The sequence below is a fragment of the Rhipicephalus microplus genome, chromosome 6 (genome assembly GCF_043290135.1).
Source record: "Rhipicephalus microplus isolate Deutch F79 chromosome 6, USDA_Rmic, whole genome shotgun sequence".
Classification (NCBI taxonomy): Eukaryota; Metazoa; Arthropoda; class Arachnida; order Ixodida; family Ixodidae; genus Rhipicephalus; species Rhipicephalus microplus.
The window spans coordinates 63,286,817-63,430,995 of record NC_134705.1 but is presented as its reverse complement, the minus strand read 5'-3'; the positions used below and the strand labels follow the sequence as shown (position 1 = coordinate 63,430,995).

Sequence of the window (144,179 nt, the reverse complement as noted above, 5' to 3'; positions counted from 1 at the left end):
TTTGCAGTGCTCTCGCCTGAAAAGCGGAATAGGCGCAGTATGACGGGTCTTGTGGCCCTTGAACGTCATAGTTCCCGAGATTTTCTTCAGCCCAGGAGCGTGGTGGCAATAGTAGCAACCATATGTAGTTTGACACCGCTGTTTTCTACGGTCAGCCACAGAACACCTACCAGATTAGAGAACGGAAACTGTACCTTTGGGCTGTTGTATCAAAATAACATGCAAATACGTAGCGGCGGCGTACTGAACTGCAATACCGCGAGGCGAGATGGCGCTAGCAGTACTATCATCATCAATAAACAGACGCGTATTTTTTTTTTTTTGCTGCAGGTGGGGGGGGGGGGGTTGCGGCTGGTTCGCGCTGCTCGCTTCCTCTGGTTTTTTTTTTTTTTCGTTGCCCAATCGCGTTTCGCGTCTGTAATTATCGCCAGGGGACCTAGCTGGCCTCGACTGGCAAAAACAACGTCAATCGAGTAAGGTTTGCATTGTTCATTGCGAGTGTCCAAGCCGGTACTATCAAGGTATACGGTCGGGTCCGAACAAAACAAGTCACTAATACATATCGAAAGCTTTCAACCCATGTGTAAAGACTCTTGAAAGCTAACAAGCATATGCATATAACTGAACATCGAAATCGCTGAATGAACGTCGCTCTCATTGTGTTGCGGCGCTCGAGTTTAATAGCGTGGCTTCAAGACAAGGGTGCGATTCTGCCGTCAGATGCGGCGCTTGCCCCGCAGTGTTGATCTTTAAGTGGATGCATGATGCGGAATTGGAAAGGAAACTTGTACATTGCCGATAGATAGCTCGCGCAGTTAGAGCAGTTTCGTTTTGCTAAATTCGTTAAGTAAGCAATTGCGGATGCGTGCATTTCTGAATCTTTCTCGCTCTGCAATGCTACATTGAGTACTTCACAATTCTGCAATGTCGCGTCGTGTCGAAAGCGTAGGCACTAGTTTTAATACTCAGCCGTGAGCCCATATCATAGGTATTATATATTTAGGGGATGGGCCTAAAAATATTTCAGGCTTGCTACATTTATTGTTAGAGTTAAGTTACAAAGTTACCACAGCTAGAATTTCTCGTCGCAGGTAGTGACCAGTCTGCTGAGTATGCAGCGAACATGTATGCTAAAGAGACACTTATGAGGCGTGCGCTTACAGATCGAAAAGGCCCAATCCTAAAAAAATAAGCTTCAGGTATGCATTCTACAATTTTGTTATCTGTACATCTTTGTTGGTACTCTTACATCACACTATCTGCTCAGCCCTGAGCACAATCTCTTTTTTTGCATAGACATATTCATAGAACTTCAGTACTCTCTTACAAGCAAGCACTCCTGAAATCAATTGGTGGTACATGATGTGAATCTGTCCGAATACTGGATCAATAAAGGTCACAATTAATACACTCTTGTTATTGTGTTTACTTTTTCAGTATACTTGTGGTTGAAAATGAAGTTGTTCTCTCCCTGCTACTTTTAGAGGTTAGGACTTGAAATACCTACTATCTTGCAGTGTGGCTGTAGATAAGTGAAGATCATGTATGTTTCAACTACCTGTGCGATTTCTTAGATTTTTTTTCATGACCGTAGTGCACAGAATTTCACTTCGCAGTGGTAGACACTATAGTTATAACAACTTAATTTGAACAAAAGCGAATGTGCACAAAGAAATATGGAACGTTTTTCTGCCAAAAAAAAAACAGTACCACATGCAATGAACACAATCTTGCTCCTCATGACAGCATTCATGTCTTTGAAGAATCTGCGCTGCAACTGCTCATCACCTTTATGGTTTATTATTTCAGGAGCCCATTGAACATATGTGCAAAGCTAAAGCAATTGAGCGCAGTCTTATGAGCTTTGGTGCATCTTTTTGTAAACTTGTATGAGCTAAACACAGTTAATTAAGACAAAACAGTTCTGGGTGCTGTTGGTAAACTGTCACAAGGCACAACTAAATGTCGGAAAGCCTGTTAATGCCCGTCACTGTGGGTGTGTTCATTATGTAGTGCAATAATAATTTCCGACAATTCACATGCCAACTATGAAGTGATCGTGAGTCGTACAGTAGTGGGCAAATTTACATTGATTCTGGCTTCCAGGGGTTCAAACAAATGACAATGTAGGCTCACAGGAGACAAGACTGCTTGTCGAAACATTTGCTTTGACCCCTTATGTTAACATATTTTTCATATTTTCAAGCTTTCATCTTTTAAGGGTCAGTTTAGTTCACCTGCACCAATCCGAACTGGTTCACAGCTGTGCACGAGAAGTTCAGAACTTGTGCGGCAGAAGTTGTGCGGTGCGGCATCACAAGTGAATGACAAGGTGCCGACAAGGTGGAATACTTATTTTTGTTCGCTTAATTTAATGAGGTGCAAACATCTTGGCAAAATACGCCGCATTTATTAGGGTGGGTACAGCACCTACGTCTAATGCTATGTTGTTTCTTTAGCTGTCCGAGCGGCTGCACCAAACCAGCGCCGTCAGAGCAGAAGGTACCAGAAAGTCATGAAATAGTTTTGGTGCTGTACCTTTCCTGCGCTTTTTGAAATGAATGGCAACATTTAGAAGAGATGCCATTGCTGCGCCACTGAAACGAATGGCGAGGTGCGGCACTTTGTAAAATGGATCATGTGGTGCAAGCGAATCGAACAAACCCTTAAGCACACAAGCGTCTTAGCGTTTCACCCCCCTCGAAATATGGCTACAGTGGCTGGGATCAAACAGTGTGTTGTTGAGCTCAGCAGCGCTACGCAATCCACCTAATAGTGTTACAGTTTCAACATTATTGAAGTGTAGATTCCATGCCACGGTAGGCAGGCAATGCTTGTAGCCAATCTAAAGCACCTCTCCACGATATGCGTGGTAAAACATTCACAAATACTGCATTACATGTGTGAGGTTAGAGATGACCTGTTGTAGTGAACATTCAGATGTTTCAACGTGCTTGCAGAGTGGACATTCGGAGGTAGTCATCCTGTCATTGCATGGCAGTATGAAAAAACAAGTTACATCACCAGATCACCATCATCATCATCAGCCCGGCTACGTCCACTGCAGGACAAAGGCCTCTCCCATGTTCCGCCAGTTAACCCGGTCCTGTGCTTGCTGCTGCCAATTTATACCCGCAAACTTCTTAATTTCATCTGCCCACCTAACCTTCTGTCTCCCCCTAACCCGCTTTCCTTCTCTGGAAATCCAGTTAATTACTCTTAATGGCCAGCGGTTATCCTGTCTTTGCGCTACATGCCCGGCCCATGTCCATTTCCTCTTCTTTATTTCAACTATGATATCCTTAACCCCCATTTGTCCCCTAATCCACTCCGCTCTCTTCTTGTCTCTCAAGGTTACCCCTATCATTTTTCTTTCCATTGCTCGCTGCGTCGTCCTCAATTTAAGCTGAACCCTCTTTGCGAGTCTCCAGGTTTCTGCTCCGTAGCTAAGTACCGGCAAGATACAGCTGTTATATACCTTCCTCCTAAGGGATAATGGTAATCTACCTGTCATAATTTGAGAGTGCTTGTCGAATGTGCTCCATCCCATTCTTATTCTTCTAGTTACTTCAATCTCGTGGTTAGGCTCTGCGGTTATTACCTGCCCTAAGTAGACATAGTCTTTTACAACTTCAAGTGCACTATTACCTATCTCGAAGCGCTGTTCCTTTCCGAGGTTGTTGTACATTACTTTCGTTTTCTGCAGATTAATTTTAAGACCCACCTTTCTGCTCTCCCTTTGTAGCTCCGTAATCATGAGTTGCAATTCGTCCCCTGAGTTACTCAGCAATGCAATGTCATCGGCGAAGCGCAGGTTACTAAGGTATTCTCCATTAACTCTTATCCCTAACTGTTCCCATTCTAGGCTTCTGAAAACCTCCTGTAAGCACGCGGTAAATAGCATTGGTGAGATTGTGTCCCCCTGCCTTACACCCTTCTTGATTAGTATTCTGTTGCTTTCTTTATGAAGCACTATGGTAGCAGTTGATCCGCTGTAGATTTCTTCCAGAATGTTTATATATACTTCATCTACGCCCTGATTCCGCAGTGTCTGCATGACGGTAGATATTTCTACTGAATCAAACGCCTTCTCGTAATCTATGAAGGCTATGTATAGTGGTTTGTTATACTCTGAGAATTTCTCTATTACCTGATTGATAGTATGAATGTGGTCACTTGTGGAGTAGCCTGTTCGAAATCCTTCTTGTTCCTTTGGTTGATTGAATTCTAATGTTTTCTTTACTCTGTTAGCAATTACCTTTGTAAATAGCTTGTACACTACAGAGAACAAGCTGATCGGCCTGTATTTCTTCAAGTCCTTGTCATCTCCTTTCTTATGTATTAAGATGATGTTAGCCCCCTTCCAAGACACTGGTACTCTTCCCGTCAGGAGACATCTCGTAAACAGGGTGGCTAGTTTTTCTAACACAATGTGTCCTCCATCGTTCAGCAGATCTGGTGTTACCTGATCCTCACCAGCAGCTTTGCCTCTTTGCATGCTCTCCAAAGCTTTTCTGACTTCTTCTATCATTACTGGTGGGGTGTCGTCTGGGTTACTGCTAGTTCTTATAGTATTAAGGTCGTGGTTGTCTCGGCTACTGTACAGATCTCTGTAAAACTCCTCCGCTATTTTAACTATCCTATCCATATTGGTAGTTATTTTGCCTTCTTTGTCCCTTAGTGCATACATGCTACTTTTGCCTATCCCAAGTTTCCTCTTCACTGCTTTGAAGCTTCCTCCGTTTTTCAGAGCGTGTTCAATTCTCTCCATGTTATACCTTCTTACATCGCATACTTTACGCCTATTAATCAACTTCGAAAGCTCTGCCAGTTCTATTTCGTCTGTTGTACTTGACACTTTCATGGATTGACGCTTCTTAATTAGGTTCTTCGTTTCCTGGGAAAGCTTGCCAGTGTCCTGTCTAACTACCCTGCCTCCAACTTCCACTGCACACTCCGTAATGATACTCGTCAGATTATCATTGATTGTATCTACGCTAAAGTTGGTTTCCTCACTAAGAGCCGAGTACCTGTTCTGCAGTGACACTCTGAATTCCTGTACTTTCCCTCTCAGTGCAAGCTCATTGATTGGCTTCTTGCGTATCAGTTTCTGTCGTTCCTTCTTCAAGTCTAGGCGAATTCGAGACCGTACCGTTCTATGGTCACTGCATCGTACCTTGTCAACCACTTCCACATCCTGCACGATTCCTTGGTGTGCGGTCTTTATAAAGTCTATTTCGTTCTTATTTTCGCCATTAGGGCTCCTCCATGCCCACTTGCGGTTTTCTCGCTTTCGATAGAAGGTATTCAAAATCCGCAAATTATTGCGTTGTGTGAATTCTACTAGTAGCTACTAGCTACTAGCTACATCACCTGATATGAATGCATAAAATCAATGCATAATCAATGCATGAAATATTATAAAGTAAACAAATAAACTCAGTTAATTAGTGAACAGCAGTATTTCATACATATATGTAGTGGTACCTCATGACACATATATCACTCAGGGCTGCTGCTTCACAAGGCATGTCACGTAGCAGGTTCCTTGCCCATTGTACACATTTGCTTCCATGTCAGGTGGGCCAGGAGGCTGTGGCAGAAAAAAAAGTATTTTTCATTTATGTGACGCTTCCTTTGTCACACTATAGCAAAACCAGACCCATAATTATGTGATGTTTCTCAAACGCGACTGCAATAAATTATTAACTAGTAGGTTTTTTGCACTAATATATGGGCTAGCTAAGAAGACACATGCGGGGCGACAGTGATTTATTTGCCTTCTTTTATCGGAACGGCCTGGTTGGTGTTACCTGGTGATAGAATTTCCGAATTACCTATTGAGTTAGCGACTTGTTCCCACGTGAAGCCATGCACGCTGCAAGTAACGCACGTTTTTCCGGTGACAGAGTGAGGCGTTAAAAATTTTAAAATTTAATATTGCAATGCGCTGCCACCTTGGGACGCCTACGTAGTCATTGGCAAAAAAAACTACATATGTTGAAATGAACCAACTAGCCCCGCAAGCAACCATCCTTGAAAAACTGAAGTTGTTTCTACTCACCGGCCCGGGCTTGCAACGGATGTTCATCTGATGAAAGCTTCAACGGTCGCTTCGTTCTCCGAAAGTCACTCGAATTCCCTTCGCGAAAGCATTTGAACGAGTCAAATAAACAGAATGAGAAAGAATGTGCCGGTCGGCAGAGGCTCGAAATATTTACAGCGGAACGAAACAGTCTGAGACACATCCGAACGTACCGCGAGCCGTTACCTGCCGTCGCAACCATTGGCCGCCGCTAACTTTGAAATGAGGATAATGAAGTCAATAGGCTACTACTGACATTGAGTCAGCTGGAGCAAAAACTATTTAAAAAGTTGACGACGCAGCACATGTTTAAAAAAATACTTGCTAGAAAAACAAAATGTTTTTTATGTGTAGCGGTACGCAAACATGTAGTGTTTGATCATTTTAAAATAAAACTTGGCCTCGACGAAGGCGCCTCTACAAGAAAGTGCAATAGTGCGAGTGGCGAGAGAGGTTAGTAGATTAACTCTGGGTGTTTGAAGCAGAAACGCGCCATGGTTGATTTTTTCGCCCCCTACAGGTGAGCACTTGAACTTGAGAGTTTCCGGGGCCTGGGTCGGCTACGACGACAGCTGGACGTGTGCCAAATGGGTCGTTGCACAAACATACTAGGTGATAGGGCAACCAAGAACTAGTGGCTCACCGATTCCACGCTTATTTTACTACTGCCTCACAAAATGTATGCTGGGGCTTGGGATGTTTGTCACAGGGTCTCTTTAAATTCCTTAAAACTTCGTAAAGTAGCAACGTACGTGGTTATTCACGCGCCTACTCTCTTTTCCTCCTTCTCCTACTTCTCCGAGGCCGGTGCCGCGTCAGTATTGGCCAGATGCCATCACGAAGGACCGCTCGCTGTGTTCGCTTGTTCACAATCGCTCGCGACTCTTATCTTTGCTCTGGAGGCGTCGAAGTCTTGGGGCGCAGCGTATCTGTTTTGACGAATACGAACTTGTCCTTCCGTGCCCGCTGTGCTGTGAAAAACTGTATACTTTTCATCGAAGAATGACGCCGCTGTTCGTGGCCGTGAGTGGTTGTTGCGCCTTCTGCTGCCAGAACAAGTCTAGTGATGGCCAAAAGCTCTTTATGATACTGCACGTTAAGTAAAACGAGTTGCGACGAAAGACATGGTTACTTACAATCGTAAGTGCCAACTTCAGGTAGACATTTTCGAATCCGCTTTGCGAAGTAAGTTGCGGGTCTCTCACTATGAGTATGTATGGTTCGATGTTCGTTCAATTGAATGCCTGCTATAACGTCGTAGACAAGTTGCAGTTCGTGGTTTGGAATGTGTTTCGATGTTTGTTCAATTGAATGCCTGCTATAACGCCGTAGACAAGTTGCAGTTCGTGGTGCGGGATGTCGCGATCTCTCACTCAGGTTTCACTCACGCTTCTGAGAGGGCTGTTTTTTTTTTGTCAGCAATATATGCTTACGTGTTATCTTTGTCGTTATGCGCAGACATGTTTCAGTCCGTGGTACTGGTTTTTGCGCTTAGAATGTATTTGGAAAAACGCTCGAAATTGTGATTGCGGAACTTCAGAGATTTTGCGTTGCTGTTTGGAATAAACAAAACTGGAGTGCAGCAACTCACATTAAGATTGGTACTTTCCGTTGAATTTTGTTGCGCGCTCGTATGTTTCAGAGCGAATTGCTCTCTGTGGCTCTTTTACGTTGACCAACCAGCCGGAGGACTCGCATTGCAAGCATGCAGCTATGCAAAGCGTGCATGCATTCGAGTCATTGGATGGCTTGTTTAGGAACGTCAGGCATACGTGTCGTTTCGCCAGATTGTTTATTTTCTGTTTCAGGTGAACGTTTACATGTGCAAGTGGAGCTCTCGCGAAATACTCGTGTATGGTGGCGCGCTAGTTCATCCATATGCTAGCTCATTCTTTCAGCGATATAGTTCATGTGTGAGATATGTAACCAAGGTGCACTTCTGAAATATGATTGGTGCGTCTTCCACTTCGCGAAACAACCACAGCTGTTCAAAAGTATCAACTTTGTGCCTTCTCACACATTCTTAAGGCCTTAGATTCCTCGCCAAACGCTGAAATTCGCCGTCAGCCACATCGCCGTCTCGCGTCGACAGCGTCAACGTGAGTTGTTGCTTTCACTGCATGACAGTCACTGTGAATGCTTTGTGCACATATTGTGTGCCCTTATAACGATGAAGCGTTTACCACCCATGCGCTGAGTCCCATAGGGTGTTTTCACGCCAGCTAGCATAACGGTAAGCCATAGCAGCCGCGCATGAACGTTTGAGCGATGAATTTGCAGTGGTGTAAAACTTATTTAGAGACGCCTTAAACGGTGAGCCAAAAAAAAGCGGGGGTTCTCACCAACGATGACAATTTTACATTTAAGGACATACACACTAAGGGGTGATGTGCACAAAGTTAACTTCTTGTCACGGCGGCACCTAGTGATTCGATCAAGGCGTGATGACACGTACGCGTAGCGCGTGAAACTGAACAGAACTATCATGGGCCAAAGTTACACTCGTTAAAATAATATTAGGGTGAGTTAGACGGCTCTCGCGAACGCCCCCAGCACGCTGCCTACCGAGCAAGCGCTCTCGTCGCGAAAGGGCGTCTGCTGCACAGAAGCGATGCAGGTGGCGCCACGTTCGTAACGAGAGTGCGAAGGAGAGGAGACAGTGGTAAAACGAGAACGGAGGAAAAGAGTGTCGCTACTTTACGAGGTTCTAATGGCTTTAGGTCTCCCTACTTCTCACCTTGTCCTCTGTCCTCCGAGAGCGTGGCATATTCCAGTGGCAGGTTGAGTGACCCTGATCTCAGTGCTCTGCACCCTCTCTTCGCTGTTCACTGATCGGAATTTGCAATTTGAGTGTTTGGCGCGGCAGTTTCGACGGCAAAATTACTAGCCCAGTCTTTTTTGATGGAACACTCTCCGGAGAACGTAACGTAAAAGAAATACTAAATGGCCCACTGAGTAAATTCAAGTGCAACTTTCCTCTAGCGCAGCTTGAGACTATCTGGTTCAAGCAAGACGGGGCTCCTCCGCAGAGCTGCGGACAGCCACGAATGTGTCTTGATCTGGAATTTCCTGAGAAATGAATTGGTCATCTTGAACCTGTAGATTAGCCCACTAGGTCCCCTGATTTGAATTGTTAAATTTCTTTCCATCGGGATAGAATAAAGACCATGTCTACACTGAAGCGACGATAACGCCAGACAGACTGAATTCTAAAATAGCAGATGTGTGCCCCTTAATTACTACATGAATGCTTCGAAACGCAACAGAAAATGTCTTGACTCGGAGTTGGTTGTGCACAGGGGCTGATGGAGGGCTGTTTGAGCACGCTATGGCATGGCCATGACGTCTCAGTAAAAGCGCTTTGTATTGCAATTAGGCTGATGTCTTTCTAATACATAGCTACATCTTATTCAAGAATTAGCTATAGGAGCGCTGAACGCTTTTTTCACATGTTCTGCTCATAGGTATGCATTGCGCTCTAACAGACTACTAAACATGATAATTCAAGCGGAGACGAAGTACGAGCACTTAACTTTTGAACCCACTGCTAATTGTGCCATATGTCTTGCGAGTATTCAGAAAAGCATTCGCACGTAATACGATGAAAAGGTGACAAAAAAATCGACATATCTTACGTACCTGGGAATCCACGTTATGCAAAGCTTGCAGAAGAAAGGTGACCGTGTTGCAATTTTTTTATTGATTGACACGTTATGAGTTGACGCTAAATTAACGTACAAATGCCGAGCACACAGACATATGCTGACGTGTTGCAGATGTTTCTAAAATCAGCTGTTTGCACTTGCGTGACGATGCAAACTGGAACATGCGTATTAGCAACACCAGAAGCTGATTGGAAGTGCTGATGCTCACGAAAATGCTTGCCCTGCACACTGCTACATAAATCAACTTCAGCGCATGGCAACCCACCACATCTGACGTTAACCTGACGCGACGGCTGTATCAAAATAGTACATATTGTCACGGTGGTGAGAGAATGAATGCAATAAATATATTTACAAAATATACAGGGAGAGCCAGAGGCAGCTGCAGTCAAGATGGAAGAACAGCAGCAACAACAAACAACACGAGCACGGTCGCTTTCATCGTCTTCGTCGTCTATGATGCTCTTTCGTTGCCGATGTCGTGTAACATATAAACCACCGCCGCAGGCAGCGCCGTCTCGGCGCCTAAAGGAGAGTAGGATCATATGCGGATATGTACGCTTTGAGGCGGCTCACGTGGATGACGTCAGTAGCGGGTGCGGACGACGATGACTGACTGTGCAACGGAGCTATCTCGTATGTGACATCGGTAAGCCGGCGTATGTGACATTGGTAAGCTGCAGCCAAGATGGAAGAACAGCAGCAACAACAACACGAGCATGGTAGCTGTCATCGTCTTCGTCGTCTATGATGCTCTTTCGTTGCCGATGTCGTGTAACAATATGTAGTGATTATAAAATTGGATAAGCAGCACTAAAACCACCAATAACGTCTTACGAAGAGCGGCGTTTATGTAAAAAGTAGTTATGAGACCTGGCGTAGCTCTGGAGTAAAATGCTTCATTGGCACCGAGAATGCTTGGGTTCGATTCCAGCTGGGAATCGAGTCGACACGACCGACGTCCGGTATTTCTTAACACTTGCGCGTTAAAATTGCTCATGTGTGTTCTCCTCGTTCCTGAGCAAATACCAGGTGTCAATCACCTATGGCACATACCCACATACAAGCGACACATACCCGCCCGTGGGTATGTGCCACTGCCTGGCGGGAAATGTTTGACGATGTACGCGACGGAAGTGTGACATTATTCATGTCTTGACAAGCGCGTCGTATTAGTCAAAAAATTATACCCTTTCATGCTAATTTTGGTCCACGCCAAGTAAATGGGGTGACCAAGAGAGCACCCAAACGTAAGTGGCTAGATAGATAGATTCGCTCAATGTCTGCGAAGTTCGCTAAGAAATGCTTCGCTATAAAGAAATATCTGCAATTATTCTCATCGTGCCTTCTACCATAGGCTTCCTTCACCTAAATGCCACCCTCTCCACTTCCGTCATGTTTATGAGTAGCTCGAAAAAAAAATACCGGCGCTGCGTTACATTGCGTCTACATTGCCGGCAGCTGGTAGACTATATCAACCGACCGGGTGCCGGCAGTTCTTTCCTATAGCAGGGTTTCAAGTGATGTTTTCTAGGGAGTGGGCCGAGGCTGGTCTGGTGCTGCCGAACGGCGAGAAGCAGGCCAGGCTAGAGGGATGATATTCCCTCTAGGCGTGATATCCTCCACCTCAGAGTTGCTCGTCTCACGACATGGAGCACACTTGAAACAAGTGGCACTATGAGCTAGCCGCATAGTGCTTGGACAATGCCTGTGAGACGTGCTAGGTTAGGTTAGGTTACGTTAGGTTAAGCTAGAGAAGCTCAGGTCTTTAACTATCCTTAGCAATAGTGATACGTGTTGCGAAATGTCAGAGAGCAAAGTAGCTAAATGACAGCTGAAAGTTAAAAATACAGCAAGCCGGCAAGACAGGCTCACCAGAAATTTGCCGGCAGACAAGTCTCATTGTCATGGACAGCTAATAAGAAAAACTCCCGGCAACTTGTTTTCCGAGATAACATGCCGGTTGCCGGCATCATAGGCGCGACCTATTCATTTAGTGCGAACCAGATGCCCGAAGTGGATGTAGCACCGACTCACTGCTTGCTGCCGTTTTGGGTGGATCGAAGGATGCTCCTGGCATTAGTGGACGAGTCGGACTTCCCTAGGCCGGGTTGCCCAGCGGACGGCTGGTCCTTAGACAATTCTGTCGAACTGCTCGCCATGGCTGTCACCAGAACTGGGCATCGTCTTCTTCGCATGCTCCCTGAACTGATGATGGCTGGTCGATTCATTCGATGTGTGATTCAACCCACTACGTGGCAACGGTGGAGGAGGAGGAATGAACTAACGGTATCAATGGCCCTTTGATATTGCGCATTTATGTGCCAATAGACATTTTTGAACAGCTATTCGAGTTCTGCCTTGTAGGAGCCATTTTACATATAAAACAATTCTGGAGGTCTTTCGCAACCATAATAATGATGGCATGTGAAGCTTGGTGTGCACGAAGCACTTCTTCGCTATGCCGCGAAACTCCCTTCTGGGCATGCCCTACAGCCATGCCCGTAATCGGACAATCAACGGCGTGCATCTCAGCGCAAAAACGACACCCAGCCATTCATAACAAGGCAACAATAGAAGGTTGCAACCTTAAATGATCAGTCACCTCGTTAACTTCGGTAAGCTATCAGATTGTCGCTGAATGAATGAACTTTTTAATTGCGAAACATTTCTTAGCGAATTTTGGGGACTTTGAGCGTATCTATCTATCTATCTATCTATCTATCTATCTATCTATCTATCTATCTATCTATCTATCTATCTATCTATCTATCTATCTATCTATCTATCTATCTATCTACCTATCTGTCTATCTGTCTGTCTGTCTGTCTGTCTGTCTGTCTGTCTGTCTGTCTGTCTGTCTGTCTGTCTGTCTGTCTGTCTTTTTATCCACCTATTACTTTTAGTTTTCCTGGCAATTTAAATGTTAATATCAATACCGAAATTGGTATGGCATAACATGACTGTATGACGAGCATAACTGAATAGTCATAACATGAAAATCATGACATGTATGTCATGAATGCCAAGATTTACATTTCATGGTCTTGGTGCTCTTCCGGAGCTTTCGTTCACAAGACATGTTGCAAAACTGGTATGGTATGACATGACTGGATGGCGAACACAAGTAACAACCTTAACGCAAAATTCATGACGTGCATGTCATATCAGTCTTGACTACATGCCACACTCATGATGGGTTTGGCTTTGCGGTCGTTTCGCTAGCTACTCATATAACAAATTTCGTATTACGAGACGTGAATGGATGACGAAGGTATGTGAAAGGTGCAAAAATGATAATCGCGAGATGCGTGTCGTATACAAACATTACCACACGCCAAGCTCATGATGCGATTGCGGCCGATTCGCTAACCTCACATATACAAAACTCGGTATTGCGTGACGCGAACGGACGAAAAAAGTAAGTGAAACGTCCAAACATGATAACCATAACATGCGTGTCATGTAAGAACATGGCTTCATGCTATGCTCATAGCATGCGCGCGGCCGTGTCGCTAGCTTCGCACATACGAAATTAGGTATTCCGTGACGTGCAAAGACGACGAAAGTGAATGACACGTCGAAACATGATAATCATAATATGCGTGTCATCTAAAAAGTGAATACGTCCTACTCTTATAGCGTGCTCGCAGCCATTTTGCTACTACCACATGTACTAACCTTCATGTTACATTGTGTGAATGAACGACGAAGGTAGACGACACGTCCAAACGGGATAACTACGATGTGCGTGTAATGTAAGGCATGACTACATCCTACGCTCATAGTGCACTCGCGGCCGTTTCGATAGCTCCACATATACCAAATGTGGTATCAAGTAGTTCGAATAGACGATGAAAGTAAATGACACGTCCAAACATGAGAATCATGACATGGACGTTACGTACGGCATAACTTATGTTCGCTTCGTAACGTTGGCCTATTTTAAAGTGACATCGCCTCGTAACGTTTTGCTGATTTTAAAGCGACATGTCAACCTTTCTCTCTCGTGCTTTTGATGTCATCTGTTTCTACGGTACGTGGGAATTTATATATACTTTTTTGAAGTACGACTGCTTCCTTCGGGCTCAGCGGGGACAAAATAAAATTATTCTCTGTCCGCTCCCACCCTCCGAAACATGCGATATGTTGTCCCTGGTGCGCACTCTCCTCGCAAGACAACGCAACATGTGCTCCTCTCCAAGCAAAAAAGTGGCGAAACGCAGCTCAATATCCGAAGCTACGTTGGCTGGAAGACGAAAGGAATGAACGGAGAATTTCGCAGACATATGTTTTCCTTTGTTAGATAAAGTATTATTGACAATTAACTGACAACAATGACAAATAAGTTATTGGGACCGTTAATAACAGTACATGTAATTAAAGGAATACAAAGAAAAGTGAACCAAAAAAAGACAACTTGCCGCCGGCGGGAATGTGTCATGAGTGGCAAGCGGCACCTATGGAGCGAGCTAAAGATATGTGCTAACGTGAGCAAACCAAGCTAACGCGAGCAATGTGCCAATGGTACCAATGTGAAGTCAGACCATGCAAATGTGACCAATGTAAGCTGGAACACCGAATTTTTTATTTGTAGTTGTTTGTCCGTAAAACATTATTTGGAGTAAATTGTTCCAGTTCATTAAAGATATGACAATTTTATAACCTTACCTTCATGCATAAAAAACCAAAGATGCCGATCACAGCGAAACTATGGTTTCTAAGCACACGCAGAAAACCAGAATAGTGCAAATGCCATGAAACCATTTGGGGTTGCCAGCTCACGGAATGTTCGGTCGTGGCCCCGCCGTGGTGGTCTAGTGGCTAAGGTACTCGGTTGCTGGCCCGCAGGCCGCGGGATCGAATCCCGGCTGCGGCGGCTGCAATTCCGATGGAGGCGGAATTGTTGTAGGCCCGTATGCTGCAGATTTGGATGCACGTTAAAGAACCACAGGTGGTCAAAATTTCCGGAGCCCTCCACTACGGCGTCTCTCGTAGTCATATGGTGGTTTTGGGACAATAAACCCCACATATAAATTAATGTTCGGTCGTGTTAATGTGCAACAAGCTCACGCGCCAACACAAAGTCATAAATTGTAATAATATATTCTGTGGCAGTGTCGCTAGCAGTATACACGCCGTTTTGAAAATTGTCCGAAAGGTACAGCAACAAAGCTTGCAACACTCACGCTGCATACATGAGACGAATTCGTCAGCTCCAACCTGTCACTCTTTATTCTTACTGTCAACAAAAGCCTTCCTTTAGGGTCGCTTAGGAAAGAAACCACCTTCCACGTCTATTCCTACAATCATTCGTGCCCCGTGGCGCGCAGAATGTGTCCTGCAGATGCATCGACATCTCAGAGGCTCGCGACGAATCAGACTGACGGCAAGGTGGCAGGCGCCGCGTGAGCGCAGTGTGAAGCAAAACATGGTGGAAGTGCGCGGCGAGGCGTCGTCGACTCTTTCAAAGAAGGACTGCTTTCTAGGTGGGGGCGCTCGCATCGAGGCGCTCTATTTGTACGTATATATAGGTGCAGTCATTGGAAAGGGTTCAGAATATTGCATGTTTCCGTACGTCGCCACTGATGCGATTGGCTCACAGGAATAGGGCGGAGTGAGGTCATGTAGTGGGCTACGTGACCTCGCACCGCTATATACCTTCCAAGCGCTTTGGGTGCGAGGTCATTAGTGCTACGGGAAACTACATTATTTCTAGTATTCTAGTGCACTGTAGCAATACCATAGTCTCTAGCACTATCTCTTCGCCCTCCTGACATGCCATGCAGAAGCGCGGAAGCGCGCCTTAGCAGCCAGCAACCGAATGTTATCCGCGAATTACGCGGTCTTAAGGGATTACTTGCAGTAACGTGTGTGCCTTTTGCATATAGGATGGCCAGCTTTAAACCGAGAATTCGATATGAGCATTGTAGATTCCGACACCCAGCGGCAATGTGCGCACGCAATCATACTGCAATGCTGCTTGTTGTATTCTGAAGAAGGTATACAGGATGCGGCGTTTGCAAAGCATGAATGTTACCTGACCCGAAGCATGTTATGGCGGAGTTCAATCCACCAACTCTGTGGCGTGACCACCCTTACTGCGCATGCGCCAACTCTCCCCCTCTCCTCGCTCACGTGGAGGAGGCATAACACTGCCTTCGCTTTGATTCTTCTCACCCTTTTATCTCTACGCCACAGCTGTGCGCTCGCATCTATTGCTGCGGGCCCTCGCGCCATCGCACTCTTTATTGAAACAGCGCTATGGACGTCAACGTTGGTGCCAGTTGTTGTGCCATCGGTAACATAAGCTATGACAGTACTGCAAGCAGCGTAAGCAGCACCGCTGAATAGAAGTCAAGTGCTCATGAAGCTGGGCGTAAAGCGCAATGGTGAGCTGAAGACCCTAACTCCGAGCTGGTGAAGCCAAAGCTCAACGGCAATGCTGAGCAAAAGCCTCTAGACTGCCAAGCAACGCGAAGTCGACACACAACGGAAGCGGCGTGCCGCAAACTCCGAAGAATCTAGGCAACGTGAGTCGGCGGCCAGGACATCGAGGCGTTCGAGAAAACCGCGACGACTGGCAACACACAATTAAGAGGGTGATAACACAAGCAGTGCACAGCATATACACAAGTCCGCCCACAAATGAAACACACACGGGAACATGCAAATAGAAACAACAATAGGAACCAACAAATGGAAATACAATTAAACAACAGCGCTGTTTCGCATCCCCACATGGTAGGCTTTTTTGAGATGGTGATTTTTTTCCACTGGCTTTGTAAGCAGAGGAACATAGTTTTACTGAAGTTCCAAGCGCATGCAAGGCTGTGTGGTAGAACCTCCGGTTACCACGCAAACTACCTGTATTGGATGCTTACTCAGGCCCGAAATTTTCATTCTTTTATCTGCATCTTTTTTTATTGTGACCAGGATGACGATTTTTTATTCACAACCAGCGACGCCCACGCCAACGACGACACCGACACCGAAATTATCGCTAAATTATCTCTTTGAACGCTATCGCGTTGAATCATGAATTTAGTGGTCCGATTTTACAGCGAAAGCTGTTATGAGATCACAAGGGCCAATTTTAATGCAATGGTGGCCCACCACCACCACTGCCACTGCCGGTGCCCGTTACTAATATGATTCGAAGTAAAAACTAAATAAAAACCATACAGACAACTGGAGTTAAACATGGGCCATGTGTGTGGCACCCCACTGCTCTAGCACTGAGCTACGCCGGACATTGAAAGTCTATGACAAACATACCCTATGCAGGTCATATCAGGTTAGAGATCATGCTGACATGTGTAATGTAATGATAAATAGTGTAGTGGGTACCATGCAAGTGTGCTTGTAGCTGCCCCAAGGATGTTTAAAAAGTGTTCTCTAGGAAAGCCCCTCTTTAAGCTTTCGCTGTGATTCTGCTATACGTTCCGAACAGGCCTGGCTTTTTTTATTTTTACCGCGGTGCCATCCTAGGAAGTGGCCCTTCTTCGGAACATTAACGGTGGTGGCAGCACTTTGCGGACGCCGTTCACGAATGTTTCTTGCCAGTGCAACACCAGTTCTTCTAGTGTTAGTGCAGCATGAAACTAGCGGTCTCAGTGCAGCAGTCAAATTGAGGGCAAAAGTGCAGCCATGCAGTATACCTCAGGCTACTTGCACGAGTAGAGAACTCACAAGGAAGCTAGTGCAGCCGTTTCGATGAACTCGAGCAGCACGGCATCCAATGGAGTGCCGAAGTGCAGATGGTGCGATCTGCGCTACCCAAATCAAGGGATGGAGTGCAGCACTCTCGCACTAGTGCAGAAAGTGAAGTCAAATCAAGGAGACCTTAATTAATGTTCTTCATACCGTACCGCGAAATCTGTTATGAGATCACAATACGGGTCGCGAGCGGCGCCGCAGTTGTCTGCTACCACCGCCGGTGACCTAGATACACTACAAAAACAAATAAACAAAATAAGCAAATAAAAAACACTAAGGACACAGTGAGACTCGAACTCGGGCCCCCTTCGTGCCAGTCAAGTATTCCACCAATGAGCCACGCTGGTTCTTTTTTACTATAGCCTTCTTGACTACAGGTCAAAAAGTATAATAATGACTCATCACACGCGTTTTATTTGTATAATGCATCAAACAAAGATATCATATTGTAGTGAAGAAGATGAGGCTACTCGGAAAGGCAGGGGGTATGACTCAGTCGGTGAAGAAGACGACGTTTGGCTGGCTGGGGACTCAGGCTAGTTCCGCCATTACCACTTGACGTGTCGTGACCGCTCTCCTGTTTTATAAAAGAGTGCCACTCTAAAACGCCTCATTATAATTGGTGGAGGTGCTGGGTAACGCCTAATCCTGGAATTGCGAAACCGTACGTTGCCTCCAGTTGCTACGATGTCCACGAACGACGATCAGCAGGCGGCCACCTCGGCTCCAACTACTGAAGCTCCTGTTTGTCTCGGCTCCTTTCGGCAACGCGATCCGCCTACCTTCAGTGGAACCGATGACAAAGACGTGGAAGACTGGCTCGACGAATACGACCGGGTGAGCCAGCACAACAAGTGGGACGATGCACACAAGCTTACTGTCATCCAATTTTATTTGACCGACGTCGCCAGTCTGTGGTACCGTAATCACGAGAGGGACCTCCCCACCTGGTCGGCCTTCCGAACGGCGTTTGCGGACTTGTTTGGCCGTTCAGCGCTTCGCAAACTACAGGCCGAACAGCGCTTGCGTACTAAGGCTCAGCAGAATGGTGAGAATTACACCAGTTATATTGAAGATGTGGTCGACCTTTGCCGGCGTGTCAACTCGGCCATGACAGAGGCCGAGAAGATCAAACACATTTTGAAAGGCGTGACTGACGACGCATTTCAGATGCTTGTCGCCAAAAGCCCACAAACGGTAGCGGAAGTGGTCCAACTTTGTCAGAGCTATGATGAGCTCTGAAAACAGCGTGACACCACTCGTCGTGCCAGCACGCTATGTGCAACAATGTCCGCTTTAACGTCGGCTGGCACTGCTATAGACCACACCACTTTGCTTCTCGAGATCAAGCAATTTTTACGAGAGGAGGTCGCACGCCAGTTGTCTCTCATGCCTTATACCTCCGAAGGTGCCCCATCTACTTTAGCGCCATCAATACAGCAAGTAGTCCAGGAGCAAGTGTCCGAGGCGCTACCAACAGCTCACGCACCACCGGTGGCTGCTCCATTGACCTATGCCGAAACATTGAACGGAACCCGACGTCCGCCTGTCACGAACAGCCACGTTTCTTTGTCGCGAACGCCTACGTCCACGCACCCCTTTGTCGTACCGACTGAGCCTATGTACCAGACTGCCCGTCCTTTCTCCCGACAACCACCTCCACGCTTTCAGATCCCTTGGCACACTCAAGACAACCGCCCCATATGCTTCACCTGTGGAAGTACGGATCACGTGGCACGATTTTGTCGACGGCGCGAGTTTTTCCTGCGTGGCGACGTCAGGCCCAACAATTACGATTTCCCAGCACGATCGGAGCCTGCTGTATATGGCGACACTGCCACCATGAACACATTTTCACCTCGCCGGAACTTCAACAGACACCGGTCGCCTTCACCCCGACGCCGTTCCCTTTCTTCTATGCTACGTCAACCTCGCCCTGTCCCTGAGGAAAACTAGGAGCCGCAGTTCCGGGGGCAAGAACTTCGGATCTTTCGAACTCCCCAAGACCTTGTTTTTCGCCGTCCAACGTCGTTGCTGTCTCCGTGGAAGGTATACCTGTTTTTGCATTGGTCGATACTGGTGCCGCAGTGTGTGTAATGACTGAAAAACTTTGCCGTCGACTAAAAAAGTCACAATGCCTCTTCGCGACTTTATTTTGAGCACTGCGAGCGAGCAACGAAGTCGCCCTTTTGCTGCATGCACAGCACGTGTCGTTATTGCTGACAATATTTATGTCGTCGAGTTTGTAGTGCTCCCGCAGTATTCCCATGACATTATATTGGGCTGGGACTTTCTCTGCACTCATGATGCCGCCATCGACTGTGCTCGCGCCGAAGTGTAATTCGCGCCGTTATGCGACGCTGCTTCACTCGACTCGTCCCTTTCACCTGCAAAAGTTTTCGTTGCCGCCGACACTTCAATACCCCCGTTCTCGTCCGCCCTAGTTCCGCTTTCCTGTAACGTCTCTAGTAGCTCAACTGTTCTTTTTACGCCTTCTGAAACCGCTGTTCGCCGCAAGTGCTTCCTGGTTACTTTCGCCGTTCTGAATATTCAAGATGGCACAAGTGCAATTTATGTATCAAATCCGTTTCCCTCGCCGTCCAAGTTACTGTGCGGAGAGTGCCTGGGCTTTGCCGATGACATTGATTCCTCGAGTGCACGTGTAGTTCCTGACCACTCGACTACGCTACCTATTGACGCTGTTGATTGCCACGCGTCATCCTCTTCCCCATCATTCACCGATGCAATATAGTGGGGCATCGACACCAACCTTACGGCCCAGCAGCACACCGACATCATCGCCCTCCACGAGCACTTCCGCGCCAGCTTCGACCACCAGCAACTGACTTTGGGCCTTGCTTCCACAGTATCTCACAAAATCGACACTGGCCTTCACGCTCCTTTACGTCAGCCTCTGTATCGTCTATCAGCATCTGAGCGTCGCATAATCGCGGAACAAGTTGACGACATGTTGAAGCGAGGTGTTATTGAGCCCTCTAACAGCCCGTGGGCCTCCCCAGCTGTTCTAGTCAAGAAAAAGAATGGCTCAATAAGATTCTGCGTCGACTACCGCCGGTTGAATAAGATCACGCGCAAAGGTGTTTACCCGCTACCTCGCATAGACGATGCCCTTGACTGCTTACAAGGCGCGGAGTTTTTCTCGTCACTAGATCTGCGTTGAGGTTATTGGCAGGTTCCCATGGCTGAGGCTGATCGCCCCAAGACGGCTTTTGTTACACCTGATGGCTTATACGAATTTAACGTCATGCCATTCGGGCTCTGCAATGCGCCTGCCACTTTCGAGCGGATGATCGACAACATCCTCCGTGGCCTGAAATGGCAGACATGTCTGTGTTATTTAGACGATGTCGTGATATTTTCAAGCGACTTTTCAACGCATCTTCAGCGGCTCGAGACAGTGCTTACTTGCCTCGCCGCCGCCGGTCTACAGCTCAACTTGAAGAAGTGCTGCTTCGGCGCTCGAAAACTCCTAATTTTGGACCATGTTGTATCTAGAGATGGCATTCTTCCGGATCCGACGAAACTCCGTGCCGTTGCCGAATTTCCTAAGCCGAAGACCTTAAAAGAACTTCGCAGCTTCCTCGGTTTATGTTCTTATTTTCGTCGTTTTATTCGCAACTTCGCTTCCACCATATTGCCCTTGACTGACCTTCTTGCCGGCAACAACGACCTTTCTAGTTGGTCGTCAGCTTGTGATGATGCGTTTGCCACACTTCGCCACCCTCTTACGTCACCTCCTATACTGCGACATTTTGATCCTCTTGCCCCGACGGAAATACACACGGATGCTTGCGGAGTTGGCCTCGGTGCTGTGCTCGCCCAGCGTAAACCTGGATTTGATGAGTACGTCGTCTCTTACGCCAGCCGTGCACTCACAAAAGCAGAAGCCAACTATTCAGTCACCGAAAAAGAGTGCCTAGCCATCATATGGGCCACAGGCAAGTTTCGACCCTATCTTTACGGGCGCCCATTCAGCGTCGTTACTGATCATCATGCATTATGTTGGTTCTCATCGTTAAAAGATCCCACCAGCCGGCTCGCCCGTTGGGCGCTTCGGCTACAAGAGTACGACATCCACGTCGTTTACCGATCTGGCCGAAAACATTCCGACGCAGACGCTTTGTCCCGATCACCTCTACGATGTAGTGACAAGTCGCCGTCTTCGCCTGCCCCCGACGTGTCTGCACTTAGTGTCAGCGACATGCTACAGGAGCAACGAAAAGATCCTTGGATCGCTTCACTTATTAACTTGTTGAGTCGAACTCCCTCGCAGAATATCCCTAGAGGTATGCGCCGTCAAATACAACACTTCGTTATCAGAGATGGTTTGCTATACAGACGGAATTGTCTCTCCGAAGGAGGCCAATGGCTCCTAGTCATTCCCAGACGTCTCCGCTCAGACATATGCGCCTCCTTTCATGCCGACCCACAATGCGCCCATGCGGGAGTGTGAAAAACCTACACCCGCCTGTCTCACCGCTACTACTGGCGTGGAATGTATCGCTTCGTTCATCGCTACGTACGTTCCTGTCTCGCTTGTCAACACCGGAAGAATCCCACTCCAAGTTCTCCAGCTCCACTACAACCCTTACCTTGTCCTGCTCGACCGTTTGACCATGATGGTATTGATCTGTAGGGACCTCTTCCGATTACACCGGCTGGAAATCGCTGGGTAATCGCCGCTATCGATCACCTTACGCGCTACGCAGAAACTTCACCACTCTCTTCTGCGTCAGCCAGTGACGTCGGTCGTCTCATACTGCATCAGATCATTTTACGTCACGGTGCACCACGTGAACTCTTGAGTGACCGAGGGCGTGTGTTTCTGTCGGACGCTGTCGAATCGCTTCTCAAAGAATGCCAAGTCATTCATCGCACCACCACCGCGTATCATCCTCAAACTAGTGGCATTACAGAACGATTCAACCGTACATTGGGAGATATGCTGTCAATGTACGTCGCAACCGATCACACCAATTGGGACAGTATTCTTCCTTTTGTAACCTACGCGCATAATACTGCTGTCCAGACAACCACTGGTTTCTTTCCATACTTCCTCCCTTATGGTCGCGAGCCCTCTGCACGCTAGACACCATCCTTCCTTACCACCCGGATGTTGCTGAGTCGACGACGATGTCACAAGCTGCTAAATACGCGGAAGAGTGTCGTCAGCTTGCCCGTTCCTTCACAAGTGCTGAACAGCAACGCCAGAAACACCACCGCGATAGCCCGACGCCTCCGGCTTCTTATGCATCGGATGACCTTGTCTGGCTTCGCATCCCTTCAACCAGCCCTGCTCTCTCAACGAAACTCATGTACAAGTATGATGGACCTTACCGTGTGGTTAAACAAACTTCACCCGTCAATTATATCGTAGAGCCGCTGGAGCAGCCCCATAATCAACGACGCCGTGGACGTGAGACCGTCCACATAGACCGCCTAAAACCGCATTACGATCCCTCTATTGTCTTCTGCCCATGAGTCACCAGGATGGCTCTTTTCCGGAGGGGAGGAAAATGTCGTGAAGAAGATGAGGCTACTCAGAAAGGCAAGGGGTATGACTCAGTCGGTGAAGAAGACGACGTTTGGCTCGCTGGTGACTCAGGTTAGTTCCGCTATTACCACTTGACGTGTCGTGACCGTTCTCCTGTTTTATAAAAGAGTGCCACTCTAAAACGCCTCATTATAATATCTTCAACGTAGCCGGTAGTCTTATACATATCTCGCACTTTGATAACAGCTTCCACAAAACACTCCGCAACAGATGGAACTTTTAGATCACAGTGTCTGTGCGATAACATGTGACGCGAAACCTATGAAAGACCAAGAAAGAAAATAACAACCTAATGTTGCACATAACTTCCACAAGGCCGAAAACGGATTCCAGGTGGAGTGTGAGGTAAATCTTTTTTATGTCGTCTGTAAAATGTCGTGAAAAATGGCATTGTTAAAATCAATAAATACATGTTCAATGGTTCCAGGTTTGTTACACAAAAGACAGCTCCTTCCTCATGGTACATACATTCCTCTCTCTTCGAGCCACGTTTTCACTTGGATGGTTCCCATATGGAGCTTGAAAAAGAAAGCTTTTACGTTGGCTTCCATCCACATGTTTTTCACCCGCTTGAATAGGTCTCGCCGGTATGGTTTTTCGTGCATTAATTGATAAAGGGCACAAGAAAAACGTTCTGCTATAAATATTTCTTAGGGCGCTTTTTTTCACTTAAAGTTAAGTAATCCATCGAAAAGCTTGCCCTTAAGGAACGGTTAAACAGTGCGATTGTGCGTGAGAATTCTGTAAAGTTGTGTCTTTCTATCTTGTTTGATTATACAAAGAAATCAGGCATGTGGTGAAATAACATTGTTTGAAATAAAGGGCACAAAAATCGCAGCATATCCACGCAATGAAGCTTCATAAGTCGTGCGAAGCGTCCGTCCGTTCATCTGTCTGTGTGTCTGTCCGTCCGTGCATGCGTCCATGCGTCCGATCGCGTTCGAGAATACAGATGGCGCGCGGGTAACACCGACGAGACGCCAGCCAAGCACGCCGAGCGCGAACGTCTTCAACACACCCGCCACTCTGCTTCGTCCACGCCTCTCCAACGATCCACCACGTACGGCGACTATCCAGCATACTGAGAGATGCAATCATTCTCCGCGTACCCATGCCCAGCCCGCGCAGCAGCAAATGGGAGAGTAGTGGTACAGCGCCACCTAGAATATTCTCACCTAACTGCAGTTTGCATATACTTCTATAAGACAACGCCATCTATTTTACGGTTCGGTAGATACAGCCTGCTTTTCTTTCTCGCCTCTTTTTCTCTCGGTTATGCGTGATGCATGACAAGGTTAGACTAAGAGGAGCTTCGCCCCTAAAAAGCGTCTCTCTGTTCTCTTATCAGCATGAAATGTGAGATTGCTTGTTTGAGAAACAGATAGCACAAAGACCACCCTCGTGCTTAAGACGCCAAAACATGTTCGTTCTTGATGTTCGCTCCCACGTAGAGCTCCAGATGAATGGGGCAAACATCCTGTAAGCTCTTTGGGTGCTTTTGTGCGTACGTGCGTGTTTTGGCATAAAGAGGTGAGATGCGTGAACTAAAACGGTGCTTGCAGCTCGTTCACAAACTGGTCTTAGGAAGGCATGATGTAGGGAAAGGAATCACGTTATTGTGACTAATAAACCGTTTTATAAAGGCAAAGAACCAACCAGGCGTCACAAAACGAAAATTGCGTAATGAGTTGGTCGTGCAATGATACAACCCATTGAAAAATCATAGCATATTCACGTACCGAATGATGATGAATGGGGCGAAGCGTTCGTCCGTCCGTTCGTGTATCCATCCGTCTGTCCAAACGTGGGTCGATCTATTTGTCAATGCGTTCCCACCTGTCTGCCTTTATGCCCGACCGTCTAGAGAACACTCCAAGTACCACCATCTCGTGCCTTCTCACCTTATATGTCTGTATGTCCGTCCGTCCATTCGTGCACCCGTCCGTCCACCCAACCATGGGTCGAACTGTCCGTCTGTGTGTCCATCCGTCTGGTAAACGCTCCAAGTACCACGATCTAGCATCTTTTAATGATATACTGATTGTATACAAGTGCCACCTTCTAGCGGACCTTCCAAGAACTAAACTTCTCTGTTGCACATACCCGATAAAGGTGATTACTACAGTGGACGATCGGGTGACGCCTTAAGGAGCTTCGCCCCTAAAAGCTTCTTCTTGATCACCAATTAACTGTGACGCACACGCACACCAGGCATAATTCTTCATTGCAATCAGCCTTTGCACAAAAAATTTGCACGAAATTCCTTGCAAGTGTGTAGCAGATACCACCCTTCTCCGAAAAATGACGAAGGATAGTGAATGTGGCCTACAACGCAAAACATATGATTATTTATGGCATAGTGGGTACCCAGCAAATATGCTTGCCGCAGCTACCAAAAGAGTGTTGGAAAAGGCTCTGAACGGCCGCTCTTTCAGCTTTCTCTGTGACTGTGCTGCCTGACTTTTTCTTTTTTTTGAAGTTGTGATCACTTCTATATCACTGTGATGAAACACCCGTATACCCCAAAAAGGCCTAGGTTTGAAAGCCGCCAGAATGGTTTTCTGTGTCAGCACTTTGTTTTCGCCTGCTTCACTTGATACGCAGCCGATATGCCTTTGCCGGTACCCTTTCGGGGCCGTCTTTTGGGCTACATTAGTATTGAACGTGGAGCCATATCTGGAGGGAGTGGCATATGCGTGCCGACAACATGAGTGTTACTTTGCCACTCGTCTAGAAGAGCGGCAGCAGTTTAAAAGCGCCAGTCACCAATGATCAACTTCGACACCACAACAAATGTCGATCGACACCACAATAAAGATGGCAAACATACCGCCGTTGTTATTGCAGGTTAGTTACTTGAAATCCGCCCTTCTACTTGTTCTGTTTTATTGCGGTGTTGCGCCCAATAGAATCGCTTGATACATTGAACCGATGCTTTGCTTTTATAAATCTCTTGTGTTGTTTACGTGGTCTGATGCTCATCGTCTCCGATTACGGGGAAAGTAATCCAGATCCCATGAGTAAGACGGAAGCGGATGGCTTTCCATCAGCCATGAAGAAGATCTCTAAACTCAAGGAGGGGCAGGATAACTTACTTGCCGAGTCTATAACAAATAACGAGAGATGCACAGCCAGCGCGAACGAAATCAAGCGTCCTAATGCCAGACTATCAGCTTTGGAAACGCGTAGCGGATCACCACAGCATGCAACTCAACATGACGCAAGTGTATCTAACTTACGCAGTGTTGAGACCAGCTGTCAAACATCTCATCCAGATGTGATAGTGCGAAAACATGGGTGCAACGGTGTAAGTATCTGTTTATTTATTTATTTTTAATTGAAGACTGATAATGAAAACTGGGTTACATCTGAACGAAAAAATAATTAAGTTTTTTTTAGAAAACCTTCACAGTACGGTGACAAACAACTAATTTGAACGGGTTCATAGACTGGGCAGGTACACTCTAAATCAAATCCTGGCTAGACTACACGCCCGCAGGCAGGAAATCGAGTCAAAATATCGCCGCTTCTAGGCGGCTCCGTTGCCGTGTTGCAGAGAAACCGGCCCGATTCGAAGTAGCCTTCAGAGAATCCTGGATTTTTGGTAAAATTTTTCCTCGCAAAATGCGGCCTATGATTAGGCGGGACTTTCTGTAGGCGGCGCGTCCTTGGTGCGGTGGCGGCAAAAAAGTACTATTTTACGCTTTTAAGAGCAGTTTCTCGCCGAGAATGTGGCGGATATTACGACTACAGGTAAATAAAAAACCATTAGTATCCCATTTAGCTATATTTGTGAGATTAACATGCAAAGCACAGGCCTAGAATCAAACTGGCGACCGCATACACGTGACGCAGATGTCTTATTAATTGCACCACAACGCCACCGCATGGCAGCGAGTCTTTTGGCGCGGGTATATATCTAGCAAGTGGGTTTTTGCAAACCATCTTCCGAACCTTGAACTGTTTTTGTGCCATGTGCATGCATTTTATCAGCGAATAAATTGTAGGGCTTCATGAATTCCAGACAACCACGGTGAGCACTTTCGGCTCCGACTTCGGTTTATGGTGCGCCGTTCCACAAGAACGATTAAAGTGTGTTTGTGCGTTGTTTTAGTGCTTCCCCGTGAACTGCGGGTGTTATGCTCACCGGAATTCGCGGACGAGGCTGTGTTCGGCTGTCGAAACCTGCGTATGTTTCTCGCACGTGCGTGTGCTGCGAGAAATTTGGCTCATTTGCGTCGGTAAGTACACGAGTGTCAGTGCCAGCCGCCTATTCTCAGCTGTTTGAAGACAATTCGCTTTCCCACGTAAACGTTGCATCGGTATTTTAGCGTGCCTACTTTAACATTCGCATTTTGTACGCGCGAACTGCCGCGACCTGCACGCTAGGGCAGCAGCACATTTTTAGCATTTCAACGATTACTTATTTCTGCAATTAGAATTTATGCGCAATATTTCACTATATAGAGTGCTTTTTACTCATTTTCAGTCTTTAACTGATCCCATTTATGGGGAGTGGCTACTCTTACCTTTTTTCAGCATCACATCGTTGTTCCAGTGAATGCCAAAACGCGCGCCAAGGTCAAGTATGACGTACACAAATTAGCGACGGACAGGTCGGTCTCCCTACAAATAAATAATGCCTCTGCACATCTCTTTCGCGAACGTCGGCGTGCTGTTGGGGTCAAGAAATGGTGCACAACGAACATCAAAATAGTTATTTTTACTAGTAGCAGTTGCTCTTCAGAAAATGGGGGTTTTTATAGCTGGTACATTATCTCTACAGCAGTACACTGGTTGTTTTGGTCATGGTTCACTGTTACAAATTCATGCTGAATTATGAGAACTGTACCTAATATTCAAAAGAGTGAGTGAATGTTGGTGACATACGCTCTCCTGCTGACTTCAATTGATTGATTGATATGTTGAGTTTAACGTATAAAAACCACCATATGATTATTAGTGATGCCGTAGTGGAGGGCTCCGGCAATTTCGACCACCTGGTGTTCTTTAACGTGCACCCAAATCTGAGCACACGGACCTACAACAATTCCGCCTTCATCGGAAATGCAGCCGCCGCAGCCGGGATTCGAACCCGCAACCGGGTCAGCAGCCGAGTACCTTAGCCAGTAGACCACCGCAGCGGGGTCCTCCTGCTGACTTTTGCAACTGACTTCGGACTTCTGTATTTGCTGTTCATCATCAAATTACGCAACAACTAATCAAAGGTCGACCAATAGATTTTCAATTTTGCTCTTTTTCTGTCTCGCGGCCTTCGGTTTGTTTCTTTTTTGCCATGCTTTCCTAAAATCATCAGTTCAACTTGTTTGGTCTAACATGAGTATCAACATACATAGGCCAGTGTTTCAGAAAGCTGTCACGCATGCACTAGTACTTTTTTATTCACTGCATGACACAGTGTCATACATCGACAACTGGGGCCGGATTCACAAAACTCACTCACGAAAACATTTTTGCGCAAGAGAAATTTTGTTGCGTAAGTCGATTCACGAAACAAAAAAACGTCGTAAGAGGCCATCGTTGTCACATCGGCCGCTGCAAATAAAACGCGCTGTGACTGCCCAAGAACATGTCAGCGATGGTGATGCAGTTGCTATATTTGCTTACGTCACTGAAAAGTGCTCGTAAGTGGATTCACGAAGCGAAATTGTGCGTAAAAACAGCATGGCTGAGAGAAAATCCTAAGAGTGGTCCGGACCACTCTTAGGAACAATGTGGCTACTTAAAACCTGCTGCCGCGGCGGTATACTTTGGTGCCCTGGCTGGTTTCGAGTTAATTCACGCCCATTAAGACTGCCTGATGACTGCTGGTGCGTTTTTATTTTTTGCGGCGCTTTGAGCTTCGCGTGTTGTTTCCCTTGTACGCAGTGGATGGTGCTGACAACCACCATCGTCCAATAAGTTTGAACTCGCAGTAATTGAAGAATTCTATTGAGCGTCAATGGCATAAAACTACGCATGTAGAGATTTGTGGTTGGATGAAAACCAATATGATACGTGAATGGTAGGTGCATTCGAACGCGGCATGGCATAGGATCAACCTTATTTGTTACGTTGTTGTGTTGCGCCCGATCTCATCCAATTAAAAGTGCGACTCGAGATCCTTGCCTCATTGGTGGAAATTACCACCAAAGAGGTTAATGGAAGCACATTCTTTGCACGCTATTGGAAATAAAAATGAGAGGAAGTTTTCAATGAGTGGTTCATAAAGTTTGTGCTCTAGTGTACTTTCATTGGCTCTAACTGTCCAATGGTTGCGATCTCTGAAATGCAGCTGTCGATACACTTTGGGGCGATCTGGAATAAAGCGTACTTTGTAAACCAAAGCGTATTAGGGGTGCGCGTGATTACGCATGGAACTAAAAACAAATCATGCATCTTCACCTTCACTGTTCAGACACCGATATGGACCGTGATAATATGGCAAGCAATCGGAATGAAATGACCCTAGTAGCTTTGTATGACACCGAAAATATGCAAACCCTCACGATTCTTGAGCATACCTTGGCTGAATTCGTCCCTGCGACAATTACCAGACGTTTAACTAGGCGCACGAACATCATTAAAAGGTAGACCGAGCCACTGACATGTATTTTATGCGGCGCAGCGACCACTTGACCTTGGAATAAGTGCGTTGCGAAGACGAATCCTCCGTCGCATGCTCCGATCGAAGCAGATGACAAACGCGAGCGGACGACGGCTTGGCCGACAGGCACAGCTTGTGATTGGTTGTGAAGAAATACCCTCTACATCAGCTCACTCCGTGACGTTGCCAAAACACTTCTTTCATCTGGCACGCCTGTCCTGTTCGTCATATCACCCCCCTCGCACAAAAGAGAAAATTTTTTCACGCCGTGAAAATAGTGCAAGCACTTTCTAAGAGCTCTCTTATGTGCTTCGCAGTTGTCGAAAACAACATGGCGTCGAAAATAGCATATCGGTCGGTGCGACATTTAGCAAACGCTTCTCGCACGAGTTACTTCAGCATTTGAACGGATGTGTTTTGATTACAGCAGCTCTTTCGGTGCGTGTAAGCAGTGCGGAAAGCTGTGGCAGTGCAATAGTGTTCGGTGAAGCGCTGCGAAGCCTGTGCGTCGGTGTGGTTATCAAGCGGGGATCGGCGTCGATGTATCGACGGCAACTAGCACTCGAGAAGCCTGCAATGTGTGTTTGTGCGCCGGTAACAGTTCGTTCGCTTGACTTTGCAGTCTCTCAGTTGAGTGCTGTGTGACATTTCGGATTGACAGCGTTTTGAAACGTTACTTGAGTGACCCCAAGTACGTACGGAAACGTATGAACTACGCGCTCGGTTCTTGCTTCGCCACTAGTTAGCCCGTACGCTTCTATTTACTTGAGAGCAATGTACTGTTCGGGAGTGAAAACGATGTTCGTTGTGAACAGTGGTGCTGTGTTGACGTTCCAAGACTTGTGAACAAGCTGTGCTCGTGTGACCGAAAATTGAAAGACGGCGTTGATAACTGTTTCGCCCTGCGAAGTTTTGGTGGGGCAGCTTGGCGCTTTTGTTTGTTAAGTCGTCACTTCTCCTTTTTGTGACAACCATAGTCCTAGCGCTGTGATGTGATCAACCAAAACTGCGAGATGCTACATTCTGTTGTGGATCGTGTTACTTTGGAAGCGCGCCTAGACTGTTCTTCGGTAACAACTTGAGAGTTATATGTGGGAGCGAGAGCCTTGGAACGTCAAGCTTCCCTCCGGCCCCCAGACCTAGCGCTGTGATGTGATCAACCAAAGCTGCGAGTTGCTACATTCTGTTGTGGATCGTGTTACTTTGGAAGCGCACCTAGACTGTTCTTCGGTAACAACTTGAGAGTTCTATGTGTCAGCGAGAGCCCGTGAACGTCAAGCTTCCCTCAGGCCCCCAGGCCTAGCGCTGTGATATGATCAACCAAAGCTGCGAGATGCTACATTCTGTTGTGGATTGTGTTACTTTAGAAGCGCGCCTAGGCTGTTCTTCGGTAACAACTTGAAAGTTCTATGTGGCAGCGAGAGCCCGTGAACGTCAAGCTTCCCTCCGGCCCCCAGACCTAGCGCTGTGATGTGATCAACCAAAGCTGCGAGATGCTACATTCTGTTGTGGATCGTGTTACTTTGGAAGCGCGCCTAGACTGTTCTTCGGTAACAACTTGAGAGTTCTATGTGGCAGCGAGAGCCCGTGAACGTCAAGCTTCCCTCCGGCCCCCAGACATAGCGCTGTGATGTGATCAACCAAAGCTGCGAGATGCTACATTCTGTTGTGGATCGTGTTAATTTGGAAGCGCGCCTAGACTGTTCTTCGGTAACAACTTGAGAGTTCTATGTGGCAGCGAGAGCCCGTGAACGTCAAGCTTCCCTCCGGCTTCCAGAAAAAGCAAAGATTTCACCGGTGTCTTGCTTTGGGTGAAGTTGTAGGCCAATATCGCCTAACAACAGGTTTCCGAGTTCGTCTGGCCATCGTTTTGCACGGCACTAGAGCCTTGACAACCGCCGGTCATGGCCAGTTCTTACACATTATCAATGGACGTGCACGCCTGGCCAGCCCTTCATTGCTGTCATTGGCAGCTTCCAGTCTGCAGATGCCCTTTGCCTGTTGGCCCTACTTGGTTCCTCATGACACCGACGGCTACTAAATGCTGCCATCGGTGAGTTCACCTTGCAGAACTAAATTTCACCGGTACTATAAATCACGCAGTTCTATAACGAGTGCAAGTTTTTAAGCCCATCAGATGTAATGTTTCTCTATGGTTAGTTGAAGCATGAAATTTTACTACTACTGTTATATACATACATATATTATGGAGCAAATACATAAAAAGTTTTTTGTGGTTTAATACAAGTGAGCTCTTGTTTGATTATGAGGTTGGGCCTGTCGATTGACCACCTTTGATAGTTGGAAAGTTAATGTGAATTTATTTTTCAGGAGCCAGGTTGCACTTAAAAAATTTATGTTATTTTGGAAAATTAGTTCTATAGACGATTACCACTGTACTGTGGTAGTACTATACTTCAGTAGGACATAAATATTGCAGTGCGTAAATTTTACATGAGGCTTCAGTTTATTTCAAAGTGAATATAGCAGATTTTGGTCAATTTAACGAAGTAATAGCTTCCTCAAATAAGTATTAGAAGTGAGTGCTTTTAATGATTGTTTTTTAAATATCTCGTTTTTGGCTCTTCACAGATCGCAGAGATTGGTTTGTTAAGGTCCTGTGATGCATCGGTTGCACATTCTGGCACATCAATCCTCATCATTACTTGGAGCACCTGTACAAAAATAGGAAGGACACGTTCTCCCTAACTATGCAAGCTTATGTCACTGCTGGGACTGTTATCATTCAGCGGATGTGGCGTCGAAGCATGCATGGCAGCCTCATCTGGAAGGACTGCGATCTGCTTGGGAGCTTCGAGGGCACAAAACTGCCTAAAGGCTGGCTGCAAGGTTAGTTTTTCTTTAATACATACGATTACGTGAACACCACTTACTGTGCACAAATTGAAAACCCAAGCATGGTTGCTTTCAGTGGATACCTGTAATATTCTTACACGTAACTCTTATTCAACATTTATAGAACTAAATTGCAAGATAATTGCAAATGTTGAAAGCTGAAAGCCTGCAGCTTATGAACGAAACTCCTATAATCTGAGACTCAAAAGCTTGTGCTTTGAAACGAGCACAAATACTTTGATTCCTTATTGAGCTCTCGAGCTTGTGACTCCGTCTGTGGATCAAGTTCTCTGGAAGGGCATAGCAAGTGGGTGAAAATTGCCTGGCTGTTCACAACTTGCAAGGAGAAAGACCTATTGAAGAAGCCCCAGATGACATAGGGCCAGTAACTGCATCTTTTACCTAATGTAGCTTTTTCTCTCTCAGTGCTGTTGCTTGTGTTTCAGCCGAACATGTTCACCGTGATTGCATAGTGATATATATTTTTCTACAAATTGTACCTGACCTAAGTATGCATTGTTGATCTCTAAAGGTGACGTTCAGACTGTTTCAAAGCCATGGCTTTTCATTTCTCTGTCTGTGGCTAGCCCATTTCAGCAGCAGAGCAATGCAGCTAGCACACATGCAATCCAAGTCATGGAGCGCTCCTTTGGTGTTCTGTGCAGGACGCAGCATATTCATTCGGCAAGACACTGGTATCAACAATAATGGTGAGTGTTGGTGTCACCTGTAGGAGCCCGTTGTGTTTGTTGCGTATGATTATTTCCCCCAATGAAGTGAATTTTTGAAAGGTTTTCTTCATTTACAATAATATATGTCAGCAACAAGCACACTCATAATCCACAAGTTCTTGGTGTCCTCTAGACTGCCCATTTGCCCCTATATGCAGTACGGTGAGCTGGCTATGTTAGACATCCTTAAAGTTAGTAACATTGGCTGTTGTGTTCTAATGCAGTCTAACTTGTGCTTCTTAGTGAACTTATTTGTGGTCTGCTTCTCGCACCTAGTGTAAAGTCAAAATAGAAGAAACTTTATTGGCTTTTTATGTCTGGCAGAAGTTTCATGCCTTCATCTATAACATTGTAGTTTTGCTCTTGTATCATATTAAATATATTCTCAGTCTTCACTGTTTGTGTGTGTGTGTGTTGAGGCTTGTCATTGGCTTCTGAAAATACAATATCTGTAAATATGAGCACATAATTGACAACTATACACTCTTGCATGTAACAATGATCTGTATTTTCTAAGTTCCAGCAGTAACAAGGGGTTCGGTGCTCCACGGTCATGTACAGTGTATCAAGAACAGAGCACAGAAGACCAACAAGTATAAAGGGACTGCCAGTGACTGTTCTCCTGCTCAAAGTTTACAACAGCAGAAAGAGCACATTGTGATGTGAGGAGCAGCTGCTGCTTAACTTCTTAGCAGTGCATTATTCAGCAGTTCATTTGCTTGCATTCAAAATTATTTAAATCTTGCATGAAAGATACCAAACTACGACACTAATTTAAAGGCTGCTGTAGTGTTAGTGGGGAAATATTTTCGAGCTGAAGTTTTTAACATGTGTGTTAAGTGCCTGCGTGCCTCTACATTTACATGCCAGAAATCACAGCATCCATGGTCGCCAATGGTAACTGTGTTTGCATTCTTTGTAGTACAAGAAGTAAATCCACGGATGCAATAATCATGTACTTAGTCGATGTAATCCTTCATTGTACACTCATTTGTATAGCACCAATGATGCCATGAGTAAATAAGCTCTGGGAAGTGAATCTATGTGGATTATTTTATTTGGAAGGAAGAGGATCATCACTACTCCTAGTATATCTTAACAGTAGATTTTAGTGCTTGGGTATTATCCCACTGCCTGTCCGTCCTTCAACAGTCTACTTGTCTACTGTGTAAGTGTAACTTTTTAAATGTATGCTTTGCTCGGATAGGTTTGTTCATAATGTAATGAAAGTGACTTATCATCTATGCAGCTCTACTCAGACTAGAAATAAAAGTATTTATTTTTATATGTAGCTATAGCATGCATCCACTTGTGTTTTTCTAGGTGCCTCTACAATTGTTTAGCCCTACAAAAGTGCTGGTATACTCTAATATTGAATCTGGCATCTTAAAATAGTTTATTAGTGGAAGTAGGAATGTGTTTACAACCAATATTACTATCCTCAGATGAACTGTGAAAACTCTGTGGAAATTTATTTATATTTTTTGAACTTTGTGAAGGCAAATGTTGTTATGTTCTTCTATTGTGGTCCCTGTTTCATGCAAATGACACATAATTACTTTGCAGTGGCATAGTATTAGTTGTTATTTTACACTTATGTGCTGAGCAACATCGCAGTTGAGGCCAGCAGCAAGACATACATGCAGTGCACTGGAGCATCACCTCACATAGTGTACAGTCTTTGCCCACCAGTAAACTCAATATTTTTCAAGCAGACTAATAGACAGCTGTATAGGAACTGTGTTGATGTGCAAACTTTGATTTCTTCTTGAGGAGTGTTTTTCATCATTTTTGTCCAAGTGAAGTAGCTATCCAAGGCCACAACTGGTGGGAATGTGGTGGTTTCCTCTCTCCAAAAGCACTCTTACCAGCTGCCTCAATGTTAGCATTGGGTGAATTCACGAACTGGAATAATAATTGGTCTTTGTTTTCTTGGCTGAAAGAGTCACTTTCACCGTTGAGCCACCACGACGCACCAGAATAGTAACTTTTAGCTAAACAAAGTTTATTCTACTTTTGAGAAGTGTTTTGGGGAAACGAAATGGCACCTATAGCTGTCAATATAAACACTGTTTGCACCAAGGAGCTTAGTAGCTTATAATTGTATTATTCATGTATTGTCTAGAATTTACTCGCGCTGTGTCAACTTTCAGCCAAAGTGTCCTAACATGCTTTGTTAGTGGGTTGTGAATGAGCCAAGCTATGTAAATAAACAGAGTGATATTGCAGACATGTACAAAATATTGATGCACAGCCCTTTTCTTTAGCATGACATTGTCGAGGGCTTTATTCTTGTGTTTTTCATAAAAACTGCTTGTCACTGGGTAGCAGCAGAAAACTATGCATCAAGCTTTTGCGAGATGGTTCGAGAAGCACCGTGTTCAGACATAATAGTGCCGGTGGATTTCTTTCGTAAGTTACTTTCTGTAGTACATTCAAATTAAGTGTATTAGAATTGTTTTATAGCCATTCATTTTAGTATTTACACCTGAGTGTATATATGTATGTATGGGTGTACATATGTATATGCGTGTGTGCGTATATGTATGCGTATGTATGTATGTATGTATGTATGTATGTCATGTATGTATGTATGTATGTATGTATGTATGTATGTATGTATGTATGTATGTATGTATGTATGTATGTATGTATGTATGTATGTATGTATCTTTTAAATGAGAATCCGTTTATCATTGGTGAGTAAGTTTGGTAATGATTCGGCTGAATTTGTTTCTAGTTATTTCTCTTTTGAGCCATTATACATTTCATTTTGTTTTGTACTGCATAAAGATAAATGTAACCTTACACAGAATATGTGTGTTCAAAGAAGTTGTTTCATTTACCAACCTACAGTCATGGGCAAGAAATTGGGTAAAATAAACCGAACCTGCGAAGATTAGTTTAGAGCACAGCTACTCTACATGGCATATCTCATACACATTGCGTTGGTTGAATATGTCGATTTCAACCTTTCAATTTTTCAATTTTAATCAGAATAAGCAAGCTATCACCCGTGTTTGTATATGTGTGTGATATTTATGCATACTGTGATACCGGTTCGCCATTACAATTATAAGGTCACAAACCTAGTCAAACTGAATACACGAATTTTGTCGATGCACCTTTCATCTGCACTGGAACTGTTGTTCATAAAAAATAAACTTAAGTTTAGAAATGTATTCTAGTAACCAAAAGCAGGGTGTCTCTTTATCACACAAATCAAATTGCCATTGTTCTGTTCCATTCTGGACAATAGGGAACCCTCTCAGCAGAACTCAATTAACTGCTATAGTTCATTTTAACCATTGACAGCGACATTACACTGAAGCGTGCAGCATGACAAATAGCGGGAGAGAAGACACAAACTAATCACTCTGTTCGCGTCAGCTCTAACTGTCCGTGCTCTTTGGTCTTGCTGCATGTGATGATGCCCACCAAATTAGCCCGAAAGCGTGTCCCTACAAAGGCAGTCAACTTGGCTGCAAGCAGTTAGCTCACTGCATGTGCAGATTTTCTTCAAAACACCGTGAAGACTGATTGCTGGTCGAATATCCAAACACGTGAAAAGTAATATACCAGGTATGATATTGGTATTTAGGCACTGGACACTTTTGCGATAAGAGAGGCTGGAGGAGAAAATTATGAACCCTGAATTGTTTAATTTTTGAAGGAACACAGTACAGCGCTTGTGGGTCAAAAGGGGAGTGAAAGAAGCAAGTGCGAAAGCCTACTTCTAAAAAAATTAGTACCCGCCACCACGCATAATGTCAGGCCGGGAAACCTCCTTGAAAAAAAAAGTACTCAGTGATTTTGGGAATCGAACCAAGTACCTCTTAGATTGTAGTTGAGCGCTGTAACCGCTCATCCACTGCAACAGTGCTTGCATTCGCCCTATTGCTGATATATTGGCATTCCTTCGAATGAAGCCAAATGCAAAAACGTCCGGTGAAAGTTTGTCAAAAATAGAAAAAATAGTTAGAATGCGTTTGCCCAAGGTTACTAGAAGATGAAACTGCCACGTGTGACTGTATAACCGTGCGCTATTTATTCTTATACATAACTGTCATGACGTTGGGATAGCCGGCTCTAACGTAGGCTACCTTCTCATAGTTTGCCAAATATAAATAAGAAAATAAAAATATATATCGGCCTGTGACAACGCTAATCAACTATTCTGAGTTCACTGTCACTAGTGTCACTTTCACTAGGTGAATGCTCAGTTTGCTTCCATTATCGTTATTTAGGAAAGTTTTGGCTCATTAACTCAACTCTCCTAATTAGCATTGATTCTCACATCTAAGGACAGTCACACTTCATCTCGCTTTCTGAGTGGCTGTCACTCCCATATAACGCGTACTCCACTTTTTTATGCTCTCCAAGCATCTGACGCTGCTTTGCGGAGACTTTCCCTGACGTCTGCTGGGCCAGATAATTGTCTTTGCTATTTATCAATTTCAAGCTTTCGCGAAGCCGAAACGAGAGTCTCTCTCTCTCTCTCTTCATTTTTTTCGCACGTGTGATAACGTCTCTCGAACTCAAGACTCGTATACACGTCCCTTGCTTTGTTTGCCCACTCAAACAACGCTGGACGAAATATTTGCAGCGTGTTTTGTGAAAAGCATTAGCACTGAGACACCTCCCGACGAGTCTCCCTCATTTTACGTAGACATATATCTAAGCGTAAGCGTATGCACGTTCTCGCATTCCGGCTTTATAAAAATGCTGCAGTGCATGGAACCAGCGGAATTTGCGCTCACAATTTCATTTGATTACTGCTGTAATCTATTTTCGCACAATTCGTCTGCAGGCCCCAAAGTCGCTCAGGTGTCTTGTAATAAGAATATTGTAACAAAGGCTACCTTTGACTATAGGTGCAAAACACCCTTACGTTCACCACTATACCGTGCGGGATTGCACCGAATTAGTTAAGTAGCAGCGCAGCTTCAATTAAATGTAAGGTAACTGGTCGCGTTAAATAGGGGAAGACATTCGAGGCACATTTTCAAACAGTGCATGCATCGATTTATGTGTGGTTTCATTTATGTGGTGCACCTGGAGTGTTGTTTACTTGTACTTGGCGAGATAGTGCATGGATTTCTCGGTGGCTTAAGGCCATCGAGCAATTATTTTTTTTAGCTACAGTCATTGATTAAAGGCGAGTGCTCGGCTTTGCACAGCCCACCAAAACGTCTATTACAACGTACGCGGCATCCCGTAAGCGCTGTAGCAGACGGTCGCGGAACTGAAACTTAGATGCAGCAAATCATTGGCTATCATCGTATACTCTCGATGCTAGACGCTTTGCGTGCTACCTTGATATTATCGGCACACACTTCTTTCTTTCCTTGTCGTTTCATCGGCTATCGTGTGTCCTCCTTGCCCTCTTAAGTGCCGAAAAAGTTAAATTCATACCCACGCTATAGTAATCCCTCCAGATAAGGGAAGTTTTGGCTAAGAAAATGCGTAGCCAAAGAGAAAGCCTTGTGAATTTGGCCGCTGATGAACGGAAAGTTGTACTTTTATATTGAAGTCAAAAGAGTAACAATGGCACTGCACATCCCTGCATATGCCCAAATGCAGAGATATGTATGATATCTTGAATAAAGTGTGCCATATAGCACTGGAAAATGTTTTCGTCCCAGACCATCTTGTAGAAAAACGACCATCACAAGACAGCTGGACAAAACGGCGACGCACAAATGCCACGGCATGCAGGCGACGATGAACGTCACGCCGGCGCCGGGCGCCCAGCTGGCGGGGGGATGGGGGGGGGAGCGTTGTTTTCGCTTTTTTCCCGCGCTAACGCTTGTGGCTGAACGGTTCTGCGTAAGTTGGCGTCGGCTCCTAACGCCAGGCTGGCGCGACGGAGACAGTGGCTCTCCCCCTTTTTTTCTTTTTTTTCCTTCTTGTGCCTACTCTTGCCGTCTGTATGCGTGACTTCCATGCCGCGCGTATGTAACGGGTATTTTTTATTGCTGGGCTCCCTATAGACAGGATTTTAGTCAGTACGCAGGAGCGCGCCGCCTATGTGCCGTTCGTTATTTGGCACTTGATTTAGAGTGTGGCGTCACGATAAACCCAGGCCAATTATACCAAAAGTAATCATTCTCGAAGTTAAAGAAAGCATTCTCGCATCTGCACGCAAATTTAAAAGAACACTTTTTGCTATTAGCGAAGATTTTTCCCAAAGTACACGTCAGGCAAGAAGGTAGCTTATTGCTTATCATTCTCGAAGTTAAAGAAAGCATTCTCGCATCTGCACGCAAATTTAAAAGAACACTTTTTGCGATTAGCGAAGATTTTTCCCAAAGTACACGTCAGGCAAGAAGGTAGCTTATTGCTTTCGCAAAGACGCATAAAAATTATTTTAAAGTGTTGGTTTACCGACTGCACATACATAATAAGACATATTTATTTGATACCAATACCAATACGATGATTCTCTTAAGTAGATAGATTAAGGGCAGCACATGCCCAAGGGGCCGAAGTCAGTACAACTCTCGCCATGCATTTCCTCCCGCATCGCCATCCTTCACTGAAATTCGAAGGCTAGCGCGCAAACGCGACTGAAACTTGGTTGAACCTAGACATCACCGGTGGAACCTAGACATCACCAACAAAGAAATATTAGACTCTGTTCAGAAGAACATTTCACGGTGTGATCGAAAGATGAAAGAGGTGGTGGTGTCCTTTTTTGGAATAGAAACAGCCCGTTCATCCAACGCAATTCACTCGAATTCAGACCTAGTGAATCATCTGGGCTGCATGCCCGTTGTCATCCTCACGCGCAATGCTATGTGTTCGTTACCGGCCTCCTAACTGTAGTTCTACAGTTGTTGACGGCTTGCGTCGCAGCTTAGAAATACTGACAAAGCTTCACCCGTATGATGCCATCAATATTCTGGGAGATTTCAATTTTCCTCTGATCGATTGGGTAAACTTAACTTCGTCGTGCAAGAAATCGAGGAATTTTATCAACTTAGCCTTAGATTTTAACCTTTTCCTGGTTGTTACAAAATACCGAAAAGTGGTAACAATATTTCAGACTTGATTCTCACAAATGCCTCTGAGATCATTGACCAAATTTTTTCCAACGAGGACTTTAGTGATAATTCTCTACTGAAAGTGGCAATGAATGTTGCTTCCTAGTTCACAGGTTTTACCACTGAAAAGTACATGAGTAAAATGAAGCCACTTACAACAATATATATTCGAAAATATATGGGTCCTTTTCGCACGTCCTCTATCTTCATTTACCAACCAATTGGTTCAGGAGAATCAGACTTTTTCAGAATGAAGATAACTGCTTTGGTTGATGAGTACGTCCCCTAAATAAAATAACTAATGACAAATTCATACCATGATTCATCAAATCACTACGCTTACTACGCAATAGAAAAAAAAACGCCATTAGGATAACGCTAAGCGCTTGTGAATGCAAGCAGCTTGGGGCAAGTACAAAGCAAGCCTAAACCTTTACTGTTCTGCCCTATCTTCAACTAAAAACAAATACTTCACTCATCCCTTACCATCACTTTCTAAATGTAATCTGAAAACATACTGGTGTATCATAAGGCCAGATGATGACAACAGCATTCCTTTACATTGCATTGACAACACCCCTCTCCCAAACTCTCGGTCCTCCTCAGCTTTCAATTCATAATTTTTTCTTCTATTTTCACCTCGGAACGTCGGTCAGAACTTCCCGAACCAGTAAAGGTGTCACACACCTAAAAAATAACTTCAAGCTAACCTTATCATGCGGCATCGATTACTATAATTCGAAAATACTGAAAACCATGGTGTTAGTATATATCTAGTAAAATACTGACAAACATCTTGATACAATGATTACAGACAGACGTGCTACCCTTGGACTGGAAGATATCGAAAATATACCAATATTTAGGTCGGGTACCAAACACTTACCCTGAAATTACCGTTCTATATTGTTACACAAAGTAAGGTAACTTAATGGGGGGGGGGGGTTTAATGGGCCCTGAGTTTGCGATCACAGTATAATAATGATGATCTCCACCGCCATGGCTCGTACCCACTCAGGGGGATCGCAGTGGAGGCAACGTCGTCTTCCTTCTTTGCCACGCTTCCCTTGTTTTTCCTGGTAATGATACTTTGTATCATTCCTCCTCTCTGAGACGAAGCCCTCTGGGCGAGTCATTCTTGCATCCTTCTTGTAAACGGCTTCAGGCGGGCAACATGCGTCACCTCTGTCTTGCATGAATGTCGGCCACTAGTGGTGACTCGTGCAATTTCATAGTTGACCTCGCTGACACTACGGAGTATCACAAAAGGACCGGCATAGTGAGCCAGTAGGTTTTGGCTCAAGCCACGTCTGCGTATTGGGGACAACAACCACACTAGATCACCGGGGGCATAGGTTGCATGCCTGTGTTGACTGTCGTAGCGAGTTTTGGAGGACTCTTGCGCTGCCAGTGTACGTAAGCAGGCAAGACGACGGGTCTCTTCCACACGACACAAGGTTTCGGCGATTGTTAAATCGTCATGGATGACAAAAGGAAAGATAGTGTCCAGCGTATGTCGAGGTGAGCGAGCGTAGAGCAGATAGAAAGGGCTGTAGCCTGTCGTTTCGTGTTTCGACGTGTTGAAGGCGTACGTGACGAATGGTAATACTTCATCCAAGATTTTCTGGTCAGAGGCGACGTACATTGACAACATGTTGATCAACCTTCGGTTTGTGCGCTCGGTGAGACCGTTAGTTTGCGGATGATACACAGTTGAGTGTCGGAACTTGGAGGCACACAAACGAAGTAATGATTCGACAATATCAGCGGTAAATTGTCGTCTACGGTCACTTAATATCACGCGAGGAGGTCCGTGTCGGAGGATGACTGAATGCAACAGGAATTCCGAAACCTGGACTGCCATGGCGGAGCATAAGGCAGCCGTCTCGCAGTACCGCGTCAGGTAGTCGGCGCATACAATTATCCCCTGGTTACCTTTTGAGGAGCATAGAAATGGTCCTATCAGGTCAATGCCAACCTTTTCAAAAGGGGAACCGGGAGGCTTTACCGGTTGCAGGTGACCAACTGGACCCGAGGAGGGCCGCTTGTGGCTCTGGCACTGCGTGCAGATGGCCACGTAGTTCTGAATTGTTTTGGCTCATTTTCGGCCAATAGAATTACCGCTCTTTCGTGCGACTAACTGTTCGTGCGGTGCCTAGATGGCCAGTGGTGGGGTCATCATGCGTGAGACGCAGAACAGACGTTTGGAGGGACGCAGGAACAACCAGCAGAAAGCGGGCACCCGTCGTGGACAAGTTTCTCTGGTAAAGAAGACCATTTCGGACGCAGAATCGGCATTCGCCTAATGAATTTATCGCTCCAGGGAAGAGAGCTTTTAAGCTTCGGTCATTACGCTGCTCAGCGGCGAAAGTCACGGCATCGGGAAAGCCAGGCGACAGAGAAGCGATAAGGTGGTCAAAGTTATCGGCTTCACAATCTGTCGATGGTAGCGGCATTCTGGAGAGGCAATCCGCATCAGCGTGTAGACGGCAAGGCTTGTATGAGATGGTGAATACATGTTCTTGCAAACGAATCGTGCGAGGCGGCCGGATGGGTCACGAAGGTTGACCAGCCAACTAGGGAATGGCGATCTGTGACGATAGTGAACGGGCGACCATAGATGTATGAGCGAAACCGTTGCACGGCAAAGACTACCGCTAGGCATTCCTGTTCGGTCACTGTGTAGTTGCGTTCAGGCTTGCTTAAAGAACGACTTGCGTACGCCACAACGTGTTCCTTCTTGACAGAACGCTGAACGAGAGTGGCACTGATACCGATGCCACTTGCATCTGTGTGAATTTCCGTGGGCGATGAAAGATTGAAGTGCCAAAGTATGGGCTGCGAAGTTAACAAACACTTCAGCTTGTGAAAAGTGGCATCACACTCGGAGGTTCACTGAAACAGGCTGTTCTTGCGTACAAGTCTCGTCAGGGTGTGAACCACATCTGCAAACTTGGGTACAAACCGGCGGAAATACGAGCAGAGCCCGATGAAGCTACGCAGTTGTTTCACAGATTTAGGACGCTCGAACGATTCAACGGCCGCTGTCTTTTGTGGGTCAGGTCTAATGCCATCTTCGTCGACGAGATGTCCTAACACCAATGTCTGTCGCTCGCCAAAGTGGCACTTTTTTGAATTCAATACAAGGCCAGTTTTTTTAATGCAGCTTAGCACGAGGTCTAGGCTAATGTTGTGCTCCTCAAACGTACGTCCAAAAATTACGACATCATCAAGGTAACACATGCATATATGCCATTTTAAACCACGCAATATAGAGTCCATAAATCTTTCGAATGTCGCAGGAGCATTGCATAATCCGAATTGCATAACGTTGAACTCGTAAAGTCCGCCGGTCGTAACGAATGCCGTCTTTTTCTTTGTCAGCTGCGTGCATCGGAATTTGCCAGTAACCTGATCTCAGGTCGACAGATGAAAAGTAGGACGCGTAATGCAGGCAGTCTAGAGCGTCATCGATGCGCGGCAGTGGATAAACGTCTTTCTTTGTAACAGAATTCAGTCGGCGGTAGTCAACGCAAAATCTCCACGTACCATCCTTTTTCCTCACTAGAATGACTGGAGCAGCCCACGGACTTGCCGATTTCTGTATTATTCCTTTTTCCAGCATTTCTTGGACTTGCTCGTTGATGATCTTGCGCTCCGATGGTGCCACTCGATAAGGTTTCTGCCTAATGGGATGCGCCGACTCGGTGTGTATCTGATGACGTATCCGGGACGCTGGGATAACGGGCCTTTGGCTATTTTCAGAAAAATCGAGCACTTTCGAGTGCTTGGATAGAATGTCGAGCAGTGTATGAAGTTCGCTTAGGTCAAGTGGCTTGCTGACCATTTGTAGCAATTGGGCATCTTCTGAACCTTCTAAGCCTAGATGTTCAATTTGGCTTGTAGCATCAAGAAGCGCAACCAGCGTCGTACATGATTCGGGTCTAAATAGTGCAAGTTTCATGCCGCCTGGCAGAATCGCAGGCTCCATGGAACTGTTCATTGTCCACACACCGGCCCGTCCATCAACGACTGACACTATAGAATGAGGAATGAGAATGTTCTTTTTCAGGCATGCCAAGGGAATCGGTTCAAGCGTGGCGTCAAACGTGCCACAGTTGTTGCTGGAACATGTCATGGGAACACACACAGCAGAAACGGCAGGAACGACTGTGTCCACGGAGACGAAAAAGATGCATTCCTCCGGACGGGAATTTTCCAAGAGCGCCGTTGGGAAAGTACCATGTATAGAAAGATGCCCAATTCGGCAGTCTACAGTTGCCCCACACTCACACAAGAAGCCAATACCCAAGATAACGTCATGTGTTGACCGCGGAATGACCGCAAACTCTGTGCAAAACACCTTGCCACACAGCGAGACGTCCACAGTACAATATCCCACTGGACACAACACGTCACCACTCACACCACGAAATGTCACCCCACGGTTCAGGCAACACATCACTTTTGGTCTTTTGGCAAGTTTTTAAAATTTACACTCATCACCGAGACTGTCGCGCCTGTATCCACAAGTGCCTTAGTAGTCACTCCATCGACTACTACATGAACTTTGTTCTTCAACATAAACGCTGACGGGGGTATACCTGTAGATAGCACCTGTGATCTCGCGCCCTCACCCCCACTGGCCGCATCGACTAGTTTTCCGGCGGCGGTGTACGTGCGCGTCGCCGCGGCGACGGCGATCGTGGAGCACGGGAAGCTGGTGGTGGCGTCAAACTTCGATCAGAGGCCGGCGAGGCGTAGCGTGATCCGGTAGGTGAGCGTGGTTTCCGTGACGTGGAGAGCGGATGGTCGCAAAGTTGGTGAGACATGTGCCAAGACTGTCGGTGATATGGGCGGTGGTCACAAAAACGTGCGATGTGACCCGGTACACCACAGTTGTAGCATACCGGACTTGGTCGAGGGGCACGTTGTTGCTCAGAGTAACGACTCCTCTCGGAAGGCATGGGATAGTGGTACCGTCCTTCGGGGGCCCTGTAGGGAGGCGATGTTGGGTAAACAGGTGGGCGAAAACTTCGTTCGTAGTTGGGAGGTGGTTGACGGGGGAATCCAGCCTGCCGTGTGCCTTGATATTCATAAGCGTCTGCTGCGTTGATCGATGGTTGCCATGGTGGAAGAGAAACAAGAGTCCGCACACGTTCTGGTTCGCTTACGTAATCATCCTGAAAATTGCTGGGGTGATGATAGCTCTGCTGACATCGAAGCAGCTCTTCTCTGACGATCTGCCGTAGGGTCAAAGCAAGGTCGTTAGGCGGCACTGTTTCAACACTAGCCACAGCGGGGACGTTGGACAGACGGCCGAATTTCGGAGAAATTTGTCGCATGTTGAGGGATTCAAAGGTACGACAGTGCTTCATCACGTCGGACACGGAGTTCAAGCAGTCTTTCCCAATTAAGAAATTGTACACGTCTTCGGCTATACCCTTGAGAACGTGTCTAACCTTGTCTTCTTCAGACATCCTCCCATTCACGATCTTGCACAGCTTCAATATTTCTTCAATGTATGTCGTACATGTTTCTGCTGGAAGCTGTGCTCTCTGAGACAATGTCTGCTCCGCGCGTTTCTTCTTTGCGTCCGAATCACCGAAGCACTTCTGCACTTCTTCATCAAAACGTTCCCAAGTCGTGAACATGTCCTCGGGGTTCTTGTACCACATGAGGGCGGTGTCAATTAACGAGAATACGACATGACTGAGCTGTTCGTTCGAGTCCCAGCCATTGCTTCTGCTCACCCGCTTGTAGTTCTTGAGCCACACATTGACGTCTTTTCCTGACGTCCCGCCGAAGTTTGGTGGCACTCTGTAGTACGGCACGGAACCCATCGGAGTTGGCCTCGAAGCATTGGATGGCTGCTCTTGGGCCATTACGATCGGCGAAGGTGGAAGTCTAGCGAGGCGGCGGCAGCGACGAAGTCCTGGTAGTGAAGCTCCCGTCTTTGGGTTCGTCCTACCCAGCACCTTCCACCAGATTGTTACACAAAGTAAGGTAACTTAAAGGGGGGGGGGGGGGGTTAATGGGCCCTGAGTCTGCGATCGCAGTATAATGATGATGATCTCCACCGCCATGGCTCGTACCCACTCAGGGGAATCGCAGTGGAGGCAACGTCGTCTTCCTTCTCTGCCCACGCTTCCCTTGTTTTTCCTGGTAGTGATACTTTGTATCAATATTAATAACATTCATCTGCTCCAAAATTCTAGAACGTATAATAGCATCCAGTGTTTACACGCACCTCGAATCCAAAAAACTTTTATTTACTAACTAACACGGATTTCGAAAGGCTTTCTCATGCGAGACTCGGCTATTTGAGCGAACAACCTATCTGCGTGCTAACATGAACGAAGATCTTCAAACTGATTTCGCTTCCCTTGATTTCTCCAAAGCACTTGGTCTCCTTGCAAATCGCTGCTTTATTCTGAAATTATCAGTTCTCCTACTAGACCCTTGCACACAAACATGGATTCAAAATTTTTCGTGCAATCGTCAACAATTCACAGTAGTTAACAATTATTTATCTCATTTTACTCACGTCACCTCAGGTGTACCACAGGGAGGCGTTCTCGGGCTGTTACTATTACAAGCGGTCGGAAATTCCCGAGCCCTTCACTACAGCGTCTCGCATAATCATATGGTGGTGTTGGGACGTGAAAACCCACATATCAATCAATCATCAATTATTTATGATATACGTTAACGCCTTACCAAGTAATATTTCTTCACACGTGCACATTTTTCTTTGCAGATCACTGCATTTTTGCAATCCTATTAAAACTAATGGCGATCATCAAGTCCTCCAGAAAGGCTTTGAACTTGTTTCTTTTCGGTGCAACTCTTGGCTAATGAAGCTTAACATTGCTAAATGTAAAACCATTAGTTTTAGCCGCAAGCGTACTACATCTACTTTCTCGTACCATATAATATATGCCACTCATCCAGCTTTCGCTGTAACCATGCTGGCGTTTTTCGTCTGCAGCTCAGCAGTTTCGCTGTGGTTCATCATCAGCAATCGGCCTTAGAAAGCACTTATGAACTGCTGAGCTTATGATCTCCGGCATGGTTAAGATAAGGAAACCTTTGTTGCAAACCCGTTACGGTCGTCTAGTAGCCATGTAAGACACTAGACGTCGGACCCGCAGGTCACGGGATCAAATCCCGGCCGCGGCTGCTGCACTTTCGGTGGATGTGACAAAACTGCGGTGCTTCGATTTAGGTGCACATCAAAGAACCATTGAGGGTTGCAATTTCTCGAGTTATCCACTATGACATTTCTCATAACCTTATGGTGGATTTCGGATGTTAACCCCCCCCCCCCCTAAATTATTATTCGTAGCCTTTGTTGTAGGATAAGCAATTTCGCTGAGCGACAGAGCTCCTCCTAGTTCAGGGCATAATTGTACCACTCAAATACACGCGAGCGCCTGGTCACTGGAAGTTACAGTTGCTTTCTCAGCGCTGCCTCCCAGCAGGAAAAACGGGGAGATGGAGGCGAGTAGCCCGAAATCTGTGAACACACTCGCACCAGCGTCGCGGGGCACTGAGCGCGGAATACGCTATCCTCTAATATTGTAGAAAGATCATCGGTCCTGCCGGCTATGCGCAAGCGCAAAGTGCACGCTGAACTGACAGCGTCTTGTTCTGTGCTGTTTGAAGTGATATAAAAATAAACAGTGCCCTAGAACGGGGCACATAAGAAAAATGACCAAGAGTACGCGGATAAGCGTATTGCGCAACCAAGTATAAGTATCGTTTGATGTGCAAGTCTGCTAGTTGCATTAGACACTGGTGTTTTCTGGAGCGTTACACGTTATTCCTTGCTTTTTTATGACTGCCATACACATCCAACTTGAAAGCGTGAGCGTCGAGGAGGCCGAAAGACGACCAATGACGTCACTCTTTTTGGACATCAGCATAGCAGACGGCACTCGCACTATAGTGTGCTTTATCGTTTGCGTGTTGTCGGCAAATAACTTTCGAGGATTTTATACGCAACCGTATCCCGCACTCAGCTCTCTTCTGATACGGTCAAAAATTTCAAAGGTGCCCATTATTATAAAAAAAGGAAGGAAGGAAAATAGAGGAAAAAGAAAGGCAGGGAGGTAAGCCAGCCTATAGGCAGCCGGGTTGCTACCCTGCGCATGGGAGAGGGATGGGGGAGATGAAAGATAGAGAGCAGAGAGGGAAGAGAGAAACAGCACATTCGGCACCACACGCCCGCACACTCAGTCATAGTCCAGTCTTGTCTTTCGCGGTGTGTGACATTGCTGTTACAGTCGCTTGTTCAAGTTTGTGTCGCGTAGGAATTTCAGCAGAGCTTTTGTCGCCTTCTGTTGCAATGTCTTCTCTTGGGCGCTTGACAGAATAGTGTCCACAGACATTTGGCTGTTGTCGATGCGCGCAAAAGAGGACGCCAGTGACTGTCTCTAGATTTTATACAACGGACAGTCACACAGGATGTGGTGTAGCATCTCTTCGCAATGACAGACATCGCAGAGAGCGTTGTCGGCCATTCCTATGATAAAGAACTAAGATTTTGTGTATGCCGCTCCTAGCCATAAGCGATGAAGAAGGGTGGCTTCTCTTCGGTCAAGTCCAGTGGGCATGCGGAGAGCCATCAAAGAGGACAGGTGGTGTTGACGATTCGTATCGATGCTTGGTGGGCACCTTGGTGAAAACGTGATTTCACGCGCAAGTCGTCGAAGATTACTGGCAGCATCGGTCCGCGAAAGTGGTATGGCTTCTTTTCGTGTTCCTTCAAGGGCTGCTCGTGCGGCAGTATTGGCATGTTCGTTTCCTATGATGCCGCAGTGACTTTGCAGCCATTGAAGCGTCACATGATGCCCTTTCTCGTGTGAAGTGTGGAGAAGGGATCGAATTTCGAAAACAAGCTGTTCGTATGGCCCGCGAGCAGTGCTGAGAGCACAGATTGTAGGGCAACCCTTGGGTCGCTGAAAATCGACCATTTTTGCGAACATTATTATATGATAGCAGTTCGACCGAACCAACAAGACTTGGAAATACCACAAGCTTTTTCCTCTTACGTGCCTTCCCTAACCACTATCTGATAATGATAGACGCCGGAGTGGAACACACTGGAAATTTCGACTTCTCAAGTTCTTTAACGTGCACCTCAATCTAAGCACACAGGCCTTAGACATTCTCGCATCTATCGAAAATGCAGCCGCTTAAGCCGTGATTTGACCCCGCAACCTTCGGGTTAGCGGTCGAGTGTCATAACCACTGGACCGACGAGGCGGGACTCTTGAAAACCCGGAAACAGAGCCGTAGTAGAGAAAGTCTTGTTTATGAGACGCTGGCTCCAAAATAAAAAAACAAAAATGAAATGCGGGCACGCCATCCGGGCACACTCTAGTCGTCCTATTCGTCTTCTCCATTCTTCCGAATAAATTTTAACAGCTCCCAGCCGAACAACTTGCACGGGCTTTCTTCGTTTAAGGCAATTCTTTACAAGGTATTTCAGCTTCTGGGGGATATTTGAGAGGATACAAAAGCTGCATTGGTCTCTTCAACGTGATGCCACCAGAGGTGCGCACTTTGCAAGACCGAATTTTGCCGTCCTCGCCGTGAAATATTTCTGTAACTTGTCCGATCTTCCACTATTGTCTCGGCGTGTTTCATTCTTTCTCTTATTTTAACTGATTCTGTGCTTGTATTTTCAGTCACATGAGCTGAACGAAGCCCTTGGAAGTACTCTTGTCTCCACCTGTTCCAAAGATATTTTGACACGTGTTCCCTGTGCGTCTATCTTCGTTGAAGAAGGTCGCGTGATAACAAAGCCTTTACCGATGATGTGCTCACTCAATCTGCAGGAAGCATTGTCAGTCGTTGTCCTATGAGGAAATGGCTTGGCATAAGTGGGGTCAGTTCAGATGATTCTGCATACACAAAAGTGATCGGTCGCGAGTTTATCATTGCTTCAACTTGAACGAGGATGGTCAAAAGTTCATCATAATTAAAGTAATAATTTCCCAGTGTTTTCTTCAGTGCAAACTTCACAGACCTAATAATTCGTTCCCAAAATCCTCCAACAGGGAGCCTGTTCGGTGATAAATTTTCAAACAATCCTGTGACTGGTGAAATACGATTGTACTTCTTGTAATTTCATCAACTCGTGAAGTCGCTGAATCTCCCTTGAGTCCTTTCTAAAGGTCTTGGCATTGTCGGAGTACATAATCCTGCAAATGCTTGGTCGAGACAAAAATCGTAGGAGGCTAGTACGAATCTGTCATTACTAAAATTGGTGACGAGCTCCGAACAAACAGCTCTGACGACTGCACAGGTGAAAAGCGGTATGCAGGTCTTTTTCGCAATATCTGCCTTATATTATTGGTTAAGGGGTCGCGCAAAACCGACCCCATATACTACGAAAGGTGGAGAAGGGGTGACACGGTCTTCTGCTAACGGTGCGAAGGGTTCCGAGTATGCCTCCGGCAGACTCGGAACCCTTCCGAGAATCTCCGGCAGACTATGCATTCGTGAATAACTCTTTTTTTTATTCCCTGCCTGGCTCTCAGTATCCAGAACCTTTCTCTCAGCTCCGTGATGGGTAAACCGAGCACAGCGTGTAAAAAGCGTTACTGTTCTTTCTTCACAAGTTACTGTGTGGATGTATCTGAAGCAGGAAGCAGAATAGGGTCCTTGGAACTTTCGCGGAGGTTTCTGAGCTGAAGTTGACCTCCTAAGCGAAGAAGCCCCAATTCTTCGTGATAGGGGATGAACCACTGAAGTACTATTGCTCATTCGCCGGATATCTGGTTCAAATACTTTGTTTTGCGTTCGACGTATGCAATAAACGTCTGCATCTTCTAATTCAGTTGCAGTTACAGGTTCTTTTTTTCTGGTGTCTGGGTGTCGGCTATTTCTAGCAAACCACTGTATCCATGCAGTCGAACGCATCGGTCGGTTCTAAGAGCTGTAGTCATCGATGTGTACAATGGTTGGTTCTGGTCTTATAGCTGCACTCAAACACATAGTTTCTTCTTTTTGCCGACTGTATCCCCGCTGTAGCAGGGCTCGTCGAATTTCGTCTCAGTGTGGAGAAAGTTTGTTCCTTTCCACCAAAGTGAGCTTTGTTGGAGTCGCTCGGCGGTGAATTCTCTAGACAACCAATCGGCAGGATTTTGATCTCCTCGCCAATGCCTCCACATATTCACTTCTGGTAAGGAGCGCATCTCAGACACTCGGTTTGCTACAAACTGTTTCCAACGCTTTGTCTAACTTCGTAGCCAATGAATCACGATCATAGAGTCTGTCCACATAACCATTTCAAAACTGGTAAGTTTAGGGCTCGTCTCACTGTTGCAATGAGCCGACTGCAACAGGTGCTCTTGTGAGCTCTAGTCATGGGACATTCATCTTTTACAGCTGTGCTACTCTTGATTTGGCTATTAGGAACAGAACTTTTATGGCTCCATGGAAGCCTCGTATCTGAAGGTAGAGCACGGCGCCTTACTCGGCTGCATTTGCATCGCTGAAGACATGTATGTCAACTCGGAAACTGTTGTCCGGAAGAAATTGTCTGAAACGTCTCTGAACTTGAGACTGATTGACTATATTGGTAGGCCTTTCGCCCATTTCGTCCACTCCTTTAGAATATACTTAGGTAGGGGCGCATCCCAGCTGTGATTCTGTAACCACATCCTTTGTGATAATAACTTCATCACCAGAACGAATGGCGCCAGAAATCCGAAAGGATCGTACATGGGTGACGCAAAGCTTAAAATCTGTCGCTTCGTAACCTTTGGCTTACTTAACGATTCAAGCATCTTGTTTAGCGATGGCTTTAAAATATTTTTGTCGGTATATCAAACAAGTCAAACAATTTTTTTTAATTTCATACATCAAACTGTATCTTCATGTCTTGGCGTTTGTGATAGTCCCGTAGCTGTCTATCATTTGTCGTCCACTTTGTTAAATTCATAATGAAGAATAACGAAGCAGTCGCTGAAAATTGTTTGTGCTTACTCTACGCTTCTGTGCTCCGATGACCAAATCATCAATGTAGAAATGGTCTTTTAGTAGTTTGGCACTTGTAGGGTATTTGCCTTGCATTAGTCGGTAGTAGTGCGCACAGTTGACGCAAAAAGAAAAGGGCTGCTGCAGGCACCGAAAGGAATCCTTGTCATGCGTATTTCTTCAACGTTAGAAAACCCTTCCTCAAACCAAAAGTAACAAAATGCGTCTCGGTCTTAATCAGCCAGTGGCACTTGAAGTTATGCTTTTTCGATATCAGTGGAAATTTTAATCTTGAAGTTGCGAAACTTCAGCAGCAGGTCAAGAATGATGGAGTTGAAATTGGGCCCTGTGCACAAGACGTCGTTGACAAATGGAGAGCTAGAGCACGGAACGAGGCGTGTAATTTCACCTGTACCTTTGCTGTAGTTCTATCACGTCTTTCAATTGCTCTGTGTGGCATGTATTAGGTGACATGTCCGCTCGCACTGCTCGATAGAACCTTGTCAGCAAAGCCATTGTTGTATTTGCTCCTTATGGCATTGTCATAATCCTTGTGAAACTCTGGCTCTCGATGTAGCTTATTCTGTAAAGACTCACACCTCTTCATAGAGACATATCGGTCGTTTTTAAACTCGGAATAACTGCTGCGCCAAAGAAGTGCAACCTCGCAGCGTCCATTGGTTTTAACAGTTGGTTTCGCGATGTTCATTAGAACGCATTTTTTCATCTTTCGAATGTAACTTTTTGTGGGCTAGTCCCAGATGCTCCACTTCCCAGAATGCTCTATGTTGCTCGGCGACGTCGGCCTTCGTTAGACATACGTTGAAGGTCCTTGCCGGGTCTGGCTGTTCGAGCTTCGGCAAATTTCTGCTATCGCCATGTAGTGTACATCCCACAATGGCTTCAAAGGTGGTTAAGGAGTCGTCCAGTCTATGAATTTTGCCGCTGACGAGTGGCCAATAAAAGATTCAGCTCCTATAAGCACGCATATTCTAGAATCGGGTGAGAGCTGGAATACAAAGAAATCAGCAAAACATAAATACCTGTCCTTCATTTTTTGAAGCACATTTGTCTCTCTTAATGCTGACATGTCGCTGCATACTTGCGGGACTTCTATAGCTTCTATTTCAATTCAGTTTGAGGGGCACTGGCTATGCAGCATCACTCGTACTTTGCGATAAGATTTCCGAGTTGCGGAAATATTTCCGAATCCAGAGACAGAAAGCTGTTCTTCGGCTAACACGGTGGCTTCTAGATTTCTAGACAACTCTTATGTGATGAAGCTGCGTTGACTACCGCCATCAAATAACATTCTTACGAGGCGTTTCCCTCCAGTGTTTTGAGACCAGACTTTCGGGGTCTGTAGAAGTACTGTGCTCTTTGAAGCGGCCACAGACGAGCTGGAACAGTGGCCTGCGTTTCGTTCTTTTTCTGTTTTCATTTTGGGTTGCACATAGAAGTGATGTGCCTTCCTTTACATTTTGCGCAAATCAACCTCTTAGCAAATCAGCGCCAGATACCACTCCACGAGTTTCTTTCATTGATCTGTGTGTTGTTACAGTGATCAGAATGTCGCCAAGACTTCGAAGAATGTGTAGCTTCTCAAACTGTTCTTTATCTCAAACTTCAAGAAGGAGGTCTCCGCTGGCCATTTTGGCAACTTTGTGCCCGGCCCCAAGAGTTTCTGTAACACACCTGGCTACTACAGAGGAAGATACAGTTTTGGCTTTCTTGTCTCTTCTCTCACTATGTACGACATGAAAATGAGGGAAGTTTTCATTTGACCGGTTGAAAAAGCTAAAGTCTTCTGCACGTACGCCCGTTAAGGCGGTTCGATCACTTAGCAGAAGGAAAGCTCTAAGCATTCCGGCTTAGTTTTCTTTAAGAGCATTGGCGGCCACCGACCATGAAGCCAACGAGGGGACGCTACAAGTTTGCAAATGCTGAAACCGGCAGACGCCAGCCGTACAACGCTACCTTAACCCAATTCGCCTAGACCGAGGTAGGCTATTTGCACAGGGTTAACCCTAGCCACGAGGAAGTTTAGAAGTACACGGAAAAGAGTAGAAGACAGGACAAATAAAAAGTGTGAAATAAACACGAATATGTATGGAGAGAGAGATTGGAAAAGGCGACTGCCGATTTACCCTGAATGGGTCAGCGCATGCGTGCCGTCTACGTGAAGCTAGGGCCACAGGGGTGTGCTGCCTCTGCCACGGGGCCTTAAAGGTTCAATCACCCGGCGTCGGCTCAACACCGAGAATCCCGTTTTCCGCGGACACGGCTCAGCTTCATACGGCTAGGCTTGAGAAAGGTTGAAAACCCCGTGAGCTTGGGTCCATGGTGTCACTACCCACCAAACGCCTGCTTTCACAGACGCTCCTATGGGGGAGTCATTGACCCTGAAAGGGTTAAAATACTCTTGTTTTTGCTCTTCAAAAAGCTAAAGTGTTCTGCTCGTACGTCCTTCAAGGCGGTACGATCACTTGGCAGAAGGAAAGCTCTATAAGCATGCCAGTTTAATTTTCTTCGGAAGCATTGGCGGCCACCCACCACAGAGCCCAACGAGGGGATGCTACAAGTTTGCGGATGCTAAAACCTGCAGACGCCAGCCGTACAACGCTTCTATGACCCAATGCACCTAGACCAAGGTAGGCTATTTGCACAGGGTCAACCCTAGCCGCCAGGAAGTTAGGAAGTAAACGGAAGAAAGTAGAAGACAGGACGAGTAAAAAGTTAGAGATAAAGACGAAGATGTAGGGAGAGAGAGATAGGAGAAGGCGACTGCCGATTTCCCCTGCGTGGGTCAGCCTGAGTGTGTTGCCTCTGCCGGGGGGCCTTGAAGCTCCAATCACCCGCGTTGACTCAACCCCCAGAATCCCCTTTTTCTCGGACACGGCTCAGCCACGAACTGCTAGGCGTGGGAGAGGTTGAAGCCCCCGATTACTCGAGTCCATGGTGTCACTACACACCAAACGCCTGCTTGTGCATGCAGACGACATTGCATACAGACGACAACAAAGGCTCTGAAAGAAGAAAATGGTTGTGTAATAACAGATTATGTGAACAACTGTGTGTTTACTAGATGCTGAAAGTTTTTTGGTTTATTTTTCGAAAGAATGGTGTTAGGAAGGTCGTTCTACAGGCGACTAGCCTTTGGAAGCGCGGAATAAGTAAATGAACTAGTCTTTTCATAAATACGCGTGAACTTAGACTGAACATAAAAGCGTTGTGACATGTATGGGGGAGTTTGAAGCTGTTAAAACGATGACATGCGTCATAGATGTACTTATGAAACAATGTTAGTAGGGCGATATCCCGACGACTATGCAAACAATGAAGAGATAAGTCGAGTTTAATATGCGTAATATTTTTGTTACAGGCGTAACACCATGAAATGAAGCATGCCACCATATTCTGTACAGATGCTGAGCACTCAACCTTAGACTGCAGAAATGTTCGATATAGTACTTTACAAATATCACATATAATGATTTAACTCGCGACGTATGTATTGATTTGATTGATTTGTGGGGTTTAACGTCCCAAAACCACTATTTGATTATGAGAGACGCCGTAGTGGAGGGCTCCGGAAATTTTGACCACCTGGGGTTCTTTAACGTGCACCCAAATCTGAGTACACGGGCCTACAACATTTCCGCCTCCATCGGAAATGCAGCCGCCACAGCCGGGATTTGATCCCGCGACCTGCGGGTCAGCAGCCGAGTACCTTAGCCACTAGACCACCGTGGCGGGGCGCGACGTATGTAGCCCAATGATCTGGAAGCATTGACGCAAATATATTCACCATATGTTGACCATGAAAAAGTAGAAGTCACTTAGGTGAGCAATAATATTGTGTGTCATGCAAGATAGTCGTTTTATTTATATGATATATAGGACCGTTTGTGAGCGCTTTTGGGGCAGCCATTACAAGTGAGGCTGCCACAACACGATAAATCATGTTTTTCAAGAAGTAGGAAAGCACTTACTGCGCTTTCAATTGTTATTCACCGTATAAGTGAGGTACTCTCGCCACGATCGTAAAGCATTACATGAACCCTGTTGATGCGGTGGCTGATGACGCAAAATAATTATGTCTGAGTTACACCAAGCAGTCACGACAGCGTACAAGTGCTTACGACAGCCCAGCCTCCCAAAGTACTCCGTGCTGAAAACGGTAACACATGCAAAGTTGCTAGTGCGCGTGCCAGCACCTCTGATCACCCACCTTCACGGACCGGAGCGGCTCCTCAATTCTAGCTGAACATTGAGAGCCTGTTTTAGAAAATTGCGGTGCCAGCGGCGTGAGCGTCATTGTTTGTGAGCGAAACATGGTTGAGCGCGAATGAGACTTCGAAGTAAATGCAATAGAGAGAGGAGCTGGAGGGCCTTTTCACTTAGCTCTTCCTTGCAGCACAGTGTAAAGTCGTTATCCAAAAGCGAAGATAAGCTTGCGTTCGGTCAATCCATAGTGTGCGCGTGGGACATCGCTGTCGCGCTGAACGTTTAAACGCGAAGCTAAATGATCCCAAAAATTTATTACTCGTTCCTTCAACTGTGGAGCGTCTCTAGAGCCGAGCCTGATGGAACACGAATGTCCATTTCGCATGTACATGCTCCAGTTCACGGATACACCCACACGTGACCTAGCTGCTCCGGTCACGGACGTAGCGGTAGCCGTGAAGTGAAGTGGGAAAGCGTGACTTGAGCGTTAAGATGGTCTGTGATCACAGTATCAAGAGTGGGTGAGGCGGGGACTGCATCACGTCCTCTCCTGTGCATCTTTATTCTATGAATAACGCCGTATGGCAACCACACAAAATCACAAATCATCGCGAAAAGTCACGAGGCGAGCACATAATTATCGCATGCAGCCACACCATTTCTACAGATTTCACAATGCGTTGAACTGAGGTTGTTTGGCTCAATCGCAGCTCATTTGATTCCCGATTATTTTAATTTAAGGACCAGCATACGAACGTCTGTCAGTGCTATTCATGCTGTCAGCGTCACAGCGATGACCGACAGCATTTCAGTCGAGCTCTCCTGGCCGAATCAAAAGAGGCACCGGTTCCTAAGAAAGCTTCAAGGGCCTGGTTGACGACCGGTGCATTTTCCTGGTGAGGCCAATGGCCACAATCTTGCAAGAACTGGACAGTCATCTTCGACGAGTAGCGCCGACTCAGCTCGGCCACTTGTGTAGTCACGTACGGATCTCGGGATCCCCATAGCAGGAGCGTGGGTACGTTGAGTCGGCGGTACTGGAAGTTCTTCAGCTGCCGCTTCTTGGAGTAGGTGGCACGGTAATAGTTGATTGCCGCCGTCATAGCACCTGCGAATTCCCCGAACACACACGACGTGTCGTCACTACACTGGTTCTGCTCTCGTATGATGCTTCAATCAGGTACCAACGCATATTTCGTCGTGAGCTCTTGTCTGTTCATGACTTTGACATGTTTAGGCACAAACCTCATACGCCAGAACCGTTTTCAGTAATCGTACCACATTTTCTACACCTATACGCAGGGCTAGGCAGAATCGCGATACTAGAGTATCGCGATAGTATTTGAGAGATACTTTTGAGAGTCTATATTGCAGTATAGAGATACCTTTTAATAATGTATTTGCATCTCAGTAGTGAAAAACTTTTACGATATATCGCCCGTATCTCCGTACTATCCTGTACAAGCGCAACTAGTTAGTCTTCTTTTTTTTTCGGAAATGGTCCGAGACGTGCTTACAACGGGAATTTTTTTTTTTTTGGCTGTGGCCTTGTAAGTCTATGGCGAGACATGCATCCACCATTTCTACATTTCTGCTGAGGGTGAAACTCACTCCTACCTACTTGAAAGCGAGCTTCTCTCTTTGCTCTCCGCATACCATTGTGCCCCCTGAGGCAGAGATGGAATGCGTTTCAATTATCGCCTGCTTGAGCTTACCAACAATGGTATACTGTCATTTTGAATTCCAGCAGTGATATTTCCTTTGTGAGGAGCATTGCATACTACACATTGGGCGCCAACCAACAGCGTCATTTTAAAAATGTGTTCCCTCATGTGAAGTAAACTAGCAGTGCTTTTTTTCTCGTGTTATTTTCGCTATATTTCGCGCCTCCCATTTGAAAAACTGCAGCTTATCGCGGACGCCAAAAACCACCCAAAAGATTTGGTGTGTGGTGCCGTTTGCCATCAACAATACGAGTTTCTCTAAAGCGTTTCTGGAAGACGCCTGTGTGGCCACACGACGATTGGAAGAACGTCTGTTTGCGTTTCCTCTCGTAATCCTTGATGTGTTCGTTCTTCTCACTGCTTTTATGTGTTTCTAGGGGACACTAAACCTTACAGCTGGAAGTAAATGCTCGTCTTCATTGTTTATGTGTTCCCCTCCTGCTTTGCGCTATATATTAGCAGAACTGGAAACCAACAACCTGACACAGTAGTCGCTTAAGTTGAACGTCGTTGAAGTGAGCGCCGTCATTACAGCGGCCGCGAGAAATCTAGGGGCCTTACTTTCTCTCTTTAGTCATAGACACATGTTGACCACTGTGTTTGTCCAGTGTTGGTCGTAACGCGTTACAAGCAACGGCGTTTGCGGTAGCACATTGCGTCAATTTTTAGGTAGCTCAGTAACATACTCGTAGCAATTCCGGAACAGTAATGAGTAACGTACGTTAAGGCGGCGGTCCCACCCCGGCGGTACCCACTCTGCATTCTAGGCATTGTTTGCTGGCGCACTACGCTTATTGCACTCACCATATCGATGTGCATTGTATCCGCTACAGCACAAATTTGTGCTCCTCTGCAGCGGCAGACAGGCTTGTCTCGTTCGCCAGTCTGTGTTTAGGTTGAACCAATGACGTCTATATGACGGCCTAATTGAGAAGGTACAGCTGCTGCTTAAGTGCAATTGACGCACCAAAAGTTTCAACAAAACGGAATAATTTTAAATCGAAGCATACCTTTTCTCGATTAGTTTGTTGTGGTTGCAGCGCTTCGCTTCAACTACGCTACTTCTAGCATAGCTAATACTGTTACCACCAAGTATCTTGATTTCAGTGTACAATACGTGTCACACTTGCTCTCATACAGCATAGTTTTTTATTGCAATCAATATCTGTAAATATGTCGTTCTCAACAGTTATGCGCAGTGTAAGCCTCCTTTGTAATGCCTAATGGTACTCAGAGTACGGTAATGTAATAATGAATAAATATTACTGCAAATTGTGATGCACAGCGCATTTTAAATAATATGCTCCACATAACAAATAACTGTACGGAGCGTGACTATCCCAGACATTGAAAAAAGTATTGCGGTATCTCTATTGCCGTTTCTACGACTAAATTAAATATTTATTACACCACGATTTGTGGCATAGAAGAGAAACAGCATTTGCATAGTCACAGACCGAAAGGCACCGACACTCCCTTCCGTTGAAGTAAATACTTGTGGTTTGTCCTTCACGCATTCGTTTTGACTGAAGTGCCGCTCCACTACAGTGATGAATCTTTTCAGAATAGCCCAATTAAATTTTCTGCAGAACTTATTTTCAGAGCTCACATGAATTGTGTTGCTGGTTTGAACCCCAAAAAGTTGATTGAAAGATGCAAGAGCGCTCTTTTTAACGCAAGATTGTTATACGTAGAGGTTTACCATGGCTACACTGACATATCTCCGCCACAGATGTAACACTGTAAAATATAAACTAACAGAATGCAAAGGAAAAAAGATAGATGAAAAGATCCGCCACCGTGTCCGTCAAAGCTACGACCGTTCGTTCCGTAGGGCGTGGCGCGACACCACTGGACCACAGAGCGTAGGTTCTCGAGCTTACTGACGGCAAGCTATCTATATACCTTTTAACGTTGGCAGGCCTCGCAACTCTGTGACCCCAGCGTAGTTTTTTCATCACTAGCGAGATGACACGAAGAGCCCTGCGTGCGCGCTCTACAGGTCGTCGCCCCGCACGTTGCGATGCGTGCGCGCCTAAGCGCGGCTCCGCAGGACGTACTCGGTCGAGCGCGTTCGCTTATCTCGTGGCTGGGGCGCTTTGTAAGCTTGTTTTCAAGTTACGCTCGTTAAAGAATGCACAAGCACGAAGGTCACCTCGCTCGGCGCAGCAGCCGCGTTTCGCAAAGAGGGGCGCTACCCACTTACTTATTGTATGTACTTATTGTATATACTTCTAGGCTCGATTCGCGTATGTTTACTTGGGTTTTAGCAGCATTCTTTAAATGTCGAGCTGTGACAGTTCATATTTCGTACTCGTATTGTGTTTGCTCGTCTCGTGTGTCGTTTTTGCTTGAGGTGCTCGCTTCGAGTTTCGAGCTGGAACATTACATTTTCTTGCTGTTGCATTCATTTCTTCAGCCTTCTTGTGAGACAATGCGTGATAAACACTCAACAACATCTGTGTAGGTGTGATTGAGTGTTTACTAATTTCGATATGTGAGAAGGGTCAGCCATGTTTGATGTTTTTTTTTTGATGTGTGCATCTTTGATGATTGATATAGGGGGTTTAACGTCCCAAAACCGCCATATGATTAAGAGAGACGCCGAGTGGAGGGCTCCGGAAATTTCGACCACCTGGGGTTCTTTAACGTGCACCCAAATCTGAGCACACCAGCCTACAACGTTTCCGCCTCCATCGGAAGTGCAGCCGCCGCAGCCGGGATTCGAGCCCGCGACCTGCGGGTCTGCAGCCGAATACCTTAGCCACTAGAGCACCGCGGCGAAGCGATTCTGTGCATCTTGCTATATGTTTTACTGCGAGGTAACATTAACGTACTGAAAAACACTTTCACTGGTAACCATAGGTAAATAAAATATCACCCACCCCACCCACAGCCCCGCCGCGGTGGTCTAGTGGCTAAGGTACTCGGCTGCTGACCCGCAGGGCGCTGGTTCGAATCCCGGCTGCGGCGGCTGCATTTCCGATGGAGGCGGAAATGGTGTAGGCCCGTGTGCTCAGATTTGGGCGCACGTTAAAGAACCCCAGGTGGTCAAAATTTCCGGAGCCCTCCACTACGACGTCTCTCATAATCATATGGTGGTTTTGGGACGTTAAGCCCCACATATCAATCAATCAATCCCCACCCACACCACCACTTCGAGCAGCTCTACATGTAGGACGTCTCACGGTCAATCTATGCTGCACTTGCAAAGGCAGCAACGCACTATTTTGGCTATATCATGAACATTAAAACACAATACGCCTTAGTTTAAGAACGTGTGGTGCTGCACTATCGGGTGAAGGCTCCTCTTAGTGATTACTATATCTTTTGAAGGTGCAAATGGCACAATGCTTTGGTGGCCTCCGCTGACTCGCTGAAGTATTTAGCTCTAAGACGTGAATTACCACGCATCATCAGGTACTGTCTAATACAGTTTGATCGCGTCGTTCCTTCCAATGAAGGTTTACCTAAAAACTCCAGTTGAAACAATTTAGGCTACCCTTATGCGCGATATATTCGCAGTTGCTAACGCTATTTACATACCTGGCTTCGAGAACGCGTACTGCCGCACGGAGGTTGCTTCCTCTACATCGTCGCAGTGGTTGTGCAGGTGCTTCATTTCTGCGAAGTCGTCCATGGTGAGCCACAATTCTGGTATTTTGGGACATCGGAAGGCGACCACGTAGCTGCAAAAAATATAGTAAGCATAACTGAATTATACTCTTTCTTCTGCAATTAATAGGTAGTGTCTGAAAATTCTTTTTGTTATAATAATGAAGCCGGTCAGAAATGGAGAATTTCAACAAGCCTTTTAGGATTTTTACTACGCTCTCGCAGTTTATATCAGCAGAGGTTCTTTGTTCTATATTTACTTGTTAGGTAAACAGAACCTATGGAACTCACTCAGACTCACTCATGAAACGTATTTCACGCTATAGACTCAGACTCTTCAAAATTTTCTTAGCGAGATTCACTTGAACTCACTCACGAAAATTTTCTTCAACCGAGCTCACTGGGACTCAAGCTCACCAAAGTATTTCTCACGCGGACTCACTCAGACTTACACTCACTTCTCGATCCGAGGCTGACTGAGTCCGAATAAGTCCACTCGTGAGTCCGTTGGCCTGGAATTAGCTTTCTAGACCAAGTTCTCAACGCTCTTTTACACCAACATCTCCCCAAATGGACGCTCGTCTTGACGCCATTTGATATAGTACTTTCAAATACGAGTTATGAGTGATCACAAATCAGTTAGACCACATTTCTTGGAAAAGGTGATTACACAACCTAATTATCAAGGGCTTTCCTCGAAGAGTTGGTGGAGGTGAGGGTATGTCAAGGAACCCTTTATGTTATTCGCGCCTCTGACAATTAGGTATTTAACTGGTGTATGAACGACACTGATTTGTAATATGTGTGAATAGACGTGCGTATAAACGTGCATTTAGGTAAGACTTGTAACGATGCTCAAGCTGAGTAGATAGGACCATAGGTCGGCAAAAAAAGTGGAACTTACTCAGACTCACACGAGAAAAATATCTGGCGCTTTGGACACATTCGGAACCAGACTCACCAAAGTTTTCTTGGGCAAAACTCACTCGGACTCACGCTTACGAAAATTCTCTTCAACCGAACTCGCTCCGAGTTAGATTCGTCTGAGTATAACGGCTTGATCTAAGTCCGAGTGAGTTTGAGAGAGTTGACGCATGAATGAGTTTTCTGATCTACGCTTGCAACATTAAACTTCCCGACTTTGCAGACATTTCTGCTATGTACATGCGTATAAAAATGCCACATTACTGCGTGCCGAGGAGTTACAGGTACGAAGTGATAAACCGGGTGCACTAGAATACCTCGTAGCTTCGTGTGCAACGAGAACTGTGTTCCCTTTCGATTTATCAACTGGCCTCACCCCGACTTGAGCATCTGCACGGGGCTTGTCTTGAGCAGCTGCCTCAGTGCTTCCGGGTGGCCTCCGTTGATGACTACCAGCTTGTCGACCGTATCCGGGTACTTGTTCGCGAAGCACCATGAAGCGATGGCACCCCAGTCATGGCCAACTAGGATAACTCTGTTTCTCTCTGCGGAATGAACATGGTAAGGAATTCCATAAACTAAACTGCACTTCAGTGAGCAATGTACCAATATAGCCCGTGTCAAACAGCTTCAAACTGATTGATTGATTGATTCGTGAGGTTTAGCGGCAAAAAATCAAGATATGATTATGAGAGACACCGCAGTGGAGGGCTGCGGAAATTTCAACCACCTGGGTTTCTTTAACGTGCCCCAAAATCTGAGCACACTGGCCTACAACAATTCCGCTTCCATCGGAAATGCAGCCGCCACAGCTGGCATTTGAACCAGCGACCTGCGGGTCAGCAGCCAAGTACCTTAGCCACTAGACCACTGTGGCGGGGCAACACTACTGCTATAAGCTATATAAAAATAACGATTCGTTGTCGGATGAGCCAGGCTACTTCGACGATCAAGCCCCTGCAATTTTCATGACGTTTTGTATTAACAGTTTCATGACGTTTTGTATTAACAGTGCTAGTTAGTTTCAACCTTCTCGGGATTTCAGCTACAGTTCTAGCTTGAGGTGAAGATACAAAAAAAAAATCGGCAATAAAAACTGCTCGGAGAAGACTTGAAGCACTCGCACTTCACGTAGTATGTACGCTGTATATTCCTGCATGCAGACCTATGGCTAAACAATCGTAAATTTACGAGCACAAACGTGTATTTTGGTCGGGGCTTGAAGAGTCGCTTTAGCTCACTGAACAAGCTTCGGGTGGTCACGAACCAAGTAAACCTACAAGGAGGCAAGCACAAGAGGAGCCGTGGCCTTAATAGACGGACTACGGCATGTTCTATCAATGTTTATGCTACTTATATTCGCGCATTCTGCAGGCAGCCCGATGAGGCCTGGGAAACTGCTACGGTTGGTTTATATCTTTTTCACGTGGCTCCCGGTTACCACACCAAAGTTCCAGGTAAGAGCAAACCAGAATCATCAGTGTGCAACCCGTAGCCTTGTACAAGATGCAGATGTGTGAACGACACTTGAATGCGTGTGCTATAATGCCGAGAGTACTGCCAGGAGTGAGCATTGTAACCAAAGCAGAAAAAATGTTTTAATACACCCATGCAAACTGTTACTGTTGACATAACTGACGTAGCAGTTGACTGAACGTTTTTATGAGAACTGTTGGGTGCAAGTTGTTACTGTTGACCGTCATGGCTGAGCACGAAACTATTCTGTCTTCATTTATTCCTGCTTTGCAGGAATGTTTCGCCCGCTGTCTCAAGCAGAAACACTGCACAACCAGGTCATTCACCTATCAGGCGTTGGTCGTGTGCAGTGTACCGTAAACGAAAATGTACGAAGGTGGGGGGTTTCGGGGGATGATGATACCACTGAACTCCAGTGACCTTACCCAAATTGAAATGTACCGGAGTATAAATATTCATAATTTTCGCCACTTTACACCGGTGGCTGACGGATGAAGGAAAACGGGGCTGATTCCCTGATCATATACTCCCTTGGATGCTCTGCATATGTCCGGCGCATCACTCTGGGTCTTCCACTGGCTGCTTGACTAGTGACGTATAGGCAGCATCGCTGATGTCAGGTCCTCACAAACCAACATGGTGCATGCCAAGCCACCCGAATCGAACTGCAGTGAAGATTGTGGGAAGCTTTCGGCTGCGTTCGGAAAAAACAAATCGTTCCGTGCACCTCGTGGACATCAGAAGTGACTACAAGCGTCAGCGGATGTTGTCATCGACAGATAACAACCTTCGACAGAGTTGCGGGAACATTGATCGTGTAATGCTTTCTTGCAGTGAATGACACATTGTGATATTGTGCATGACAAACGATTAGACGGTCACTGGTCGGGGTAGAAGTGCTGAGTGAGCTCTTGTTGAATTATCTGTGTTATTTTCGTCAGACGGCTAACTGAGCACTGTTGTATTGATGACCAAATAGGTTAGCTAGACCAGACTGGTATTGCAGGATGGGAATAAAAAGTTCGGCAACAATTGTCAAAATGCGTTGTTTGACCCCAGTTTTTTATTATATGGATAACTTCGGTAGTTTAGGCATGCTACTGTGAAATTTGTAGCACTGATTGACTCTCTGCAGATATGCATTATTGTAAAATATTGTAGTTTTGGGTTGATTCAGTAAATGTTCGAAATTGTTACAAGTAAACGAAATCGTTTAAAAGATCTCTTTGGTCTGGTCAGTCTACATAAACGCTACTATTTCTCCGCTTTTCATATTAACCAACACCACGTCCAGGTCTGTTTCCACGTGCAAATTATTTTTATCTGTGCGTAAATTGAACTGATAAAACACGAATAACTGAAATCAGTGCTTAATATTTGTATATTGCGTGAATCGAGCTAGGGAGAGACTTTTAGAATACATACGGCCCTACGAATTTGGGTGAAAAAGTTATTTTGCAATTTGATAAGTGGTATTTGAGATAATAAGCTTTGGCCCTTCGGGGTACGGGCCCTTCGGAGTACACCATACTTTCATGACAAGAAACAGAGTTGAGAGAAGCTGGCGAGACCAGTTTGTGGATGACGAGGAATGCAAAAGGAAGATAGGGGCCGCATGGCAAAACGGGTTGTTGTGGGGAGGGTTTGTGAAGTAGTTTGAAGATGACAAAAAAACCTACTTATGCAACCTATTTGGGAGCACGGCTCAGGGGCGTTGGGTGGAAGCGACATTGCAGTGAAAGAAATGGCCGTTTGCAGGAACTTTTTTCCGGATAAGGGGCGGGGGTCACCTTTTTGAATATTGTAATATTTTGCCCTCTAAGCCGTGGCGAACCAATTTTTTTAGGGTGGGGGCATAGTCTCGGAGTGCTACCACCTGGCTGCGCCCCTGGACAGAAACAGAGGGCACCTTCTGGATAAATTAGCACTCTTTTCTGTGTTGATTGTGGTAGAGTGCTATCACTCTGAGGCATTATTTTTGCAATTGATGCTATGACCGTGTATCAAGCTTTTTTTGAGAAGGAGGGGAATGGAGGACAGGCAAAACTGTCTAAATGTTTGCCTTCAAGTCCCATTTTTTTCTGAGGATAAAATATTTTTCTGTGATAAACAGAGCTAGAACACGAGAGAAGCTTTAGACTTGGACAGTACAACGACACTAGCTTGTGAACAGAAGAAGGAATGAGGATATTCCTCAATTTCTGCTGCACACGCCGCGACGACTCGGCGTGCCACACCATCCGTGGCCTCCTGACAGACGGTTGCACAGGCCTTTGATTTTAGTTAACTAGTGTAGCTCCCCTAATTTCTGTCAGTATATACTGAAGCTGCGATTAGAATAGCTGGGGTAATGTCGGTACATGTTGTCATCAATCTGTTTTGTAATGTAAGAGTAAACTTTTTTTTTCCTGTTGGGCTCGAGGTTGTTCGTTTGGAAATTACGCATGTTCATGCGATAACTTGTTTAAAAAATCTTCATCGTGATAATTTCGTTACATACCGCGTGCTGAAAAATGTATATATATATATATATATATATATATATATATATATATATATATATATATATATATATATATATATATATATATATATATATATATATATATATATATATATATATATATATATATATATATATATATATATATATATATATATATATATATATATATATATATATATATATATGTATATATATATATGAGTGTGTGTGTGTTGGTGTGTGTGTGTGTGTGTGTGTGTGTCGATTTGTCTCGTAGGCTCTTTTTTAAAAAAACATCATTATTACAGGCTTTTCGTTAGGACCACCCGCAAGCATACAAACTGTAAGCGCCTAAATGAGGAAAGTAGGATGATTAGCACATAGTGATACGCAACCATAATAGTCAGTATTTATATTTTATAAAATATAAATATAAAAGTATTTTATAAAGCTATTCCTGACAATGTCTTTTATAATACCAAAATTTGCTCAATTTAGTGAAAAAACTGCTTTTGAAAGTTTCAGTCGGAGAATAAGCGTCGACTTAGCAATGTATGAAAAAAGTTCTCCCGCTTTGAACGTCGTCCACGCCGCGGAGGTGTATTTCTATCAAGAAGCGGCTGTCTGACACCGGGAAACATGGAATCTGCTTCTTGATATTGAGCGCTCCACGTCCTGCTTTTGTGTGTGTGAGAGAGTGTATTTGGGCACGCGCAAGAAAAAAAAAGAGTGCGTGGGTAAGTAGAGTCACTTTATAACTTACACACGACAGTTTTCTTACACTGGCAGACGGCATGAGATTTAGTGAGCACCCGTAGCGTCCGTGACATCCGTTTTCGTGCCTAGCACATGATTTGCAGTTCTCATGTAGTAGTAATAATATTTGCTAAGTTATGCGGGAAGAGGTCAGCTGAACCCTTGCATATTCAATGAACCTAATGGATGGTGAGCAGCTGTTTCTGGCGTATTTGCTACCTGCGTCTGTTGTGCATCGTTTTGCGGAATTTCGGGCGTCATTTCAATGTCCTGCGCTATTGACTCCATGCCTTTCTGGTATTTTGCTTGGGGTGGCTTTGTGTATATTTGTTTCTTGTCTTCTTTTTCCGAATTCAGGGTCATTAACAGAAAAGTTCGTCTTATTTTGAATGAACCAAGCGTTAAGAACTCAAGCGCTCTCTTGGATCTCTTAAATCCATCTCTTAGCTCTGTGGAAAAATACACAGGGACTCTGCAGTATTCATGACAATTTCTTTTTTTGGCTATCGCATGACACGATCAGCCTTGAACAAATAACTAACAGGGGAGCAAAGAACTTTAAAAAATACTCTTCATTGTTCTTAGGAAAAATTCACCTTCACGAAGTCATGATATTCATAAAATACTCCGGAATGTCACCCATAATATCCCGATAGTCGCAGTGAAAAAAAAAACGGGAAAAATACTATAAAGGTGCCAAATGTGAGTGCACAGTACTCTGACAGCGCCACATATTTACTCCGGTCGGCGGGGGTGAAACATCAGTGAAAAGTGTGCCGGCTGCCCCACAAAATAATTCTCAGCTAGCCAGAGCAAATGCTTTATTCCGGAGGTCCATAGTAAAAAAAACACTCCAAACAGCATTTTTAATTAGGAGTGTGACTTTGTTTTGTCATGGTACCTGAGCATGATTTGTCTGAGCACATCAAGTCAATTAATGCATTTCGTAAACTGCATGGTACATACACTGTAAAAAAAAATTACTCCCAGGTTGGTATAAAACGCTTGTCCCCCAGCGTCCCTCCTATTTGGAGCAATTTTCGTTCTAGACATCCGAAGAATAATTTTTGCTCCGACTCGCCGGAGGAATCGCGTGGCGCACCCGGAGTACTTTTCACTGATATTTCACTCCGGCCGACCAGAGCAATCGCGTGGCATGGACGGCGTACTTCTTACTGGCATTCTGCTCCGGCTGGCCGGAGTGATTAAGTGGCACCTCTGGAGCACTTCTCGCGGGTTTCTCACTCCGGCTATCCGGAGCACTTATGTGGTACCTTCGGAGTATTTCACAAATGTAATTACTTCATCCGGACACAATTTCTGTGATGTGAATCAGTACATTTTTTTTAATGTTTGCTCCGCTGTTTCTTTGTTGCATGCCGATTCTTTCACGCACTGGTTAGATGACGTAAGTACCAATTCTCATGCAAGCACTCCAGAATCACTGTGTATTCTTTTGCACAGTACTCTAGCAGATGAACTTCAAGAAAACGCTTAAGTTCTTATTGGATATATTCAAAATTAACTGCCATTTCTGAATGATTGCCCAGCATTTAAGAAAATGAGACTAGAACAAACAAACATCAAAAAAGCAACCAAAAGCAAAACATACTAAGGCAGATGCCATGAAATCAAAAGCACTCAAATTTGAAGTGAGGCGCTTCAAAATGAAGCCCATGGTGCTGCAAAACGATGCATGACAAATGAAGAAAACGCGGCCACCGAGAACAACTCTTCACCATCCCCGAAGAGCCATCCATCAAATTAATTGACGACGCAAGGGTTGAGCTGATTTATTCTTGCATACTTTAGCAAAAAAAATATTAATACATGAGAACTGCAAATCATGCGAGGGACACGGAAACTAAGAACGCTGAAGCCACGGACAGTCAATGAATCCTATACAGTCTAAGAGCCTATGAGAATAAACAACTTGTCAAACTTACCACACACACACACACACACACACACACACACACACACACACACACACACGCGCGCACGCACACACACACACACACACACACACACACACGCACACACACACACACACACACACACACACACACACACACACACACACACACACACACACACACACACACACACACACATACACACACACACAGAGAGAGAGAGAGAGAGTTATTGTATGAGCATGCATTTCAAAACGAACAGCCCTAAACACAGAATAAGGAAACGTTCACTACAACGTAACAAAATAAATGCGCAATAAAAGGCACAAAGATTACGCCACCTAAGCCAACTGAATTTTCACGGAAATAACAAACTGAAAGATCTGTGCAGACGTCCTGAGCCCACAAAAGGTGATGCACGTGGAAGCGTCAAGACGTGCCAGTGCCTCCTCTTGAGGAAGGTTTGTTTTCCTCTCTTCTGCTCACAGGCCGGCTTATTTGTATTGCCCAAGTCAAAGCTTCGTCTCAGAACTATTAGCACTCCCATCATCCACCAAAAAAAGAAAAACTGCAGCCACAGCCACAGCAGCACGACTGAAAAGAGAAAAAAACTGCAGCAGCAAGGATAGCCATCTCTCCCTTCATCAACACAGAAAATACCGCTAGTTTAGGGTGGCTTCTCCTTTCTCTCCTTCTGTCGCTACAATGTCCCCTCCGTCTTGGAGTGTTGAGCTGGGCTGTCATATAAGTTATCTTTACTGCACCCCCCCCCCTTTTTTTTCACAGAAACGTCGAGTGCTGCACTACTCGTTCTGCCGTCGAGCACTGCACTACTGTTCGCTTGGCAGCTGGGTTAGTGGCAATGCAGCATTCCGCTGACTGCATTCTCTCTTGCGTGCGCAGGTATCTACGGATCCGGCATGAAATCACCGCGAATCCACCGCAGCCCCGTCACGGTGGTCTAGTGGCTAAGGTACTCGGCTGCTGACCCGCAGGTCGCGGGTTCGAATCCCAGCTGTGGCGGCTGCATTTCCGATGGAGGCGGAAATGTTGTAGGCCCGTGTACTCAGATTTGGGTGCACGTTAAAGAATCCCAGGTGGTCGAAATTTCCGGAGCCCTCCACTACGGCGTCTCTCATAATCAAATGGTGGTTTTGGGACGTTAAACCCCACATATCAATCAATCAATCCGCCGCAGTGCTGTAAAGCGGTCAATAGAAGTATGTGCTCCTAGCACGAAGGAATCAACGGACTGGCTCTATCATCACAGTGCCACGTGTCACCTGTGACCAACGCCACCTGTCCATCTACAACAGAACCTTCTTCTGGAAGCTATATAAGCTGGGCTCATCGCGCGATCCTTCACTTGGCAGCTGGGTTGGCGGCAACGCAGCATACCGCGACTGCATTCTCTCTTGCGTGCGCAGGTTGGTTGAATTTCGATTGCTGAAAACAATTTCACTTTTCTTTTTTGCCGCACCCATTGCTGCCAAACCAAGATGCCCTCTTGTGCTGAGCTATGTAGAGACTTGGAATCATTACGCAAAGAAGTTGGAGAGTTGCGTAACAGTGTTGCTATGTTTAATGACATTTTTGAAACAATGAAGTCTAAGCAGGAAAGCCTGGTTAAAGAAAACAGAGAGCTGTCTCGAACAAACGAACAGCTAACAAAACAGGTTGCTAAATTGCAGCAATATTCGCGCATGAACAATGTTGAAATTAAAGGTGTTACGGAGACAAAAGGCGAAAGCTGTGAGGCAATTCTGCAACAGATCACAGATAAGATTGGTTGTCCTGTGAGCCCTGCTGAGATAGATGTGGTGCATAGGGTCCCCGCTAAAAGTGGCTCGAATATTATTGCGTGTTTTTGTTCACGACAAAAAAAAGTTGAATTCGCTTCAAAGGCCAGAAAAGCGCGTCTGACAACCCGCTCTATCGCCGTGATGAATCGGGATAAGCCCATATTTGTCAACGATCACCTAACACCAGAAAACAAGCGGCTCTTTGCTCAGGCAAAGAGCCGCACTCAAGAAAGAAAAGCAGTGGCAGTTCCTATGGGTTGACAACTGCCGCATCAAAGCAAGAAAGTCCACGGACAGCCGAGTGTACCGCATCTCTGGTGTTAGTGATCTGGCCATTTTTTCCAAATAGAATTTAAGCGTTTCAGCATGATGATTCTGAACCATCATGGCGACACACACTGTCCTCGAACTGAAGCAACTTCTTAGTTCGTTTGTTTCTCATATTTCAATCATGCACTTTATCATCCGAAGCTTATCGAAAAACTTTGATGAGATGGTTAATTTCCTTTCTTTAACCGATCATCACTTTTCGCTCATATATCTATCAGAAACATGGCTATCTGCAGCTGACGATAACATGTTTTCCATTCCGGGCTATCATGCTAAATTTTTTCATCGCCTCGGTGACTATCACGGTGGATCAGCCATGTTTATTTCTAAAGCATTGTCATATAAACGACGTACTGATATCGCGTTTTCTGTGTCGAAATGTGAATCAGTCTGGCTCAAATTTGACCATGATTTCCTTCCGTCTAAAAAACGAACTATCATTAGTTCAATTTATCGGTCTCCATCATCATCTTACGGTGACTTTTGTGTTGAGCTTGATAATATACTAAGCTCGTTTATTTCTGAAACTTATAACGTGATCATTTTAGGTGACATTAACATTGACATTACAAATATTAACGATGGTTTTTGTGCTCAATACGCTAACTGCTTCATGGGTCATGGGTTGACATCTCTGCTGGATTCTCCGACACGATGTGCTCCTTCTGGTCGGAACATGCTTATTGACCATATACTCGGTAACGTTATGTCAGTTCAGGCGGGTGGTGTGGTCCATTTTGATCTAATAGACCAATATCCAAATTTTATTTTATTAAAAACGCAAACTAATTGTAAAAATAAAATGGTCAATGGGTGTCATTTCGATTCTGTGAAATTCGTTGATTTGGTATCCCGCTTTGACTGGGGGAAACTATCGAAAGAACCTTGTGTTCATAAAGCGTTTAGTACCTTGACTGAGAAACTAACAGGTATCATAAACTCGTGTACATCTATATCCACCATGTCGCGTTGGTATTCAGCCCCTAGAAACCCGTGAATTACTAGAGGACTCCTGCGTAGCATAAATAAAAAAGATAACCTTTACAAAAAAGTAAAACTTCAGCCGTTCAACCTGTCCCTCAGGACCCGCTTTAAACTCTATTCACAAACTCTTACTGTCCTACTCATAAAAGCAAAACGAACCTACTATCAAAATAAAGTGCTCGAAAACGGGAATGACAGTAGGAAAAACTGGAACGTAATTAAAGAATTCTTACATCTTGTTCAGCCAGATGCACTTGACACCAAATTTTCGGATGGCACCAGCGTTTTAACTTGCCCTGTCACTATCGCCAATTCTTTTAATGAATCATTTTTCAGCAACTCAACATCGACTGTCACTAACTTACCTTCGTTGTCTCGCTTGCCTCACTCTTTTTTCTTAAAACCGACGTCACCTTCTCAGGTTCTTTGCACGATAACAAGTTTGAAGACGACAGGATGTGGCCTGGATTCAATTTATCCAGCTAAAATCAAAATTGTTGCTCGTGAGTTATCTTCTGTGCTCTCAGAGCTTATTAACACCACATGTCGTTCAGGCATTTTTCCTACAATCCTCAAACAAGGAAAAGTAATATCTGTATTCAAAAAAGAGACCGAAAAGTTTTTTCTAATTATCGTCCTATAACAATCCTCCCATTTTTTAGTAAGGTAATTGAGAAGCTCATTGTGAATCGCCTTATGGACTACCTCACAAAATGTAACCTTTTGTCACATAAGCAGTTTGATTTTCGTGCTAAGTTTTCTACCGAATTAGCACTGATTAAACTAACAGATAGCATAAAACAGTCCATCGATAAGGGGCTCTGGGCAGGGGCGTTATTTATAGATTTAACTAAAGTCTTTGACACTATAAACTACTCTATTTTGTATGCTAAACTTAATTCCTAGGGAATTTGTGAGCCTACTTTAGCCTTTTTACAAAGCTACCTCGCTAACAGAACCCAGGTTGTCAATTATGGCGGTGTTTTATCCTCACCAATAATAACTAACCAGTGAGTCCCACAAGGCTCAATTCTGGGACCTCTCATGTTTATTATCTACATTATCGACTTACCATCATCACTTAACTCATCTGACTGCATCCTTTATGCTGACGATACCCTGATATTTTCTAGGGACAAAGATCTTAACAATCTACTAGCAAAATTAAGCACTGATGTCGCGAAACATGTTTCATGGTGCAAAAATAACTTGTTGAAAATCAACCCTCTTAAAATAACTTTTATGTTATTTCACTCGTACCAAAAAAGCGTTACGATTTCACCCGAAATATACATTGATAACTGCGTCATCACCCCATCAAAGTTCACTACTTTTCTAGGTGTCACATTAGACCCTCAACTCAAATATAACATTCACGTGAATTCTGTCGTCAAGAAGACTGCTTTTGGCATCCGCATACTCATTCGCACAAGGCATTGTTTTCAGCAACACATATTAAAATCGCTTTACTATGCTTTCAATAACAGTCACCTAACCTACTGCATTTCACCCTGGGCCAATACTTACGCCACACACCTAACATTGCCCCGCCGCGGTGGTCTAGTGGCTAAGGTACTTGGCTGCTGACCCGCAGGGCGCGGGTTTGAATCCCGGCAGCGGCGGCTGCATTTCCGATGGAGCCGGAAATGTTGTAGGCCCGTGTGCTCAGATTTGGGTGCACGTTAAAGAACCCCAGGTGGTCTAAATTTCCGGAGCCCTCCACTACGGCGTCTCTCATAATCATATAGTGGTTTTGGGACGTTAAACCCCACATATCAATCAATCAATCAAACACACCTAACATCTCTCATTCACCTTCAAAAAAGAGCAGTCCAAATTATCACACATAGTTCCTACGCAGCATCAGTAGCACCCCTCTTTAGCACTCTCGGAATTCTACCGTTTATTTCCACCTTTCAACTCAAACTTGGAATTTTATTATTCAGAAGTAGAGTCGGTGACACTACCACTGACATACTTCCCCTCACACATCTCCACAATACTAATAACACACGGTTTACTGAAAATAGTAACCTTCTGCTTCCAAAAGTAAGTACTAACTACGGCAAAATGACAGCCCTGTTTTCTGCAATTTCTTTCTGGAACTCACTACCATCAATTATTAAATCAAGCCCCTCATTACATTGTTTCCGGTGGCATCTAAAACAGTTCTAACAACATGCGACACCTGAATATATATATATATATATATATATATATATATATATATATATATATATATATATATATATATATATATATATATATATATATATATATATATATATGTGTGTGTGTGTGTGTGTGTGTGTGTGTGTGTGTGTGTGTGTGTGTTTAAGTATGGTTGTGTGCATTTACGTGTATATGTATAGGTTCTGAAGTGACACTGTATTAGTTAGTGATATGTACGCGTTATGTTATAGTCATTTAATCCAATTAGTTATCTTCTGTTTTATCACTTACATGTAAATATTTTGAACTACCATAATTTTCAATAATAATTTTCATTACGTTGATTTTGTTTTATTCCCTTGCTGTTTTTTCCTTAGTTGCCAATCTTTGTTCTATATTTTTATACATGAATTCACAGGAGGTCCCCCTGAGAGTTTTTACTTTGGGACCTCCTTCTAATTTAAATCAACTTTTTACTTGCAGTGTATTGTACTGAATAAAGAGCCAAGCAGCTCCTCTTTTTTTTTTCATTCCGCGTACCTACTATCGTCCGTTCGTTTCGCCGCTCTCCTTCTTTTCCTGAAAGCAGCATGCCCCGCAAGGAGTCCAGTCAACTTCTAGATAAATATCTCAGATACCATTTACCTAACCAAAATAACTTTTCACAAGTATGAGTGCGTGTATGAGTTCTAAAGTCTTTGCCATTTACAATGACCTACTTCAAATCACTACATTCATAAAAAACTTACACTAATTTTAGGTATTCAAGTTTCCTTAGTTCAGCCTACATATTCTATCAAAAGAATTTTTACGCAGCGGTAAACTTCGACGGGGCGTTTATTGATATGAGAAGCGGACAAATCTTACTGTCCATGTGTCCTGACAAGACCAAAAATATCTTTAAACCAATTAGGGTAACCTATAACATTTGTTGCCGTCTGATGGGATCAACCTAAAACTATGATATTTTATATTGCTGCAAATCCAATCAGCGCTCAAAATATTACTGCGACTTGATTGAATTTACCGAAGTTAATATGGCGTAAATGCAGCCCAAAAAAGACGAGTACCACAAAGTAAACAACCACAAGCGCTTGTGGTGTGCACTTTCTTTATCTAGTCTTTTTTGTGTGTGCTACACTTACGCCATAATGAATCAGTACCAACTCGCTGAGCTCTCCGTTTTGCTGTACTGAAGTTATGTTAAAGAAAAAAACACGTAGTCCAAACAATGCCTTATCAGAATTCCACTGATTTTTCACTGACGTCTTGCGAAATTAGCCTAATAGAGATCACATGTTTGGTTTATCAACGCAACATTATCCAATCTTAGCACTACCTTATAAGAATAACACAGGTAATTCAAGGAAAGCTCACTCATCATTTTTTCGCCGCACCAGCAACAGCCGGGTGCCTCAACCCTCGCGAGATCACACCCAGGCAACACAAACACAACCTCAGAACGTCCTCAGTATGCCTCCGTGAGTACAATATGACGCCCTCAGAATGTCCTCTTATGGTACTAGAATGGCACTAATCCCGTCCCCTTGTCCATACACATATAATGAAGCAATGATGACAACAAAAGGGAACAACAAGCATCATCGCAAAGTAAGGCACCACGAGATCGGCGCTCGAGCTCCTCCTTCTTCCTCGTCCTGTCGCTACCCCGAATCTTCCACCTGCCCGTTTGGCTCGCCCAACAAACCTCTTTACGTGTGCTCAGATTTGGGTGCAGGTTAAAGAACCCCAGGTGGTCAAAATTTCCGGAGCCCTCCACTACGGCGTCTCTCATAATCATATGGTGGTTTTGGGACGTTAAACCCCACAAATCAATCAATCAAATCAACAAACCTCTTTACATTTGGTGGACCATGCTGGGTAACCACATCGCCTACAACCTTGAACTCCGATCCCGCACCCTGCCGTCGACCATGCAAGTTGACGCTGCCCAACAAACAATATATCTTGCGGCCGCTAGTTACCCCGGCCCGGTTCATCAGCGACCCCCCCCCTCAATCTTTGCAGGCACCGAAGACCAGGACGTCGAGGACTGGCTGTCGTCATACGAGAAAGTCAGTGGACCCAACAGGGTGGATGACGCTGCTAAGTTGGGCACTGTCCATTTTTACCTCACTGACGTGGTCAAGCTGTGATATACGAACCACGAAACCGAATTCGCGAATTGGTCCACCTTCAAGGAGGCGATATGTGCCTTTTTTGGTCGTCCTGCCTTAAGGAAGCTACGCGCCGAACAACGTCTGCGCACGCAGGCACAGGAGCCAAGTGAAACTTTCAGATCATATATAGAAAATGTGATAGATCTCTGCCGGCGCGTCGATGATTCTATGAGCGAGAGTGCGAAGATACAGCACATTATGAAGGGCGTCGACGATGACGTTTCTCAGATGCTTCTCGCGAAGTCTTCTAGCACTGTGGCAGAAGTATTCACTTTGTGTCAAAGCCATGATGAATTGCGGAGACAATGAGCTCAGACGCGATGCTCATTCCAGACAATCCAACCAGTGACCGCACTGGACGTTATGACTGACCAGACAAACCTTCTCGCACAAATGAAAGACTTTCTGCGAGAGGAAGTAGCTCGGCAGCTTTCTCTGCGGCCTTTTGCTCAACGCCAGGAGCTCTTGCAGCAACAGCTACTGCGACACCCACCAACATTGGCTCCCATGCTCCAACATGTGGTCCAGGAGCAGATTTCTGAGGCTATGCCGGTGCCCTTGCAGCAGCCCCCCGTCACCGCGCCTCTTACTTACGCTGAGGCACTGAAGCGGCGGCAGCCACACCACACCTCGTTGTTCCAGAGACTGCCGTATACCTCAGCCCCAACTCAGCCGTCCACCGCCTGGGTTCCTCCCATTGCCACCACAGCCTCAACTCACCCGTCTGCCGCATGGGCTGCTCCCCTCGTCGCCAATACTTGGAGAACGCGCGATAACCGGCCCATCTGTTTCGCATGCGGCGGTCCTGGCCATATTGCCCGTTACTACCGTCGTCGCGTGCCGGTATACACAGACGCCCAGACACAGAACAGCTTCATGAACCTTCCTCTATCTCGTCTGGAAAATTCTGGCCCTCAGTCAAGCTCCTCTTCACGGGAATGTCCGCGTACTATGTCTGGTTGCTCACCTTCACCCCGTAGTCGCTCCCTGTCACCCATGCGTCGTCGGCCAGCTCTCTAACACGAGGGAAACTAACCGCCACGTTTCAGGAGGCAAGAACTGCGCTGTCGAAATGCTCAAGTCCTCGGACATTGCCGTCGAATATCGAAGTTTTTGTAGAAGGTGTTCGAGCATATGCTCCAGTGGATACCGGTGCTGCCGCTTCCGTGATAGACGCTAAACTTTGCCGCAAGCTCCGAAAAGTGACGACGCCTCTTAATACGATGTCCTTGCAAACAGCGAATGGGGACCCGGTTAAGCCTGTAGCCGCCTGCACTGTCCGACTGAGGATCGCGAAGAACCACTACACTGTTGAGTTTATTGTCCTTTCGTCTTGCTCACACGACATCATACTCGGATGGGATTTTTTTGTCACGTAACCATGCCGTTGTTGATTGTGCAAGATCGCAGCTTGAACTTTTCCCGTTTTACGACCAACCAACCAGCCGCATTCAGCCCGCCGTACACAAACTCGTCGTCAAAGAAAGCACTGAAATTCCTCCGACAGAAGCTGTGTTGCTCCCCGTGTTCTGTGACGGCATTAGGAACGAAGCTGCATTCCTTGAGCCATCAAGCCAATCCTTAGTCGACGATCACTTCTTCTGCCTTATTCAACCCTCTCTACTTCTGAAGGAAACAGTGCTCTTTGCGTTATCAATCCCCTTCCGTATCCCGTCGAACTGTTTCAAGGTGAATCTCTTGGACACGTCCATGCCATTGATAAAAAACAAATTTTTACCATGCTGCGAGATTGTTCCGGTGACTACGACGCCATCAGTGCCCTCAACCCTTCCAATATACCACCTTGCGAGCTCTTCGACTCATCGTTTGCCGACGGACTATCGCCATCTAAACGTTCTGAGCTCCTTCAGCTGCTCTACCAGTTTCGTGAATCCATTGACGTTGCTCAACGTACCCTTGGCCGAACTCCCAGTTTTTTTCACTGCATCGACACAGGTTCCAACACGCCAGTACGACAGCGATCATACCGTGTTTCCGCCATGGAACGTCAGGTTATCACCGAACAGGTTGACGATATGCTCAAGCGTGACGTTATCCAACCTTCCCAAAGTCCATGGGCATCGCCTGTCGTTCTCGTTAAGAAGAAGGATGGTACAATTCGCTTCTGCATTGATTACAGGCGCTTAAATAAGATCACTCGCAAAGACGTGTACCCTTTGCCCAGGGTTTATGACGCCCTTGATTGCTTACTAGGTGCCGAGTTTTTTTCGTCGTTAGATGTGCGTTCGGGGTATTGGCAGGTGCCCTTAGCAGATGGTGATCATCCAAAAACAGCCTTCGTGACACCGGATGGGCTATATGATTTCAATGTCTTGCCCTTCGGCCTCTGCAATGCGCCGGCCACATTTGAGCGCATGATGGATTCGGTTCTGCGGAGTTTTAAATGGAACATATGCCTCTGCTACCTCGAAGATATCGCCGTCTTTGCACCCGATTTCGCAACACATCTTGTACGCCTGAAACAAGTCCTCACGTGTCTGAAGAATGAGCAGCTCCACCTGAATCTCAAGAAATGCCACTTCGCTGCTCGGACGCCCACCATTCTCGGTCACATCGTATGAAAGGATGGTGTTCTTCCCGACCCGGCTAAACTACGCGCTGTTGCTGATTTCCCCAAACCAACGACTGCAAAACAGTTACGCAGATTTGTAGGATTGTGCTCTTACTTTCGTCGGTTTGTGCGCAACTTTGCCGCCATAAATGCCCCTTTGACCCAACTTTTAAGCAGTGCCAACGACATCTCATCATGGTCTTCCGAATGTGATCACGCATTTACCACTCTTCGCCGTCTCCTAACATCAGCGCCTATATTGCGCCGCTATGATCCCACGGCTGCAACTGAAATCCATACAGACGCCAGCGGTGTCAGTCTCGGTGCAGTTCTCGCTCAACGCAAGCCTGGATCCCCTGAGTATGTCGTCACCTACGCCAGCAGAATGCTCAACAAGGCTGAGGTAAACTACAGTGTTACCGAGAAAGAGTGCTTAGCCATGCTTTGGGCGATTGTGAAATTTCGCCCATACCTATATGGTCGCACCTTTGTTGTAGTTACAGACCATCATGCCTTATGTTGGTTGTCGTCGCTGAAGGATCCATCAGGTCGTCTTGCTCGTTGGGCTCTGCGACTTCAAGAGTATGACATCCGCGTCGTGTACCGCTACGGCCGCCGACATGCCGATGCTGATGCGCTCTCACGATCACCACTGTCCGCTGAGGTTGCCTCTATATCTTCTATAGAACACGCGCTGTTCGCTCTTGACATCGACACAATGACCTCTGCACAGCGCGACGATCCATAGATAACTTCGCTTCTGGGCGTCTTATCTGGGGTACCGACACTTCCCACCACTCGAGCGATGCGACGCCAGGCCTCACACTTCACCATTCGAGGTGGCCTCTTGTACCGGCGCAGTTACTCACCAGACGGCAGGAAGTGGCTGCTCGTTATTCCCCGAAAGCTGCGCTCTAAAATCTGTGCATCATTTCACTCCGACCCGCAATGCGCTCACGCCGGTGTCTTCAAGACCTACGAGCGTTCAAGGAAGTGATACTACTGGCGTGGGATGTTTACTTTTGTTCGACAGTTTATTCGCGGCTGCCACGAGTGTCAGGGACGAAAACAGCCACCGAATGCAGGAGCAGCTCCACTACAGCCACTTGCGTGCCCTGACCGGCCATTCAATTGCGTCGGAATCGACCTTTATGGACCACTGCCATTGACCACAGCAGGTAACCGGTGGGCTATCGTTGCTGTATATCCCCTGACATGGTACGCCGAAACAACTGCTCTTCCTACGGCGACCGCTCAAGGCGTCGCATCTTTCATCCTCCATCGGTTTGTGATGCGTCATGGCCCTCCTCACGAGCTCCTCAGTGACCGAGGCCGTGTATTTCTATCCGACGTAATCCAAGCACTTCTTTGTCAGTGCCATATTGTACACCGGATGAGTACTGCTTACCACCCTCAGACGAATGGCCTGACTGAGTGGTTTCATTGGACCCTGGGTGACATTCTCGCGACGCATGTGGCATCTGACCAAACGAACTGGGACCTGGTTCTTCCGTTTGCGACCTACGCGTACAACACCGCTACCCAAGTCACCACCGGCTTTTCCCCATTTTACCTTCTATACGGACGTCAACCATCGCACACAATTGACACTTTGCTGCCATACGCACCAGATGTATCTGAGTGCACGACCGTGTCTGAAGCCGCCCGTCACGCCGAAAAATGCCGCCAACTAGCGAAGCAGTTTACTACGGCTGACCAGCAACGCCAGAAAAAGGCCCGCGATGACGACCACCCTCCTGCCGCAGAGTTCTCCCCTGGAACCCTTGTATGGCTGTATGTACCACCCTGTGCACCTGGTTTGTCTACCAAGCTACTTTCAAATTACCATGGTCCATACCGCGTGGTAGAGCGCACCTCGCCCGTCAATTACGCCATTGAACCACTTACACCACTCAGTGACCATCCTCGGCGTGGACACGATATTGTTCATGTGGACCGCTTGAAGCCGTACTTCGACCCGCTCGTTCCCACCTGTTAGATCGCCAGGATGGCTTCATCTTTCTCGATGGGGGCAATTATAATGAAGGAATGATGACAACAAAAGGGAACAGCAAGCATCATCGCAATGTAAGGCACCATGAGATAGGCGCTCGAGCTCCTCCATCTTCCTGGTCCTGTCACTATCTCGAATCTTCCACCTGCCCATTTGGTTCGCCCAATAAACCTATTTACACACAAAACATTCTCAGGACATCCTCAAGACAACACTTCAGAACTTTTTCAGTATCTTTTCAGAACAACGATTGCGTGGCCGGTTCGGTACTGTGGGCAGTGATACTACTTAGGATTTACTTGTTTCTATGATAATTTCATACATAAAAGAAACAACGCCGGCGAGGTCTCGTGTATATATACTGTATCAATCAATATAGAGGTGACAAAACAAACAAAGCTTGTTGACTGAAATTTATTTAACAGTAATTTATAACAACTGACAGCTTTGTCAGGCATTCGAGTTCACGTATAGTCTGAAAAATAAAAGCAGTATCAAGGCAGTCAACACAGCAGAATCAACCACGTTTGTAATCTTCCTCGAAAGTTTGACACAGAGTCCCCATCCCCACGTGTATTGTGCCCAATGCACTCACTAGTGTTCGAGGCTCCGCTATTACAGCCTATCAGTACACTCAACGTGGGCTTTGACTTGACTTGCCCGAAGTCGGGCCATGTGTCAGATGCAGAAGTCGATCCTTTTCACGTTGGGACCAGGCTTTTTCAAAGCACAATTGATCGCGATTGACTGGTGTTCCAGAATGCTTCAAACCACACCTCGTTGCGGTCGGCTGGTGACAATACATCCATGAGCAGTGTGATTGTTGAGCAGCCCAGTGCACCCATCGACACGGCCATTCACCTCCCGCCGTCACCTACGACTTACACTCTCACAAGTATCTCACTTTCAACCATGCCCACAAACAACAATGGACACGAACCTTCACTAGTACACAGCACCTTCCCTGACAGACCCCATTTTGACAGTCAATTGGCTTGGAATGGCTTGGCTACTTGAGCAGCCACAATGGTGCCGCAAGGTCAATTGTTGCCAGCTGCTAGTTTGTTATTACGCGCTACAGCCACGTATATTCCGTAATTTAAGGTTGTGACATTTAAGAACACATTTTTGCAAATGTACATATCACAATATCAGGTTCGATACCCAAGCCAATTATTTACGCGTGTCTCATTAGGCGGAATGCATAATTTGAAAGATTTCTGCCAAAATTAAAAGAAACAAACGAGGCAAAAATAAACAATAACTTTATAATTGTATAAAACGAATGTGGGGAGAAAGTTTTCCCACATCAAAGGCATCTACTTGGTGCGCAAAAGTTTTGAGGAAATATATCTAAGTGCTCAGTGCAATCTTTTTGTCATCCCCAAAAGATCCTTGACAAGACCTTTTCTGGACCAATTGTTGTTCTCAGAAAGCACTCGAAAAGACGTTTCCGGGTCAAACCAACTTGTGTCGTCCTCAGTAAGTACTAAGGTCAACGATAACTGTGCGAGGACGATTGTACCATATGAGGACGACCTCAGGCTGCACGAAAGTCGGCATTTGCGAAGTCATCGCTTCAGCATATGACCCGAGACATTGCCCAACCACCTGATGCCGTTCACTCTTCGTCTCGCATACGTGGTCCACCACCTGGGTTTTCATCACGCGGTTCTTCAAGCGCTCCTAACGCTCACCACTTGCCTTATAAGGACGCCGTATTCATGGTAGATGACCTGGCGCATCGAGAAAATACCCTGTCAAGCCATTCTTCTTCCGTACGGTTTCATGCATCACCGTCCGGTGCACACACCCTCCACAGTCCAAACAAAACAGAACGCTCAGACGCATCGAACGTCGCTCGCTACCAGGCGCAAAAGCCCCTCGTATTGAACAGTGGAGAATGAATGAATGAACAGCTTTATTTATCCCTTGTTAAAGGGAAGGGGGCAACAGGAAAGGGTGTGGTGGGGATGAACTACTTGAAGTAGTCCTCCTCTACCCTCTCAGCCCACTCCAGGATGGCCTCCTGGATAGCGGGCCTCGAGCTGCGCAAGGCAGCCTCCCACTGCTCCTCACTAGAAATTAGGCGTTTCAGGAATGGGGGAAGAGGGTGCTTAGGGCAGCGCCACATGATGTGGTTCAAGTCTGCTGTGGAGGAGGCACAAAATTTACATGAGGGGGAAGGATAACAGGATGGATGAATGCGGTGTAGGAGGTAAGGCGAAAGAAAGGTGCGAGTCTGCAGCTGTCGCCACAGAATTTCGCACCTGCGTGAAGATTTGCGCGTGAGTGGCGGGAAGGTTAATCGCTCTAAACGGTAGTGTGTGCAAATATCGTGGAATGAAATAAGGCGATCCCGCGCTGTAAATGGCGCCTCATTCGTAGCGAATTGCGACACATCGGATGCGTGTGCCCGAACAGTGGAGAAGAAGCCTCCAAAGACCTTTCTGTCCATTCTAGTGCACCACCTTCATTTTCTTTTGAACATCACGACAATCCAACGACTACCAACTACTTATTGGTCACACCAACTATCAAAGAAAAACAGGCTCGTGTTACTAAAGGAGTACCACCTCGACAGATTCCGCAACATCAGCAGTACCATCAAGAACTCAAAGAACTCCGGAAAGTACGGCAGTTACATCAAGCACTACGACGAACTAAAATAAGATCACAAGCAGATTTGCGGCTTAAGAATGGTCGTCAGGAACGACACCAACTAAAGGAAAGACGAAGTCAACATCTGAGCCATATTCGTAGAAGGAAACGTCAAGTAAGTCTTCTGTACCAGATATCAAGGCATCATGTACAATCCTACCGACGGAGATACCACCACAGAGAACCACGAAACAGACTGAACGCTACCATTTGCAAAATTCAGGAACACAGACATCGTATCATCAACTTCGGTTCTGGCAAACGCCAGCTGGAAGCAATGCTTCTGTCTCAACCACGACACAAAATACAGTACCCAGGACTGAAAATTTGGCGCATACGACGTCTGACTTTCAAAGGCTACAAGGACGTCCAACCTCGTTCGTTCTTCGCAGCTGCTGAAGCCGTGTCATGGTCAGTGCAGTTGTGTAAGACGTGGTTATCTTTTCCAGAACGTCACATGATTCACTTCATCGTTCTCTACTTCGACCAACCATCACTTCATACGTCATATATATATATATATATATATATATATATATATATATATAATATATATATATATATATATATATTTGTGTGTGTGCTGGTTATAACGAGAGAGAGAGAGAGAGTGAGACGAATATGACGATAGCGAAAACGCATATTACAAGCAATAAAGGAAAGAACAGGAGAGAAAGCACAGGCAGGGGTGTTAATCAGTCTATAGAAGCACTGGTGTGCTACCCTGCACAAGGAAAAGAAATGGAGGATTTTGAAAGAATAAAGAATGAGGGGAAGAGGCGGGCTACAAAGCTTACGACTCTTGGCATGCATATACTGTCTGCTATGGTGTATACATACTACGTTTCAGTGTAAATAGAGATTGCTATTTGCAGGAAGAAAACTTTTTAGATAATGCGATGGAGTACAATCAATGACCTCATAAAAGCCAAGTTATTTATTTTGTGCCTGATGAGGCCTCGCATTTTTGTATCTGCTCTTCTTGGCATTAGGTATAGGCACGGCCATTTAAATTGTTTTTGTTATCAAGTTCATCGAGACGCCTGTTTAACGAGAATATACCGTTGCTAATGGTGGCTCCACCCTGTAAGCAACACCTCGCTGTTTTGACGTGTTTGTTGCTTATGTAGGGATGGCGTTATTATTATCTATATATTGATACGGGACTTTTGTTGAAGTGGGGTAGAGGAAAAAAGGGAATGTGTTCTGTGCCAGGCCTGACTTCTGCAACCACCTATCATCCCGCCTGTGCATTAAACATCTCTCACCCGTAACATAATTGGTGGAGACTGCTGGGTAACGCCTTAGAGCACCGGACAAGTACAGCGGAAGACACACCCCTTGAGCTTCGCCGGAGCCCCAGACTCGCAGGACTTCCGCCGCTACCAGTCGTCATGAACCCTGACGGCGAAATCCAACCAGCCGCGCCTAACACCTCTGGGCACCATTACAGTGAACTGCGCCCGTTCTCTGGGAAACCTGGAGAGGATGTCGATGAATGGCTCGAGCACTATCGGCGGGTGAGTCTGTATAATCACTGGGACACTACCGGCCAGCACAACTACGTACCACTTTTTCTTGAGGGAACCGCGTTGATGTGCTACGAGGATCATGAGGAGAATTCGACTACGTGGGCGAATTTCGTGGACGAAATCTCGAAGTTTTTGGAGATCCGACTGTGATAAAGAAGCGTGCTGAGCATACCCTGAGCCAACGTGTTCAAGTGTCTGGGGAGACATGTACGATGTATATTGAAGAAGTTCTCAAGCTTTGCAAGAGTGTGGACCCACAAATGACTGATGAGAATAAGGTCGGGCATCTCCTTAAGGGCATTGCGGAGGATGTCCATCACTACCTTATAAGAAAGGATGACTTGCAGTCGGCCAATGACTTCATCTGACATTGCCGAACATTTGAGGCCCTTAAAGCTCGGCGCACTTCGGCAAAGTTTGGTAGACTCCCCAATGTCACAACGGTCGCAAGCCTCGACGTAGTCCCTTCACCCAGAGATCTGGCGTCAACAATACGAGAAATAGTGCGCGAAGAACTTGTTCAGCTGGACGCTGCTGAGCCGTAGATAGCACATGGCCACAATTGTTATTCGCCATGAGGCCCCCCGCCTGCGTCCCCTAACGCTTCGGGCTTCGTAGACTCAAGGACGCCGGTACAGTTGCGTGGTCATGCCAATATGTCTGATCCGTGAAGCGACTCCGTGCAAAGGTCACCCCACGACGAAAGGGCAGCGTGGCAAGATTATCCAGCTGACCATCTTCAGCAGCGAGTGGGGCGTGAAACATCTGTGTGTTTTTACTGTGGCGTTCGTGGACATATAGCCCGCTTCTGCTCAGAGCGGCATCGGTCACCTCTACCGCTGTATCAACGGCCCCCGGCTTCCTCACGGCGCACAAGTACTTGGAAAGACTATCGCTGGCCACCCGACGGCTACAACCAAACCGACTTCTAACAGACCTTCCGCATCAATTCGCCGGCTTCTGTGCGGAGTGTGACGCCACCAGTCTCCTCCCGCCAGCATCGGTCACCATCACCAGGTCTTCGGTGTCTCACTTGTCTTCCCCCGCCGGGAAACTGGACGCCGCGCCCGATTGAGGTGAGGTCGCCGACAGGTTTCACTGCGTACAGATATTCCTCCGCCAGTTTCCATGCTACAAAAAAGGGTCAGTGTTCTTATAGATGGTGTCTCACGTCCGCGTTAGTCGACACAGGGGCAGCTGTTTCCGTCATGAGCAGTAATTTTAAGACTCGTCTTGGCAAGAAAATGGTGTTCTCTTGGGGAAGTCAGACAACGTTTCGTGCAGTGAGTGGAGAACCGTTGCGCCCAGTGGGAGTTTGTACTGCAACTGTTAGTTTCGGCGCTAAATTGTCTATGGCAGGTTTTGCAGTTCTTCTTAATTCTACTCATGACGTTATCCTGAGTACAGACTTTTTGAAGGAATGTGTAGCCACTGTGGATTGCGCGGCTGGCGTAGTTTTACTGTTTGGTTTTTGTGAAGTGCCCACGCGATGCCAACAGATTATCGCAGTCGTTGATGACATAGTTTTACCAGCCCAGTTCAAGTGCCTGTGGATGTTTGTGGTATCACAGCAGATAACGTTGACGTTATAATTCATCCAATCCAGCTGAGCTTTGCAAGGAAGAATGTGGTTGTGCCGCATTGCGTGATTTCTGCAAGTAGGGGCAAAGCCTTGGTATGGGCGGTGTTCAATGTCAGGAGCAACGTGAACACTGCAGTCATTAGCAACGACAGGAAAAAAAATGCGTCTGATGTGGCTTGTCATAGTGATGACGTACTAATAAATATGTTGAATAAGTCGCTATCGCCAGAGAAGAGATAAGCGTTAGTTTGGATCCTCTTTAACCATGCATCCGTTTTTGATTTCGCACTCAATAGTCGTAGAATTTCTGCACCACCTTCAAGCACTCGTCATGCAATTGATACTCATTCCGCCCAACCGATTCATCAGGAATTATACAGAGTATCTTCGTCAGAGTGCAAAGTTATTGCTTAGCAGGTGGAAGAAATGCTGTCTAAGAAAGCTATACAAGAGTTTTCTAGCCCCAGGGCAGCACAAGTTATACTTGTAAAAAAGAAGGACGGGTCTTGGAGATTCTGCGTGGATTACTGGTGGCTCAACTAAGTTACAGAAGAAGACGCATATCTGCTTCCCCGCATCGACAATGTTATCAATTGCTTGCACTCTGCTTCGTACTTTTCTTCCGTAGACTTAAGATCGGGATATTGGCAAATCGCTGTGCACTCTGCCGATAAAGAAAAACGGCTTTTACAACTCCAGATGGTTTATTTGAATTTAACGTCATGCCATTTGGTCTATCTAACGCTCCAGCCACGTTTGAGCGCTTTAAGGACACAGTTCTCCGTGGCTTAAAATGAGAACTATGTCTTTGATATCTTGATGACGTTGTCATCTTTGGCCACACGTTTGAAGAACACAATTGTCGACTTGATGTCGTTCTCATGTGCCTTGAGAAAGCAGCACTTACATTGAATTCCAAAAAGTGCCATTTGGGTGATCGTGATACTCTAGTTCTTGGCCATCTCGTAGACACACACGGCGTTCGGCCTGATCCCCACAAAATCACTGCGGTCAGCACTTTCTTTCAACCACGCTCACTACGAGAACTCCGAAGCTTCCTAGGCCTGTGTTCGTATTTCCGGCGCTTTGTTCCCAGCTTCGCTGATGTTGTTGAGCCTCTTACTCATCTGCTCAACAAAGACGTACCCTTCAAGTGGACGAAAGAGTGTGAGTCATCGTTTTCACAGCTGAAGCTTCTACTCATTTCTGTGCCTATTCTTCGTCATTTCGACGCATCAGCGCGAACTGAGGTTCACAGTGACGCAAGCAGAATTGGAATCGGCGCAGTATTAGTTCAGCGTCACGGCGCCGCCGAACAAGTCATTGCCTACGTGAGCCGTTCTTTGTGTAAAGCTGATCGCAAATACACTGTTACAGAGCAAGAATGTCTGGCAGCTGTCTTCGCCGTGCACAAGTTTCGCCCGTACATCTATGGCCGCCGTTTCTCCATCGTCACAGACCACCACTCACTTTGTTGGCTCACTGGTCTACGAGATCCAGCCAGTCGTCTTGCACGATAGGCGCTCCGTTTGCATGAATATGAGTTTGATGTTTGCTTCAAAAGTCGCCTCATCACGCGGACGCTGACTGCCTATCGCGACTTCCCCTTCCCACGACTAAATGCGACGCCGACAATTTAGACGACTGTCTGGCTGCTCTTGACACACGTTTTCCAGATTTAGAAGCGTTCAGTACAGAACAACGTCAAGACCTTGCTCTGGCTTCTTTTTTTCTCATCTGCCATCAATAAGCCGCAGCTGAGCCCATTCGTCATGCAGGATGGCGTTCTTTACAAGCGAAATTTCGCCCCAAAGGGGGTCCGCCTACTTTTGGTTGTCCCCAAATCATTGCGACCCAACGTGCTGCAAGCTATACATGACGATCCAACATCTGGGCACATGTGGTTCACCGAGACCTATCACCGCACACTGAAACATTTTAGTGGCCCCGCATGCATCAGGCTACAGCTAAATACGTGACCAGCTGTGAGCATTGTCAACGGTACGAGAGTCCAATAAGTGCGCCGCCAGGATTTCTCCATCCCATACCACCTCCATGTTTTCCCTTTGAGGTCGTCGGTACTGACATGATGGGCCTTTTTCCACGATCTATCACTGGAAAACGCTGGATTATCGTCTCTGTAGACCACCTCACTCGGTATGATGAAACCGCAGCGATCTCTGCCTGAACAGCCGATAACGTTTGTGACTTCCAGCTACGCTACATTATAATCCGGCATGGGCCCCCTCATGCCATCATCAGCGACCGTGGCCGGCAGTTTCTAGCCGACGTCGTGGAAGAGTTGATTCGCCGGTCTGTTTCCCAATTTCGTCCTTCCACTTCATACCATTCACATAACAACGGTTTGACTGAGCATGTCAACAGGACGCTCATTAACATTCTCGCTATGTACGTTGATTACAAGCATAAAAACTGCGACGAAGTTTTACAGTTTATGACGTACGCCTACAACATTGTGCTACAAGAGACCACCGGTTTTAGCCCGTTATACCTTCTCTACATCCGTGAGCTACGTACTACCCTCGACACAATTCTCCCGTTTTCACAGCAAGAAAACCCATTCCTTGAAGAGACACTCTGTGGAGCAGAGGAGGCATGACGCATCGCGCGTCTCCGGAGTTTCGCAGCCCAAGACCGTTCAAAGGCTCGCTACGATAAGGGACATCGACATGTGTCGTACAGCGAAGGTGATATGGTGTGGCTGTGGACTTCATATCACAAGAGCGGCTCATATCAAATTTTTCTGGCCCGTTTTACAGATCCCTTTGTCGTTTTGTCGCGCCTTAGCGACGGGATATCACGTCATTGCTCCAGGAAAACTCACGTCGTACGTGTCGCTCGGTAGAAGCCTTACCACGCGCGACACTAACTAAATTGACCAGCCCAGCGCAGCAGCTGCGCCACCGCTCCCACCGACAAGAAACCCTTCTGACCTGGTCACCAGCCCTCAAAAGGATCCTCCGCTGTACGCAGGGCTTCCGGGTGAGGACGTGGAAGACCGGCTTGAGGAGTATGTCCGCGTGAGTGCCATCAACAACTGGGATGAGCCTGCGAAACTCACCCACGAGGCATTCTACTTGAGTGGCGTCGCAAAAACGTGGTTTTTGAACCACGCTACAGATTTGTTGACAGGGCCCGCCTTTACGTGCCAGCTCCGCCAGATTTTCGCCAACCCGTCAGTGCGCTCGGATATCGCCAAGAAACGGCTTGGGGCACGCGTTCAACACCCCGGCGAGTCTTACACTTCTTACATTGTAGATGTTCTCGCCCGTTGCCACCGCATCGACAACCATATGGCGGAAAACGACCGTGTGCACCACCTGCTAAAACGCATTGCAACTGTCGCTTTTAACGCGCTTGTGATGCAGAATCCCCAGACCGTAGCCGATGTTGTAGCTACCTGTCAGCGCCTTGAGGAGCTTCAAACCACTCGGGTGACACCTGATATCCCTGATCTCAGCTCGAGTCATGACACAACAGAACTGTGTGCATTGATCCGCTCTATCATCCGCGAGGAACTTCATGCGCAGGCTTCACCTCGCCACCTTGATATTCGAACGACGTCAATTGCTACTAGTTTACGCGACGTCGTGAGGGAGGAACTGGCCTTGATCACAGGCACACCAGTTCCGAGCTCACATCCCGTGCCTATGCCAAGTTATGCTCACGTTGCTGCAACGACGCCTGCGCCCCACCAATGCCTGGCCTCGATGACTGTCACACGTGTTCCGAGTTCATATCCTGTGGCCATGCCTACTTATGCTCAGGTTGCTGCTAGGACACCTGCTACACAGCACAGCCCAATGCAGCTACCAGCGCCCGATGTGCATGGTTCACTTAACTCACTCGCACCACGACCATCTTCCCAGCCTCACAACACCTGGCGCACTATACGACCGACTTGCTTTTATTGCGGCATCCGTGGTCATACTTCAAGGTTTTGCCGACGCCGTCAACAAGACGAAAGACGAAACTACGGTGACTATGAAAGGGACGACTTCTACCCAACTGGACCACCCTATCACCGACTGTATCAGAACAGCACACGCCGGTCGCCGTCTCCGCCGAACTTTGTCTCAGTTGGCAGTTCCCGTTTCTCACGTCGCCGCTCACCTTCACCGATGCGGCGTTCCTCCTCTCCACTTCGACCTTCTACTTCGATTCCCGACCGCCAACTGGAAAACTAAACAGTGCAGCTTTGGGAGGGAAAGCTGCATCTTTCGAACTGCGTCAAACTCCTCCAGACCGCCCATCAACTGTTTTATTGGTGTATGTTGAAGGTATACAGACAGAGGCGCTAATAGACACAGGCGCATCACTTTCCGTAATTCGTGCAGACTTCTGTGCCCGCTTGAAAAACGTTAGGACGCCATACGATGGCGCTCCCCTTCGTTGCGCAGATGGAGTCCGTCTTCAGCCTTCAAGTGTTTGTACAGTCCGCGTTTTCATAGATGGCATCCTTCACCACATTCAGTTTCTTGTACTTACTTTGTGCACTCACACAGTCATTTTAGAATGGGACTTCCTTTCTTCGGCATCAGCTTTGTCAGCGAGTAATTCTTATGTCAGCTACTGAGAGTTCATCTGATGTCAATCCATACAGCTTCCGTTTCGTTGCTGACGCGGATTGTTTCATTTCGTCACGAGATGAACGAATTTTCACAATCGCTTCGGATACTATTGTTAACGGTGACTTGTTCATTGCCCCATCAGTTCGCGCCAAACCTGCGGGTGTTACCATTGCACCCGGCCTTGTGCGGTTCAATGACGGTAAGGCATTGGTCACCGCCTTGAACCCAACTTCATCGCCAGTGATGCTGCTCCAGGGCACTGCTTTGAGCTGCTTCGCTGACAGCGAGCCTTTTTCGCTGGTTCCTCTTCACGCAGAATCACCGCCTTTGTCTGCTACAACCAATACCAAGGCAACCACTGCTGCTTTAAATGCTGCCATAAGTCCTCACCTCACTGCTGAGCAAAAGAGAGACCTTCTAGACCTTCTCCAAAAGCACAGCATTTCGTTCGACGTACATTCCAAAGTTTTGGGCCGCAAGTCTGTTTCAGAGCACAGCATCGAAACCGAAGGCAGCTCCATTGTATGCCGCCGCCCATACCGTCTGTCTTCGGCGGAACGACAAATGATTGAGGAAAACGTCGCCGACATGCTCAAACGGGATATTATTCAACCTTCATCCAGCTCTTGGTCGTCTCCTGTGGTGTTGGTCCGGAAAAAGGATGGCTCTGTCCGCTTTTGTGTTTATTACAAAGCGCTCAATAAGATAACGAAAAAAGATGTATATCCCTTGCCATGCAACGATGATGCCCTGGACTCCCTACAAGGCGCAGAATATTTCTCCAGCCTTGACCTTCGATCCGGGTATTGGCAAATACCTATGCGCGAAGCAGACAAGGAGAAAACAGCGTTTGCAACGCCTGACGGGCTTTACGAGTTCAACGTCATGCCTTTTGGCTTATGCAACAATCCAGCAACATTCGAGCGCATGATAGATACTGTCTTACGTGGTCTCAAGTGGCAAACCTGCTTATGCTATTTTGACGACATCGTCATTTATTCTTTTACTTTTCCTCTGCACCTTAAGCGTTTGGACGAAGTTCTAACGTGCATTTCGAACGCTGGCTTACAGCTCAATACAAAAAAGTGCCACTTCGCCAGCAGGAGCATCAAAGTATTGGGTCACCTTGTCAGTAAAGACGGCGTTTGACCCGACCCTGACAAGGTTGCTGCCGTAATTAGTTTTCCACGTCCGCGCAATCAAAAACAATTGCGAAGTTTTGTGGGTCTGGCGTCTTACTTCCGCCGCTTCATTCGTCACTTTGCTGCCATTTTGGGGCCGTTACACAAGCTTCTGATGTCAGGAACGGATTTCACGTGGACTGACGAGTGCGAGTGTGCTTTCCAAGCCCTCAAACGTGCTTTGACTTCAGACCTCGTCCTCCGTCACTTCTATGAGAGTGCACCCACTTTCCTGCACACAGATGCCAGCGGCCACGGAATCGGTGCTGTCTTCCTCCAGCGCGACGACACTTCACGTGAGCGAGTAGTTGCGTATGCCAGCCGCGCACTAACACCTGCAGAGCAGAACTACCCGATAACAGAGCAGGAATGCCTCGCTGTCGTTTGGGCCATCCAGAAATTTCGACCTTATCTGTATGGACGCCACTTCACTGTGGTTACCGACCACCATGCCCTATGCTGGTTGTCCTCACTGAAGAATTTGTCTGGGCGCCTCGGTCGCTGGATACTGCGTTTGCAAAAGTACACTTTTGACGTTGTGTACAGGTCTGGCAAACAGCATCAGGATGCCGACGCTCTCTCTCGCTGCCCTCTGCCACTTTCATCTTCAACCACGCATCCTCGATGCCCCTCAGGTGATCAGGCGGCTTCCTCTGCACTCATGTTATCACCCCTGGCAGTTGCTGGGTCACTATCTTGAAACAGCAGCGCTCACTTTGCCGCGTGCCAACGTGACGACTCATACTGTAACCGCATCATTGTGTACTTGAATGACTCGCCTTCTCCACCTATTGCCAGACTACGTCGTCAGCTACGGCAGTTCAAGCTAGACAACAGTGTCCTGCAGCGCTATACTTACAATGCGGATGGACATCGGTGGGTGCCAGTACTTCCCCGTTCACTGCGAAAACAAGTTCTCGAAGTGCTCCACGATGACCCATCAGCTGGACACGTGGGATTGCAGAAAACCTACAACCGCATTAGGAGCCGTTTCTCCTGGCCTGGTCTTTCTACCTTTGTGGCTAATTATGTCGCTTCTTGTGCACTGTGTCAACGCCGGAAACGACCAACTTCTGCTCCTGCTGGATTATTACAACCCATTCCCTGTCCCGATACACCTTTTGTCGTTGTTGAATAGACCTCGTCGGACCACTTCCCGTAACACTCGTCACAGCCGTCGACCACCTGACACAATCTTGCAAGTCGATCTTGCATCCGTACGCATGTCTTCTGCATGTGTACATCCCTCTCCTGCTTGGACCTCTCAAGGTTCGCAGTATTGTACAAATAAATTAATAATAAATAAATAAATACGTGGATACCGCTTCTCTACGCACAAGCTCCACCTCAGACGTTGCCACCTTCATCTTAGAAGCCATTGTGTTGCGTCATGGTGCACCTCGCACGTTGTTGAGTGAACGGGGCAAAGCCTTCATGTCGACAATTCTTGACAAAATTCTAAAAACGTGTAGCACAGTTCATAAGATCACATCCGCTTACCACCCGCAGACAAATGGCCTGACAGAGTGGTTTCACCGGACTCTAATCGACATGATATCCATGTACATTGGACCGAACCACAATAATTGGGACAAAATCTTGCTGTTCGTAACATTTGCATACAACACCGCTGTTCAACGAACCACCGGGTATTCACGTTTCTTCCTCGTCTATGGTCGTGCACCGACATTCACTATTGACGCCTCTTTCTTCAATGTTGCGACAAAAACGTCCACGACTACGACAGAAAATTTCGTCTCCAGGCTCGCTGACGCATGGCAATGTGCTCAACTCAACACGGAGGCCAGTCAACTAGACCACAAGCAACGCTATGGCAGCTTTCGTCGAGACATCACCTTCCGTCCTGGAGATGAAGTACTACTTTGGACGCCTGTCCTTACACCCGGATTGTGTCAAAAGTTTCAGTCACGCTTTCTCGGACCTTACGTTGTTAGTGAACGAAACTCTCCTGTCAATTACCTTGTCACTACCGTCGAGAGTTCCTCGGACCGTCGTTATCGTGCATCCGAGGTAGTTCACGTTTCACGCCTTAAACCCTTTGTTCGTCGTACATTTTCCGCCTAAGTCTTGGCCGGGCCGGCCGCTCAAGTGCGCGGGGAAAATAAGTGTGAGCATCATCACTCGTTCCATCTTTTCATCTGTACATACTCATCATCACCACTCCAGTTTAGGTTGTGAAGCACATACTCGAGACAATAAAGAAGAGTCTTGAGGGTACTGGATGCCATCTTACATTATATATATATATATATATATATATATATATATATATATATATATATATATATATATGTCTGTGTGTGTGTGTGTGTGTGTGTGTGTGTGTGTGTGTGTGTGTGTGTGTGTGTGTGTGTGTGTGTGTGTGTGTGTGTGTGTGTGTGTGTGTGTGTGTGTGTGTGTGTGTGTGTGTGTGTGTGTGTGTGAATTTTTTTCGTCTAATCTCGGGGACAGGTTTTCAGCGTTATATGCCGGAGTCTGGACCTCGGGGGAGCCTACACGCCGTCCATTTCGAACGCCCTGTTTTACGTGTGAAGAATCATCCTCGTATGCTGCGCTACACTTGTACATGAAATCCGTGGGCGAGTTACTAGGCCACGATGCGCATATCACAACCACATTAGTTGATTGATACCATAGCCTGCAGTTTGCACCTCATTCTTGAAAAAAATCAACGTGCCCACGCAAAGACGACATGGGAAAGAGTAACTGCCAGCACGTGCAACGGCCTTACAGCTTTTCCGAAGCGCAGATAACTCTTCGAGAGCTCTTCGCAATGCTTTCTTGCAGCTGCGACCAGTCATAGGCGACAACGAAGCCCGCGGTATTCGCCGACGCGTCTGCAACTGATCTTTACAAACTACAAACCTTGGGCAACTTTTGTCAGCTTTCTTTATGTGGACGAAGAACTGTATATAATACTATACCCATCTTTTGCGTTAACGCTTCAGTGTTAGTTTAGCGGCGGTAAATTGGCTGCAGTGACTCCAGAGAGTCTTAAACATTGGTCGCCGATCGGTTCAGGGTTACAAAGAAATAGCTTTGGGGCTACTGTGCATAGCGAGACTGAAACCGGGTATCTTGTGCCCCTGCCAGTTCTTCAGAGCCCCGTTACACATGACGCCACTTGGCCAAATATATTGGGCTAAACACTCGCTACCATGGGTACAAATGGTGAGAGCAGGCAGTGACAGGATTTTGCTAACATTTATATACAGAAAAAGTGAGCCTGGTTGGGTCGTCATTGATGCCAATCTGTTCTTCTTTTTTTCGTTCGCTTTAATTTGTTCGAATTCCTGTTTCCGCTTTTCATTACTATTCATGTTACGTTGTTTTTCTGTCTGCCATACAGTCACATGCACAGAGCGCGAACTGGAAGTGGAGTAAAGTAGTGTCCTAGAACTCTAAGCTCTTATGAAGTAAAGCCACCAGAGGCAAAGCTCTTTACGGTTGAAAACACATGCCATTTCCATTCAAACACCCTCTAAGGGATGGCTGCCGTGACGGTGATCTAGTGGCTAAGGCACTTGACTGCTGACGGGCTGGTCGCGGGATCGAATTCCGGCCGCAGCGGCTGCGTTTTTCGGTGCAAGTGAAAATACTTGAGGCCCGGGCGCTTATCTTTAGGTCATATAAAGAACACCGGGTGGTTAAAACTTGTGGAGTCCTACACTACAGCGTCTCTCATATTTATATGGTGGTTCTCGAACACCAAACCACAACAAATATTCATCGTCGTCATTAGCCTGAGTACTCCAACTGAAGAGAAAAGGTCTCTTCCATGATCCGCCAACCAACCTGGGCTTGTGCTTTCTGCCGCCACGTTATACCTCGCAACTTTTAATGCCATCGACCCACCTAAGTTTGTGTCTCCCCTTCGTGCCCAGCCTATGTGTATTTCTTCTTCTTCATTTCAAGTATGAAATCCTTAACCCAGGTTAGTTCCTTTGTCTAGTCTGCTCTCTTCTTGTCTCATAGAACTACATGAACCGTTTTCCTTTCCATCCCTCGCTGCGTCGTCGCAACAAATATTTTACTCAATTAGGGAACTCCTATGCTTATTTAGGTCGAACAATCATATTTTCTTTTCGAATAATAAAACGATAGGCTAGTTAATATGAATTGATTTTAAAAGACAGGGCGCGTGAACTCGGACACTGTCTGTGTGGTCCCAGCTGCGCTGTTGCGACTGCATATGCACGCCCCGTCTTTTAAATTTCGTAATTCTAGCTTACCTATTTTCGCTCTTTCTGCTTACCCAACGAATGTATGAGGCCGCTGATATCTTCGACCAGGTAGCACAACTGGTACTCCTCAGCACTGGATGGCCTTGAAGACTGACCGTACCCCCGCATGTCTGGAGCGACGACCCTGCAGCAGGGAATTGACGAAGCATACTCGCACAAATTAAGTAAACACAAAATAGTAGGTTCAAAAGAGCGTTGTTTTAACTGAGCAATGCAATCAGTCGACATGGCGAACTGACCTAATGTTATTAGCAAGCACTGGTCTCTACGTCTCTGCAGCTGCTTTGGCTTCGATAATATGAAGCCGGGGGCAGGTGAAATAAGAGCGCAGCTGCTAGTTGAACGTCCATGTCAGCACCTTTGGGACCGGCATGGCATCGTTGACGTGCTAGTTACGTAAATAGAGCACATACGCCACTCCCGTCGCGAAGGATCGTGGGTCAGCAGATCCACTCGTGATTCGGCTCACTGAGACTCAGATTGGGTCGCGAGTCTTGAGTCTGAGTGACTTTTTGTGAGCAATATTTTGGTGAGCTTTAGCTGTAGTGCGTCCAGTTTCGGAAAGTTGTAGCGAGTCTCAGCACAAGTGAGTCCGGGTAAGGTAAATTTCGGTAAGTCGGAACCCGAGTTAGCCCAAGGTGCAAAATGTATTTATTTATTGAGTCTGAATGAGCTCCACCTTTTATTGTCTACCTGTGGTCCTACTAACTCCTATTTAACATAATTATCAGCCTAATGTCCGCTGATGCCTCTATTTAAGTCTATTCACGCATAATCCAACGCAATACCGTTCATGTGCCACCTCGTTCTACAACAATGAGAGTTAGACAGCCTTTACTTTTCTCCGGAGCTCCCCGCAAGTTCTTTCACGACAACTTTCTTACAAAAATATCTAGTGTGATATGCGTGTTTGATAAAAAAAACATTCTTACTGAATTAAAACCACTGATTATTCGTACTGGAAGAAACAAGATCAAAATGAGCATTGTAGAGCACCTATCGTCTGAGATATGGGTGTTACAAGCCGTTGAAAGCAGAATCTTAATAATAAATTTTACGCTAACGGACTCGTGCTCGAACGCTAATGACTTACCCCGGCTTAGGTCAAGAAGTGCGTCTCAGTGAGTCACACTCAGTAATATTAGTCCGAGTTTATTGGGTCTGAGCCTGAGTGAGCTGGCTTGAAGAAAAGTTTGGTTGGTGTGAGAATGAGCCCTCAGAGAAAAATAAGTTTGTTCAGTCAGTCTGAGTGAGCTCTAGTTCTTTTGCCAACCTATGAGAAAGGTAGTTGTGTCAGGTTAAGAAAAGTTAAAATCTGCAACCCCTAATGAACCATTAGGGACCTCCAGGTGAGCGCTTGCTACCTAACGGCCACGCCTAGAAACGGCCCTAACAAGGTCAGCCTCCAAAGGGGATATGTTACCACGCTGCTCGCTGAGCAGCAGTCGCATAGTTTCTTTATTTTCTCCATGCCGCACGCGCGAGCCCGAAGAAGACGAAAGCAAAGTCGACAGACCATTACATTGTGCCGCAATGTGTGGCATTGCTGTGCAAAGATCGCAATGAACGCATTCTTGAATCACTTCTCGAAGGATGCAGATGACGCGCGACGGGGAACGGCGAAAATCAAAAACTTACGCATTTGAAAGAATGTGACGGACACTACCGTAGTTTGTCCCAATCAGTTCGCTCGCGATGACTTAGTTGTCCAGGGTGAGTACACTATATACTTAGAGAGTGCATTCTTATCAACATTCGGTCTTTCCGAAGCGGGAAGTAGTATTTCGTTTAAAACAAGCGCTTCAGAAATTTCGGTGTGTTAACTGTGTTACTTTAATTTTGGCATATGCTTATATTTTTCTGCACAAGTTGTAGCGCTATCAATTTTCAAGTTTAGCTGCTGTAATTCTTCCTACCAAACAATTTTGATTTCGCATGTGTGTATATACAGGCACACACACGCACGCGAAAAGGTCGCGCGTGCGTAGCGGGCGCGTGTGTATACAGGGTGTCTCTTGTAGCTTTAGCCAGAGTTGAAATATATGCCGGAACACGTAATATACGGCGCGACCAAATGCATGTTGCTCATTGTTGCCTGAAGTTAGACTATTTATTGTGTTCTCAAATATTGTTTAAATAAATCTGTTCAATTAGGTAACTGTTGAAGGAACGAAGATGAATGAAAATTTGAATGAGAAAGTCGTAGATCGGTTTGCAAGACGTCCGAATAGATACTTTTGAACTTTATATATCTCTTAAGTGTTAGTGTTTTTCAACTAATTACCAATGCGCACGAAATTCAAAAATATAACACGTGAACAACCCACTCTTGCGCCAGTGCGCACAATGATTCTACTGCTCGCTAACGTTCCGCGTACGAGCGACCATAGCATTTGCCCCATTAGCTGTCTCGGCAGGACCGCAACGATGGTGGCTTTACGATGAAGACATTTTACTATCGGCCACAAAAACAATAACCGCTGTGACTGCTTATCGCTGTCATGAACCGGTGTGAGGGAAGCGTGTCGTTCACAAGCGGAACGTTAGGGAGCACTAGAATCATCGTGCTCACTGACGAGCGAGCCGGTTTGCCACGTGATATTTTTGTATTTCGCAGGCATTTGTAATTAGCAGAAAAACACTGATACCTGACAGATACAAAGTTCCAAACCATCTATTTGAACGTTTCGCAAACCGGTGTACAACTTGAAATTTTTTATTCATGTTCGTTCTTTCAAAAGCTTGTTAATTAAACAGATGTAATAAACAATATTTGAGAATACAACATATTCTGAATAACTCCAGACAACGGTGAACAACATGCATTTCGTCGCGTCGTAATTATGTGTGTCGGCATATTTTTAAACTCTGGCTAAAGTTACATGGAACACCCTGGGTATATCATGTTCGTGCATTCGTAGCGTGTGCAGTTGTCATGCATATATCTGCTTTGAATGCAACTACTGCCAATTCAAACAAGCGAGTGTTCGGAAGCACGTGACTTTATTTATTAGAAACGTAATAACATTGGTCGGTGAACGAAAAGAAAGGAGCTCTCTTGTTACAATCAAAACTATGAATTGACCTAGCTCAATATACACTTGTCTAGAGATATCACCGTTATGTAATTAAGTGAGTGGCATCTGTATTCAGCTTTTTACGCGGAATTCAATAGGACACATGCAAGCGGCAGCACGAGTCACAGCGTATAGTTACCTCGGAAACTGTTAAGGCCTTGCCTGTACCATCGTCGCAACGAAACGCAAAAGTGCTATAGCACCTTTCGGAAAGGCCCGCTACACATAAGCAGTTGCCCTTTTCAACCTCGGGCTCACTAGACAGGTTCTTCAATTTGAAGTAAATCTGATGTGGTTTGCCGAAAAGGCTCGACGTTTTCGCGCACAGTGGAACTATTTCCGCTGTTTCGCCAGTGAAACACTCTACGCCGATAAGAATGAGGTGGTCCGCAACCGGCACCCTTTCACCTTCGACGAAGCAATGCAATCCGACGCTAAAATAAAAAAAAAACATCAGCACAGCGCCAAGCAAAAGTGCCGCGTTAGGCCCATTAGGCACAACCATGCTTGTTCTTTTTTACTAGTGCTGCCACCGCACGGAGCGTCTTGTTGAGTTTCGAATATAAGAGTGTCTTGGGGGTGGGGTGTGAAATGTAAGCGACAGGCGAAAGAGAGAGGAAAGGAGTCGACATCGTCCGAGTAGAGTGCCCATCAACACCGCAGTTGTATTTCCTTCTTGTTCTACACCCTCCCCCAAAGCTGCATCTTACTTCCTGCTAGATTGCAGAAGTAAATGTCGTTTATAACATAAAACTTCTATTATGAGTCGCCAATGCCACCATGGTGGGCAGGAGTTAAAATATACGCCTTTCCTGCTATACATACTGGACTCGATTTTCAGTGCCCCTGGGCATTCTGAGATTTTCTGGCAGTGATGGCACTTGTCTCTAGAAAGTCGCTATTTTCTTCTCCGCCCTAAACGCAACAACTATGCTGATATACTTAGCATATATATGTGCAGTTTGCAAAACGCTTGTCTTTTACAAGTTTAATGCCCTGGTTGCCGTTCGGTGTGATAAATCTTGCTTTGATTTAACCGTGAATAAAGGAAACGTTGCCGGAAGAAAAGACATATATAGTTACCAGTATTTTTTCTTGAGCTCGAGTATCTGCTTGTGCCACGTGTACCAAATGTCGGGAAAACCATGGAGCAAAATCACCAATGAGTTGTGTCGGCTTCCGGCAGAAACATAGTGCAGCGTCATGCCATTCTGTCGAGGGGGAAAATGAAGGAAAGCCCACATGCACCAAAAGTCGGACTCCTAACTTTTTTCTTTCTTTCTTTCATTTATTAATTCTTTCGTTTTACAGAAAGAGCAGCAAGAGCTGAAAGCCATGTGGCCTGAGAGAGGCTCTTAGTCCTTTGAGCATTCGGCATGAATACAAACGGTTTTGATGCATGTAAAGCATTAAAGCATCAGCTTGTACACGAATAAAGGCAAACAGAGCAAATACAGTTTCACATCGTGCAAATACCTCCAGACAACAAAGACGTATACGAAAACACCTAATAAACCGATACAATAAAAGAATTTGTGTAAAATAAAAGTATCATCAAAACACTTCAAGAAAAGAAACATATCATGCAAAACACTTCATGAAAAAAACACATCTTTCAATTGTACCTCAATGCATTACATAATGAAGGTTAAAACTCGAGCCAGAAAAACGGTGAAAAAAGGCATGTATAAATGGTGTATAAAATGTTCTTGATAAATTATCGTAGAATGTGAAAGAGGGCTTTTTGCATATTGTTTAAAACGGGGCCCGTTAAAAGTCTGTGTCATTCCTGACAGTGTTCAATAGCCGGGGTATTTGATATTGTAAGACCTGGCATCCGTACTTTGTTTGCATGAGTAATGACATTGTTGTTTGGTGGTGTAACTGTTACCGTGGAGATGAAATCGGTGTACTACTAATATGCCGTCTCTGCTCTTTAGTGAGCAATAGTAATCTATAGTAGTGAATTTGATTTGTCTTCATCAATTAATGGTTATCAAAAAGATTGAGGAACATTCATGTCGACTATCGGTTCTGTTTCCTCTCCCACTACCGTTTCTTCTTTTAACAGCGCAGCGATAAGCCGGATGACAGATGAGTGTCGAGGGTAGCCGTACTTCCGTTTCCAGTTCAGCGTCGGATCTAGAGGGTCGGTAAAGGCGATCGAACCCCCCCCCCCCCCAGATCTGTCTCAGCACCCACACTCTTCACTACAGTGCTTGTAGTCCACCTCCTATCACGAATTAGGAATAGTGAATGAAAGTACTGTGAACACATATTAATATTACTTATGCTAGAGAGGGGCTTTCTTGCCAGTAAAAACAAAGAAGTCATGATAACGCCCCCGCTAATGAGTGGCTGGATTCGTCTTTATTTCAGATGCACCAATAAATGGCCTGTGCTGCCTTTGTCACGGACAAACCAGTAGCCGCCCAGTGAAAATGAGAAAGCGCGGCTGAAGTAAACCGAAACGTGTTTTTTTTTTATCGGCGGTGAACTCAAACCCAAGGCCTTGTGAGTATCGTGTTGGGGAGGGGAGGGGCGGGGGGTATATTGACAAGGGATGGCCCAGGGAGGAGAGAAAAATGGTGCAATGTATGAGTCACGATGCCATTATACGTTCATTTCTACTCCACGAAAGACCTACACACGGGCATCCACACAAAATCACAAAACATCCGACTGAAAATCACAGAAAGTAACATAACACCCACAGCTTGTGTTCCTTTCACACTGGTTAAAATTGGTTCTTTTTTTTTTTTTGCAAAACCTCAGCAGACATATGACAGACTGATCCCCACGTTGCATGGAACTGTTTATGTTTTGTTTTTAACGTACCTAACCTAACGAGATCAATCATGCCGAGATCAATTAACGAAATCAATCAAGGACTGTTTAGGAGACGTTATTAGAACTCCTTGAAATGTAATTGTGAAGAAATCAAAGGGTACCAAAAGATAGCTTTTGGGGGCTGGGACCAAACCTGCGACCTTCCAATAACCCGTTCGATGCTCTACCAACTGACCTACCACGGCGGCTGTCCCCCCGTGCACTTTATGAGGTATACATCTGCATTCAACGTGGTAGCGTCAGCATCAGCGCAATAGCCATGACGATGAGTGTAGAACGCGCTTTCTCAGCCTGTTTGGTGTAACGTAACACGCGGTCATATTACTAGCAGGCAGTTGACCAATAATCCCGTGTGTATTGTCTTAAGGCACGCAGTCTTGCAGAACGAGACCCTCGCTATCAATGGAGCAAAAAAGTGTACATATCAGGGCACGTTTTCTTTGAAAACTAGCCCTCAACAGTACACTTTTTCTCTCTCTTTATTATGTACTTTATGTGTTTTAAATTTATACAATTTTATACATTTATACACTTTTATATTTAAATTAAGTATTTTAATTTTCCTGCGAAGTGCCATGTAAGTCCCTGTTACTGTTACCTATGTATGCATTTTTCGTTTACGCCTGTCTCATGCTGTAGCTGGGTGGTTCGTAATGGCGTCCAAGGCGGAAGTGGCAAACTCTCTTTTTTTCAGGATGGAGAATGAATGCATTTGTTTGACAGCTCAATTCCTCAGTCTTGAAGGAGGCGCTGAATTAAATTCGATCTTTTTTTTTTTCGTTTAGTTCCAGCATTGCTTCTACGCTTCCTTTGTGGGCCGTCCCGAAATTTCGTCGGAATGATAAGAGTAAAACATGCTGACATATCCACTGCGTTGAATCTCGCTTGAGGCGTTTGTTTTGTTCTTTAATACCTATAATAAGTAGAAGTTTGTACCAATGTGTGGCGCTGGCTACTCCATTTCCCTGGCATAATAATCGTCGTCGCAAAGTAGAAAAAACCAGCTCACAAGTAGGAAACACAGGCTATGGTAAAACACAGACAAACTCAGTCCAAATTGCTCAGTCCAAACAAGAATGTTGATGATGATGAGTAGTTTTTAGTGGCGCAAGAGCCAATTGATGGCCAAAGAGCGCCATTTCAATTGACTACAGGTATGAACAATGATACTGAGCGTGGCTGTAAAGGGCCTTAAAATTCCTCGCTCTAACGCGGGTTAAAACATGAAAGTAATAAAATCATGACAGTGGGGTGACATATGTGTGGTGATAGCTGATGGCAAAATGTCATGATAATAAAACCATGATGAAGATGTAGTCACCGCAGCCACGACCAATCTATAGAGGTCGTGCTACGGATGACCTCGAAATATCGGGTGAAAGCTTCCCACATCTTTTAAAAACGTAAAAAGTGTTTGCAGTTTAAAAAGCGCATCCCTACCGATGAACATCCCAGGATGTAGAGGGAGCTGCTGTCGGTAAGGCAGTAAAAAGTGCTTTTTTCTTAGAGCATCTAGCTCATTGCACTGGACGAGAATGTGGAGAACCGTAAGGGGCTCTCCACATCTCTCACAATATGGTGGATCACCGGTAGACAGAAGAAATGAATGTGTAGAATGTGTGTGTCCTGTTCTAATCCTTGTTAGTATTACTTCTGTGTGTCGTGATTTTGATAGTGGCGGCCAATAACCTAGTTGCGGCTTAATAGCATGGAGTTTATTATCTGTGTGTTTATCCCACATGCTCTGCCAATACCCCCTGAGCTTTCGTTTTATAAAAGGTTTTAGGTCAAGTGCAGGGACTGATGTACATGCATTGGCAGTAGTGAGATTGGCGCAAGCAGCCAGATTGTCGGCCAAAACGTTTTCTTGTATTTCACGGTGCCCTGGAACCCAGCAGACAACGACATGCTGTTTTGATGCTTAGAGTGTGCACAGAAGTGAGTAGAGTGACATCAGCACGGGGTTCTTGTGTTTTTAGGAGTTTTCAGGGCTTTGACCACGCTTAGGGAGTCTGTGTATATTACCGCCTTTTGTAATTTTATCTGTTTAATGTGTTTTACGACCGCCAGTATTGCGTAAGCTTCTCCTGTGAAGATGCTTGCATTAGGATGAAGAACGCCGTACTCGGTAAAGGATTGGCCTACCGCTGCATATGACACAGAAGTGTTTGACTTTGACGCATCAGCAAAGAACTCAGGGCATGTGTATTTATGTTGTAGTTCTAAAAAGTATGTATGCATGTGTGCAAGTGGTGCGTGTTTTGTGACATCAACAAAAGAAACATCACAGTCTATAAGCTGCCACTGCCACGGTGGCAGATATGTTGCAGGAGCCATCAAACTGGGTTCAAGAAGAGGCACACCTGTTTTTTCGGCCAGGCTCCTTACACGCAGCGCGTAGGGCTGCCTAAACGAAGTACGGTTCTCGAACAAGCCAGAACAAGACAAATCATTAATTGTGAAATGGGAGGGATGTTTCTTGTCTACCTTCACCTTCAAAAAATACAGAAAGGACAAGGAACAACTTTGTAGGTGGAGCGACCATTCATTCGAATCCACGTACAGGCTCTCCACAGGGCTGGTGCGGAAAGCACCCGTATAGAGGCGAATGCCTAGATGGTGGACAGGGTCGAGAATTTTCAAGGCTGATGGTGTTGCCGACTGATAGATTATAGCACCGTAATCTAGGCATGTGCGTACGAGGCTTTTATATAAGTTAATTAAACATTTCCTGTCACTACCCCATGTAGTGTGTGACAACACTTTCAAAATGTTCATTGTTTTTAAGCACCTGTCCCTTAAATACTTGATGTGTGGGGTGAAGGTTAGCTTAGTGTCTAATATGAGACCAAGAAACTTGTGCTCGGTCTTCACTGACAAAGGTTGACCATGCAGGTCAATGTCGGGGTCAGGATGGAGGCCCCTCTTTCGGCTGAAAGGACACAAGTGCTCTTTTGCGCGTTGAGTATAAAACCATTCTCGTTTGCCCATTGAGATACCTTGTTCAACCCTAGTTGAACTTGACATTGGCACATTGAGATGTTGCACGATTTGTAACCAATCTGCACATCATCGACATATATGCAGTAAAAAATATTTCGTGGGAGAGACAGGTGCAAGGAATTCATTTTAACTATGAAAAGTGTGCAGCTCAATACACCTCCTTGTGGCATTCCTGTTTCTTGGACAAATACTCGAGATAAGACAGTGCCAACTTGGACACGGAATGTACGGTTGGACAGGTAGCTTTCGATAACTGTCAGCATTCTACCCCGCACACCTAAATGTGAGAGGTCTCGCAATATGCCGCAGCGCCATGCAGTGTCATAAGCCTTTTTCATATCGAGGAACAAAGAAAGAAAAAATTGCTTATGAACAAAAGCGTCGCGAATTTGTGCTTCGATACGGACAAGGTGGTCAGTGGTGGACCGAGCCTCTCAAAACCCACACTGGTATGGGTCAAGTAGGCCACTAATTTCAAGAAAGTGCATCAGGCGCCTGTTAATAATTTTTTAAAGACTTTGAAAATAGAGCTGGTTAATGCTATTGGCCTGTAGCTGGAAACTGAGGCCGGGTCCTTGCCTTGTTTTAGGATTGGGATAATGATAGCTTCCTTCCAGGCTGAGGGTAGCTCGCCAGAAGACCATATCGCGTGATACAGAGAGAAGAGAGCTTTCTGGGTTGCAGTGGGCAGGTGTTTTAACATTTCATATGCCACACGGTCCGGGCCTGGGGCAGATTTATTGCAGCCGGCAAGTGAGGCCTGCAGTTCAGCCAAACAGAAAGGTTCGTTGTATGCCTCATGTGTTCTGGGCTTGCGCTCTAATCTCAGTTTTTCTATTGCGGTTTTGTATCGTCGGAACACTTCACTATAGTGTGTTGAGCTGGAGACCTGTTCCAATTGCGCTCCGAGAGTGTTTGCCTGGTCTTCCAAACTCTCCCCTTGTGTGTTCACTAGAGGAAGCGAATGTGCTCCTCGTCCTGCCATCTTACCAACCATGCTGCAGACTCTCGACTCATCTGTGTATGAGTTAATGCCCGATACAAATTTGTGCCAACTTTCTCTTCTCGCCCCTCGGCGCGTTCTCCTTGCTTGCGACTTGACGTTCTTAAAGTGTACAAGACTCTCGGCTGTGGGCGAGTCTCTAAGCAACCTCCATGCCTTATTTTGTTTTTTCCGAGCCTCACGGTACTCATTATTCTACCATGGTAGTCGTCGTTTGCTTGACGGTACACATGTTTGGGGAATACATTTTGTTGCTGCATCAACCAGGAAAGTTGTAAAGTAGCATACAGCATCCTCCATGCTCAATGCCGCCATGTCAGTCCAAGATAATAAAGTCATTTTTTGAAACTTTTCCCAATCTGCTTTGTCGGTGAGCCATTTGGGAACTTGTGCAGGACATGTTTTGGTTATATGTGCTGATAACGATAGGAAAATGGTCACTACCATATGGATCAATAATGACTTCCCATTTAAGTAGAGGCAGGGGTGATGGGGATATTATGCTGAGGTCTATTGCTGCGTACGTATTGTTAGCGATGTTGTAATATGTTGGCTCTTTCCGATTCAGCAGGCATGCACCGCAAGAAAAAAGAAGCTGTTCAATCAGGCGACCTCGAGCATCGCAGCGAGAGTCACCCCACAGATTGCTATGTGCATTGAAATCTCCCAGGAGAATATAAGGTTCTGGAAGTTCGTCTATGAGGGACTCGAATTCATGCTTTTCGAGACGGTGTTGTGGAGGTATGTAGAGAGAGCAGATGGTGACGAGCTTATTCAATAGAACTGCTCCAACAGCCACCGCCTCAAGGGATGTTTGTAGTGTTAGGTGTGTGCATGCAATTCCTTGATTGACTATAATGGCAACACCACCGGATGGCACAATGGCATCATTCCGGTCTTTCCGAAAGATAACGTAGTGACGTAAAAAGTTGGTATGTTTCGGTTTCAGGTGTGTCTCTTGTACGCACAGCACCCTAGGTGTATGTTTGTGTAAAAGTTCATGGATATCGTCGAGGTTTCTAAACAGTCCTCTGACGTTCCACTCTAGAAGTTGTGTCATTTTAATGTAGTGTGCTGCTGTGTGTACAGAGGTGTTGAGTTAGTTAACAGGGCCTTTTGAGGGCCGCGTGATTCGAGGTTTTTCTTTTTTGGCGCGCTCCAAGGAGTTGCGCCTATCCTTCGGCGTCTGAGGCGCCGGAGGAGTGGATCTGATATCCATCACCTCTTGTGAGGTGGTGGATGGTGCCTGCTGGGCAGGCACATTCACTGAACTTTTGGACCTAACTGCGCCTGCAGTGGTCCCAGGTTCGGCAGACACCGGGGTCTGCCAGCCCTGTTTGTCAGGTGGCGGAGCAGTACAGGCTGCTCCAGCTGGGGGCGCTGGCGGCACGACCGCGGCCACACACTGTGTGACATTCGCGGGTGCCGAGGCATGTGGCGCGGCGCCCCGGCGCGTCACTTCTGCAAAGGAGGGATAAGATGGGTTGTGTATTGCAAAACGTTGGCGTGCTTCTTGGAATGTGACATTGAATTTAACCTTGAGTTCTACTATTTGTTTCTCTTTTTTCCATGCGGGGCATGATCGTGAGTAGGCAGTGTGATCTCCTTCACAGTTCGAACAATGAGTTGTTTCTGAGGTGCAGTTGTCCGATAAGTGTTGAATGGATGCGCACTTTGCGCAAGTGGCACGCCCTCTGCAACTCTGCGATCCATGACCGAAACGTTGGCACTTGAAACATCGACGAGGGTTGGGAATGTATGGTCTTACACGAAGCTTACAATAGCCGGTTTCGATTGATTCTGGTAGGTTACTTGTTCCGAAAGAAGTTATTACGTGTTTTGTAGGGGTCAGTTTTTTGTTGCGCCTTATTGTTATTTGTTGGACTTTGACCACGTTCTGGTCCTGCCAACCTTCGAGCAGCTCACTTTCAGAAAGCTCAGTAAGATCATCATCAGAAATTACGCCACGGACAGTGTTCATGGACCTGTGTGAGCCCACCGAAACAGGGGTTTCCCTGAAGGCTAGAAGCTTAGACAGCTTTTCATACTGAGCTTTGTCACGAACCTCCAAAAGAAGATCGCCACTTCCCATCTTTGTCACTTTATAACCTTGGCCTATTGCTTCTGTGAGAGTTTTGGAAACGTGGAAAGGTGAAATGGCTCGGACTGTCTTGTTTTCGTTTTGACTGTGGATTACATGGTACTTTGGCAATTTCGGCTTTGGTGTGTTAAGTAGGAAAGTATCATCGGTGCGCCACCTTTTTAGGGAGCGATCAGGAAGGAGGGGAAAAGCTTTTGCCATAAATATACTATAAAGTTCGGCGGCGATGGTGGCCACCCACCACCGAGCCCAACAAGGGGACGCTACGAGGTTGACTAGTGAACACTTGGAGACGCCAGCCATGCATCGCCGCTATAACCGAATATAACTACCCAAGGTTGGGTAACTGCACAAGGTTAACCCTCGCCGCCAGGAAATTCGGAAGTAAACGGAAAAGATAAGATGACAGGACCGATAAAAAGAGAGAGATAAAGACGAAGATGTGAAGAGAGTGATAGGAAAAGGCGACTGCCGATTTCCCCTGGGTAGGTCAGCCCAGGGCTGCCGTCTACGTGAAGCCGGGGCCAAAGGGGTGTGTTGCCGCCGCTGGGGGGCCTTAAAGGTCCAATCACCCAGCATTAGCTCAACTCCCAGGATCCCCTTTTCACCGGACACGGCAAAGCCACGCACGGCTAGGCGTGGGAGGGAGTCGAAGCCCCCCCGTTAGCTCGGGTCCGTGGTGTCGCCACACACCAAACGCCTGCTTGCGCAGGCGCCCCTGCGGGGCAAACAAGAATGTAACCACGCAACACAAAATGCTAATGTCAGTGGTAGCACGAGTCATCTAGAGGTAATAAAGGTATGCAAGAAGCATTCATGTTCCTGGTAAATTATTGGCGAGAAGGGATGAAGAATTAACTAATGACGAACGTCGTTGGTTCCATCAAAGTTCTGCTTGAACTTTTATGTTGCATGGAGAGGTAAAGGCTGAGCAACACATAGAAGTTGTGCTTGGCTTTGATACTGTACCAAATAGCACCCTGCCATGGTGGTAATTCTACCCCCTCTTCCTTTTTGTTTCTGTCAATCTCTTAAGTAATAGCAGTTGGCCATTCCCATTTTTCTGTCTTCCACCTTTCTAGAGTAAGGTAGAAAAAAAAATCTTGCACGAGGCAACAAACAATTATGTTCCCAGCCACCAGCTGTCTCCTTATGCTTGCGGTGTCTGAGACTCTGACTAAGTAAGAGATACGGATGCGCATGTGATGGGGTACCGCAAAAAAAGGAAGCCTCAAGTGAACATGGAGGAGCCCTAAGGGCGAAAATAGGAACGAAGTAGACTTTATAATGGGTGCACACCCAGGCATCGTGCAGGATGTGAAATTGGTTGGCAAGGTACGATTCAGTGACCATATAATGGTACGGTCTCAAATTCGCGTAGACTTGGAGAAGGAACGACAGAAACTGATACGCAAGAAGCCAATCAATGAGCTAGCACTGAGAGGGAAAGTACAGGAATTCAGTCTCGCTTCAAAACAGGTACTCGGCTCTCAATGAGGAAACCAACCTTACCGTAGATACAATGAATAATAATGTTAGTATGATTACGGAGTGTGCAGTGGAAGTTGGAGGCAGGGTAGTTAGACAGGACAATGGCAAGCTTTCCCATGAAGCAAAGAATCTCGTTAAGAAACATCAAATCATAAAAGTCTCAAGTAAAACAGACAAAATAGAACTGCCAGAGCTTTCGAAGTTCATTATTAGGCGTAAGGTATGCGATGTAAGAAGGTATAACATGGAGAGAATTGAACACGCTCTGAAAAACGAAGGAAGCGTCAAAGCAGTGAAGAAGAAACTTGGAATAGGCAAAATTCAGATGTATGCACAAAGGGACAAAGAAGGCAAAATAACTACCAATATGGATAAGATAGTTAAAATAGCGGTGGAATTTTACAGAAATCTGTACAGTAGCCGGAACAACCACGATTTTAGTACTATAAGAACTAGCAGTAACCCTGATGAGACCCCACCAGTAATGATAGAAGACGTCAGAAAAGCTTTGGAAAGCATGCAAAGAGGCAAAGCTGCTCGTGAAGATCTGGTAACATCAGACCTGCTGAAAGATGGAGGACAGATTGTGTTAGAAAACCTAGCCGCCCTGTTTACGAGGTGTCTCCTGACGGGAAGGGTACCAGAGTCTTGGAAGAACGCTAACATCATCTTAATACATAAGAAAGGAGATGACAAGGACTTGAAGAATTACAGGCCAATCAGCTTGCTCTCTGTAGTATACAAGCTATTTACAAAGGTAATTGCTAACAGAGTGAAGGAAACATTAGAATTCAATCAACCAAAGGAACAAGCAGGATTTAGAACCGGCTACTCAACAATCGACCACAGTCATACTATCAATCAGGTCATAGAGAAATGCTTAGAATATAACCAACCACTATACATAGCCTTCATAGATTACGAGAAGGCGTTTCATTCAGTAGAAATATCAGCCGTCATGCAGACACTGCGGAATCAGGGCGTAGATGAAGTATATATAAACATTCTGGAAGAAATCTACAGGCGATCAACTGCTACCATAGTGCTTCATAAAGAAAGCAACAGAATACCAATCAAGAAGGGTGTAAGACAGGGGGACACAATCTCCCCAATGCTATTTACCGCGCGCTTACAGGAGGTTTTCAGAAGCCTAGAATGGCAACAGTTAGGGATAAGAGTTAATGGAGAGTACCTTAGTAACCTGCGCTTCGCCGATGACATTGGATTGCTGAGTAACTCAGGGGACGAATTGCAACTCATGATTACGGAGTTGGACAAAGAGAGCAGAAAGGTGTGTCCTAACTTCATTCTGCGGAAAAGGAAAGCAATGTACAACAACCTCGGAAAAGAGCAGCGCTTTGAGATAGGTAATAGTGCACGTCAAGTTGTAAGAGAGTATGTCTACTTAGGGCAGGTAATAACCGCGGAGCCGAACCACGAGATTGAAGTGACTAGAAGAATAAGAATGGGGTGGAGCACATTTGGCAAGCACTCTCAAGTTGTGGCAGGTAGATTGCCACTAGCCCTCAAGAGGAAGGCGTATAACAGCTGTATCTTGCCGGTACTTTGCTAAGAAGCAGAAACCTGGAGACTTACAAAGTGGGTTCAGGTTAAATTGAGGACGACGCAGCGAGCAATGGAAAGAAAAATGGTAGGTGTAACCTTAAGAGACAAGAAGAGAGCAGAGTGGATTAGGGAACAAACGGGGGTTAAGGATATCATAGTTGAAATAAAGAAGAGCAAATGGACATGGGCCGGGCATGTAGCGCGTAGACAGGATAACTGCTGGTCATTAAGAGTAACTAACTGGATTCCCAGAGAAGGCAAGTGGTTTAGGGGGAGACAGCTATCGCAAAAAAATACTAGAAAACATGGTGGGCGTAGGGGAAATAATAGTGGGCATGGTGGAAGTTATGATGGATATCGTGGAACGTAGTGGAAAATATGGTGGATATGCCGGGACATACTTGGTGGTATGGTGTACAGATTATGGGTAAAGTGGAAATGATGGTGGAAAGCAGAGGCTAGATAGTTGGCAATAATGGGACACTCTGCCCACCATTTCGATAATGCTGGGCAGCCCTAAGCATATGGTGGGTGGTGCTTATTATGGTGGGCCACACGGTGTACCCAGCTGAGAAACTCTTTCCACCATTGAGATAATGCTGGAAAGCAGAAAGCAGATGATGGGTGCTGCTTGTTATAATGGGCCACAAGGTGTACCAAGCTGAGAGCTCTGCCCACCATTGCGATAATGCTGGGAAGCAAGAAGCAGTTGATGGGTGGGCTTTAATGACGGGCAATTTATATAGTGTACCAAGCTGGGGTCTGTACACTACATGTTCTACCACCATGATTTCCACCAAACTTTAGGCGTACCGACCGAGCCTGTACAATTGTGTTATCTGTGCTTCCGGGTTTCAGAATACACGATTTCGACGATTAAGAATGACAATACAGCGCAGCCATGGCATAAATTAACCTAAATGAAGCATTTTTCATTGTGCATGCTGTCCGCTCAAGAAGCAACAAACATCGATGCGACGTGATTCAAGCACTCCCAGAGAATGTACGTCTCTTCTCATTGACAGCCGCCGGTCGCACTCGCCACCACTTCTCTAGCTTTTGTGCGAGAACTCAGACGTGGCAATTCGTATGATTGGGGAACCAATATGGTAGCGTAATGTTTCCGGCACACTGCATTAGTTTTCACCAAGCCGTTATGTAGTTCTTGCTTTATCAAAAGAGCTACAGCATTGCGCTGGCACGACCACCCTCTACATTGCGCGAAAAGCATCCCAAAACTCAATCAAATAAATTAGGCGGGCGTATCTATAGAATTAGCCTAGAAGCGTCATAAAGTGTGAGCAGATGTCGCCCTTTAGAACGAGTGCGAAACGGATATTAAACTTGGCAGACCCCGCCGGTAATTTGTTGCTGCTCCCCAGTTCACTTGCGTTTTTTTTCCTTGTATTCGTGAATTGTAAAAAAATAGCACTGGTGTCATTAACACAGTGGCAATCGTTACAGGCAGCAGTTGCTTGTGTTTAATAAATGTGCAATTTTCAGTAGCAGGTGCAAACTCGTCTATGTCGTGTACACGACAAACATAACTGAAGTTGAACGGTAAGTTTGTATGCCAACTAACTATTTAACTTTAACACACAACCAACCACATGTTGGTGTGGCGCAGTAGTGACTCCACTTTCGGCTTCGGTGGGAGACGGACGTGTGATGGCTCGCTCCGTGCAAGGTGCTTCGGCGGCCGCTGCTGGCCGCGGTGTTAGGTTCCCTTCTGCACCATCGGATTACCGTTTTTTGTTGCCTTCATTGCCGTCGGGTGACAGTATGGAAGAGTGTGTGTTTTTGCACGGTGATTTGGAAAAAAGACCATACCGGTTGGAAGAATTTCGGGCCCCGTTGAAAGAAGTGGGACTCATCAAGGCAATCACTGGCATTGGAGCCTTCCAGATGAATCACATCTGGCTGGTGAAGATGCGAAGCAAGGATGACAAAGATGCATTACTCAAAACAGGTGGACTCCGAGTCAAGGGTGGCTTCTATGCTATCATCGACCCTATCCAACATGATGTAACCGTGAAAATCCACTGGATTGACTTTGCGGTCTCGAATGAGAGCATTCGACAAGCGTTAGGTGAGTTTGGTGAAGTTCTGGAGGTTTCCAACGACAACTGAACCGTCGCGGGCTTTGAACACGCGATATCGACGACGAGGGTGATGTGACTGAAACTGAAGGAAGGCGTGGTGCTAGAAGACTTGCCGCACCTTTTTAAGATTGGAGGGGGCACCGTCCTTCTTGTGGCCCCGGTTCGGGCACCGCTTTGCCTAAGGTGTCACATGCAAGGACATATACGACGATACTGCCAGACTCCCCGCTGTGGTGTATGCCGAGCGTTTGGACATGAAAGTCAAGATTGCGTCAGGAGTTATGCCAGTGTTACGAAGACCGTGCTGCCAACAGATGACGCCCAAGATAATCCAATGGACGCCGAAGAGGCTGAGAAGTTGGCCCCTGGCAGCAACGCCGTGGGACCCGACGCCACGGTTCAGGCAACTGGAGAAGAGACAGCCGACGCAACAACGCAAGACGGCAAAGACTCAACGAAAGAATCCGAGGAGTTGGCCGCAACAGGCGGCCAGCAGGACATTCAAAAATCGATGGAGGAAGACATGGGTACCAGTGGCGAGATCGCTACGCCAGAAGCCAGCACAAAGTCTCCGGAAGCGACCACGGGACGCGGCAAGCGTTACTGAGTGGAGAGCACGGAACGCAACCTGAAACGCCCGGAGCATCTGTGGCATCGCGTCACGGGCGCTAAGAGTAAAAAGTATGCCCTCGAAACCCGGTCGGCGTCATCGTCGCTGGTTCGGGGACAGGATCGAGACGCGTGAGACCCCGGTTTTCCCACTGCACGGTATACAAGACACGGTAAGCGCAGTATTGTAGTTTTCATCTTTGTCATCAACATGGCTAGCGTGACTGCGCCTTTACGCATTGGTACACTGAATGTACGTGGTCTACGAACGCGTCGCAAACAGTGCCAGTTGAAACGCTTGATGCAAGAAAAAGACCTTGACTTGCTCGCGGTCTAGGAGACTAAAGTTAGTACTGAGGACGCGACTGATAGCTTGGTAGCAGAATTTTCATTGCGGTACAATGCGTGTGTGAGCTATGAAGTGGGAGCATCAGCCGGATGTATTATTTTTGTCAAGAACTCTCTTGGTATTGTAGTGGAAAAGGTCAAAAGTTGCCTACATGGGCGTTTTGTTTTGTGTGACTTTTGTTACGGGAACACTAAATTTAGAGTTATCTGTGTATACGCACCTACAAATTCGAGAGACAGGTGTTTGTTTTTTCGGGAAATGCAAGTGTACTTTGAATGTCAAAAATGTGTGATTCTGTTGGGTGACTTCAATTGTGTTTTGACCCGAGAAGATTGCACGTATACTGCAAAATTAGGTGATGAAAGCGTTGGTTTGCTTAGAGACAGCCTTAATAAGTACTTTTTACATGACGTAGCTCTGTTTGCGATGGGTGGCAGTCGCCAACACTTCACACATTTTCAAGGTTCGAGTCACGCACGACTAGATCGACCATATGTTTGTTCTGAGATAGTACCTTTATGTCAGAACTATGACGTTTATGCTGTTTCCTTCAGTGATCATTGCTTAGTTTCGTTTGAGATAGGTAGAAAGTGCAAAAAGAAGGTAGTATGGAAAACATGGAAACTGAATACTAAGATTATTACGCACGAAGAGTTTGTAGATAAGACAAAGAAGGAAATCAAGAATTTTTTTCAAAAACGCAGAAAGGAGTGCCACGGAAAGTTGGGAATTATTTAAGCAAAAGATAAAAATGAACGCAATAGAGTGTGGTTGCTACATGCAGTATCAAGCTCGAAAACAGGAACGTGAGCTACGGGCAGAGCTAAATGATTTGGTGAATATTGAATCAGAAAACCCGGGCTTATTAACACATCAACTGCAGGTTGTCAAAAACAAAATTGAATGTCTTGAAAAAGATAAATATAAAGGCGCAATTATACGAGCAAGAGCTGAGAGATACCTCGTGGGTGAAGCCCCGACAAAGCGAGCCTTGTCAGATGAAAAAGCATATGCGCGAGCTCACGACATACTAGAGATAGAATAGAATGGTAAAATATTGAGAGAACATGAAGATATTATGAAAGCTTTTGAAAACTATTATCAGGACTTGTTTGCTTATCGCGAACCAAAGGAGCCGGGTTTTGTAGATGAGTTCTTGATAGAAATACCGACACTTATTGCTGAGGACACAAATTTATTGGAAATGTCTATTAGTATAGGGGAAATTGAGAAGGCTATCGGTGATCTTGGCATGGGCGAATCACCTGGTCCAGATGGCATTAATGCCGCCTTTTACAAGGCGTTCAAGGAGGATATGGCCGCCGCATTGCATGAGGTTTTTTCAGAGTCTTTAGATCGCGGAACTCTGCCTCCATCGTTTAATCGGGCACACACCGTGCTGATTCCTAAAGGGAAAGAGCAACATGTTTTACGCAAAGTGACAGGATACAGGCCAATCACGCTAACAAACGTAGATTATAAGGTGTTTAGTAAAGTTCTGGCTAGGAGGTTGCAAGGAGTTATGTACAAGTTGGTCGGGTGACATCAGACTTGCGGCATCAAGCGTAGGAGCATATTCACGAATATTCATGTTGCTAGAAGCATTTTGGAGTATTGTGACGCAGCGCTTCTAAAAGTAGCTATGTTGCAAATTGATCTAGCCAAGGCTTTCTACATGGTTCCACACAATATACTCTTCATGCTAACTAAGTACGTTGGTCTTGGTGCGATCATATGTAAAGGTATTAGATTGGCATACAAAAGTTCAACCACAAATTTATATGTAAATGGAGAACTCTGACAGCGCATACAAGTACTTTCCTCCGTGCGCCAGGGGTGTCCTTTAAGTCCTTTGCTCTTCGCTCTATTTTTGGAACCATTGTGTCGGAAAGTGATTCACCATGCAGGGATTAATGGTTTCAGGTTGCAGTCATGTGAAGTGCGTGTTTTGGCATACGCCAACGATATTGCCTTTTTTGCAGTTGATAGAGAGAGCGTCACTTTGTTATTAAAAATCACTTAAAGGTTTCGTGACACGAGTAGAAGTTTAATGAACAAAGAGAAAAGCATTGATTTATGGCATGGTAATTGGAACCTTACGCCCAGTCCCTGTGGAAATATTCAGTGGCTCACGACGCCTAGTCGTTACCTAGGGGTACCATTGGACAGGTATCAAGACAGTGAAGCATTTTGGCTTGGAAAGGCTGAAGAACTGCGCGTGACCGCCGAATGATGGGGCGGTCGTGGCTTATCAGTTTTCTCTCGGTCAGCTGTATGCAACGTGTTTCTGGCTGCTAAAATTATGTACCTTTTGCAAGTACTTAGTTGTACGCGTAAAATCATACACAAAGTCCACAGGATATTTGCCACGTTCATCTGGAGCTCTACGTGGGAGAGAACATCTAGAACGAACTTGTTTCGGCGAGTTAAGCAAGGAGGGCTGTGTCTGTGCCATCTGTTTCTTAACCAAGTAATATCACGTTTTCTGCTCATTAGAGACCAAAGAGACTCTTTTTTACGTTCTTTATTTGAAACAACGCTGTTACACCACATGCCTGACTTCTTTGTATCTTCAGACAAGCGAGAACGACACACCTTGTCACCGTTCTTGCGCGAAGTAGTGTTCTCATATCGTTTCTTAAGGGCGAGGTTTTCGATAGATTATCTAACTAACGTGAAAAGAAAACGCCTTATGAAAGACCTAATACAGAATGTTTTTCCTGCGCCCCTGTACCATTCAAAGTATGAAAAATCATTTGGTCATGACGTACTAAAGCGAGTGAAAAACATGTGTATACCACCCAGTGTGAAAACCTTCTTTTTTAAACTTCATACGGGAACCTTGCCAGAAAAAAAAAGGCTTGAAGAGAGAGGGATGTATGTACCAAGGGGAAGCAGCTGTCTCCTGTGTAACAAACCTGAGACTATTGAACATGTGTTTATTGATTGTAAGAACGCTATTTTCTTTTTGGACATTTTACAGAGGACTTTAAAAAAAGATTTACCTCTTACTTCATATGCAATTTGTTTTTTCCCTTGTGATAGTGCTGTGCAAAATTTGAATGTTATATTTTTACTTGGTCTTCATTCGGTTTGGCGTAGTATGCTGTCGTACTGACACTGTGATGTGAGAGTTCTATCCGTTAATGAGTGTTTCGTGGAAACTGTTATAAAAGTGAGAGATGTGTATAAGACTACCGACTGTGTTGAAGATGTAATATCTTTGTTTGACGTGTTATCACGCATGAAACACGTGTGATAGTGATTGTCGTATTAGCTTGACCTGTAGTCAAGAAGGCAATAAAGACGAAAAAATGGTGTGGCGCAGGGGTTAGTATCTCTGAATAGGAATCCGCAGGTTGCACGTTCGATCCTTCATGGCACCTCGCTTTTTTTTTTTTTACGGGACCGGTGTTTTCCTATACTGTTTTTATAGAATTCTTTTTTATTTTTTGTGGCAGCTCGTCACGGTGATTCTGACGCCATTTTGCGCTCAAGCGTTGCCGGCACCGCAGCACCCACCATATCCCACTATGCGCCATGGTGGGCGTTTTCCACCATTCACCCACTACATTAATACACTATAATGGTGCGTGGTGGTTTACACCATGCCCACCATTCGTTTTTTATCCGATAGGAAGAAGAACAGGTGGGCAGATGAGATTAAAGAGTTTGCGGGTATAAATTGGCAGCAGCAAGCACAGGACCGGGTTAACTGGCAGAACATGGGAGAGACCTTTGTCCTGCAGTGGACGTAGTCAGGCTGATGATGATAGTGATGATGATGTGGATGATGATGATGATGTGATGGGGTATGCTCCTTATTTGATCGCATCCTAGTTTCTAACCTCATCATCGATTTTCAGAACTCTATTTTGTCTCCATAGCAGCTAGGAAATTACAGAAAGCGAAAACGTCAGTTTCAATGACTGCCGATTTTATTATGCCCCACCGTGGTGGTCTAGTGGCTAAGGTACTCGGCTGCTGACCCGCAGGTCGTGGGATCGAACCCCGGCTATGGGGGCTACACTTCTGTTGGAGGCGGAAATGGTGTAGGCCCATGTGCTCAGATTTGGGCGCACGTTAAAGAAAGCCAGGTGGTCAAAATTTCTGGAGCCATTCACTACGCCGTCACTCACTATCATATCGTGGTTGTGGGATATTAAACACCACATATCAGTATCTACCTCTTAATTATTATTTGTTGGTAAGGTGTGCTATCAAAAAATTAGTACAAACAAAACTATGAAATGGAATTCGCTTTGCTATTATAGCAGAGTTGTGGCTTCGAGAGACGCGCCACCTCATCTGCGTGCGAGAAGTTCGCTTCCGTGGTTCTCGTTTGTTGTTCGTGTACCTACCGACCTTCATTCGTGTGTCCTTACATCGACCGAGCTGTGCAGTGGATAGTTCGATCAGCAGCCTGCCGGCCTCCAGCAGTTGCTTACGTTACACGCACAGATAAGAAACACTTGTGGGACCTGTAGCCTAAGGCTAGTTGTAGTTCCTATAAAGAATACGAAGGAAGTCATAACAGAGTATACTTAGGAAATAAAAAATAAGTCAGTAGTTGTAACATTTGCAATAAACAAAAATTTCAGTGCTGATTTTTGAAACCGATTGAAAGTAATTACCATCTTCATTTAAACAGTACACTTACCCAAGCATTTACATACATATGAGTACAGACGAACAAGCTAGGGCGAACATACAGATACGTTGAAAAGATAGCGACAAGTTTGAAAAAATTTGCTTTACTAATATCTGTCAAACGTTAATTAGCACACGGGAAATCTGTTGAACTGCGAAATACGCACATGATGACAAAACGAGAGCCATGCCAGTTTTTTTTTCCGTTTGTTACACAGTAATACAACACTATCATGTGACACTTATGGAAGAAAGTGCTGCTCGTGACCATTGCAGCAGCGATGAAACGAAAGAGCACGTTCTCTGTCACTGCCCTCATTGCAGCGTGCAAAAACGGCAGCTAGCTGCTGCGTTAGCACGTCTTGACGAGAGACCCTTGACAGAACAGTCAGTGCTTCAAAGGCGACATTATTTGTCTTTGCAAAGAAAATCAGTGACGACCTTATTGAACTTTTTGTCTGGTAGTAGCCTAGTGAATTGGCTATAGCACCCCAGCTCATTTGTTTTCTCTTTCGTGCGTCTAGTTCGATCTTCGCTTTCTTTCCCATCTTTATTTCCCACTATCTATTCCTTTAGTGCAGGTTAGCAAACCAGATGCTCCAATTTAAGGTTAACCTCCCTGCCTTCCCTTCATTTTATTCTCTCTCTCTCTAGTACACAGAATGAGCAGTAAGAGATACACTTCTTAGAGAACTAGCAAGAATTTAAGACTTACCCTATCTTGAACAAAGAAAGAAAATATTTTTCCAGGGTGCTGGGGAAGTTCGCAGAATTATTTATCATCGCTGAGAGTTTTCTTTTTTCGAATCTTAATTCCTGTGAACAGTGGCATGCTTTCTCCATGCGCATCGCTGCGTGATGCGAGATTAAAGTGACCCCCAATCACATTTCTTGTACATCGCATGAATTATTGTGACATGGATAAGCTGATCGTTGCGGGGCGATCGAGTGACACATCTCGTCAAACTCACGCACATCCAAAGTGACGAACTCGTGAGTTCCCAGGGCGGGGTCCCTAAGGCAGTCCGGCTCTTCGGTCCTCTCCTTAAGATCGAGCACCGAGCGTCCCTTCAGGCAAACTGCGGCCGCAATGCACAGGCACATCCGCAGTAAGTGGAATGCCCCGAAAATCAGGAACAGGACTCTGCTTACAGCAGGCCACAGGGCCTTGTACGTCAACGTCACCACGAACTGAGTCCTCAGCAGGCCCCACATGATGTCTCTATAAAGGTCGTTCATCATTAAAGCACACTGGGTTGCAAAAATGTCGTTTACAAATGTGCGAATGCGTGAACTTTTAGACCGCCTTGCATAGTACCGGAGGTTATGGGATTCAAGTATCCAATGCATTTCGGACAATTTTCGATTATTACAAAGCATTCCCGGAACAATTGTTAAGTAATGTTTTCAACTTTTTCAACTTTGAATTTTTCCTTTCAGCGTCACAAGCGAAAATGAAGCATCGGGAAAAGAGATCGCATTTTCTTCATGTTCAAAGAACTATTCTTCACCACAATACTTTCCTTCGCCCACTTTAGATTCACCCGGCTTCGTACCGTTCTGCTCGCCATGATCACGTGTACAAGGTCAGCGTACCTCGTCACAACACCTTAGCATGTTCACAATCATTCCTCCCTAAAACGTCAACAGATTAGAATAACCTAACTGCATCATTAGTAAGCACTACCGACCCCACTCAATTTAAAAATGCACTAATGAACTCAGAATCGTGAACTGTACTTAAGTGCTATTGACTGTTTAGTGTATTCATTGTGGTTCTAGTTCAGTTGTCTTTTAATAAAGTGTACTCCTTGCATGCAAAACTTCGTCATTATATTTATATTCATCTTAAATGTGTTTACATAATCCTGTAGTTATTTTGTTGTTAGTCTGTATTTTCGCCCCTCCCCTCTACAATGTACAAATGTGCCCTGAGAGTTCTTACAAATAAATAAATAAATAATTAAACTCTTCAGAGATGGCCAGTTATTTTCAAAGTCTCGTTTACCGAGTGGCGTAGAATGTAGTATTAGGTAAGTTCTCAAGTTTCATGCCTATGTTACGTCCACAAAAATGAATAGCCGCAGATCGCCTCTTAGTGTGCGGTTTATTTGGTGCAGCTGCCATTTTGAAATATCGGTAAAGTTCCCGAAAAAACATTATTTGTAGGTGCGATGAGCAGCTATTCCATTTATTTACCGACATGACTAACACAATATTCCACTTTTTATCCAAACGTTTTGATTGTTCACTTGTCTTAACAAACTAGCAGTGTATCGATCCTATTCTAACTGTGACATAACTTTCGAAATACTTATGGTCACAATCCAACGATGAAACTATCCCCGCTGCGTCCAAGCTCGTAGACAAAAATGCTCTCCCCCCCCCCCCCGAAATTTTAACGGAAGTGTGCGTTTTACTGAGGACAAATTAAAAGTAATAATGTTTTTAAAGCCTTCATCAGGTGCTCCTCCACCTCATAAAATATTCTTCGCTATGGTCCTGGCTGATTAGTATTCTCTCCCACATTAATCGTGCGTTTGACACGACAGTGCTGAGGAGCTCGTTCCACAGGAATTCCAGTGTCGACAACGGCGTCGTTGGTTGTGAGCGATGAATTGGAGTTGTCTTTACACGAAATTTCTCTTTGATACAACAGATGCACAAAAAGAAATAATAAAACTCTCAGATTCGAGCAAGAATCGAATGCAGGCGTTTTTCGTGACTAGTTGATAATCCACCATTGGGCCATGCCAGTGTATCGTTTTCTTCATAAGAAGAAATGGAAGCGGTGCACTAGAAAACGTACTTCAAATTTGTATAATCAGATATATTTAACCACGAATCAAACACAGGAAACCACTCTGGAGTGTCACTAAAATGTTCATATATCCCGGGAGTTTCAGTTACTTGCTTGTGGAAGACGTATTTATGTTGATCCCTGAGGTTCAGCATTTCTGTCAATCAATTTTACTCACTTGACACTACGCAGAGCAATAAAAAAGATTGGGTCTCAGGGTAATGCCGTGTTCTTTGTTCCATCAAGTTACACCTAATATTGACAGGATTGATTTCCGTCGTGTTTTGGTGTTCTGGTTAGAACAGACAAAAAGACCACTGCAATCATAACAGTCAATAAACCAATCACCAATAAATAGTCTCATATTTTTATGCCCAGAATCTGTGCTCCAGAGAACACAGAATCCCTTAGTCCTTGGTCATATATTTTAAAAAAGTGTGTTTGTGTGCGTGCCGAAGAAGGTGTTCTTTGCTCCTGGAGAGAGCCATATTTCTTGAAACTATAATTAGCTTGATACGTGCCACCTGAAGAAATATAAACGTAGCCCTATATAGTAGGATTAGTAATCAAACAATAATAGCATTCTTGACCAACTCCTTCTAGCTTCAGCTAAATAATTATGCTATTAAAATTCATGTTTTCAGGAATAGTAGGCATCAACAATTTCTTTTCGAAACCCAGAAAGTGAATATATTTCCATAAATGCTGACACAAATGTACTGAGAGAGGCGTAGAAACGAAATGTAACTTCATTTCCGATGGAGGCGGAAATGTTGTAGGCCCGTGTGTTCAGATTTGGGTGCACGGTAAAGAACCCCAGGTGGTCGAAATTTCCGGAGCCCTCCACTACGGCGTCTCTCATAATCAAATGGTGGTTTTGGGACGTTAAACCCCACATATCTATCTATCAATATGTAACTTCGCGAAAGTAAACGAAACATGCGACTGATTACCGTGTAAACATTACACAAAGCAACACCACATGTTTCAAGCACAAGACGCTAATTATCTCTCTGCATTCGTTTTCAACGCCACATTTAGCGGATGAATACTTAATGCAAGACGTCGTGCCCGTTCGGCGCGTCATCGTCTCCTTTTAAATGCGAAGCATTTCTTAGCGAACTTCGGCGACTTTGAGCGTTTCTATCTATCTATCTATCTATCTATCTATCTATCTATCTATCTATCTATCTATCTATCTATCTATCTATCTATCTATCTATCTATCTATCTATCTATCTATCTATCTATCTATCTATCTATCTATCTATCTATCTATCTATCTATCTATCTATCTACTTATCTATCTATCTATCTACTTATCTATCTATCTATTTATCTATCTATCAAGTTTGGTGAATGTATCTCACTGATCGTGGCACAAATAGCGTTACAATGCCGTCGCGTATTTCGTAAACCTGTCCTTACAGACACGTGTGGCACATAGCCGTACACCACGGGCCACAGTATGAGGGTATGCGCTGCGCGTTGTTGACGGTTTTTTCTACTAAGAAACGGCTAGAACAGACGTTTGTAATATTTAGGTAAGAGTGCGAAGAACAAAAAAAAAGAGAAAAACTGGTGTTGGCAGTGCTGAAGCGATGAATGCACATAATATTTGAGGTTTTCAGTAGGCATCGAGCCCAACCATTCTGAGTGGCACTCAAGAGGCACGTTATGATTACTTTTTGCCGCACTTGAGCTGGCACTGCCCATATTGTTTTTTTTGTTTGTTTGATGACGCATCTAACGTTTTGCCCTAATTGTCACGCCACCGGATATTGAAGCACAGTACTGCGGAGAAAATCATTAGCGAGGGATATTAGAAGGCGATTGCAGTGGCGATTCCTTTGCTAAGGCCACTTATGAACCGTTTTCGCCTGAGTGCATGCATCGCGAGAATTGAAGTCGTGCCTTTTTTGTTTCTTGAAATCATACTATTGGATATCTAGCGGTAGTGACAGCCATCAAAATCAGTCTTAGAGCTCCTTCAGAGCATTCCCATAGACTATAGCAGAGAACTTTCCTGGGGTACGTAGCAAGGTTTTCCGGATTTGCTGGGCTGAGGCGCCTACTTTGAATGCACCTATGACGACAATCCACCATCCATTATTTGATACAACTATGACTGAGGCGCTGTGACAAGTTTTGTGCCTTATGGCTATTGATTTAGTCAATTGCGCTTGAGCTACTTTTGCTATATTAGCCCCAAGTTTTGAAAAAGACATTTGTACGTGTGAACTTCATTATGAATGTCAGTGGCAGCACCAATGGCAATAAGTTGTATGATGCTTTCTCAAAGGAGACGATTGTGGCTCGTAAAGTGAGTGGGTGCGAGAGCAGCGCAGACAGCATGCCCAACGCACGTCGTTTCTGCCCATCGCAGGTGTGTAAACCATTGCCTTTATACGCTAAAAAGAGCGACAACGCTTTTCTTTTTGTGCTCCTGCACCCACAACTGATGTCTGAAATTGTTTGCGACTGTTTTTCGATGCTGTTCTTGTTAATGCAATCCGGCGATGTCGAAAATAACCCGGGTCCCCTTACGCGTTCTCAGGCGCTTCCGCAACTTGAAAACTTGCCTGATGAACCCTCTGAGCAGTTGAATGCCATTTTTCATCTCCTAAAAGATAATCACGCCCGATCTGTGGAATCGGCAAAGAGTCAAGAGGAGTTAGTGACTGATATAAAAATCATCTGAGCAGTCAAAAGAGCATAGAAGACCAAATTGAAAATATTCAGAGTAGATTGGAAGCCGTTGAAGGTAAAATGCAAACTCTTGACGATCACAACGCTGATGTGGCAACTATTAATTCTACAGTCGGCATGCTAACAGCAAAGCTTGAATCCTTGCAATCGCGCCTTGACGAACAAGATGACCGGTCGCGCCGCAATAACCTCCTGTTTCATGGCGTACCCGACTGCAAAGAAACTTGGGACGAATCTGAGGCCCACATCAGAGAAGTTCTGACAGGCGTAATTGATCCGCTATCCGCAAACGACATTGAGCGGGCTCACCGCTTGGGAGCATTTCGCCCAGGTAGACATCGCCCCATTATCGTAAAATTTGCCAATTTTAAAACAAAAGACAAAATACTCTGCGCCCACAAAAAACTTAAAGAAAAGGACTGTTCTGTGAACGAAGATTTTTCGCCGGCGACACGCCATGCTCGAAATCAACTTGCGGCCTTCGCGAAAAGCCAGTCAAACGAAGCACCCTTCCAACTCCGGCACAACAAGCTGATTATGAACAAAAAACAATACTTCTATGACCCCTCAACTAATTGCGTAACAGAGCACCTACAACGCCTGCCCCATAACCCCATAAACCACGCCGTGCCGAGCAATGAAAGCTAGGAAAAACTGAGGGGCAGTGGAAGGAAACTAAATCGCGTATCATTTCTTTACACCAACATTCGTAGCATTCTTAACAAACGCGACAATCTTCATTTTGCCGTTACTACAACTAATGCTGATATCATAGCATTAACAGAGACATGGCTGCGTCCAGATATTCTTGACCACGAATTACTCGACTGTGCTCATTCTTTTTCTTTTTACCGATGTGATCGAACAGCCCGCCAAGGGGGCGGCGTATTGCTGGCTATTACGAAAACCCTACCATCACAGTGTGTTCATGTTCCTTCAGATATCGAGATAGTATGGGCCATTATCCAATTCTCCCATCGAAAAGTTGTTGCCGGTGTATGCTATCGTCCCCCTGCATCATCCCCGTCCTTTAACAATGAACTGCACGACGCTATGAACATTGTTAGGTCTCGCCACCCGTCAGTTCCTTTGGTTCTAATAGGCGATTTTATTATTCCAAACATTTCCTGGGTAACTGAACCACCTACCATCAGCCCCTTTTGTACATTCACAAATGATTTCTTAAATTTGTGCTCTGCTTTTTCCTTGTCACAATTAGTAAAGCAACCTACCAGAACTACTGCGTCGATAGATAACGCAGTAGACCTTGTGCTTTCGTCCCACTCCGATTTTGTTTCGAACATTACCCATCTGCCAGGTTTAAGCGATCATACTCTGCTATCGTTCAACACCAACGCATCCTGTCCCAAGCGTGTAAAAACGGTTAAAACAATTCATGACTATGGTAAAGCTGATTTTGTCTCCATTAATAATGAACTTTGCACATTTCTTGATAGTTTCCTCTCCACGTTTGATAGTCGTAGTGTTCAAACTAACCGGGACGTTTTTGTAGATAAAGTGAAACAACTAACAAATGAACACATTCCTGTTCGCACTATCACATCCAACCAAAATGCACCATGGTTCAATATACAGATTAAGCGTCTCCTAAACAAAAAGCATCGTATTTACAAGGCCGCGAAAAAATCCTCCTGCATCGTTTGATGGGACGATTACAAAAAAGCCTCCCAAGAGTACACCACCGCACTAAAAAATGCGAAATATTGCTATTTTAACACCACGCTTCCGAATATGTTACTAACTGATCCTAAAAAATTTTGGCGCGTTATTAACCCCAAAGATAGCGAAATGTTAACCTTCATTTACAGTGCTGGAAACACCATTCCCCCCCATTTGTGTGCAGAAGCCCTTAATGATGCATTTTCCAGACATTTCTCAGCAACTACAGACGCCCCTGTTCTGACCACCCCCCATTGTGACTACCCACCCATGCCTCCTATTATTATTGACTACGTTGGTGTTTAAAGTGTAATCAAGTCCTTAAAGCCTTCCTCGTCTCCTGGGTGTGATACGATCAGTCCTAAATTTTTGAAAAACACCAGCTCTTATTGTTCAATCATACTAACGAAGATATTTGAACAATCACTTCATGAAGGCTGTCTCCCCGTCGACTTTAAGATTGGAAAGATAACTGCACTGTTTAAAACTGGTAACAAACATTCACCGTCTAACTACCAGCCTATCTCGCTAACCAGCATACCTTGTAAAATACTATAACACATATTATGTTCCAAACTGGCAGGTTTTCTCGAATCTAACTCGTTTTTTTCCAAGTGTCAACACGGTTTCAGAAAAAACTATTCATGCGAGACTCAACTTGCATCATTCACCCATGAATTAAACATCATTCTTGATCATTCATCCTTCGCTGATTGCATTTTTTTAGACTTTTCCAAAGCTTTCGATAAAGTATGTCACAAGTTGTTACTTCACAAACTACAAAATCGTAATCTTGATCCGAAACTTTTATTTTGGCTTGAATGTTTCCTTTCTAACCGCTCTCCGTTTGTTTTAACTAACGATAACGTCTCACCCCGAACGAACGTCTCTTCTGGAGTCCCTCAAGGATCTGTCCTGGCTCCCCTGCTCTTTCTTATTTACATTAACGACTTACCTTTATCTGTTACTTCTCACATTCACTTGTTTGCCGATGACTGCGTCCTCTTTCGTGAAATATCTAATGACAATGACCTATTAACCCTTCAATCCGATCTTAACGCTATTTCTGTGTGGTGTAAAACATGGGTAATGGAACTCAACACTAGCAAATGCAAGTTCCTTCGCGTATCTAGAATTAACCGTATATTGCCCACTTACTATCTGAACGATACCCCACTGGAATCTGTCAGCACTTACAAATATCTCTGAATACATATTACTACTGACGTCACTTGGTCCGTGCATACCACGTACGTAATTATTAACGCTAATCGCATGCTCGGTTACGTACGTCGAAATTTCTCACAGGCTCCTTCAACACTAAAACTAACTCTCTACAAGATGCTTATCCGCTCCGAACTGGAGTATGCTGCATACGTTTAGGATCCTAACCAAGAAAATCTAATACACTCGCTTGAAATGGTTCAAAATAACTCTGTTTGTTTTATACTCTCTAACTACAACCGGACTGCCAGCATAAGCACTATGAAATCCAGCCTCGGATTACCTTCCTTATCATCTCGTAGGAAAATACTTCGCCTTTGTCTTTTGCACAAGCTTTTCTATCACAGCCAGCTACGAAACGAACTCATTCTGCCTACTCGGTACATTTCAGCTCGTATAAATCATGTCCATAAAGTCGGCTTGCCGTCCTGCAGAACTAACTCCTTTTCCCAGTCATTCACACCGCTTACATCACAGGAATGGAACCACCTACCCGCACTGACGGCAACAATCTCGGACCACCAACTTTTTAAAACTGCTTTAGCTAACATTGTATAACGTGTAACACTGAAGTACATTGCATTTTCCTGGTTTTGTTGTGTTTATACCTTTTTGCTCTGTTTTATATTATGTTTGTAACTATTGTAACCCACTCCCCTCTCTAATGCCTCTGGCCCTGAGGGTACCTAAATAAATAAATAAATAAATAAATAAATAAATAAATAAATAAATAAATAAATAAATAAATAAATAAATAAATAAAAGCCATATCACTCCCGTATTGAACAACAAAACATAAGTTGTCATCGTCCGGCATATAAGATTGTAATGGACGTGTTTTTAATGCGGTTCTTACCAGGAAATTTCAAAATATTCTCAACATTAAAGTGGTTGCTCACTGCTTTGTAATATTCGCTATTTATATAAGGTGCATCACAAGAGCGCGTCACCAACTGAACCACTCGCGCCAATACGTTTATTGCGAGCTCGTACTTTGTAAAATAGCCCGCCACGGTGGTATAGTGGCTAAGGTACTCAATTCTTGACCTGCAGGTCTTGGGATTGAATTCCGGCTGCAGCGGCTGCATTTTCGATGGAGGCGAAAATGGTGCAGGCCCATGTGCTCATATTTGGGCACACGTTAAAGAACCCCAGGTGGTAGAAATTTCCGGAGTTCTCCACTACGGCGTCTCTCATATTCAAGTGGTGGTTTTGAGACGTACAACGCCACATATCTGTCAATCACTTTGTAAAATAGATACACTTGCGAACAAGTCAGAACACTCGACCAAAACACGTTATGTATGGCATGTCTGTTTCTGCAACTCCCTCTAGGTTCGACAATGCAGCAGTTCGTGAACTTCTAGAACGTTTCAGGCAATGGATGGATGGATTCGCAGGTTTTTTTTTCGCGTTTACCCAGTACGCACAGCAGTTCACCTTTACGTGATGTCGGTGAGTCATACACAGGGTTTTCCAGCTAACTTGCACAAGTGTACTTTTTAAAATTTTACACGCTTTCAAAAGAAATAATCAATAAATTGAGCAGGGCAGCTGCCTAAGTAAAGATGAAAATACCTGAAGTTACTAAACAATCATTACAAAGTTTTTCGAAATATTTTTGTGGAAGTTGCTTACTCAACTATTAAAAACGCAACCTACGGTAATTACTCAGCTTACCATATCGGCGATTGTTTTAGCATAAATGAAAAATTATGCAAAGTTTTATTGCAAGCGCTACAACTTTAAACCAGCAGACTTTTCACTAGACTTAACAATTAAAATCTTGATTAGGCAATCTTTAGGAAATATTTGTACCGGGGATCGCAGAATTGTTTTGTCGTGCCGTGAGCGAGTCGGTAAAATGATGGTCCAATTCTAGATGGGTGGTTCATGCGTAGTTGTAACGCTTGTCGCAAGTTAGCTGACAATTCCTGTCATTATTCTTTATTGCACCTTTGCAGAACTCCGGTGACTAAAGTGCAACTTACGTTCTTTCGAAGAATGGCGTGTGAATGTTAGTTCTGCAGAAATCAGTAAGACCTGAACGTGAGCACTGAGTGACTTGACATCGGAGAAGCGTGTGGGCTGTTCACTGATGACCTAATGCGACTCGTAATGTTCAAACCGAAATTTCCTGCTGCACGTAACACCTAGCACGGTGAGCTGTTACGAGCTGCCTGCTGCCATCGCCTATGCAGGCCTGACACAGCCTGTGCTGACGGGGACGTCCCGCTTGTGCTGTGAAGGCGCAGATGTTCTCGCACGTAGAACGCGTCCTGCGCGAACAACTCTGCGCACTTGCGCTATTTTTTCTCCAGCCTGTTTACTTGGTTCGAAATACTGCGGGTTACAGGTGCGGCTTTGCTGGAGCACCACGCATCGAAGCTGCACATTCCGCACAGTTCAATGCACCCCAGTAGATTCTTTTTTGCTTTAGGCATTCTTTTTTCTTTCCAGCCGGAAACCTCACACTCGAATGATCTTGCAGTGAGTGATGATGCCTGTCTCCGCATATGTCACGTGCAGAGAGAAAATTTCCATCGTGTGTCACACCTTTACGCTTACATTGAGTGCAGGCTGCGTGCTTTGCTTTGTTCTTGGCTGTATAGGTGTATTTTGGCTTCGATTCACTCAAAACGCGACAGGACATGATCATTGTGACCCTTACAAAAACGTAAAATGCTGGGCGTATTACCTGGGTGCAACTAGGTAGCTAACTTAAGGTAAGTATATACGCAACTAACTAAATACACAGCTAACGGTAACGTAACTTACCGGGGCCAAGTTCAAAGAACATTCACAGCCAGCTCCCTACGAAAAAGAAGAATAGTTATTAACTGTGTGTGTGTGTGTGTGTGTGTGTGTGTGTGTGTGTGTGTGTGTGTGTGTGTGTGTGTGTGTGTGTGTGTGTGTGTGTGTGTGTGTGTGTGTGTGTGTGTGTGTGTGTGTGTGTGTGTGTGTGTGTGTGTGTGTGTGTGTGTGTGTGTGTGTGTGTGTGTGTGTGTGTGTTTGTGTGTGGGGGGGGGGCGCTGGTGGGTGGATGGGTGGGTGTTTAAAGTGCGTTGCCGTTGAATGCAGGAAAGTCCGAACGATATGACGAAGTTTGCAGTGAGCTAGTGGTCTTGAGGATGGGCTAAACGTTGACGACGATAGTAGCAGTAGCCTCTCTGATGTCGGAGCCCATTTCTTCACCAGGAGCAGTGTAGCCAGTGTCGCAAACGAGCACTCAAGAAGCGCGCGCCGCCGAATTCTGTCGACCAAGCGCCAAGAGACGCCTCAAGGTTAACGCTAAAGAAGAAACCAAGCTTCAAAAGATTCCCCGGGTGCGCCGTCTCTCCCCCTCAGAAGCGTACTTTCGCCCAACAACCTCCTCACATCAGAGGCCGAGCAAGCCCTGGAAAGATCTCGAAGGGGCGTGGTGATGCAGAGTTGCAACACGTGTCACAGACGACTGTCGAAACGTCTCGCCCTTTCCCCAGCCTTGGCTGTGCATTGCGCCGACAAAACGATTAGAATTTTCTTGAATCTAGCGCGAAAGTTATTTAAGCGAGCAGCGAAAAAGGAAGATTGGGAGAAGAAGAAAATTTGCGCCAGGGTACGTAGGGTGTTTCCGCCGTGTCGGCGAAGGTTTTCTCCTCTGTGACAAAGCAGGAGAAGAAGAAAGCTGGCGTCAGTGTGTGCAGGGTGTTTGCGCCGTGTCGGCGAAGATATAGTCCTAAGTGACAAAGCAGGATATTAAGACAGTTTACGCCCATGTGCCTAGGCAGGAGATAAGGAAAGTTTTGCGCAAGTATGCATAGGGTGATTCCGCCGTGTCGGCGAAGGCTTCTGGCGTCAGTGACAAAACAGGTAATGAAGAGTATTTCCACCTGATGGGTGAAGACTTGTGCTACAAGCAGAAGAGTGTGTCTGTCACCACACTGTAAGCAAAAACTATCCGAGTTTAGCGTCTTTGTGACTCGTGACTTCTGAAAACCACCTTGGGTTTAAAATTACTACTTCACATGAGAGTGAAAGGCGGTACATGACATATTTTTACTACCATCTCTCAGAGAGGTAGTAAAACGATGTCAATATCCAATTTTACACCTTAGGGAGTTTTGTGTCACGTGATAAAAACCTATAGTGGAGAGTTTAAAGACATGTGATCAAAAAACCTACAACATCACGTGATTAAGAACTCCCCATGCAGAGTAACATGGCGGATGACCGGAGGTCCGATGCTCGTCATCAGACCATTGGTTCGCGCGAGTATGCAAGCACATGGCTGTATATATGTGTGTGCTCTGTAGATACGCCTCGAGGAGCCAGGACTAGAATTTGTGCCGACACGCATACGCTCGCTTGCGCTGGCGTACACATCAACCAGACGCATTGCCAGAGGCTGCGACACCTTCGGCGGCTATGCCTAATAGCTTAATGGAGCACGGAAACTACGCGTTGCAACCGTTCCTTAGTGACCGCTTCGTCAACCAGTGCGAGAACAACCAATACCATTTAGACTATGTGGCGTTGGAACGACACGGCAAACGACTACGCGTGATACCAGTGCTACGTGGTTTCGACGTCTCGAGCGGTGCGACAAATCCAGCGATTATTTCCGGATATCATACGGTATGACTGTATATTCGACCGAGTCCAAATGTCGCACATACAACTATTGCTGCTGTTGTGCTAGCGCTGTTAGGTTGTGCTCTAAACGAGTAGAAACGTGCTTCTAAAGTTTGGAGAATAAGCTAGCGCGAAATGAAGTGACGTCTGCGTAATCCGTAAGCCTAGCGCTGCCATCGAGTTCGTGCAACAGTGAGTGAGCGAGCGAGCATGCGAGAAACACTTGACAGAAAGAAGTTGGTGTTAGGTGTTTTCGTCACAGTGTAAGCTCTATCTATAGAACGCATCACTTGGTGTGCTGCAAGTATTGAACCGCAGAGTGTCGGTTTTCGACATCAACTAACGCTGCCATCGTTGCCAAAGACGGACAGGATTCGCGAGCATGTTTTACGATCTGTGAACACATAATGTGACTGGACTTGCACAGTTCATGACATTTACACATTGGTTTGACTCTAGCAAGTTCCTCGCATGTGGCGTTAGCCATCCAGCGTTCCTAAACATTGCCCAGCTGTCTGCGGTGTCAGTGGCTTTAGTGTATCAAATACTCTCTGAAACTTGTCTGGATGTGCTAAATAAATGCTGCTTTTTCTGCCGACTGTTTCACTTGATGCTTGCTATGTTTCTTTATGCATTTACCAGTGGCTTATTTCCAGTTGCACATGCCTTGATTCCCTGGTTGTCTTTTATGACACATGTCCTGTTACCCAAGACAACTAGAAAGGGCATGCGTAATGTGAGGAGGGCACAAAGAACGGTGTTTCTTGAGCGTTTTTTTAGTTTACTCAATTAGAGCACACTTTTTACGAGATGTCTTTTCAGAAGCCTGTATATGAGAAATTCCTCTTCTGAAATAAGTGCATAAGGACAAGGTTCTAAATTGAGCAGATCATGCTACCACATGTACGTACAAAATGAATGAAACTAAGGCATGACCATACTCCGTATTGTTTAGAAAGAAAATTAACTGCCACATCGACCCCCACCGACTCTTGTCATATTGTTGAGAACTGTCTTTATTTTTATCAATCCCTTTAGACTGACTAAAGCTGAAATGATCATTTGGGAATTTCAAACAGCACATACTTGCATTAATTTGCAAGTATTATATATTGAGATGGAGAGAAGATGCCAATTTATCAGATATTTTTGACAGTGAATCAGCAGATGATGACATGCAACATTTTTTAGAAATAGCTGCACTGTATCGTACCTTAGCATCATCTCCCACAGTGTAACCATCGTCTCGGTACTTCCCATGGCTGCGAGGCACCAGCAGAGCAGTAAGTTTTCAATATAAAGATGTGTACCACATCTGTCTGGAGCGATGAGGTAAAAAAGGCAGTGTACAGGGGCTGTGATCTCGACTGTGAATGTTGAGTTTAGAAAATACTTTTACCAGGGCTGTTATAATGGGAGAGAAGCTTTTCCAATAATTCGATAGTGGCATGGGGACCAAAGCAGTTCCATAAATTCGGGCGTGATGTGAATGTTTCGATGCCAACCATCGTAACAATCTGTTTAGTGTTTTTCAAAACTTATAGCCGGCCTCGAGAAAGCTGACAATCTATGTGCGGTCAAGCAATGAGGTTATGGCTTCTTCAGTACACAAGGGTGCAGCCAAAGGAAGGAGCACGGCAAATGGTAACACTGGATGTCAGCAAGATACAAATAAAACAGTAAACAACCAGTGGTTTCATGTGCAGATTTGCACTTGAGTGTGACAAATGAGAGTGCGCTGTCCCAGTCACAGCAATTTGGTGAAATATACATTGGCATCGTCTGAGTAAGCATTCAGTTCGCACGCTCGGTCAATCTGTCGATGGTGAGCTTTGGTATGCCTTTGCTCAGTGGAGCAGGTGGGAAGGATGTAATTCATGACATGTGACAGAAAGTACCTGCCTCAATAAGTAAGCAACTGCTGAGGGATGCTGTGATGAAAGACAATAATTTATAGGAGAAAGTCAGTGATGCTGGTGGAGCAGAAAAACATATTAGCATTGCTTGAGCGGCGACAATGCATATGGCATATCTCTGGGAACTGCAGTTTGTTGATTTCCCGAAATTGATGTAGGAAAAGGGCCTAGAAGATCAAGGCCAACATATAGGAATGGTTGTGTAGGTATGTCGATGGGGTGCAGGTCAAAAACAGTCATGTAGCTGGCCAGAGAACAATACATACCATTCTAGAAAAAGGGACATCCTACGTGATAGGTGCGCTATGTGATAGGTGTAGAAAAGACACCAAGATTAATAGCTGGTGCTTAGTTGTTGCGGAACACTGGTGCAAAGATGGTAGGAGCAGCACAAGAAGTTCCTAGCCATTGGCATTTAAGCTATGATGGTACAGAATGTCGTCATGCAAATTGAACAGGCTAGAGGAAGGGCCTGGTGATGGGGGGGGGGGGGGGTTAAACGGTCGACGATGGGCATAATGATGCATATTGTCACTTTTCGGGGGAGATGCAAACGAATGTACAGATAGAGAGCATGCAGGAGCACACAAGGATCTATTAGGTCTGGAGCATCAACTGAATGACCTGAAAGTCTGCACCTTTGTGCGGTTGTCTTGACTTGAAATGAAGCACAAATGAGTACTTTTGCATAGATCGCCAGCACCTCCACAAAATGTGATGGAGGTGATGTCGATTTAATAGATATTTCCAAGAGTGATTCAGTAGCCAAAAAATGACTGATGAGCCCCCCATGCAAGCGCTTCATGCTCACTTGTTGTCTTTATCTACAGAAAGCAGTACAGTGCATGTCCATATCACACTTTAACAGTATGTTCACTTGCATGCTTACACCATATATGTGTACCAAAACATAGCCAAATAGCAAGACTTACAGTTTCACTCTGTTCAGCAGTTTATTATGAAAAAGTGCAGGGTCAAAATTTTTATAACTTAGTTTTGTCTCTTCATGTAGTCCCTTGTTTCTTTTATGTATTGGGAGACATTTGAACCATGAAAACTCACAGAAGCCTGCTAAACATTCTTGGTGAAAGTTTGGGATAGATATTACTTGCATGCGTTTATAGATATGATTCATATGTTGGGACACTTGCATCCAAACATCTTTTCAAAGCATTTTAAAGCAAATGGTCATTGTAAACATGAGCAATATTTATTATGGGCATGTTTTATATTACAAGGCACACCAACCTCAAACAAGTCATAGGAACCTTCTAAACCATTCTTAGCTTGCTTCAGGATTTCAACTTCTCTATGTGTTCACCCACGTAAAAAAACTGAAGTTTGGTGGCTTACCATGGCGACAGCCATAGTATAAAGAAAATTAGTCTTTTCACTGATGTGAAAACTCTCAGTTATGCAGGTACCATGAAAGAAGCTATCATTCGGATTTATTGCAACAAACTTCTGATCCCCCACTCCTTTTTTCTTCTTCAACTGCATGTCAACAGAGCATGCTGAGCCGTACACCATAGGTGCCACCTTTCACGTCACACCTAATTCTTTTTCTCAGCAGAAACAGGAGCAGAACTATTTTTATAAACAGGCATAAACAAAGCAAATGCACAGGTGTTGCGATCTCACAAACATAATTGATTGTGTTTCATGATGTAAGCATTCACTTGCTTTAGTGATATAAAAGACATGTAGGAATATTCACTGTGTAAAACACCCAGTTGTTTTTAATTTTTTCCTAATTCTTGTTACTTTGAGCACAACGATGAAAGTAACAAAAATAAGTTATGTACAAGTAAGAAAATTGGTACAACCCTTTTAGTGTGCACATGACTGTAACCTATATTCAAAGCTTATGAATTTAGAGGAAGATGGAGGCATAGCTATGAGAAGCTATTGAACAAGGAATGTTGCTGCAGCCAGCAGCCTTTCTTGTTGAGGAGTCACTCATCGCTTAGTACCAGCATACTGTGAATAAAGGAAAACAATTTGGTAGATTACATCATCAGAGCTTCCACACAACTTTGTACACATTCACTCTAAGATTCCAGCTGGCAGATAATACATTAAATTTTGCTCACCATGTTTCTTTTTCATGTATCACAATTCCTTAACACAGAACCCTTGGGCACAGTATTCCTATCACTTGCTTACCCCAGTATGTGCGATGAAGCATAATAAAAACTTGGCGACTACTTTTACGCCACTTTCCACTGCTATAGACATGTAGTTATCATCACCAACTTTTATATTTTAACATCACACATGGATACCCTTGTATTGGTTCGAACCTGCAGTAGACTTCCGCATTTTTAAAATTTTTCACTTTTGACTTTAATCTTGAGAGCTTTAGATAGCTGGTTTCCTCTCAATTATGGCTAGCCAATGTGATTTTATTTCGGACTTGTGTTTAACATTTACCCTTTTCTCTGCTCTTACGACACATCTATCAGCGTCATATTGTTTTCAGTAGTTTGCGCATTTCTTACAATGTCAACCAGCTTAGCAGTTTTGGGGCAGTCAGTCAATGTTGATGTCTTAGAAGGATTGGTTGTGCAGGATTGCTTTAAAAAAGTAGACAGCGAAGACACCGGCTTTGTGCAGAGTTACTTTGTCTATTCTCCACATACTGTAATACTTTGCTCTCTTTTAATGTCATTTAGGCAACAATCCTGTAAAGTTGCTATTGTTTTTTTTTCTGCATCTACTTGTGGGAATGAGTTTGGTACCAAATACTCATTATCTTTCATATCTGCGCCATCAATCTTTAATGCACTTGGTGCAGTTTTTATGCTTTACAAGTGGAAGCAGTCAATCACATTGGGTGATTTATTTATTTTTGATGGGTGGAGCGCTATTGGCTGTTATGTGTTTTTTCTGCTGTAAGCGACACGTGTCCTCTGTAAAGCCTCAAGGTATAACAAATAAAAAATGAAAACTATCTCTTTCTTTTAACGTTTCAAAGTGGAGAAGGATAAACGCACTATGCGCTTCCTCACTTTGAAGTTCAACTGTTAATCACGAATGGTAGAGCGCACCATAACTTTCACAAAGGTCAAACTAATAAACAGCATACACTGAGATGTTCTTCTTGTTATTTATGATTTATCTGTTCAACCATTGTTTACATGCATTGTGGTCACCTGTTGCATAAAACTAAGACAGATTTATGTATTAATGAGCCTGCAGTTACCTAATACTATGAGCACATCAAACCAGGTTCACCTAAATGCAGTGTACAGCTGTCGTTATGATATGATGATCCCCTGTGAGATAGATTTTGTATTTTTTATACATATCACCTTCAAATACATACATTATACCATAAACTGCAGTTTCAGCAACATTTACAAAAGCATAGAAATAAAAACAATTTGCTAGTTCACCATAAATATTTTTGAGACATTGTTTTTCTAGTACTTGAAGCTATTGGGAATAAACAGATGAGAAGATACGTGGAAGTGCTTAGTAAAACATCGTCTAATTTATGATTCACTTCCAAAAAGATTGCATTGTGCTATTTTTATACACAGGAGGCGAAAATTGCATATTGCACAGTGCAACTGTGTTCTTATTATAAAATTCTTCTGGACTGCTGCCTAATGACACTACGATATACTCTATACCGAAGCAAAATACCGAAGCAAAATATCACATATTGGTAGTTGATCTAAATAAAGTAGGCCTGCTAGGAGGGATGAGTTGAAGAGAGCAATAGTAAGTTAGGCTACTTGGTGACTGCACCTAGTTTATTCTTCCTATTGAGACAATATTGAGGACAGAGGTCAATGTATTTAGCTGATGGAATCTGATAGTAAATTTTCTGTGCCTGCCTACTCTTGTGAGTAGTGCAAGAAGAAACTACGATTGCCCAACCAAAGTTTGAAAACAAACAGCTGCTAATTCGCAATAGCCCCAACACTGAAGTTTTATTGATGAATTTGCTAATTATTCAAGTAAATTACTATACAAATAGCAAGTATTGCATCAGATACATGTATTTTGCTAGTATTTTGTGTCTAGCTTCAGTGCATACTGTCTCAGTATCTCGTGATAGTACCGAGATGTGGTACCAAGTATCTTTGCCCAGGGTTAATTGGCACCTTGTTTAAGTTCCTGGCTAAAGGTATTATTGATTCAAATAATTGGGACTGGCGAAAAGCTATGAAGCTCATACCCCCCTTGGCTTGTCACGAAACATTTCTTGCAACAGATACGTACTGCAATGTTAAGCAGGTGCGGACAGACTGCATTCACGATAAAAAAGGATGGCTGGAGGCCCCACTGTGAATAATACAACTTTTCGTATTTTTTATCTCTGCTGTGTAAGTGCTAAGAGCTTGACGTGATTTCACCAGCCTGATTATGAAAACAGAGCAAGTTATTTGGACTGCTTCATTTTTTGAACTCCTCACAAAGGTTGGGTCGTGATAAATTGAAACTGCCCGAAGAGGTGCAATCTAGCAACCCTCATGATAGAGTGACACTTGAATGCACCCACAGCATTTGCTTTTTTAACTGATTTAGTATGACAAGCTAGGTGACTTACCGTAAACTCTCGAGCAAGCACCTCTTGCGGTGAAGGACTATTTGAAAAGATTTGGAGCGGGGGCCCTTGCTCGGTCATGGTACGATATTCAAGATTGTGATGATAGAGCTGCTAAGAATAAGGAATGCACACCCGTACTTCTAGTTAAATGCTTTATTGAATTTGCATGCATTCACTGTTTTCGTACGCCCTCATTGCGCAAACAAAAACTGTGAATGAAACAGTGAAAATGATTGGAGGGTAGAAGACACAACATATTTGAAATCTCTCCTAGACGGAAGGGTGGTACTTGCTCAGAATTTTACGGCAATCTAAAGCTACACCGTTAAGTATGAAGGATAGTTTCAAAACCGATATGTTTTTGTCATGGCCCTCTCATCAATGGCGATATGAAATAGGCTTCTTCACTTTACCAGTTTCTGTGTGAAGCATACTCACTCGTGAGTCGACTCATTCGTACCAAGACCGAGCTGTTTGAGTCTCACCAAGTAGTGTTTTTGTGAGTTTGAGTAAGAGTGAGTCTAGTTGAAAAAAAAAATGTGCGAGTCATGAGTTCAAAAATGTGTGAAGAAACATTTGGTGAATCTAAGTGAGCTCAACTTTTTTTGTAAAGATGATATGTCCTAAGTACTCTTTTTCAGAATAGCTATCAGCTTTGTGTCTGCTCATGTTCACATCCATGCCTCCTTACACATACTTCAATGCACTACAGTCCATGTTAATCAGAATTATCTCAACACCTACTTCATCATCTAGCTCAATATTGATTGATCAAAGGCTTAAGTTACGTAGAGTGCTAGTGAAAGACGCCTTGATTTTCCCACCTACCTTCCGCAAACTGTGAATTAAACAAGAAGTTCTCAATAAAAATATGATATCAGTCAAGTCATTCATTCAAAATGTTGTTACTGGATTGCAACTCTTGATAACTTGTATTTTAAGGTATGAAACGAAAAGGTATTATGCGAAGCACCAAATTTGTCAGATATCGGTGTTTCAAAGCATTGAAAGTATGGTTAAAAAGTTGATTATATGCTCATGTACCAATGAGTTTTAAGCTGTGAGTAATATGTTGCTGAGTTTGAGGCACAGTACCCCAGTTGAGGACACATTTAGTGAGCCTGAGTACGAGCGAGTTCGGTTGAAAAAACTTTGTCAGTCTGGGTCAAGTGCAAAATACCTTTCTTGAGCGAGTCTGGGTGAGTTTATTGATTGGCCAGTGGGGTGGAGATTTGAAATTGAAGTTAGTATATGTCAAATCTTCCAGGCACAAACTAGTTGACACACGTGCTGCGCAGCAGTGTGCTTTTAATCCAACCCAACAGGAGCTGATTCAATGCTGGCCAAGTAACTAAAATGCAGAAGTTTTAGGCAGTGTGTACATCGCTGGTGCAGAAAGATTGCTGTAAAATTTCTTCAGCTTTATCTGACAAGATCACTATAGCTGTTACATTGGCGGGGGAGGGGGGAGAGGGAGGGAAACAAAGTTTACCCCTTGACTTAATGGGGAGCGGGGCGGCAATAAACCTCTGCCCCCTCTGAAGGAGAACCCTGCACATGTCCCTCGTTATCGTAGTACTGGTGACACACACTTTATTTGCAAGGCCAACATGTAGAGGTCCTTTGCCTGGCAGCAAACCTTACACATGGTGTGAAATTTCATGTCAGTTACCCCGCAACTATACTCAAGTTTTTAAATACTTGATAAAACATCAGTAGCGCTCGAATGTGTGACGTATGAACGTGAGGTCATGACATGATCAATGCAACTTCCCTGTCGCACACGCCATAAAATCCTTTCAACTAGTGATGTGTGGCAGGCACATACCCGCATACAACGGCTCAAGTGCGAAAATCGTAACCCCGTGTCACAGAAAAAGCGGTGCCGTGCTTGGCGGTGTTGTCGATCGTTAAAAATACATCACGGTTAGCCACATTCCAACCCAGGCAGTCTTTATGACAGTCAGGTATACCGCACGTACAGGGTCGGCTAGCTGTTATATCAAAATATAGTCAATATTGTGAGCGCGACAAGCGAATGACTCTTTATTCTCTTTGTAATCATCATCACCTGTACATCTTCTTCATCTAAGAATATCATCACCAGCGTGATTGAGCTCGAGCCTGGCCGAATAAACCGGTTCCTCACAAGTGGTGGAGGTGCTGGGTGAATCTTACACCTCTTATATTGAGGATGTCCTTGCACTGTGCAAGCGCGTTAACACCGGCATGTCTCAAAACGACCAAATACGCCACATTATTAAAGGCATTAACACCGTCGCCTTTAACGCCCTCGCCACGCAAAATCCTGCCACCACCCAGGACGTGATAACCATCTGTCAGCGACTTGACGAGCTTCAGTCTCTCCGCCTTTGCTACGATGCCACCGACGTTCGTTTGCCTGCACCCCTCGACTTGCGTGCGCTTATTCGCGACATCGTTCGTGAAGAGCTGCACGGGCGCTGCTCTTCCTGTGCTGCAGAAGTTACTTTACCTCCTGAAAAAGATAGCTTAAGAGACCTGACTAAACAAAAGATCGCCTCCGCATCGCGTGCGACGTGTTCCAACAGTCCCTGCGTGCGCCAGACGCGCACGTACGCCGAAGTTGCCGCGCTCTCTGCCGCACCCACCGTTGCTGTGCCTACAACAGCAGACCATACGCCTCTGGCTTCGTTATCACCGCCAGTGCGTGCACCACCTTACTACGTACCTCAGCGCCCACCTCGACCAGTCTGTTACTACTGCGGTTATCGAGGACATATCGCTCGGTTTTGTCGAAGGCGCCAACAAGACGAGCAACGCGGCTACGCTCCCGAAGAACATCGAAGCTTCCGTCCGACCATGAACTACTTACGGCCACCCTCCCGATCGTCCTGTTACCGTTCACCGTCACCTACTTACCACACGGACATGCCTGGGAATTCCCGTACGTCTCGCCGCAGGTCGCCTTCGCCAGGTCGCTTTCAGTGTCGCCTCTACGGCCCGCCTCCCATTCCACGAACGCCCACGCGGAAAACTCCCCAATGCAGTTTTAGGAGGGGAAACTGCATCCCTTGGACAGCTAACAATTCCTCCAGAGCGGCCATCGAATTTGATAGTAGTGTTTGTAGAAGGTGTACGTGTTGAGGCTCTTGTAGACACTGGCGCTGCCGTTTCGATTATTCGTGCTGATTTTTGTTCCCGCCTTCGAAAAGTCACCACCCCTTATGGCGGCCCACCTCTACGTGCGGCGACCAACGCTCTCATTCGTCCACTTGCACAGTGTACCGTTCGTGTCTGCATAGAAGGCATTCGTCATCACATTGTTTTCGCGGTATTTCGTGAGTGCACCCACGCTCTCATTCTTGGGTGGGATTTCTTGTCTTCTGCGTCCGCTTTCATATCATGTCATCAGCGCCTCCTGCATCTAAACGCCACTGACTCTTCTCCGCTTGAACAAGATGGACGCATCCGCCTTGTCACCAAGTCAGATTATGTACTTCGGCCATACATCGAAGAAATTATAAGTGTTAATTGCACCGACATTGTGGATGGCGACGTACTAATTCTCCCTTACGGTCATACCCTACGTAGGGGCATTGTGATCACACCGGGGCTTATTCGCTTCTTCGATGGGTGTACGTACCTAACCGCCATAAATCAAACGCCCGAGTGTGTACTGCTCCCCTGTGGCTCAACAGTGTCTTGCGCGGTCGACAGTGAGCCTGTTGCGATTGTTACTCTTCCGAACAACAACCACAACGATGTTCCGAAGTCGCAATCATTGCCATTCAATGCCTCTGCCACACCTGTGTCGGCTACAATAAGCAATGACTTAACACCTCATCAAACTGAAGATTTGCTCGCCCTGTTAAATAGACACCGTTCTCTATTTGACGTGACTGCTTTTGACGTCATTCGCTTGTCGCGCTCACAATATAGTCAAATATATCCAATATAATCAAGCGTGCCATGAACGCGCTTACGACCAGTATACGCATGTCGATGAAGGCAGAATCAGAGGCCCGTGTAGTGTGCGATATCCATTCACGCACCATATATGGCCTGAACATTCGGTCTGAACTTCCAGAGCCCTCCACTACGGCGAGCCTGGTTTTGGCATGTAAAACCCTCGATATAACGACCACTACGCATCATAAAAACGCCACCCCATAGCGCGCCCTTTGCGACGATGAGACTTGCATTTCTGCTCTAACGTGTTAGAGCTAGCACTCACTCAAATGCGACCCGTACGGGCCGAATTTCAGAGCTCGACGCTGGCTGCGAGCCCGCGCGGCCCGACGTATGTGCAAGGCGGCATTGGCCACTGCGGAATGTAGCATTTCATTCAACGTATCAGAGTGGTACTTAAACAACGAACGACACGCGGATTGAAAGAAATTGTGTCTAAATAAGCTGTCTAATGGTTTAGGCTTCAGTGAAGTACCACTGCAGGAATTTCTGTTCGTTCTTTGCACTGGTGGAACTGCCAAAACAGCCATTATTTTTTGCTTGGTCATAGCAATAGCTTGTGTATATTTAGACTGCTTATCCTTCGAGAAGTTTAGAGCCCCAGATGCAGAACAGAAGGATAATTCACAAAGGTCATCTCGCGTGCTCAACACTACGC

At 45.4% G+C, this 144,179-nt stretch overlaps 1 protein-coding gene across 1 annotated transcript; it reads right to left on the bottom strand.

The window, feature by feature from the left end:
* Positions 1–57,077: 57,077 nt before the first annotated feature.
* On the bottom strand, positions 57,078–130,725 carry LOC119167623 (epoxide hydrolase 4). The gene is made up of 7 exons (XM_037419128.2): positions 130,471–130,725; positions 121,042–121,288; positions 101,426–101,553; positions 97,277–97,389; positions 63,142–63,310; positions 61,773–61,915; positions 57,078–57,610 (listed from the first exon to the last, which is right to left on the bottom strand). The coding sequence occupies exons 2-7, from the start codon at positions 121,279–121,281 to the stop codon at positions 57,288–57,290; spliced, it is 1,116 nt and encodes a 371-aa protein (XP_037275025.2). The 5' UTR covers positions 121,282–121,288; positions 130,471–130,725; the 3' UTR covers positions 57,078–57,287.
* Positions 130,726–144,179: the final 13,454 nt, after the last annotated feature.

Bases quoted from the DNA above. Each gene is read 5' to 3' on its own strand.
- LOC119167623 (XM_037419128.2), bottom strand. From the start codon at position 121,281: ATGTGGGGCCTGCTGAGGACTCAGTTCGTGGTGACGTTGACGTACAAG. The intron at 101,554-121,041 runs GTGCGTGAGTTT...CCCCCTCGACAG, and splicing joins ACGAGTTCGTCACTTTGGAT to AATGGCATGACGCTGCACTA. The intron at 97,390-101,425 runs GTAACTATATAT...TCCCTGCTGCAG, and splicing joins GAGCTCAAGAAAAAATACTG to GGTCGTCGCTCCAGACATGC.